The 120,541-nt window shown below is 29.4% G+C and overlaps 7 protein-coding genes across 11 annotated transcripts; 5 read left to right on the forward strand and 2 right to left on the reverse strand.

The window, feature by feature from the left end:
• Positions 1 to 1,040: 1,040 nt before the first annotated feature.
• On the forward strand, positions 1,041 to 2,879 carry LOC113861423 (chalcone synthase). Its single transcript, XM_027494226.1, has 2 exons — positions 1,041 to 1,381; positions 1,490 to 2,879. Exons 1-2 carry the CDS (start codon positions 1,204 to 1,206, stop codon positions 2,485 to 2,487), a joined length of 1,176 nt encoding a protein of 391 aa, XP_027350027.1. The 5' UTR covers positions 1,041 to 1,203; the 3' UTR covers positions 2,488 to 2,879.
• A 27,821-nt stretch (positions 2,880 to 30,700) lies between these two features.
• LOC113863294 (probable receptor-like protein kinase At1g30570) lies at positions 30,701 to 34,873 on the forward strand. Of its 3 annotated transcripts, none has more exons than XM_027496823.1 (8): positions 30,701 to 31,455; positions 31,975 to 32,148; positions 32,259 to 32,467; positions 33,114 to 33,240; positions 33,443 to 33,514; positions 33,737 to 33,923; positions 34,168 to 34,300; positions 34,460 to 34,873. In XM_027496823.1, exons 2-8 carry the CDS (start codon positions 32,001 to 32,003, stop codon positions 34,721 to 34,723), a joined length of 1,140 nt encoding a protein of 379 aa, XP_027352624.1. In that variant the 5' UTR covers positions 30,701 to 31,455; positions 31,975 to 32,000; the 3' UTR covers positions 34,724 to 34,873. The 3 variants fall into 3 exon arrangements, with proteins under 3 accessions (XP_027352624.1, XP_027352626.1, XP_027352625.1); XM_027496824.1 differs by having other exon boundaries at positions 31,332 to 31,379; positions 31,937 to 32,148; XM_027496825.1 differs by lacking the exon at positions 31,975 to 32,148.
• A 48-nt stretch (positions 34,874 to 34,921) lies between these two features.
• Positions 34,922 to 40,109, forward strand: LOC113863282 (UPF0496 protein At3g19330-like). The gene has a single exon (XM_027496809.1). The coding sequence runs from the start codon at positions 35,908 to 35,910 to the stop codon at positions 37,171 to 37,173; it is 1,266 nt and encodes a 421-aa protein (XP_027352610.1). The 5' UTR covers positions 34,922 to 35,907; the 3' UTR covers positions 37,174 to 40,109.
• A 30,536-nt stretch (positions 40,110 to 70,645) lies between these two features.
• LOC113861814 (LRR receptor-like serine/threonine-protein kinase RPK2) lies at positions 70,646 to 75,012 on the forward strand. The gene is made up of 2 exons (XM_027494856.1): positions 70,646 to 73,992; positions 74,579 to 75,012. The coding sequence occupies exon 1, from the start codon at positions 70,751 to 70,753 to the stop codon at positions 73,916 to 73,918; it is 3,168 nt and encodes a 1,055-aa protein (XP_027350657.1). The 5' UTR covers positions 70,646 to 70,750; the 3' UTR covers positions 73,919 to 73,992; positions 74,579 to 75,012.
• A 2,161-nt stretch (positions 75,013 to 77,173) lies between these two features.
• Positions 77,174 to 85,692, reverse strand: LOC113861562. Of its 2 annotated transcripts, XM_027494469.1 has the most exons (16): positions 85,214 to 85,692; positions 84,828 to 84,922; positions 84,634 to 84,747; positions 84,030 to 84,134; positions 83,854 to 83,925; positions 82,738 to 82,850; positions 82,333 to 82,467; positions 80,769 to 80,837; positions 80,613 to 80,700; positions 80,430 to 80,501; positions 80,247 to 80,347; positions 79,966 to 80,083; positions 78,648 to 78,707; positions 78,387 to 78,497; positions 77,666 to 77,791; positions 77,176 to 77,551 (listed from the first exon to the last, which is right to left on the reverse strand). In XM_027494469.1, exons 1-15 carry the CDS (start codon positions 85,326 to 85,328, stop codon positions 77,681 to 77,683), a joined length of 1,479 nt encoding a protein of 492 aa, XP_027350270.1. In that variant the 5' UTR covers positions 85,329 to 85,692; the 3' UTR covers positions 77,176 to 77,551; positions 77,666 to 77,680. The 2 variants fall into 2 exon arrangements, with proteins under 2 accessions (XP_027350271.1, XP_027350270.1); XM_027494470.1 differs by having other exon boundaries at positions 77,174 to 77,791; positions 82,738 to 82,790; positions 85,214 to 85,660.
• A 26,597-nt stretch (positions 85,693 to 112,289) lies between these two features.
• LOC113861150 (protein COFACTOR ASSEMBLY OF COMPLEX C SUBUNIT B CCB1, chloroplastic) lies at positions 112,290 to 114,330 on the forward strand. Of its 2 annotated transcripts, none has more exons than XM_027493767.1 (4): positions 112,290 to 112,621; positions 112,726 to 112,847; positions 113,588 to 113,674; positions 113,814 to 114,330. In XM_027493767.1, the coding sequence occupies exons 1-4, from the start codon at positions 112,313 to 112,315 to the stop codon at positions 113,998 to 114,000; spliced, it is 705 nt and encodes a 234-aa protein (XP_027349568.1). In that variant the 5' UTR covers positions 112,290 to 112,312; the 3' UTR covers positions 114,001 to 114,330. The 2 variants fall into 2 exon arrangements, with proteins under 2 accessions (XP_027349568.1, XP_027349567.1); XM_027493766.1 differs by having other exon boundaries at positions 112,310 to 112,621; positions 113,522 to 113,674; positions 113,814 to 114,032.
• Positions 114,040 to 116,836, reverse strand: LOC113861148 (cytochrome b-c1 complex subunit Rieske-4, mitochondrial-like). Its single transcript, XM_027493765.1, has 2 exons — positions 116,561 to 116,836; positions 114,040 to 115,201 (listed from the first exon to the last, which is right to left on the reverse strand). Exons 1-2 carry the CDS (start codon positions 116,730 to 116,732, stop codon positions 114,558 to 114,560), a joined length of 816 nt encoding a protein of 271 aa, XP_027349566.1. The 5' UTR covers positions 116,733 to 116,836; the 3' UTR covers positions 114,040 to 114,557.
• Positions 116,837 to 120,541: the final 3,705 nt, after the last annotated feature.

Raw genomic sequence — 120,541 nt, forward strand, 5'->3', positions numbered from 1 at the left:
GTGATATAGTATTTTCTTTTATATATATATAGAATGTCTTAGAAATTTATTTATTTAGTCCCTGTAATTTAGAAAAAGAAAAAAAAAACATTTTTACATTGACACGTACGCACATCTAACATCTTACGTCTGCTTACATCGGATGGACCTCAGTAGCTTATGTTTGGGCCGTTTTTAATTGCTCTTAAAAAAAATATTATGACTTCATGTAGTATGGTAATTTAGTTCATTTTTAAATATTAATTTCTAAATTTTCAAATTATAAAAAATATATTTTAAAAACAAACGAATTTAAATATACTGTTAATATGTACTATTATTATTATTATTATTATTATTATTATTATTATTATTATTATTATCTTACTTAAGTATATATTTTAAATATTGTAATAAAATTGTTAAAATATTCAACAGCAAAAATTTCCTAATCCAGTGTGTATACACAATAATAATATTCTTACACTTACCTCTCTACACGGTTTATTTACACTATTTTGTTATCGCATTATCGATTATTTTTCTAATATTTAGAAAACAAAATTAGCTCCTCCTCCTATTTCAATTTACATCGCATTCGAAATATCATACGGACGTAAATGAGTAAGAATTTGTGCATAGATTACGTATGAAACATGCTTTTGTACGGGAGAGGCACGTGGTGAAAATTTATCTGAAGGAAGGAATATTAATAATATATTTTTTAACAAAGTTTTTATTATTAATTAAAATTTATTAAAAACAAAAAATATAATAAAAATATAATTTAAAAATAAAAAATGAAATATATATTTTTTATAATTTATAATTAATTTTAACCAACAATAAATTTTAAAAAAAAATATGTTAAAAAGTTTATTCTTCTTTAAAAGAAAATAGTTTTGGTTTTATATATGTGGCTCGACATCTACCACCGATTAACCAGCCTACCACAATCCACGTGTCTACTCATCTGTCCGTTCCTCAAACCTACTCGCACCCCCCAAACTTGCTGGGCTATACATCACAGAACAATATATTTAATAGCGACTTCGCCCGTTCCCTTGAAATCATAAAAGCAAAATCTGAGTTATTTTCCCTTCCATAAACTCTTCCTCCTCCCACCTCAGCAAATCTTTCCATTCCTCTCTTGGCACACAGCATTACCCACTCCTAATAACTACTTTGTCTCCTATAACCATTCCTTCACTTAACCCCAAGTAAATGGTGACCGTGGAGGAAATCCGCAACGCCCAGCGGTCCCATGGCCCCGCCACCATCTTGGCCTTTGGCACCGCCACACCCTCCAACTGCGTATCCCAAGAGGATTACCCAGACTACTATTTCCGCATAACCAAAAGCGAACACATGACCGACCTCAAAGAAAAGTTCAAGCGCATGTGTACGTGCTGATAATAACTCTCACACTCACTCGTAACTATAACCGTTTTGTTTGTTAGATAGTGTTACACGACTCACGAAAAAGCTAAACTGAATTTAAATCTTGCAGGTGAAAAGTCAATGATAAAGAAGAGATACATGCACCTGACGGAGGAGTTTCTCAAGGAGAACCCGAACATGTGCGCGTACATGGCACCGTCTCTGGACGCGCGTCAGGACATAGTCGTGGTGGAGGTGCCGAAGCTCGGAAAAGAAGCAGCTGCTAAGGCGATAAAAGAATGGGGTCAACCAAAGTCAAAGATCACGCACCTCGTGTTCTGCACCACTTCAGGGGTCGACATGCCAGGCGCAGATTACCAACTAACAAAGCTTCTTGGTCTCAGGCCTTCCGTAAAGCGCTTGATGATGTACCAGCAAGGTTGCTTCGCTGGCGGCACCGTGCTCCGTCTCGCCAAAGATCTCGCCGAGAACAACAAAGGCGCTAGGGTTCTCGTCGTGTGCTCCGAAATCACAGCCGTCACGTTCCGCGGCCCCTCCGACACTCACCTCGACTCGCTCGTCGGTCAGGCTCTCTTCGGCGACGGAGCCGCAGCGGTTATTGTCGGCGCCGATCCGGACCTCGCCGTGGAGCGGCCGATTTTTGAGTTAGTGTCGGCGGCGCAGACTCTTCTGCCGGATTCCGACGGTGCAATCGACGGTCACCTCCGGGAGGTAGGGCTGACGTTCCATCTACTGAAGGACGTTCCTGGAATAATCTCGAAGAACATTGAGAAGAGTTTGGTGGAAGCCTTTACGCCGATTGGAATCAGTGATTGGAACTCGATTTTCTGGGTGGCGCATCCCGGCGGACCGGCGATTCTGGACCAGGTGGAGGCGAAGCTGCGGCTGAAGGAGGAGAAGCTCCGGTGCACGCGTCACGTGCTAAGCGAGTACGGAAACATGTCAAGCGCATGCGTTTTGTTTATATTGGATGAGGTGAGGAAGAGGTCTAAGGAGGAAGGGAAAGGAACCAGTGGTGATGGGTTTGAGTGGGGTGTGTTATTCGGGTTCGGACCCGGTTTAACCGTTGAGACCGTTGTGCTCCATAGTGTTCCCTTGGAGGGTTGATGAAGTTTGGCGGTGGGGCCCATTATGGGGAAAGTACTAATTATAAATTAATAAGGGAACCTCACGCAAATGGAGGGAAAAGTGTGATATTTAGTTTTAATTTAGAGTTTGTCGTGCTATAATTGATGGATAAGAATTACTCAGTATGCACGATCGTGTTTGCAAGTGATTTGTTTGTGAATTTGTTACTTCCATGTTCTGGCATTGGATATTTTCATTCAATAAGTTTAGTAACAGACTTTATAAAATTATATTTGCTATTGGTTTATTTTGTAAATTGGGTAATATTTTATTTTATAGCATTCGATTGCTATAAAATAGTTTAATATTATCTTCGTAATAAATTTGGTAATAATTTATAATTTTAATAAAAATGTTATATTAAAGTTTTCTTATATATTTTTAAACACACATTAAAAAACTGTTAAATTATACATTTTGTCTTCAATATTTAAATAAAATTTTAATTTGTTTGCTAATTATTTTAACTTAATTTAATTAATTAATTTTAATTTAAGTGGCATTTATTTTTTATTTGTTTATTATTCATTTAATCCTGTGAATTCTTTTGTCAAAATTTTATTTTAACTTTATTGCATCTTTCAATTTTTATTAATTCAAGAATATTTTAGTGTTTAACGTAGATTAGCAGTTTATAATGAAGATAATTAACGATAAAAATTAAAAATATATAAAATTTTATTAACAACGATGAGTTAACAATGAGTATTAAATATTTATAATTAAAAAAGAAGCATAAATGAGTAGTTGATCAATCATTATTTATAGATAAATAAAAAAAGTTTTAAGTAATAATTTGAAAGTTTTCAACGACAATATAAAAGTAAAATATGTAAAAATGTAAATTTTAAGGAAAAAAAACATATTTAAAATGTTGTCATTTTACAAAATTTATTTAAATTAAAAGTTAAATTTTTTTTACCTTAAAATAATAATTTAAAAAAATAAATTAAATAAAAAATTAAAATTAAAATAATTATTAATTAAATGAATGAATATATTCACTTTAAATGAATAAAAAATAATATTCTTTAATGATAAAATAGAAAATTTTTATGAATTATATAAAGATATTAATTTAAGCCTTGAAAAAAAAATTATTTAAAAGATTATAGATTTTGTTATTATTTTTAAAATCTACTCTTATAATTAAATTTTTAAAGAAAATTGTGCGTCTAAATATATAGAACAAAAATTAAACAAATTATGAAGAATAAATAGTATCTTCAAGGTGTTTACACCTTAATTATTGTCATAGGGTTCTAAACTTTAAGGTTAGAATCACATTTTTTCTTAGAAATATTTTCTATTTGTACAAAATTTAAGAAAAGAAAAGTTGCATTTATATTACTAATAAAATTATAAGAGTCAAAATCAAAAGAGTCTTTAATATAATTAAATAATTCAAAAACAACTTACTCATCGTTCAATTTTAAAGTAAATTTTTTTTGTTAGATATTGTAACATATTTAAATTCTTATTTAAAGATAAGTAAATATTTATAGCACCAAAAAAGAATTATATTGTGTTTTATAAATTTAAAAGTTAAATAAAAATTAAACTTATATTTCGTTTAAGAAATTTTATAAAGTTCAAAAGTATTTAAAATTTTCAAATGAATAGTTTCAAGATTTTAAAGTAATAAATAAAATTGAGTTACATTTAACAATTATTTGGTTTGTATCGCATACATGTAAGTTTAAAATACTATTAAGAATATTTCTGAATTATTCATTACAATAAAATTTCTCAAGGTATTATAAATTCTAAAATCTGACATTTAAAATTATTTAAAGAACTTAGTCAACATAAAATGTAATTAGAATAAAGTACTATAATTTCTTAAATTATTCTAATTCTTATAGAGCAGTCTTCCTTCTAATATCAGTGGACTATGATCTTAGAATGGATCAATTATCTTTATTCCTTTCTCATTTGCCTTCCTGAAAATAGTTAGTAAGGGTGAGTATTTCCTAACAATAGTCATAACAACATCAACCAATATGTTATAATGCATATATTATAATCATACAATTTTTATACTACTTTATATTCATCACACTTTCACATTTATTACACTTTCATATTTGTTACACTTCCATATTCATTACTCTTGGGATCTATTGAGGACTTCATAGTATAGATAGCTGCTGGTTAGCCGCAGCAACACGGATACACATGTACTGACCTGACCCTTTTAGCAAAGGTATAGTCAGGGATTTAGGCCAAGAAATTAATGTGAGGTCTGTGGTGTCTTTTTTTTTTTTATCTAATTTTGTTAATTTTTCGCAATCATGGAAAAGTATCCACCACCCTCATTTCCCTCATATTTTCACAATCGCCCTTATCTTCCACACCCCAGTGTATTTTTGTGACTATCTATACTTATTCTCAACATTTCTCATATCATTCTCTTTCTTTTCCATATCATTTTCATAAATCAATGTGTCATAATACGTGAGTTTTGATCATATAACTTAATGTATTACAATATATGTATTATGAATACACCTTTTGATGTATTACAATACTTGTACCATAATCACATCCATCAATCTATTTTATCTCACATATTATAATCACATCCCTCACAAATTCACCATCATGTCATATCATTCCATTTTATAAATAAAACTCTTTCTTTATTTAAGAACAGTCAAACACTTTTTATCAATAGCATAATTTCACCCATTTTGACATACCTTGGCTATCAAACAATATTTATATTTATTATATAATTTAACTCATAAATATCATCAAACTATTTCACACCACACAAGCCAATACAATGTGTTGAAGGTCAGAGTCTTTCGAACTCAGTCTAATCGTACAATCCAACATACACATTTTTTCAGTAATAACAAAGTCGTATATCCTAAAGTCTAGTATCACCCAATATTCACTGTAAATCTATTATTTCAAAAATGTGAAATAGTAATCTTAACTATCTTCGCACAATGTTCACTAGTAAAATCCTAATATTCCTAAAAAATAGTTTTGTTTAGAGTTTTTACTACAATTTATATTTATATAGTTCTAAAAATAATCAAAGGTTTTTCATGTCTAACTCTCTTTTCCTACACTTTACATTTTAAGAAAATATTAGGGTTCTAGTAAGAAAATTTAGTGTTTTTAAATCAAAATACCAAAGAAAGGTTAGGGTTTGTGATCTACTCCCCTTACTTGAAAATGAGTCTCTCAGATCGAGTTTTTTTAGAGATCCAAAGGAGAGGCACAATGTTCTAAGAGAGGATAAGGTTTCCTTGAGTATTACAAGCATACAACTTTAGATCGGATAAAACTGAGAAATAAGAATGAATTTAGGGAATCAAGCTCTAAGAAACTTATTTGGATTTGAATGGTTGAACTTCCATGTCCGAATTCGAAGGGAGATTGAAGTTTAGAGGAGGATTTCTGATAAGAGAGAGTGAGAGATTAGAGAGAACAGAAGAGAGGTTGAACTTTGGATTGTAATCCAAATTTTCTAGGTTGAAGACCTTTAAATACCATTTAACTTGAGATATTCTCGCTACAACGAGCCTTTCTCTTGCTACAGTGAAAAAATTATACAAAATTCTCTGTTATTGTCTGTCATTCTAGCTACAACGAGAGCTCCTCACTACAACGAAAAAATTCCGGCTACAGCGAGAGAGCATCAGAAAGCCTAATTCTGAACGCTCTTTCTCGCTACAGCGAGATACCCTGCACCAAAATTCCTATTTTTCCTTACAATGGCAGCAAAATTTAGGGTGTTACAAATATGGCCCTTACTGTGGCTAGGAAAAATCTACTTATGATGATGAGAACCTCTTATCCTTTTCCATGTCAAGTACCACAAAATCAGCAAGAAATATTGTAACATCCTAATTTTCATTTGCATTTTTCTTATTTTCAAAATGGAAGATTTTTTTTTTTTTAAAAAATATTTCTTTTAGCTTAGAAGAATATTCCTTTTAGATTAAGCGAAAATTTCGCTCATGCAAAAATGGATCAAATTTTCTCATCTATACTCTTCCTCAAGCGAGAAATTTGTCGCTCAAGTGAAAATTTGCAACATAAATGGGCAGCTTTTTGCCATGTTTTCACTCAAGCAAAAATACCTTCGTTTGAGTAAAAATATCAATAAAAAAGTAGTAATTTTTGTCTAGATTTCTCATTCAAATGAGAATTTGCGAGTTTTAAAGGGATTTTCATTCTAAAACTTGCATTAAAAGCCAAGAAACTTTTCTCACACTTCTTTCTCTATTCTCTCACTTCCATTTCTCAGAGAAAACTCTCTTGAACCCTGAATTTCTTTCGAATATGAGTTCTAATGTCCTTTCCTCTTAATCCCAAGTTCTTTGGAGTTTAATCTTTCAATCTCACTTCTATTTCTTTGTTTTCTCCTTTCTTAAAAGTACTCTACTTTGTAATATATAGGAGAACCTTAGTTTTTGGACAACATCTCCTTTGAAACGTTGCACTTCCATATGAATCTTAAGGAGATCTTGGTCTTAGAGACACTAACTCTCATCCCTTTGGTTGTGAGAGACTTATTTCTAGGTAAGGGTAGTTGATCGCAAACCCTAAATTTTATTTATATATCTTGACTTAAAAAACTCAAACTACCTCATTTTAAATAGCAAAGTTGTAAAGTTTTCTTAAAATCATATGATTAAAAATGAACTTTTGAGTATAGAAAACCTATAGTATGGTATAAGGATGAGTTTTTAAGAATATTTTCATAAAAGTGTTTTTCATTATATATATATATATATATATGTGTGTGTGTGTGTGTGTGTGTGTGTGTTAGAAAATGGGAAGTAGATGATACTAAACCTTAGGATAGATGATTTTTATAAATATCAAGAGAGTGTGATCTCTAGCAATGTATTTTAAAACAATATGATTAGATTGAGTTTGAAGGTATCCAACTTTCGACATATTGTATTAATTTGTATGAAGTGAAATTGATTGCATGTATGTGATTATGTACTTTCCTTTATTTTGGAAATATGAGTTGAGATTATGGTTGTTTGTTTAAAGTAATGAATGAAGTAAAATATGTTTTATTGAAAATATGCAATTGGAGCTGAGTCTAGGGGTGTTCGACCTCTAGCAAATTGATTGATGATTTAACTATATTTGAATGACCTAATATGGTGAAATTGTATTCTGATGAGAAAGAAAAAGAGTAAAAATTATACTATCATGAGAAAAGTGTGAAAATAAATGGAGGTGAATATTGAGAATTACTAAGAAAATGTGTTATGAAAAACTGACTAAAATGTGTATAGATAGGTACATAAATATATTAGGAGTATAGAATATGGAGCCGATTGTGGAAGTCTAGGAAAAATGTAGGGTAGTAAATGAAATTCGCTTGTGTGTATACATTCTATTAATTGTGAATACATCACAATGGCCTCACACTCGTTTCTTAAATAACACTCTTAACTATACTTTTGCTGAGGGACCTTTTATTATATATGTTGTATTCGTGTGCATGGATTAACCAACAACTATCTATACTTATAAAAGACCTCAAAGGATCCCAGGGATAATGATTGTAAAATTGTGAGATGTGTTATTAGAATACGTGAGTCATAACAGATTGATTGGTGTGATTATACTACAGATATTATAATACATCGACAGATGTAGTTATAATACATATATTGTAATGCATCGATTAATATGAGTATAACGCACGTATTATGACATGTTTATCTATGTAAGAATATATGAAATGACATGGTCTTAGTGCAAAATATTAATGATTTGATATTATAATGTTTGATTTGCTGTAAATTCCTTAGTATATAATATACGAGCTAGCATTTTTTTATGAATATTATATTTAATGATATTTTTGTATGATTTGTTTTATTTGTAAAATAAAGGATTTAGCGGGTCAGAGGATATTCACCTTTACAAATTATTTTTCAGGAAGTGAAATTGAAGAAATAAAAGAAGGTTGATTCAATTTAGAATCATATTCTCAAGGAGATTATAAGGAAAGATTGCTCTGTTAGAATTTAGATTTATTTCAAAGATTGTAATAATTCTAATTAAGTTTTCATTTACAGTTGACAAGGATATGTAATCATTTTCATATTATTTATCTTGAATGTACAATATTTTGATAAGTTTTATTGTAATTAATGTTTTAATGGGTATAGGTAATATTTGGCAGTTAGCTATTTTAATTATAGTTTACATTCAGTTTTGGATTAGAAATTTACTTTGCTGAAAGGTAGTGTTGTCTATGTTTTAAACTTATACGTATGTGATATGGCGTAAGTAAACTATCAAGATGTAAATTTTAGTTTTTCACTCTATTTATAAATTTAAAATTTTGAAACTATTTCTTATAATTTTTTAATATCTTTGAGTTTTTCATAAATTGAATAAAAGAAATGCAAGTTTTGCTTTTTCTTAAATTCTTTAAGCTACAAATATAAAGAAATACACTTTATTTTTCATTCTCATTATAAATTATTATCTATATTGAATGAGAAATTAAAGATGTTGCAAATATGAACTTGTCCACCTTCACAAGTACATTTTTTACTATGACTCTAGGATATGTGATTGACCTATCTGTCAGTTATAGTATCATAGTCGTCGGCTTAGGCTTCTTCATTCCAATTTTTCTAAAAATAGAAAAGGGCATAAGGTTAATACTAGCTTCTAAATTGCATAGGGATTTATCAATATGGAGTTTGCCAATGGTATAGAGTACAGGAAAACTTTCTGGGCCCTTAAACTTAGGTGGAAGCTTTTTAAATACTATAGCAGAACATTCATAATTCAGATTCACAATCTCATACTTTTCAGCTTCCTCTTATTGCTCAACATCTCTTTGAGAAACTTAGCGTACATTACCATTTTAGAGACAGTCTCAACAAAAAGGACATTAATGTGTAGTTTGTTCAAGATATCCAATAACTTATTAAACTCTGGGTCCCCCAGTCTTTCCTTTAGCCTCTGTAGGAAGGAAATTTTGGGCTAATAATACCTTGCTAATGCAAGAGGATCGTCTTCCTCTATTTCTAATTTGGTGCAAGAAGAATGACCTTGCATAGGATGGAGCATGGTCGTGTTTGATGATGGAACATGGACGTGCTTGTCGTAGCACGATCGTGCTTCTTGAGAGGTAAGAGTGTGTTGGCTTTGAAGTAGGGCCATGCATGTTGCAGGAGTAGAAGTGTTCTTGTACCTATATTTTGTGATTCTTTGAGCACTTCAGGCAAATTTCTCTCACTTCTCAAAGTAATAGCATTGACATATTCTCTAAGATTAGGTTCAGGTTAGGTTGGTAATGTACTCGACGCTCTTTGACTCAAAATAGTAGTTATTTGCCTTAATTATGCCTTTATCCTTAAGAATTTTTTATCATTCCTTTCAACTTATTGTTCCATCTGAGACTCAAGTTTGATATTCTCTTATCTGAGTAACGCACAAATTACATCATAGTCTCTTGAAAGTTTGACTGAAAGTGAGGAGGCTTCTTCCTCTCTAGTCTTGATCTTTGATTTTTTGTTTTAAAAAATATTAAAGATTAGAAAGAATTTTTGATTTAAAATTTGACTTAGAAAAAATTTATGATTTGTTAAATTGAAAATTTATTAAAATATCTTTAGAAATAGTTTATTTTGGGTTTTAGTTTTAAAAACAAGTTTTCTCTTATATTTCAACCAGTTCTATGTATTTTATTTGGAATAGTGAGTTATTAGAGTAATTTTTTTCAATCTAGAAGTCTTAGACAATAAGACTCAATTATCTCCTTATCTTTTTTATTATTATTATTATGTCTTCATTGGCTTGTCTACTGTATCCAAAATAAATGAGATTGAAAACCTTTCTATTTTGGAAATCCTTCCTTAAAGTTTCTCATTTATTTTATATTGATAATTTACTATTGATTGTTAAAGCTAATCAATCTCAAATTTACATTATTATATTTAGGCTTCTAGACAAAAAAATCAATGAAAAAATCCTATTTATTTTTCCAATAATACTACCATTAAATATAGAATTATAAGTCAAGATATTGGTATCAAATATTTCAAGAATCTAGAATCATATCTACATTCTCGTATCTCATAATAATTAGAATTGGGACTTAATCAAAATAATATGTTTTTTTAAAAAAAATTGGAACTTAATTGTTTATAGGCTTAGTTATGTTTTTACTCCATATAAATATTATATATTTTGTAATAAATCCTTATAAAAAAAATTTGTTAGGATTTAGCACTTCCATGTGGTATGCCACATATTTTAAAATTTAATATTTAAATTTATTATTTACAAATAAATCTCTAAACACATTTTAAATATTTGCAGAAAAATCTTTCTTTTTCTTTCCCCTTCCCCCTCCTCCTCCCCTTCTCCACACCCCTATCCCACACCTCCTTCCTCATACAATCATTCCCTTTTCTTCAACAATTTTGAACACACTCGGTAATAGAAATCATTTTGATTATGGGTAATTTTGATAAAGTCTTGCATGATGATGGCCATGGAGGTCATGATTTTTGTGGGGCTTACTAGGAGAAGTTTTGATATAGCGGGCTCAAGACACTATGTTAAGGTGCAATGTGGAAGAGGAAAGGGTCACAAAGGTTAGGGCATAGAGGAGACTTCGTCCCATACACAGAGTTTTAGCAATAGATTTAGTTTGAACAGGGTTGATGCATGTCCCATTTGTATTAAGTAAAGGGAAGAAGGATGATTATGCACTTTGTGGTGAAGGAGAGGGAGAAGGGGTGCAGATAGGAGTGAAGGGGGAGAATAGGGGTATAGTGAAGGAGAGGGAGTGCCAAAAAGGAGTGAGGGAAGGGGAGAGGAAGGGAAGCAGGAAGAAGAAAGAAAAAAAGTTAGAGAGACTTTTATATAATTATATAAAATATGTTCGAAGACTTATTTGTAATTATATACTTTTAAAAAATAAACAAATTAAATGACATGACATTACTGGTGCTGCCATGTAAGAGTATTGAACTGGCTTCCTATCAGCCAACTCAACACTTAACAGAAGAAAATTAACGGCGGAGACTAAATCCTAATTTTTTAATATTTTACTAAATCTTAACAAAAAAATTTATAAGAACTTATCACAAAATACTCATTATTTATAAGAACCAAAAACATAATTAAGTCTTGTTAATATTATTTCTCTTAATTTAAGAGTTAGTAGAAATTCTGTTTGTTGACACCTATCTAAAATGATCAATTCACTCTTAAATTTCTTATAACTTGTTAACCAATTCAATGTTTACTACTCAAAATGATAAGATTGTATATAAGCTTATCTAGAATTGGTTTGATCCCTAGAAAATTAGAATATTTTTGTAAAAAATTACTCATGGTAAATTTTTAACAAATAAAGGGAAAAATAAATTTTTTAATACAAATAATTGTTTTGGATATGATTTTTCTTATGAATTAATAATGCATATCTTAATAGATTACTTTTATACATATGTGTTTTGAAATTGTATCATTTAAAACAAAAATTAGAGTTCTTTCTTTATTTTTGAGTTGAATGAGTGACTATTTTATAATTAAAAAAATAACATAAAAATGGTATTACTAGAACTCAATTTGGAATATCATTTAGATGCTGTGGAACAACATAAATAATTCTGTATTTAATAATAAGGTGCTAAAGTATAATACTAATTATGTTATGATTAACTTTTAGATTGGAACTCCTTTTATTCATAGGTTCTCTAAAAAAGAAGATATAATACGTTAGACTCTCCCTCTAAATAATAGATTTAATATTTCTGAGATATTATTAATTTTTAGTAAAATATTACTAATTCATTTAAAAAAAAATAAATGAATAGCATACAATATGATTAACTAATCACAATTTAGTATATTTTTATTAATGTTTTTATAATTTTTATATAATACTTATTATTTTATTTTAAGTATATAATATTATAGGTAACTATGATATTATTAATTTTTAGATTGTTACACAATTACACATATTAAGTTAGATTCTAAATTACTAAAAAAGGTGCTGTGACCTACCAATAAAGGAGAATAATAAATTGATTTTTTTTAAATAAATTTTACAACAAATTTTTTTATTTGAAAGTTAATTTTAAGAGAGAATAGAAGAAAGAGAATTTTTTTAATAGTAACTTTTATTTAAAATTTTTTAAATATGTGAAAGAATTTTTATAAGTCTGCCAAAAATTTTATAAACTAATATTTTTTTAAGTTCTCATAATTTAAGAAATTTGTTTTGTTAACCCTCCTTCTCCATGCATTCTCCTCTCTTTTCTTGTCTTTTAAATTTTTCTATTTTCTCTCTCCAAACTCTTAAAGAAAACTTTAAAAAAATAATAGTTAAACATTTTCACATAAATTAAACAAAAAGAAATATATTTAACTTAATATTCTTTGAAGAAAAATTTTGCTTATACCCTCTTGTATATTTAGTCTTGTACAATTTAGAGATTGACTTTTTGAATTGTGCACCGCAACTCTCGTTACTTACCTACTTGTTCAAAAAAGTCCTTCTGTTATCTAGACATCCAATCTTACTATCCTGTGCTTTGCACATATACCTACGTTGTTGGACAAAAATAGTCGTCTTCCTCAACCTTGATGTTTTTGAAGGTGGTCATCTACCCTTCTTCCTCAACATCTATGTTTTTGATGAATCCTTTTCCTTTACAACCTTGTCTTCTTTACTAACTTCATCTTCATCTTTTAGTTTTCCCTCTCTTGCAACTTTAACTCCAATGAAAGCTTCCCAATCAGGACATTACCACCACCCTTTTTCTGCTTTCTGTTGGAGAAGTGGCTTTGACCCACCTTTCTTTAGTGAACCTACACCCCTAGAATCATTGCTGGTGACTCCAACATACGGTGTCGAGATTTGAAGTTCGTTGAAGGGCTTCAAGGGCAAAGTAAGGTGTTGTCTTGAAGCTAATACAATTTGGGAAAATTAATACGTGAATGACAACAAATGTATTTCAGGGAAATTAAAGGAAGAAAGTCGATGTTATTATGATTATGAGAAGTGTGAAAATGGATGAAGAATGTGAGTGTGATTAGAAATTATGATTTCTTTGTTCGAGACTATTTTTGTCTAACAACATAGACACGTGAAAAGCACACAAAACTTAAGAGTGAGATTAAATATGTTAGTAATGAAATGACTTTTTTACATAATTAGTAAGTATAAGGGATCATATTGTACAATTTAAAATCCATAATCTAAATTTATAGGACCAAAAGTATAGTGGGTGAAGCAATTTTTTTCATATTTTTAATTATAGCTTTATTTTTTTTTTTTTATATTGTTTTCTTTAAAAAAATTTAAAAAAGATTACAAAATTTGTGTTCCTTAACATGTTTTAGAAAACAAAATATATATTTTTATAATGAATAATATATATATATATATATATATATATATAACTTTTAGTCATAGAATAAACATTAATAAAATTAATTTTAAATTTATTTTTTGAATATAATGATTAATGATTATCCTTTTTTTTAAAAGAGTTAAATATAAATAAATAATTATTCTTAACAAATTATTATCACTTTTTTAACTGTTGTTGATACTTTACTATTTTTTTTTCCTTTTATCTTTAAATTGTTGTATCTACACTATAAATTGTCTATACAATGATTTTCAAATTTTATATTTTTATAATTTTTTTAAAGCATTATATTCCAGTATATATTATTTTTAAATATTACATATAAAAAATAATTCATAAATATTTGATTAACAAATAAAATTTATGTTAATATATCCATTTATATTTTTTATTTAAAAAATTAATTTTAAATAAAAATTTTATCCTCCTCTTCTTTTCTCTCCAAAATCTCAATTCTCAAACAACTCTCTAATAGGTACTCAACCTTCCCAGCGTTGGACTGACCTTAGCATTAGATAGATTATGAAATTTGGATCTCAGCAATCGTGCTTCGGCTTCCGCTTAGGGATGAAAATAAACCAGGTTATACCAGACTTTACTTTAAATAAGCCTGATCTATAACCTAATTATTAGGTTTAAATTTGGTCTGTTACTTGTTAAAAGCTTTATTTTCAGCCTGGCCTGACCTGTTTAGGTGGTCTGACTTAGCCTGAAGCCTGTTACAATTTTTTTTTTAATATTAATAAAAATATAAATATTTTATTATCAAATTACTTTACATATTTTTCTATTTTTCATTTGTGTTATTGATAATTATTAAATATTTGTAATAATTTTTATATAATTTTACAAATAATTTTTAAAATATTATTTGAATACTAATTATAAATATTTCATATTAAATATATTTTTATTTATATTTTTGATTTATTTTTAAAAATTATTAAATTATTAAAGATTTTAATTTTTTTTAAGATCATATTTTATTTGTTTAAAGATATCTTATATTTAATAAATAAAATTGTAGTAAACACATAAAATTGATCATAAAAAATAACATTCACACAATTTGTTGAATCAGCTGAAAGAAAATTATTATATTTTAAAACATAAATAATTTAAATTTGATGTAATGACAATTATAATAAATATTAAAGTAAAAAAAATTACAAAATATTTAATTTTATTTATTTCATTAATTTGTTATTTTAAATTAAAAAAATATACGTAAAATTAACAATACTATAACATTAATATAATATAAAAAATATCATTAATACAATAAATAAAAATATATACTTATATATAAAATATAAATTGTTAAATTATCTAATAATTTAATTTTTTATTTATGTAAATATTTATGAATTATTGAATTTCAAATGTATGTTAATGACTATAATTAACGTATTAAAGATTTTAATTATTTTTTATGGTAATTATATTTTGTTTGTATAAAGACATCTTATACTTAATAAATAAAATCACAATAAACACATAAAATTGATAACAAAAAAGAATACTAACAAAATTGTTGAATCAGCTAAAAGAAAATTATTATATTTTAAAAAATAAATAAATAATTATTGTAAAAATTATAGATAAAAAATATTTATATTATAAAATTCAAGGATGCAGAAAAATAACATATGAGCATAGTAAAAATTAATAAAACTTATATTTAAATTAAAATAACTTATATTTTTTTATAAAATTTTAGTTTCAAATAAAATATAATTCATATTTAAAGAATTTTTATTTATTATAAAGAAAAATAATTAAATATAATATATTAATATAATAATTAAATAGTAATAATAATAAAATTAAGAATATAAAAAATATATTAATATAATATTATTATTTTATTTTTAATTTTATTTCGTTCAGTTTTGATTGTTGTTGTTCCTGTTCAAAGATTTAACCACTCTTTACTTATTTAAATGTAACAAATATGATAATTTATTATTAAATAAATTTATTATTTAAAAAGTGTAATCGTATATAAATATTTTTAATTTTTAATAGAATATAATTTCTATTTATTATAATTATAAAAAATTATAACATAATATATTAATTTAATATAACAAAACTAAAAATATATTATTAAGTAATTTTATTATTTAAACATATTTTGACAGTTGTATTTTTAAATTATATATATATATATATATATATATATATAGGTCAGCATGTCAGACTTATCAGGCTTTGAAAACAGCTCAGACTGATTTGTTTACTTAATCATGTCTTAAAAAATACTTAAGCCTTATTTGTTTATTAAAAAAGTTAAGTCAAGTCAGGCCTAAATCAGGTTAGGCTGCAGGCCCCTGTCAGGTGGCCTAGCGTGTTTCTATCTCTACTTCCATTTCGACAAAATAAATTGACTATTGTAAAATATAAAATTAATTAAATATAAAATATTATAATGTTTTAAACTGTTTAATATAAATTGAATGACAAAGATCTATGTTGTTTAAACTATTTATCATAATAAATATGTCTATCATATGATACCATATATTCATTTTTTAAAGCAAGAAAGTAGTCCGGCCCTTAAAAAGGAGATTTCAAATGAATTCACAGTACAAATTAAAATTGTCATTTTTCCCCCCCAAAAACTATAAAAAAAAAACTAATTTTTAAAATAATGAAATCCTAAAAGTACTTAAAAGAGTTTATATCAAGCTTTCTAATAAATATTTCTTAAAAAAATAGCTATTAAGATATTAAAAATAGTGTATGTTGGAAAATTTATGTAACGTTGAAATGAATTCACTTTAGATTAATTTAATGTAAATCTGAACATGCTAAAAGTAATTAACATAAATAGATGTTAGATTTTTCACCAAAAAATACTTAGAGAGTTCATACCAAGCTTTTCAATAAGTATTTGTAAAAAAATTAACTATTAAGATATTAAAGGGAAAGAGTGATTAAGGTCTATTAAGAGATATTCAGAGTTTTAGGATTTGGGATTAAGGTTGAACTAAGATAGGCCTTTATATATTTTTTTTTATTTTACATATTTTCTCATTTTAGAAAAGCAAAATTTGATTGGAGCTAATTTTAGGCGAAGTGTTATACTATTAATAGTTAAGGACAAATGAATATAGTACTAGAAATTTTATGCTAATTGCTTCCAAACTATCTTTACAGAAGTTTTATTTGGTGATTTTTTCCCTGCTACACGCTTTATGTGTCCATCTTCCCCTACATATTAATTGCAGCAACTACTCTAAAGTTATTAGAAAATGACATTGACAATTTGCTGCCAACGAAAAAGCCAAAAGAATAAGAAAATGCCGTTGTCCTGCTATTGAAATAATAAATTTAGACAGTATTTTAATTCTGAATATTGGAAATTTCTGTTATTTTGAAATGTTGGAAAATATTATTGTAGTTTAGTGGAATGTTTATTTTATAGTTAATAGGTTTGATTAATTTGAATTTTTTTTAGAGTTGAAAACGATAACATGGAGTTCAATAAATGTCAATCGGGTGGCACAAGTCTCAATTTATACAAACCCTGCCAAAAAATAAAAATAAAAAAACATGTAAAGTGAGTTGGTAGATTAATACACCTATTTTTTAAAAAAAAACTAATAAAAATTATAAATAATATTAAATTATAAATTTAAATCAATACCAATTAATATATAGTAAAAAATAAAGTATATTTCATTTTTTTTAAACAAGTACAAGGGTTAGACAAAGTTAACAACTATGAAAACGAGTTAGTAAGATCAATCATTTTAGTACGTCTATTTTATCACTCTTAAATGTCAACAATCACATAAAAATATTAAATTTAAAGACTTTTTTTTGTTAAGTTGTAAATAGTAAAGAATAAGCTTATGAAATATATCAATGCTGTGCTTTGAAGATAGGTTTTCGGATAAGAAAAAGAATTTTTTTATAATAATAAAAGAAAAAGTATATGTAACATCTTTATTTTTTTAATGCAATTGGGAAAATAATTTTAGAGTTGAAGAGGAAAATTTTAATTAAATTTGTTTGTTCACAGAATACAAAGTGCGGAAATATAAAATTTTCATTTAATTTATTTATGTTTATGAAAATTTAAATGATAAAGCAATGGAAAATAAACAAATTTAACTGGAAAGTTGAAACAACATTAATGTACATTGTTCTTCTTAGATTACAAAAGTTTAATTCTTACAAAATATAACTTCAAAATATATTAAGACTCATCTACATCATTTACAAAATACAAAATATGATAAGTCCTAATTAGTAATCTATTCACCAAAATACCTCTCTATCTCCGCAAGGATGAGTCTCTCTTCTCATTACCAAACATGTATTCACAACAATCAAGTAACATAAACAAGGACAAATATGTTAATCCATCACACATTGCAATTCATATTTATATGCATACAATAATTAACACTCATTCAATTTATCACATTTCTTTCCTATTAGTACTTTAGGTTCTCATTTCACATGTTCACTGTCTCTAGGATCCCTTGAAGTCTTCCTTAGCAAAGATAGTTGCTGGATAGTCACAACTACACAGATACAACATGTGTCAACTCAGTCCCTTTTAGCAAAAGCATGGTCAAGAGTTTAAGTCAAGAAATAAGTGTGAGGCCTGTGGTACTCTTACTCTTAGTGGTTATGCGTAATTCAAGAAGTTTATCTACCACCCTCATTTTTCCAAGATTTCTCAAATCGCCTCCATCTTCCACACTTCTAGTGTATCTCTGAACTATCCACAATTGTCCTTATCATTTTCCTTTCTCATTCCACTTCTCTTTTCATATTTCTCATCAAAACCTAACTTGGTATTTTCATATTAATATTTTGTTCATCCTTTTCTCTTTCTATTTATTAAAGTTTATTAATTACATCATATATTAATTAATCATTGTTGGAAGTTGGTCACTTTCGGACTCAGTCCACAATATACATACATATATGCTTAAAATAAATATCATTCAAACCATCAAACACAAAGAAACATATTTCAATCTAAAATATAATTATAATCATACATCACACCACAAAATTTTCATAAGTATAAACATACGATATTTTCAGCAATGAGACAAAGCTCTTTTTACCTTGAAATGAAAGTTTAGAAAAGGATTTGTAAAGGATCTTGATTAAAAAGTTAAGTTCTTCCCAAATATCACAAGAGATCTTTTTTAAAGGTGAGAAATAGGAAAACAAGTAAGGGAATGGAGAACCAAGCTTCAAAAACTTACCAAATAGTAAGAGGAGTGAACTTCCATGATGTGATCCTAGGAGTCATAGGTTCAAACATGTGCACACTTTTTTACTTGCTTTCTTCATGTTTAGGACTTAATGTAGGATTTTGGGCCTTGTATTTGGCCATGGAATTGGGAAGCCCATTGGGCTTGGGATTATGTGTCTATATTCCTTTTTGGCTTGTATTTTGGGCCACCATTTCATGGGCTTGTATTTCCAGGCCATTTCCCCATTTCTTAGCTTCATTTGCATGAAATTCGAAGCTTATATAAAGGCTCTAACACTTATAATTTAGAGCTAATGAATCATTTGTGTAGTTTTTCACCAAGAGTGAGTGAATTTCTCTCTAGGCCATTCTCTTTAGAATACCTAGGTTTAGATCTCTTATCATGGAGTTTCCTCCATGTGGTGAGAGCAATTAGGCTTATCCTAATTTCTATTAGGTGGTGTCATTTTACCTCATCTATTCTTTCCTTATTCCATTTGTTCTTTTATTTCAATTTGTCTTAAAAATCTGCACATATACACCATCATATCTCTCAATTTTTCTTGCATTTTTGGAGTATTGAAGATCAAGATTCATCAACAAGTTGCATCCTCTTGTAGATCCACATCCTTTTCAATTTTTTCTTGGTTAAGAGCACCTTGGATTAAAACATTCCAAGTTTGGATCAGAGAAAGACTGTGGTTTATCAAGGATTTTCTGAGAGAAAAGAAAAGAGAAGTCAGAGGAAACTAAGAGTTGGTCATAATGTGGATTATAATCTAAGTTTCCTAACTTGAAAAACCTTTAAATACCCTTCAACTAAAGATATTCTTGCTACAACAAAAAAATCAAACATTATTTTTTCTTATTGTCTATCATTTTAGCTACAGAGCTTCTTGCTACAGCGAAAGTGTTGTTGAGTCATCCTTCTCAACTTCTTGAGAGCTTCAGAGAGTCTGATTCTAGATGACCTATTTTGCTATAGCGAGAAATCCTGCAACTCATATATTTCAAACTCTCTTAATATTAAACAACATGCATTAACAACTCAAATAATAATAAAAAAATAATAACTAACAAAATAGGGGTGTTACACTACAAGTTTAAAAGAAAAGAAATAAATAATTTTGAGCATTTAAATAACATATAACTTAACAAATTTAGCTAATTTGCTTTTCATTGTCAATCTTGTGTCTCTATCGTGACTTTCAAATTATTTATTTAACATGTGATGTTCTTATAAAATTTTATTAAAATAAATAAATAAACACTTTTTTTGGAGAATAATTAATAAATATACTATTTTTTTAGTAAAAGACACGTGTTTGTGTATCAGTTTTATTAAATTATTTTATTTAATATTATTTAATAACAATAATTTATTATAAATATTTAATATTATAAAATTTTAATTGTTCTTCATCTATTTTTAAGTAATTTTTTTTACAAGTTTATAATAAAAAATATGTTTTATAAAAAAATATTTTTAATAAATTATAATAATATTTTTAATGGTAGTTGACCTATGAGTTTGCCTTAGTCCATTTAACCCTATGAACTTTTTGGCTCTAACTCACATGAATTAGGGCTAAATTAGTTAGGTCAACTTATTTGACACCTCTAGTTTTAGGGAAGAGGTTGACAAATTAGACAAATTTGGAGTAACAATAAAATATTTAATCTTTTGTTAATCAACTACAGAGTAAACAATCCCATGATACAATATTTTATTATATTATATAGTTAATAGTGTAGAAATGATGTTTTACATTGGTTAAGAAGGAGATTTTATATCGATTGAAGAACTAATATAAATACAAGTAATATAGTAAGTGGGACATTGTATATCAGTTAAGCAACTGATGTAAAAATATTTTTTTAAATTAAGTTTATTATAATCGACGTAGAAAGTGCATATATTTTATATTGGTTCTAAACCTAATTAATATAGAAAGTGCATGTTTTCAATATTGGGTGTGCCATAATTGATCTAAATTGTCAATTTTTTATATTAATTATGGTGTAATTAATGTAAAAAGGCACATTATACATCAATTCTATTTTTAACTAATGTAGAAAGTCACTTTTTACATTTACGATAGAATTAATGTAGATTTTTTTATTTAATATGTGATTCTTTTTATATTATTTCCAACTTTAATAGATAGATATAGAGACTAAAACACAGTTTAGAACATATAACATTAATTTCTAACAAATATGTTATACAATTTACATTGAATTTTTATAAAATAATATATAAAATATAATTGTTACTATATTTTGGACAATGGTATAGTTTAAAATTGAACATCAGTTAAGTTTGCTCTATACATTATATTATATACAATGCAAGTTCTAAAATAGTTCGTAAATTAATAATATCTAAAACAAACTTTATCCAACGTCTTCGAATGTCATTAACTTCATCTTCAAATAATGGATCGACATATTTGAATATCTACAAATTCAAATTTTAAAAAATTAATATATGTGATAATAATATAAGTATAACTTAATATATATTTTAAATAATAAGGTCTTGTTTAGGTAAACTTTTCCAGAAGTCCTTGTAGGAGAAAAATCAATTTAAAAATTAAATAAATTTTCTCTTTGAAGTTAAAAATAACTTATATTTTTCTTTTTTTTTTAGAAGTTTTGAGAAACCCTCTGGTTTAACATATCTAAGATTTGAAAAGAGAAATTATTTTTAACTTATGAAAGAAATTTTATTTTTTATACTAATTGTTTCTTCTATAATGACTTTATAGTTTCACCTAAATAGAGTCTAAATGTAAGTACTAAAGCTCAAAATCAATAATGGTTGTTATGAAGACAATGAACATATGTCTCATCACATAATATCTACACTCTAGCTCCCTTCTTGTTTGTGTGACTAGAAGAAAAATTACAATTTGATCATTAAACCATAATAAGTGACTTAACTGGGAAAATTATTAAATATTATATTTATAGTTAAAAAAATGTACACGTGGGTAGATCCATATAAACTATTTCTAATTGGGTGCTTACCCTCTAAGACATTGCATACTTTCATATAATGAATAAAAATATTCATGTTAGATGAATAATGCTATATATGATATATAAAACAATTTGTAGCAAATTGGTTTGCAATAAATATGAAGAAATGTAATTTTGGTAAGAAATAGATTGAGTATTTTGGTCATATTATATTCAAGAAAGGAGTAGAAGTGGACTTGGATAAAGTTAATAATGTATTACAATGGCCAACACCAAGGAATGTAAAGGGAGAAAGAGCTCTTTTGGAGTTGACAGGATATTATAGGAAATAGTTAATTATAGTAAATAGCCAAACCCCTAACTGAATTAATTAAGAATGGTGATTTTGCTTGGAAACTATTAGCTGAAAAGGTTTTTCACATCTGAAGCAGGCACTGACTTCTTCTCAAGTGGTGGTTGACAGTGGTTCTAGGTTGTGAGTTGGCTCTAGAGGAAGGTGTTCTTACAAAAAGCACTTTGACATTCAAGTTAGTAGAGATTTGGTTAGGGTGAAAGAATGATAGTGTGTAGAATGTGTACCTGAACCATAAAGATTCCTCTATTATATGGACGTTGCTTGATTTTGTCTATTTGCACACGTGGCCTTGTAACTGTCTGGTACAAAATCTCATTGGTATGGATAGTTGTGATGTGTCTAGAAATGTTATTATTTATTAGAGATGTCAAAATATAGTGTGCATATATGACAATTGCCACTTCGATTCGAGTCAAGGTGAAGTTTATTTAGGTTTTTGATGTAGTTAGTTTACCTTACTACCAAGGTGATTCTTAATATATATGAGTAGTTGCTTGGTTTGACCACGTCATATGTTTGACTCTGGATGACCCTAAATCAATTTTTTTGAATTATCTATTTTTGTAGTTAAAATCCCATATATATATATATATATATATATATATATATGTTAACAATAAAGAAATGTTAATATTTGGAGTTGAGTACATAGAAAAAATACTTTTTTCTACGGTTCAAACACAGAACTTTAGAGAAAAGTGATTATAGTTTTTGTTTTTGTTTTAGCTACAAACTTTACCACTATTGTCCCACAAACTCACTTCATTGCAAGCTACCATTGTCCTTACTCTATCAATCGCTCCTTGTTGAGACTACATTAGACCTTTGCTCTATTGTGACCCACATAGTCATAGACCTCTTTTATCTCACATTGTAGTCATTGTATCTCTTGATCATCATTATAGTGTCACACAATGTTATGATCACTCTCTTTATTATAGTTTTTACCAATTCAACCATATTAGCTAGCCATTTTATCTCTTGATCATCATTATAGTGTCACACAATGTTATGATCACCCACTTTATTATAGTTTTTGCCAATTCCACCATATTAGCTAGCCACTACACATTGAACCACTAACCCTTTAACATCAATGATAATATATTATAACAACCAAGTTGCCATTTAGTTACTAAAACTGCACCTCAAACACCACTTGAACCCAAATCTATTGATAACCACCACTAAACTACCAAGTTTCTAACACAAGTAATACAGCACAAAAATCAAACCAAGTTAGATAATACAAAGGCATATATATTCAATAAAAATAAAATTAAAAAAGAGAAAAGATAAAGTTAGTAACCAATAGGATTTTGTAATTGTTTTTTATTGTATCAATTTATTAGAAAAATATCTTAATCATTAAGTAGTTTCTACATTTTAAGATAATCCAAATTTGTTAAAATCTTGGTTATATAGTTTCTATTTTATTTGAATTAGTATAAATGTACTATTACTATTGGATAAATGAATTTTTCCTCATTCCTTCTCCTCACAAATTTTATGCATTCTATTTTTTTTAAGCCATAAAACACAACAAAATGGTATTAGATTTGTATTCTTGTAGTCCGGTGAAAATGGACACTGAATTAAATTTCTTACAAGTTGCACTTTTTGTCTTTGATGTAGAAAATCATGATATTTGGGCTATCAAAATGAACGCTTTGAATCTTTGGAAAGTTGTTGAAAAGTGTTACGAAGTTCTCTTGTTGCTGCACAATCATTCCATGACTCATATGCAAGGTCACAAGGAGAGAAAAACAATAAAAAGGCAAAATTATGTCTCTTTGCTGATGTTTCAACAACCATCTTTACTAGAATTATGAATTTAAAGCAACAATAACAAATTTAGATTATCAAAAGGAAGGATATTATGAAGATGAAATGATTTGAGACATGCAAGTGCTTAATTTGATGAAGAACTTTAAACTCCAAAGAATGACAATCAAAGGATAGTTAGACATGTTTCTTGACATAACTAATAAGGTAAGATTATTGGATACTGAGCTTTCTTATTCTAAAATTGTAGAAAATTTCTTTATAATGATGCCTAAAAATTTTAAGGCTAAAATCACTACTTTAGAGAATACTTACTTGTACAAAATATCATTAGGAGAACTCATAAGCACCTTACAATCACAAGAGAAAAGCTGTACAATAAATGAATGATTGACATAGCGTTACATGTCATGCATTATATAGGTGCATGATAAAACAAGAAGAAGAAATTTTATCCCACATGCCATCATTGTGGAAAAATAGTCATCCTCCTTTCAAATGTTAGAGGAAGCCTAAAATGGGACATGAAGAATTTATATGCAAGAATAAAAATCAACAGTAAGATGAAAAGGCTAATGTCATTGATGAAGAAGAGAATAATCAATTTTTTGTTGCTACTTGCTTCTCAACTTGAAATCAAGTGAAAGTTGACTAATTGATAGGGCATTAAGCACATAACTAACAACAAAAAACTTTTTAGACATTTAAGGTCGACAAGCATCATCGAAGCTAGAATAGGCAATGATGATTCCATCTTAGTCAAAGAAAAGGAAACAATTACAATAGCAAACTATTCAAGCACAAAATTAATTAATGTTCCTAAAATTAACCAAAATTTATTAAGTATTAGTCAACTAATCAAAATAGGATTTAAAGTTATTTTTGAAGACTAACATTGTTTGATTTAAGATATAATTAGTCAAAATGTTTCAAAGTGAAAGAAAGAGAGAGAGAGAGAGAGGGAAACATTTTTTTCTTAATCTTGTTAGAGGAAGAGTAAGCAACTTTCTCATCCAAAGAAAATATCACAATAATTCATCTTAATATCTTAAGTATTCATAGTAAGTTTTCTTATTTTATGCATATATAAGGGAAAGACATATAGGGTAGTTAGATATTTTTAGAGGCCCTTGCAACTTAGGCATCAATTTCAAAAGGAGTGAAAATTCCAAGCTAATTGATTTCTCTTATAGCGATGTGAAAAATTTCTTAGAATCAGTTACTTGTTAATAAAGTTCTATGACAAAAGAAGATTCTTGTAGATAACAAACCTACTTCCTATTAGCAAATTTAAATGGAAGAAAAATAAAGTTTGCAATTTATAAAGTAAGAAGTGGTGTTAAAAATATGTTTTTATAACTACTTTTGGTTGTTTTAGTTTATTAGATAAATATTTTAATCAACAAGTAGTTTCTACATTTTAGGAGTTAGTGTTAATCAAGTTATTAAAATATTAGTTACATACATGATTAGTTTCTATTTTATGTGCATCATTATACATTTCTATTGTTATTGAATAAATGTAACTTTTTCTTCATTCCTTCTCTTCACAATTTTTACATATTTTGCTTTCACTTTTCTTTGTTTTTTTTTTTTTTCTTTACATAAGAACCAACTCTTAGGTTAATACCTCTTCTCTAACTTCATAGTCCAAACATAAATTTGAGAGTGAAAGATTTGGAGTTATAGGAACAATTGAGAAAGACAGATGTTCAAATGTGCACTAAAAAATAAAAAATTATGAGGGTGAGAGAGATACTAAAAAAAATAGACGATGAGAAGATAAAAGAATGTCAAAGTAGTGAGAAAGAAAAGAACAAACATAAAATATTAGTAAATTTATGTATTGTGTTAGGATGAAAATAATTTTTGGAGATTAAAAGAATGACCATATTAAGAAAAGAACATAATTTTACCATTTTTGTGGGTTGAAATAGGAATAAAAAATAAAAGCAAACTTATTTTTTGTAGCCAATGACCATAATTACAAAGAAAGATGCAACATACTATTTTTTGCAATTGAAAATATAACAGAGAAAGAATAGTATATTTTCTTTTCAGAGTTTAAGTTGCAACTAAAGACATAAGTTTAGTTGAATCCTTTCTTTTTGTTAATGAATGAAACCTCAAATTTAAATTGCAGACAAATAAAGCTTAGAGAGTGGTGTTAATAATATGTTTTTATAATTGCTTTTGGTTGTTTTAGTCTATTTGATAAATATTCTAGTCAACAAATTGTAGAAATTAATTTGTTAAATAAGTTTATTAAAATATTAGTTACGTATATGATTAGTTTCTATTTTATTTGAATTATTATACATTACTATTGTTATTGAAAATGCAACTTTTTTCCATTACTTCCTTCATAATTTTTGAGTATTTTGTTTTCACTTCTCTTTGTTTTTTTTTTTTTTTTTGGAGCATAAAGTCTAAGTGTTAGGTTAATACATCTCCAAATTCATGGTCCAAACATAAATTTGAGAATGAAAGATTGGGAGCTATAGGAACAATCGAAAGACAATTGTTCAAATGCACTCTAGTGACTTCAAAATAACAAATCATGAAGGTGAGAGAGATACTACAAGGAAGAGACAAGAGAGTGTCAAAGAAGTGAGAAAATAAAATAAAAAAACATAAAATATTAGTAAATTTATATACTGTGTTGGGATAGAAATATTTTTTGGAGATTAAAAGAAGGATTGTAAGAAAAAAAAAACACAATTGCACCACTCTTTGTGGGTTGGAATAGGAGCTAAAAAAAGAAAAGTTTATCATTGAAAACATAAACAGAAAATAATAGTCTATTTTCTTTTATAGTTTAAGTTACAACTAAAGACATAAGTTTAGTTGAGTCCTTAATTTGTGTTTATGAATAAAACTTCAAAATATATGGGTGTTAATTATTCTCTTTTGGTATAGTACAAAAAAGATAGATAATAATTATATAGTAATTTAATTAATCTTTTCTTTGAGCAATATCTTATAGGGACAAATAATTCTCAAAACTTTTATCTTTTTTAACTACTTTATTGATATTTTTATGTGACATATTTATTAATTTTAAAAAAAATTAATTCCATGTACTTAAATTTTGAAAACATGACATTATGTGTAATTTTTACCTTCAAATTATTTTTAACTTGTCTCACATTAAAATTACAGTGCATGTGATGTAACTTTTGAAAATCCTAATTCACAAGCCTATTTTTAAAGCTCCAATTTAGAATTAACATTTTTTTTACTCCTCAGTCAAAATTGTTCCATCTATGGCATATATTTAAAAATAATCTTTTGTAAATTTTTACTATTGATATTCAAGACTGATATAAATAAGTACTCAAAGTTAAAATATGATATTATGAAAAAGTTCTCAATCACACCTTGAGGTATACTCACACCAATTATATTATTCTTATGTAACTCCAAATGTAACTCCAATATTAGTAACACCAATCATACTCATTGTGCTGGTAAAAGTGTTCTTGTTCAAGAATTTGGACTCAAATTTATAACATGGGGGAGATTTAAAAAGTCATTAATTTATGCTCTAATAATAAAAAGATAAACATTACTTATTGGGCTAATAAGGACGACTTTAAATAATTTCTAGGATTAGAAATGAAAATAGGAATGAATAGTTTTAGCCCAAAGTTGAGCTAGAGCACTATCAACAACTGTGAAGCATGCAATTTTGGTTTAGGTCAGATCATACCACAATAAACATACAATATTTTCTCATTGGGCTGTGTAGAACACTCTCCCACCCAGCCCATTGTACCTGCACTCTCCAATGCCCCATCAAGCTCAATAGTCTTCAGCAGCTCCCCAATCCATGGCCCAACCAAATTGATAGGCGTATCCAACAATAATTTGCAAGAAGTATAAACTAGGACAACCGCATTTCCACAAGAAAGCCTTTCGATTTGAGGTCCCAGTTAGGATTACACCTCTGATTCTCCAGCTACATAGAATTTTATTGTTCATATGACACGGGTTTTTGGTATCCAGCTATGTTCAATGACTTCCAAGTTTCAACAACCTAGCCAAAAGGAAAACTAAATAAATAAAATAGAAGAAAGGCTTCTAGCTAGCAATCATCGAGCGTAATGAAAGGGAATAATGTTGCTTGTAGTAGTGAGGTCTCATCTAAGATTCTGGTGAGTCATAAATGGGTACATAAAGTAATGCTCACAGTTTCAAATTCATTTTAAAACACCCAACAAAATGTGATTGGTTCACACTAAACCAATACTAAAATAGTTTAATTAAAATAAGTTGATGATATAAAAGTTTTTTATATTGTCATATAATCATAGACTACCGTGTAATTGAAAAATATTGACTTTTATAATAATTAATTTAAAAATCATATTTTAGTCTAGGATGATTTTTAATTGATTGTCCATATAAAAATCTTGACATCACTTTAAAATTGAACTCATATTAAAATGGGTTGCAACTTGTAACAGCTTATCATGAATTTTCAGTCATTCAACTTCATAATATACAGCTTTTTTATTTGAGTATGAAGGGGGTTCTCAGTTCTCCACATAAGCTCCATCCCTTTGTAAATGGTTAAAAATAGTGAGGGCATCATCAATTGAAACAGTTGCAAAATGTGAAAGCAAAGGAAGAAGAAAACGGTGACAGGTTAGTAAATTGGGTTTCCCCATTGGGTATTAGGGATTGGGGTAAAACGGTATTCTACGTCACTAATATAAAGATGTGATCTTTGTGGGGTTGTACCGATTATACTGTCTGAAAAGTTTGGAGGAAATAATGTCAATTGAGTTTATTTGCTGTTAGGTGAGCTGTGTGACACAGAATAACAAAAGGGCAGTGAATCTATATCAGGCAAAACTAGTTAAATAAATATACTGACACTAGGCCAGTGATGCCAGTTTTAAAGAGACCAAACCAAACCTAAACTAATTAGTTTGTATTGCAAAATGGACTTTGATCAGTTGATGAGCAGAAAGGGTACCAAATCATTGAGCCTCAATAATTTTGGACGTTGACATTATGTAATTAAAGATGGTGGTTTACTGGTTACTGCATTATTATCCTTCTATATGTTATTAATCATATCATTGCGCCCCTATTGTCTTGCTTTCATAAACTTTCAGAATCTTTCAAATCAAAATTAATCATGTCACTTGTTTCCCTCACATTGGTGCCAATACTCATCCGCAGGCTTATTCCTTTGTTTTTCTTTTGGTCACCCGTGTCAGCTTCTTCCCAAAGGAAGAGATAAAAAGATTTTAATCGGAATGGGAAAAAAGGAGGATAAAATTACAATGATTGACCATTTTAATCGTCAAACAAAATAGATCATTCAAGCCTAGAAATAAAGAAATTTTAATCCCTGTAATTGACAACAGTTGATTATTTCAGTATTTGATATTATCAATTACTATCAGTATTTTCAAATTTTGGTGCTTAGCTGTTAACTTGGTCCCTAATGTGTAGACCAAATGAATTAACAGTTATCCAATTGATTAATGATATTATTTTTTAAAATCAAATTGACTGACAGTTATAAACTATAGACTAAATTTACATTTTAGTAATGTCAGAATCAAATTAATTGGTAACGTCAATTTTAGACATTTTACATATGAATTCATCCTTGAACCCTGGTTGCTTTTGTTGGTGTAACCCCTACAGTCACGACTGCTACAATTCTGAGCCGTTCTTGACTTGTTGTAATCATCATGGTAATCATCATCATGCCATCATATTATATATGCTTCCATTGCAATGACAAAGAGCAAATGATATTAAAGAATAATTGACAAGAATCCGAAGAAGTGTAGCTGTTAGAAATGGGAATAAACAAAAGTTAAAAGGAGCAGAACCGTAGAGTTTGCCGTTACATATTCTTTGCTTTTTGTCCTAAATTTCATTCACTTACCGGACTAATATAATCCTTATATTATACAGATACATAAAAATACTCAGTAGGAGCAACGTCAACATAGCTGGCGGGTGGGGTACAACAACCCCACAAAGAACAAGCCACGACTTTGAATCTCTCACTCTCTCTCTCTTTCTCTCTCATACACACACACACACCCACAACCCTTTTGGTATAGTTTCCTATTTGTGCTTGTGCATATCAAAAAAATGATCTTTGTGAAAATAAATACGCAGATATATTATAACATATCTCAGTGATTTTACACTTGCAATGTACTGTGTCTCTTCGCTCTCACTTTCTTTCTGTTTGTGCTGTTGTAGCAGTGTGAATCTGTTACAGCTTAGATGCCCTGTACACGACACAGAAAAATAAATCCCATTCAACTTGCGGTACCAGACAACAATTATGCCACTTTACAGCCCACAAAATTTTTTAAAAAAAGATTAATTTTTTTTGCCTCTCTCTATGTCTGTCTTTCTCTGTAACATACACACACACACTCTCTCTCTCTCTCTAACTGCATTTCCCCTACCAAGTGTTCTTCTTCTTCAATTTTGGTTTTGTTGAATTGAATTTTCCTTTGGCTGGAGTGGAACCATCATTCAAAAGAATATAAAGGGTCCCTTGTTTTGTGGGTTTGTGTATATGTACATAGACATAATATATATACTATGTATATATTTATGGTGATGATTTTGAATTGGGGTGTTTGGTAGAGGTGGTAATAAACCTGATAGTGTGTTGTGTCTGTCGGCGCAAGGTCACTTTCTGTCGGCATTGTCTGTATCCACTATCCAACGATGATACACTTCTAGAGAGAGAGAGAGAGAGAGAGAGAGAGAGAAAAGAGTTTTCTAATAAAACCAATAAAAGTACAACGGAGAAAGAGAGGTTTTACTTCTGGGTTTTCATTGCTTACAGAGTGGCACTACCTTTCAGGGAGCATATTCATATCAGGCTTTGCCTTTGGAACCAACTGAGACTTGAAGGTTGTTCCTGATCTGAAGGGGTTTTTTGATTTTGATGCCCAAGGAACCTACTTTCTGTATTTGCATCTTGAGTGGAGTTCTTGATGTGATTGTCAGATTTGTGTTGAGGGTGGACAATTGGTTCATATGAGGGAAGGTGGAGGGGGATTGCGGGTCAATCTTGATTTCCGTGAGTGGCATTGGAGCCTCTTTCAAAGTGTCATTGGTAAATGAAGCTCAGGCTTTCTGAGATCCTGCCTCATTATTTATCTCGTGATATTGGTCTGAAGATTTGACAAAAAGTAACCACTTTATTCTATTTGTTGCTCCATTACACTCTCCCTTTATTTACTTATTATTTTTTTTTATTTTATCTTTTTTAAGATTTCTACTCTATGTAGAGCAGATGCAATGTTATTAAGTAAGATCCAATTTTCTCAGCCTGCATGGGATTCAGAACATACATGCATTTTTGCGGGGTTTCCTAAAATTTTTCCAATTTTTGCTGGTGCTGTTAGCTGGAAACTATTCATTAATTTTCATTAGCAACCCAATCGGATATACTCTTCTTTTAGTCCAGCATTATCATTATGTTCAATTTTATTTAGATTTTACATTTGTTTTCTTAACTGCATGCATTCTGCTAAGTCATCTTTGCAATCAGAAGTTTTTTACATACCATTGTCATATTTATCTCAAAATGAAAGGGAATCTTCCTTCTTTTGTAGCACATTATATTCATATTTCATAAATTGTGATCTTTTGCAATTTTTTGGACTCCAGGTTTCATGTATAATAATAGTTCACATAAATTTGTACAGCATAAGTGAAGGGATTCCCATACCAGATGTCAAGTACTCTTGCAGCAATATTTGGAGGAGCTGCAGGAGCCGTGGCATTGGTAGGAATTGCTATAATACTTTTATGGTGTTGTTTGTCAAGTCAGAGGAATGTTTCTAGGACATCAGAGACAGGATCCTCTGATCCTTCCCAAGGTAACATCTCGATTCTCACATGCATGTATAATATAATAGTTAGACATGTCTATTCTGTAATCAATCTGGTAGTTTACTAAAGATGTTAAAATAAATTCCATTACATGCAGTGGGAAGACATGGTGCGATTGAGTTGCCAATACGAGATACCAGGCGTTTTGAGATGGAAGAACTATCTCTGGCCACAAAAAATTTCAGTGACAAAAATTTGATTGGAGTAGGAAAATTTGGGGAAGTTTACAAGGGTTTACTTCAAGATGGGATGCTTGTAGCCATCAAAAAACGTCGAGGACTTGCAACTCAGGAATTTGTTGATGAGGTCAATTTCAGTTTCATGCTTTAAAACTTTATTGTATATGATGCTGTGAGTATGAAATGTATCATTGATGTAAAGTGGCTTCCCATGCTCTATTCTGTGGAATAGTGACACATGCTGGGTACTTTTTAGAAGTCCTTGATGAATTACTTAAGAGATGATTTTCACTAAATTTGTTTTCCTTGATTTGTTTCTTATAATTTTAAAAGGATGCTCGCTTTATGTTCATATCTTACTTCTCAAGTCCTTCTTCTGAACCTTGTCTGTTTCTGCTTCAGAATTTTGAGTAGAACTCTACAGTAATTGCCAATTAGCTTAATATGTTATTTGATTCATAAAGATGAATATTTCTTTGCGCATTAGTCCACACTAGCTAAATCTTTTGTGTCAGTCATGTCTGCATAAAGTCTGTATAAATAAATATATGTGAACATAATCAGTATTCCCATCTTATATCCTTTTGTGTGACACACTTTGATGATTTATTACAATATAAAGCATTATCACAGTTTTTCTTTTTCTTTGTCAGACAATTTCACATCATAATTCTGATGGATTGGCAATTGCATGCATTCTTTAGTCTTAAATACAGGTACCTCTTAATGTTCATTCTCTTGCTTTGATTTAACATGACTTTGTTTTACTTTAGGTACGCTATCTCTCTTCTATTCACCATCGGAATCTCGTTACTCTTTTAGGCTACTGCCAGGAAAACAATATTCAGTTTCTTATATACGAATATGTGCCTAATGGAAGCGTCTCCAGTCACTTGTATGGTAAATTTCTGTACTACCAATCACTCTATTCAAATGATTCTTACCAATACTGATAGTTCTTATCCCGTGCTTCATGTTTTGGCAGCATGCATGCATAATTGAGTTGCATTGTACTACATTTCATAAAAATTTTTGCATCTTATTTTAGTTAAATGAATCCTTTCTTAAAGCTGATGATTGTGACTTTAATATTCCTCTGCAGGACCTGGTCAGGAATCACAAGAGAGGCTAGAATTCAAGCAAAGACTTTCAATAGCTCAAGGTGCAGCTAAAGGTGATCCTTTGCAAAATCAGTGAGCATTTGTGGCTTTCCTGGTATCAGTTTTCTTCTCTTTTAATATAAAATACCCAAGTATCTTAATGGATCCCACAAATTGTTTTTGTAAGCCATCCTAAAACTTTCAGTTATTTGGTAACAATACCTTCTCTATGCATGAAGTACCTCTGAGGAAGATGTTCCTGATTTTCAAAGGCTCATTCATACTATTCTATGCAGGTTTGGCTCATCTTCACACTTTGAGTCCCCGTTTGGTGCATAAGGATTTCAAAACCGCTAATGTTCTTGTGGATGAAAACCTCATTGCTAAGGTTTCAGATGCTGGACTTAGAAATTTTCTGGGGAGAGTTGACATAGCAGGGTCATCTTCTCAAGTGGCAGCAGACGAGATATTCCTTGCACCTGAGTAATAACTCTTAACTCTTGCATGCATGTATTTATTTTTAAATTTAATTAAAATACAATAACAGTGTAAAGATTTTTTACGCTTCGTCCATCATGGATTATGGCATATTTGGAAACCATTGACTTTTTAAATAATTACTTTACTGAGATGATTTTTAATTGGTTGACAATGGAACAATCTTTACATTGATAGTGTACTAAAATTGACTTTGTTTTTCTTGATATATGTTCATCACACCCTGCAGGGTGCGAGAGTTCAGACGATTTTCTGAAAAGAGCGATGTATTCAGCTTTGGCGTATTCTTGCTGGAACTATTCAGTGGGAAAGAAGCAATAGAATCACCATTTCCAGACACTAACCAAAATCTGGTTGAATGGGTACGTTATTATTTTCTAACATAGCCTGGTTTTGGGGGCACGTTTCAATTGTCTTACATGTAGTTACATTTCATACTGTGCTTTGGACTAATCCTATATGCAAAGTCAATATGCTGCATTGTGATTGATTTGTGGTCTTGTTTTTCCTCCATAATAAAGGTGCTAAGTAATCAAGACCGTGGCATTATGTCTAACATAATTGATCGGAGATTGGATAGTAGTTTTACAGCTGAAGGCATGGAAGAGTACATTATGCTTATAATAAGATGTTTAGAATCTTCAAGTGAGAGGCGACCAGCCATGAGCTATGTGGAAATGGAACTTGATCGGATCCTAGAAAAAGAAATGAACTTGACAACAATCATGGGTGAAGGAACCCCAACTGTGATTCTTGGAAGTCAGTTATTCAGAGCAACAACATGAAAACAAAAAAGGGGTATTGCTATCTTAAATTGTTACTTATTATTATATATTATATATTTGTGCATTAAATCTTTGCTTTCTCATTTTTCCCCAGTGGATACCAGAGAATAGGGTCAGCTGCTTCATAAGTGTATAAAGAGCAGCTGTATCCCCCTCCCTTCTCTTTGTTTTTTCTTTATTTTTTTTTTCTGGGCCAATGAACAGCTGTATTCTTTTCTTTTTTCTTCATTATTTTTTCCTTCATAAATGTACGAGATCTCTTGTAAACCATTATTTGTTGTTAATATGACAGTGAAGATTTGGTTGGTGTGATAAACTATGAATCAGTTTTTCATGCTTCCATTCATTTATGATAATACAACTTTAATGCATTGAACTAATGATCTCAGATTCAAACTACTTTTGCTTTGTCTAATTAATAAAAAATACAATAAATTTATTGTATATAACATTTTTCCTTTCCTTTGAGCATAAAGAAATTCTCACTTTTTGGGAGATGGGTTAGGTGGTTGAAAAGACTGGGAGTTGTTGGTGAGAGTGCCACTCCTCATTTTTCAGCAGCAAGAGAGAACATTAAGTAAGTTTTGAACAACACTACTGTCTCTCATACCGTCACATTAGTCTGTGGTTAGAAAACATCGACGTGGAGCGGTAATAAAACGTTCAGCATTTAAGTGTGCGCAGACAAAATTATTCATTTTAAAACAGCCTCCTATTGTTAAGCAAAAGGGAAAACCCCAGACAAAGTATTCACTTCAACCTAATTCAATAATGGAAAATGGTTATACTTATACATCTGTTGAGAAATTTAAAAATATAAAAATGAAAAATAAATTAGAATGCTTACAGTTTTCTTTATTTTTTTATGACATCATATATTTCACCCTCCTGTTTGACCTTCCTATCTCACTAAATACACACATACTCACATACTCACAGGTGTATAAGAACCATTTTCCAAGGTAAATCAGTCCACAAAGTGTTTTTGGAAGAATTGTCTAACAATCATGGGGACACCCGTGCCCACAAGTTCATAGTCCATTTGAGAAGGTGAGTCAACAACAACAGGGTCAAATAGACCATTCAAGAAAGAACCCACCCTCGTGACCAAAACAAAACAAGGCCTCCAGCAACTATCCTCTCACTCTCTCTTGCATTCTATTGTGCCCCCGCAGTGACAGTGCATGCAAGGTTTTATTTTTATTTGTTTTGAAATTCTCACAATAGAATGCGGGAATGCGTCTCCTTCAAGTCATCGACTCCTTCAGCCACAGACCTTCCTCCTCCTCCTCCCCATTCCGAAGGTACCAAAATCCAAAAACCTAAAACCCCTTACACTGATTCTGATTCTGATTCTGATTCTGATTCTGTTTGGACAATACCTCACCGAATGTTCGCCTTATTTCTCAGGAAACTCAACCGAAGAAACACCTACCACAAGTCCCAATGTCTCACGCGAATTCGACCTCGCCGTGCAAGCGAACTCCTACAACGAGATTCGCTCAATGATCCAAGCGCCTCCTCAACTAGACGATGTCGAGGTCGAGGACGACGAGGATTCGCACCACCGCCAAGTCCTCTCTCAGGTTCTTCAACCCGACTCACAGAGCGTCCGAGAAGCACTCGCCAAATCCACCCCCAACAGCACCCTCACGCGCATCGTTTCCACCTACTTCGACCACAGCGAAACCACCTCCGACTTCTGCCTCCGCCTCAGCCGCAGCATCAACCGCGCCCGTGAAATCTACGCGCCTCTCTTCGCATTCCTCGCTGTTCTCCCCATCGATTCCCTCTCCCTCTCTCTCTCTCAACACCAATGCAATCACGCCTACGACCTCTTCCTCCAATTCCACCGCCACGAAAACCCTTTCACATTCTATCGTTTGCATCAATTACGCGAGAGCTTCTCCGACCTCAAGCGCGACATCCAGCGCGACCTCCGCAAGCGCCACACCCGAGCTCGCCTGCTCCGCCGTGCCACCGCCGGTTGTGCAATTTGCATAATTGCCGCCACTGCCACTGCCATTGTCTCCGCCGTAATGGTTGCTGCCCATGCCGCGGTAGGATTCGCGGCATTGGCTGTGGCGCCATTTTGCAATGGGTGTGTTCCTCGTTCTAAAAAGAGTGAGAGGAGGGAACTTGCTAGGTTGAAGCAGCTTCAGGCTGCGGAGAATGGGACTCTTGTGGTGAACGATATTAACACCGTTGATAGCCTCGTTGATCGGCTTCAAACGGCCGTGGAAGGCGATAAGGCTTTTGTTCGGTTTGCATTGGACAGGGATAGGGATAGGCACCCCATTCAGCAGGTGTTGATGCAGCTAAGGAAGAACCAGCCAGTTCTGGAACAGTTGCTTAGGGATCTTGAGCAACATATATACTTTTGCTTTTACTCTGTTAACAAGGCCAGATACGCGCTTCTCAAAGAGATATGCCTTCATCAAACTTTGTAGTTAGTTCCTTTCTAACAAATTTTTTTGGTTTCTTATCAGATAATTGCCGGTGATTCTAGATTGTGCAAGCTATTTAACAATGCACAACTGACCCATAATTGAAGGTTTAGACTCTGTTTATAGTTTGTGACGCTGAATCTATATGATATACCCCAAATTAACTTCCTTTGTTTTAAAGAACCCCTTGATGCATTCACCATTGAGATTCATTCATATGTGATAATAGTGCGTGCCAACCTTTTAGTCACCATCAAAAAAATTTTAGATCTTAGATGAAGGATTTTTGGTATAGAGCAATGGTCAATATTTCAGGAGATTAGGGCTTTATGCATGGTATGTAACCATTGTTGTGGATTCTGATGCAATTCATAGTGTTAATGTAAATGCAAATTTGTAGTATTATCATTTTATGGCTCTGTTGATAACGCTAATGATGGAATTCCTTTTGGATTATGCATGTTGTGTTGTTTTAACCTTTTAGTCTGGTGATGATTCTGATGAATCTTTTTAAGTTATAGATTTTACCCAAATGTTACTAAATTTGGTTATTTATAAATGGTTTGCTAGTTTTCCCTTAACATGTCGGAACAGGAATACATGCAGTTTCTTTGTTTTTAGTACCAGTTGACTCTCTCCCAGCTATTATCGTTATTTCATTTTCTAAAAAGATGGCGGAAATGAAAGCTATATATTAATTTTGCTTTCTCATTCTAAGTCCTGTATTGCCTATTATTCAGTTCAAATTCTTGCCCTAAATGTTACATTTTTTTTGTGAACAACTTTTGACCTTTTGTATAATTTGAGTTTTCACCTTGTTTTTTCATTGTGAGCATTTTTTATTGTCTTTCAAGCTGATTTTTTTTGTACACAATAAATAATACCTTTTTTGTTCTCCCTAATACCTGGTCAACTTGTACTTCAATCCTTCCATCTTAGTCAAATTACGTTTCAAAATATTGTTACTACATATATAGCTAATACTACTTATTTGTACCATAAACCTGTCTCTGTTTGATCCTTCCAGCCTTCCAGGTGAGCTTGGACCATGATAGAATGAGAACTACTCGCTTGTATTATAAACCTGTCTCTGTTCAATACAATATTTTATGATTTATATCGCAAGCCAGTTATTTAGTGGATGTTTGATGAAATTATTGTGAAAAAAGTAATAATTTTAAAAGAGCTATTTCCAAAGTTTTAAGTATTATTAAAAAACAATCTTTTTAAGATCTAACTGCTAAAATTACATTTGTAAAGTTATTGCATTCTATGTATTTGAATGTGGTATTCATAGAATTGGATCAGGTATAGGATGAACTGATGTATTGTATTGCAGATACTGCCCTGGTCAGTATCAACATGGTACAGAACCAGAGGCCAAGAATGATACCAGTTGAACTCTCATTCTCTCCATAATTCCAAGGTATTTGAGAGGCTTGGTCTCTCGGATCCCAGATTCCAATTCTAAGTCTAAATTCTAGCTTCAATTATTTCCTCCTATTCCTTATATACTTGTAGTCATGTGATCCATGTAGCTGACTTCACATAATGAGATAAGACCTTGTTGTTGTCGTCGTTGTATTCCTTATACACCTTCCACTATTGTATCTAATGTTGATAGTACAGATGCTGACTTTATTTATATACTGCCGTTTCCATTTGGTAATTTATTAGGTTCATTTGGCAGTGTAGATTAATTATACTGCAGAATTATGTTGCAGACATAAATGCTTGACATCTTTAGAAGTTGAATATCAGCAAATTAGGTTAACTGGAACTTCTAAAAAAATTTGTAGATTACTGGTGGATCAGGGGAGTGGGGAGGAATTGGTTGAGGGGTATCAGGTGTACTGATATAATGATTAACCCTACTGCTTTTGGCAGAGCAAAGATATTTTAGATGAATTGGGCACTATATCATTAAGTTTCAGGCAACGATTCCATGGTGGGAATCATTTGGTTATCTATGACATGTCCCATCCTTTCAAAACTTGAGGGCGAGGTGAAAGTTTTGGGGAAGAGGAACGTAGTAATGTTAGATACATGGCCCAATTTCTCCTCAGTGGTTCTGGCAACATTGTTTGGACCTTTCTGAGGTTCTATTTGGCAATGTGTGCGGATTTTCTCCCTTATTTCTTCTTTTACTCGTGCAGCTCCTGCTGTCTGTGGAACAACCTTTTGTAACTTTCTGAATCGTGCTTCTTCAATCCTCGCCATCTCCACCCTTAGGTCAAATGTTGTTTCATCTGCCTGGATAATTGCACATTTTTTGGTCGGTTTCTAGTCTCCAAGCCGCTGAAGCGTGGTTCACATTCCGGGATGCTAACTAATTTCTTGTACCTAAGAACCTTCATCCTCGCTTGTATTTTCATGGCCCCAAATATTACTGATTCGCATTACAAACGGATGCCAATAGATCTAGAACATATTCAGGATGGAACCACCTGAGCACTGCCTTCTCAAAATCCACTAACTTCTGACTCTGCCATTTCCACTCTGCCCACCACTTGAGAGAACCTCCTCTCAAACCCCTTACACTTACAGCCTTAAGTAGTCTCTTTACCTCGGTTGCTCCCAAGGCATCGAAATTCTGCTGTGTTAAGCAATTGCCAGTAAGACTGCTTTGCATGACTCCTCATATGTTGGGATTATTCTTCTAATTCAGTTCCTCTAGCTCCAAGATTCGGGCTCCGGAACCAGGTTACCGCAGCGATGTTATGTTATAGAAAAATGTTTCAACAATATCAATGCCTTTTCTCCAAACAATTTTTAAAAAAGAGAAATGGAAAAAAGAAAGAAAAAAAAAAAAACTTACCAGTTATTCATAAACATTTTACCCTTTCTTTTCGCCATGACTATGATTATTCAGGTCGATTTGTGGCCAGTTTTGTATATCAAAATATAATATTGTATAAATACACAAGAAAGAACACATTGTATAGCTAAATCTATATTCAACATGCAGAAACCGTGGTTTTTTTTTTTTTTTTTGTCTTTGGAAAGCAGGCAGATTCATGCCATTTGTAAAGGGAAAAGATTTCACGCCCGTTGAAATCGATAGGGAAAGAGAAATAGGAAGGAGAGAGAGAGAGAGAGAGAGAGAGAGAGAGAGAGAGATGTAATGGATATCGTAATAGAAAAGGAAAAATAAAAATGAAAAAAGAATGAAAGGAAATGATGGAAAATAGACATAAGAGTGGGTTGGAAATTTAATTGTTTTCGAAAACTGTATAGTTTCCACCATAAAAAGTTATATTATATGATTAAAAATATTATATACACAAACTTTTAAAATATGAATTACTGCATCAGGAACTGCAGATCATGCAGTTCTTTTTGGACAGCAGAGAGTAATGATCCATGAAAAGTTCCAGTGGAAAAGACGTTGGCAGTTCCAATGGCATTTGGCTCTTCCGACACCAAACGACAAGCAATTATCGTTGTTTACTAAACTATTTACCATACAACAGTTGTTGTATGTACAACCTCGGCTTCATTCATCGCCACAACTGATTCGGTCATCAAAATTTGTTTGAAGACTGCAATAGATTTTTCTTAGAAAAATATGACTATTATTGTTGTTCTCGTTGTCCTCATTATATGGTTAAATATTAATGGTAAATATAATTTTATAACAGGTGAAATGTTAGATCAAGAGAAGCATTTCCTATGTGGTTTTTCATTTTAAAACTGCAGAGAATACATTTGTCAACTGTAGGTTTTTTGCTGCTTTCTGGATATTTATGGGCATGTAGTGTCTACTGAAAAATGTCATCAATATAAAAGTGGGAGAATGCTATTTGCATAATATTACTCATTGAGTGTCACGTACGCTATATCCTATTTGAAAGAGGTATGTATAATGGCAACCATTGTACCTAGGTGCTGTCTCCAGTTCGCTGCATCTACTGCATTACAATTTAGTTTGGGCCAGCCACTAGCCTATATTTATGAACTGGAACTAGAGCTAGCTGTTTGTTTTTGAGACTTTCTTTCTCAATTCCCACACTTTATTTCTTCAAATTTAACTTTGGGAATACTATTTGATAAGTTATAATTAATTTGTAAATCACTTTTTCAAAATATCATTTTCAGAATGTATTAAACTCTCCTGTAAAATAAACTATGAATCACTCGAAATTTAATTCTAAAAGTAACAAGAAAAAGCTTAACGGATGCAAATAGAAAATATGAAGATACAAAAAAATATTTCTGTTTCATTTTTGTTAATAGGACGGGCCAGGCCCAAGGTAAACTAGGAAAGTATGAAAAGAAACACCATTAATTTGACAAAACAAAATAAGAGAAGAACTAGCTTGTTTGACCCAAAAAACGAAAAACTAGCTTGTTAAAAAAAGAAAAGAAAAACTAAAATAGCTAGAGGATACTTGGAGGCAACTCACTTTATGCATTTATTTATTTTTTTATACAAGATTTTTTATGTCCTTTGATTTGAGACTTTAAGATAAATTTTTGTCTGATAGTTGTGTCTTGCCCCGCAGTTGCTTTGAAGAAGGCAATGTAAGAGACAAATGGATGAATCGAGCGAATTGAAGCACAAAGCTATAAACACATGTATAAAGCAATGTGTAATTATACTAGCTTGTCTGGAAATGAAAAGATGCTGCCATAAAAATAAATCTTGATAGAATGTAACCGATAGGATGCCATAAATAAGAATTTAAAACTATTTAGGATTTCAATTTTGAGGCAAAAGTTAAAGATATCTTCTAAAGGAAATCTCAAGTAATTTAAAAAACTATTATAGTTTTGAGTTTTGACTAAATAAGTTGCAAAAAATCTTAGCAGGTATTAGAGATTAAATGACATGATTATTACTAATTTGATCTCCACGCCCTCCCCCTCTTCATTAGTCTCCAGAGCTCTAGATTCTTGATACCATGCAGATTAACTTTATCTGTGAATGACTTTACTTCTTTGCTCGAGAAGTCTGCAATGTAAAGATTCACCAAATTACAATACGATATGAATTAATGGTGCTGAACTAATAAATTTAGAATGATAGTCTTGACGAAAAAGAAATATAGAAAAAAGTTAAAATAAACCAAAAATAGTTGACAACTACTAAATTGTCTAATTATATGTATTGATGCTATTGGTAAAGTCAACATTTTCTCAATGTAAACAAAAAATTATGGCTCAGTAAATTTCTCTAAAAAAATTTATTGAAGAAAAAATGAATTTAAAAAATAACTTTTTTTTTCATAAGTTAGAAACAACTTATTTTTTAAAATTTAACAGAAATTAAATAAATTAAAAAAAAGTATGTTATTTCTTATCTTATAGGAGAAATTTTATTTTTTTACTTTAATTGAACCTTAAATGGATTGTTATTTTTCACCAGCCAGGATTGATAATTTGTATTTTTTGGAAAATAATAATTAAATCGATGGTATTTAGTTTGAGATGTGGGATTATAAAGAGGGTTGTTTGACATGTGGGATCCTTGTGAAGTTGAGATGCTATTGTCCAAAAGATGGGAAGACTGAAAAAGGTCCCTTTTGAGAAGGGTATAATCATTGAAAATGTCACGACATAGACTTCATTGCATGTATGTCCCTTGCTTTTCTGTAGCCTCTTATACACACATTTCTCTTCTATGGTGCTTCCTCTCATGATTGCACCTATCCATTCTAGATGATTTTGACCCTTAAAATTATTATTTAATACCCAAAATAATCTATAAACAACTTAAATTTTGAGTCATATGACTTGAAATTAAATCGCACATAGTTCTTTTTAACTGCTATTCAACAGTTTTAGTCCACACGGTAATATTAATAATAATGAAGTGCTTTTGATGACTAATGCTTAAAGTTTTTTGTTTCTTAATTCAATGTTTAGAAACCACCGTCCTTGATTCTACTACAATTGGCAATTACATATATTTTGACCATTTACATCTTCAACTAACTCATTTTACCTGCAAATGAAAAGGTGAAGAGTTAGTCAATAATTTTCTTGTTGAACACGAGTAATATGATATGATCCAATGGCTTTTTAATTTGTTCAACAACCTAACAAATATAATCATTTCAACAAAAGATTGCCCAAGTCATTCGTCAATTACTATATGATTTATTTTAGGGCATATTAGGTTACCAGAATGGACTAATTGTCCAAACTACACAAATAATTCTTGAATTTAAGGTGCAGAACTAAAGAGTGCAGACAAATCTGAGTAGTGGGATTCGACCCAAATATGGGATCAAGAACAATGCCGTTCTGCCGTTCATATATTCACATGTCCCTTTATCTCTTATTCATCATATATATGATAATAAAGAAAACCCTCTAAAATGTTCAAACATTCGGAAGGGCACTATACAAATGACAAATAGGTAAGGCAAAATTAAGAGAATAATTTCCTTGATGAAGGCCCCTCGCAGCAGTAACAAAACAAGTTTATCACTATTCCAATGAAGTCTTTTTCTACTTACTTTATGAATACAACATCTATTAGTCCTTAAAATATAATTATCAGCCATTTTAATTTATAAAATTATAAAAAATAGATTTTAAAATTAAGACATGTCCAGCATAAATAATTAAACAACTTTTTTAAATAAGTACCGGTAGCTTATTCCCGATTTGACGTTGAATTGGAATAGCTTAGATAATTAGATAAACACCAGTTACTTAAGTTAAGCACACGTTGCTTAACACATTATAGTGGATCCAAACAATATAAAAACTAAAGAAAAAAATGGACATAAAACAAATGTAGTGCAACTTGTGGGATTCGTTTAAGTAAATTTTACGAATTGTATGGTTGAAGATGAGAATCATTTAACAAATAAAAAGTAGAAAGAAATAAATTATTATTGTGGGACTCATAAAAATTAATAAAATTTAACTTAAACAACTTGTAAATATATAAATACGGATACTCTTCAATCTGTATGGGAATAGAACTATTTGGTTTCATTTATATTTTAGCAAATTCTTACCTAGTCACTTAAGCAGGTAAAATATCTGTTTAAATGAATATTAATTAGCTTAAGTAAAATTAAAATTCGTCTAGACCAAAAGACATTGGAATAACAAGTGGTCACTTTCATTTTGCTTACACAAATATTAATAACTTTAAGCAAAAATGGGACAAAGAACACATGTTTAGTATTCTAACACAAAAATTCACAATTTAGTGAATTCTCCATCATTATTTATAAAATAAAAACAAAAAATATAAATACAATAATGCAAGAAAATTATTTTTAGAATGGAAGACCAAACCAATACAAGAAGAGTGTTTTGAGAATGGAAGAACTCTACTGTTATTTTCTTTGCCAATAACAGTCCAATCTTCTTTTAAGTTTTTTTGTGAAAGTAAGAGGCCCAAAGAAATATTTCTAGATGAATATGTCACCACACTTAACTTTACACACCAAAAAACATAACACAACATTTGACAAGAAAATATTTAAGATAAACCTAGGGTATATGGTTTCATCTTTACACTTCTTTGTATTCACTTTTAATTCAACGTTAATCTCAATTCTCCTATGATCATCAATCACTCATTTTAAAGCTACTAACACTCAATAATTATACAATGTTAATATTTTTTTCTCTAAGTTATAATCCTCAATGGTCAAATAAGGTAGAAAGAGAGGGAAAACATAAAGAATCTATGCTTTTTTTAATTCAATAATCAATTGAAAGATAAAAAAACTAAGGTTGGTCCACTTAATTTTCTATCTTATTTTACTCTATAAATTCATTAATTACATGTGGTATAATCGTCTATCATGCAATCAACTATAGATGTTAATAGTAGTCATTCCTAACATAAGAATATGCACCTGTTAGGGCAAACACCAATCTTTTAGAATTGTCATTGAACAGAAAGATCACATAAAGAATGCAAAGGATCCACCATAACTTTAACTGTAGATTTAGTTACATGTAACAAAAAAAGCAAAGAAAAAATATGTAAGAAAATTCATATTCATTCAAAAACGAAACAAACCAAAAAGACTTCAAAGGAAAAGGGATGGAAAGAATTCACGTTGCCAAAATGTGTTTCCCATCACTCGCTTAGACTTTGAAAGGGTATTATTTATTTTCACCATGATCTCTGTTTCCAATTGCATCTAAAAATCGTCAAAAGTTGATAAAGCAAAAGTCTAAAAGTCCTTCTAGGCCTTAATTTAAATCACCATGAAAAAAGCACGGTAATGCATGATTATGAAGCACTCTTATATGGCTGTTACGCAAAGTTGTACTAAGAGTGGCTCTGCTTTCATCAAATTTCTCATGATTACAACCAAATTAGTTTCCTAATTCGCTGATGATTGACTCATGCTAATCTACAATAATTAATAAATAAATCAGTGCAATATTTTCATCAATTAAGAGTCAAACATATAAAAATAAGTTATAAAAATATTTTAAAATATAAACTTATCATATACCTTCTTTATAATTGATCAATAAGTTAAAGATTTTGAAGTATCTTTGATAAGACATTTTAGTTAGTTAAAAACTTATTTTATTAACTGAAAAATGTGTTTGATAAAAATAATTATATTTAATTAAGTAATTAAAATAATTAAATATTAATATTTTTTTAAATTATTGTAACTAGCTTTTTTTCAAATGCTACCTTTTAGCTACAAGCTTAAAATCATTATTTTTATTTTGTTTCTATTTTTTCTATTTTTTACTTTTTAATTTTAAAACCTTATTGCCTTTGGTTTAATTTTTTAAAATATTTTTATTATTAAATCTTATTAAAACATAAGCATATTATTAAATCTTATTTTTTTACAATAAAATATAAAAAAATAATAGTATAAATTAATTCCTATTATTTTATTTTATTTAATAAAAAATTAAAATGAGAGTAAAATTATATATCTATAATCATTTTAAATTATATAATTAATAAATTTTAAATTAAACCTTATTAAATTAAAATATATAATTATTTATATTTATTAGTAAGTTCAATAACTAATTTTATAAATAATTCCAATTCTGTTTGTTAGTTTCCCACTCTTATCTTTTAGTTTTAAGGTATTTATATTTGCTAGTTTTATTCAAAATAACTAAAGTTAGCCTGATCAGTTCAATTTTTTTAAGTATTAACCACACATTTTTTTAATATATTTTAAATTATTATTTTATTTTATTTTTATTATAAATGGTGCAAAAGTCTAAAAAAAAAAAAAAAGACAAACTCATCGTTATGGAAAAATGAATTCCTCTATTATCTTTTTAAGGGATGGGAACAAGATAAAAGGAGAAGAATATAAAACTAACTCATCCTTGTAAACTTGGAAAGCTCAATTAGCTAGACAGTCCAGACTGTAGCTAGCTTTTCTAAAAATATGATAGATTTTGACTATCCTAATGGAGTGGGCAAACAATCTAATTTATCTAATAATTAGGTATAGTTTATGGTTCAAACAGACACTAGAATTAACTAAATGAATGACTAACTTAGAATCTATTTCAACTACAACACCCTCTAAGTTAAGGTCTTCAACTAGCTTAAGCCTCATTAAAAGAGTTTGAAGTTCAAAATAAATAACAGAACAATAATTCAATTTTTTTATGAAGCTAGCACAAAATTTGCCTTGTTCATCCCTTATCAATCCTCCATATGAAACCAACCCATGAATTCTATGAAAAAAACCATTCACAATTAGTTTAAATCGTTGGAATGAATGAGGGGTCCAACCAACAAGAACCTCTTGCTTGCAGGTCCTATAAAAAGGAATAGAAGAAGAGACACAATCAAATGTAATATAACTAGTGAGATAATTTAGTTTACATAAAAAAAATCCTTTAAATTCAAATATTTCTTATTAAACACTCAATCGTTCATATTTAACCATAATAGTCATATAACAATATCAAACTATATATTTCAATGATTAATCCCATTAAAACATTTACTTTTAAGATTAAAAATTAGTCATCTAGTTAAACCCAAACTAAAAAAAAAAAAAAAATCAATGTTCAGCAATAAAAGTATGCCAAATATCATAAGCAAAATTACAATCTCTAAAAATATGCACAATTGTTTCAGGATTATTACAGCATTATTACATAAACTAGAATTTGTAAAACTCCTTGTAACCATCTCCTTATTTGTTAATAGTTTGCCATGAACAACTTTTCAAAGGAATAATTTGATTCTTTGAGGTCCTTACCACTTTCAAATCAAAATAAATAATTTAAATTTATCATATTCAATATTATTATCTAAAAAAGAATAAGTTGACCATAAAGAAAAATTCACATAAGATGAAGGAAACCAGCTAGTCACATTTGGACCATCATTAATTTTGGGAATAACTAAACTACAAATAACTTGTTTAGTTTAAGTTGTAATGTAGGAAGAAATTATTTATGCAATCTCAATCATTATTTGAGATGAAACAGGTCACTCGAAGGTTTAACAGAGAGTTTAGAACATTAGGATTTTAGTCTTTTAGACATTTAACTAGTCCAAGTGTAACATCCTTCTCTCATTTATCTATTTTCTTTTATAAAAATACGGACATATCATAAATTAAAGTATTAAAACAGTTGAAAGAGATTGTAGAAAATATTTCTAAATACTTAAATTTTAATTTGAAGAAAAGGTGAAAATTTAGACTTCGTAAATATATTTCAATATTCTTGAATTTCATTTTAAAACAATCTAAACTATCATATTAATAATTTTTCTCAACAATTTTATCAAAATGATTCAACTCCAAATTAAAACTTTTCATCAATATAATTACATAGAGTATAGAACTTTGAATAGAAAATATTCACAAATATCTTTAGATTTCTCTAACTCTAAATAAATTAAACTTTTCAAAGTAATCCTTTTCCTACCATTTCTTGTAGGTATGACTCTAGAACGACAGACCGTCTTTACCTGAAAAATAATTGTAAGGGTGAGCATCTCTTGCCCACTAAATCTTAAATAAAAATATAAAAGAACAATGCATATAGTATTTTCAAAATCTACATATAGGAAATCAAATACGTTCCATTTCTAACCAATTCAGTTATCATTTGACTAATTAACATCTATTTCTCGTTATATAATACTATATCTCAACTATTCAATTCATTCCACTATATCATATTAACTTCAATATATTACTAAAATTTCTATTCAAGGTTCATATATTCTATACTTCTTCTAGTATATACATGCATAATAATTTCTATTATTCTTGAGAATTAATTAACCCATTCACATCAACTTCCTCTTGATTTAACTTGTCAATCAAATAAACAATCATAAGACATAGAAACATATCGCTTTCCACTTCATAACTTCGTGCCACATTACTTCGCACTTAATTAGATATCATCATCTAATCCATAAATTTTGTGCCACATTATCTCTTTCTCATCTGAATAGTTTATCAATTCAACAGTACTCTAGGTACTCTCGGGCCCCTAAATCGCTACCAACGTACTCTCTAGTTACAAAGGACTTACGCAACATAGACAGTCGTTGATAAGCCAAACCACACACGGATACAACATGTGCATTCACGGCCTTCCAAACAAAGGTATGGTTAGGAGTTCGGTCAAGAAATGAGCATGAGGCCTGTAAATGCTTCCCACTTTTAATCGTGTACACATTAGTCAACTGCATTTACCACTCTCATTTCCCAGATTTCCACAATTAACTCCAGACCTATACCCCTAGTGTATCCCTGAACTATCTATACTATATCTCAACAATGGCACATCATATTATACTGTTCTAATACATATGTATCAGCTACACTAATTGATGTATTACAACATATAAGTTGTAATCTCACCTGTCGATGTACTACAACTCATATATCATAATCGCATCAATCGGTGTATTTGTAACACATGTACTACTATCCAATTTCAGTCCATCACACATATCATTACTCTTCATATCACATAATTTCCAAAGATCAATTTCATACATTTCGATTCACTTTTTTCCTTTCCATTCATGTTTCTCATTATTAAATCCATCAAAACATATTCAGTAATTCATATCTATACCACATCATCATGCAATTCAGCACAATCACCATATTTATATTATTCCAACAAAACATTTATAAAATAGTAACACCTTATCACATGATACGCCAAGGGTCGGATACCCTCGGACTCAGCCCAATCGTGCAGTTTCATAAGAGTCTTCTAACTTAGAGTTCAGCATTCTCTACCTTTCATCACTTAACTCATACATTTCCAAACAAACCCAATACTTTTCTTTATACCAAAAATATACTTTTTACTATATATTTTCATGAAAATCTCATATTATTACCGAAATGAGTTCCTCAAATTCTTATGAGTATTACATATAGAAATAAAACTAAGGCTTGAGAATACTCTCCTTACCTTGAAATGAGTCCAAACACTAAGTTCTTCATGAGCTCTAGGAAGGAACTCCACGTTTCATCCGATCAAACTTTCCAAAAACTAGAGTTCTTTTCAGATCAGAAAAGAATGGATGTTTGAGCTCTGATCCAACAAAGATTCAGAAGTATTGAGGGTTTTCTCTAGGATAGAAAAGGGAGAGAACAGAGAGATATCAGAGGAAGAGAAGTGGTTTTGGTGAGAAATAAAATTTCTCAACGTAAAAGTCCTTAAATACCTTCAAACTCGTGCGATATCGCTTGAGAGAGAGGGCACTTGCTTGAGCGAGCACACCTCACTTGAGCGAGCTTATAAGACAACGGTTTTTCTGATATCCTCACCTGAGCAAGAGGTATTCTTGCTTGAGCGAGGACGAGTCCAGAGAGTTTCAGATTTCTTTGCGACACCTCGCTTGAGCAAGCTCTATCTCGCTTGGGCGAGATACTCTTCGCCTAAGCGAGAGGACAGTTGAGACAACTCTATCCCTTCTTGCTTGAGTGAGGCTTACCTCGCTTGAGCGAGATTGCTCTAGAACGTCCAATCCTAAAATATTTGTCTCGCTTGAGCGAGGCATAACTCCCTTGGGCGAGAAGTCCTGCACTAAAATTCTTCCAAAAATCTTTTATATTCTCTTCTAAGTGCAATCTAATACCACTTAATATTAAACAAAACATAATTTATTAAAAAATGAAAAGACAGTGTTACACCAAGCATTACATATCCCTTTTCAACTACCATATGCAGACTCTAAATAAGAGATAATGGGATCATTAACTAAATTAAAATTATATTTTACTAAAAGAACCCTAACCCAAAGATTATTTGGATTATTAACCATCCACCAATCTAGTTTCAACATATAAGCTATATTTGTTTTATAGATATCTTTGAATCCTAAACCCCCTTGAGATTTGGGTTTACAATTTTTATTTAAGCCATTAAATGAAATTTTTTATTAGTAGGAGAGGAATCCTATATAAAATTCTTGCAAATTTTATTTATTTCTTCAAAAATACCTAAAGGAATCAGGTGAAACCGCATAGTGTAATTAGAAATACTCAAAATACTAGATTGAGCTAAAATAACTCTACCAGTAAAGGAAATAAAATTAAATTTCTAATTTGATATTTTTTTTCCTAATTTTATCAATTAGGTTAGAATATAGAGCTCAATAAGATTTCTTACAAAAGATTGGAATGCCCAAATCAGAATCAAAATTTTTAGTCCATCTAATACCTAGAATCTAACTAAAGATCTTATTTGCATTTGAACTAGTATTAGTAAAGAAATAAATTAAAGATTTATCATAATTAACTTGCTGACCATAAGCTTTACAAAAGAGATTCGCTATGGAATAGATGATCTTAATTTGATTTAAAAAAGCTTCTATTAGTAGAATCAAATCATATGTATAAAAAAAAGGTAAAATATTTCAAGACTCCTAGTCAAACTGAAAAGAGTGTCACTCACCATTATTAACCTTCAATTGAATATAGTGAGCCAACCTTTCTAAGCATAGGACAAAAATAGAGAGAAATAAAGGGTCCCATTGATGAATACCCTTAGGAAGGAAAAAAATATCCAAAAGTTCACCATTATAATTAATTTGAAAAGAAAATGAAGAGATACATTTAAAAACCAATTCAATCCAATTTTTTCTAAAGCCAACTATATTTAGAATCTCTCTAATAAAATTTCAACTAAGTTTGTCATAAAATTTATTTAAATCCAATTTTAGAAATATATATTGAGATTTTTCTTTTAAATTTTTTAAAAAAATTGATTAATTTTTGGAGAATAATTACATTATCTATCACTTACTTATTAGGAACAAAACTACATTAATTCTCAGCAATTAAATTAGGAAGAAAAAAATTTATCCTTTTAACTAAGATTTTTATAAATAACATTACAAAGAGAAATTAAGTCTAAATTGAGTAATATTTTCAGAATTTAAACCCTTAACAACAAAGATTAATATAGATAAGTTCATTGTACCAACAATGGAAAGATTAATAAAAACTTTCGTTTATAAATTTTAAAACGTAACGGTGAAGCAAATTTTAGTTTTTTTAATTAAAATTTATTTAAGACAGACTCATTAAATTAAGAATATAATCTATATAATTTTATAATTTTCAATAAATTTTAACTAATAATAAAAAACCATATTAAAAGAATACATTACCCAATATTTCTTTTGTTGGGTAACAACGAGACACACATCTTCTTCGTACGAACTCAACACGCAAATCGTGAAAACATAATCTGGGAGCCTTTTACTTATAATTTAAGAAACGCGTTGTGAAGAAGAAAGAAAAGTAGCAAAAAGTGATCCAAAATATTTTTGACCTTTAAGAGTTGTATAGTTAAAAATCGCCCTTCAAATCTTGAAAAAGTAAGAGGTGAGAAAAGAACAGAACTAGAATCTTGTGAGACCATTGTGTGCAATAAATAGAGTTGGTAAGGAACACGTCATTGTTTTATTCAAGACGCTCCTTTCAGCCTTTCAGCGTCACAAGGCTCCATCACTACCCAATAATTCCATTTTCTCTTCGCAAAAGGCCAATCGCGTAATTAATATAAGTCTCTTTCCTTAGCAAAACTTTTCCAATGTCGAGACAACGCAAGTGACGTGCTATGCCCGAAACAACAGTGCCTTCAGAAGAACCCATAACAATAACACACACCCCACTCCAAATTTGGAATCAGACAATTGCTAAGTTTCATCTTCGTTGCTATATTTGAATTTCGTTCAATTTTTTAAATTATAATTTTCATGTTAAAATATACTTTATGGTTTTATAATATTCAACCATAATCAACAAGTGATCATTTTTATTTCAAATTATTGTATCTACTAAAAAGAGAAAAAATAATGTATTAAATTACATGATTTTTAATAAAATTGTATGACTTTATATGATATCTTATATTTTCTAATAACTCCATAATGGCAAACAAGAGAAATTATTTTACATGCGATTATGTAAAGTAATTTAATTTTGTAAAGATTAAATTTTAAAAAGTACGTAAAAATAAAAGATTAATTCAAAATTTAACAAATTGATAAATAAATGAAGAAATAGAAAGCTTACAGTGACAGACATTCAGCTTGATTCGAGGATCATGGTCTTAATTCATAACCCCGAGGACACTCTCAAGACCCTGTATACGAGACCACCAAGATGTTTTCATCTATTTTTATTTATTTCCACCACCCAAATTGATTGTTCTTTTCTTTCTTCTTTTAATTCTTATATAAAAAATTAACCATAATTCACATATTGTAATCATATTTAATTAATTAATATTATTTTTTTAAAACTATCTGTGTTTGATTTTAAAAATATTACATTATTTTACATCAATAAATACTTTCATAAGTTATAAATAATTCTCCTATTGCGAGTTAATTTTTATAAGTCAGACAAAAAAAATTTAATTGACAAAACTTAATAGATATTGTTGGTGTTATTCTTTTATAATTATATTTTCATTCTAACAACGTTTGTGTTTATCTTTAAAGTTAATGTGTTTATATATATATAATTTAGCATTAAAATTTAACAAGTCCTAATGTTTAATCCACTTTCTCAGTCTTATACATTTCACATACTAAATGACTAATTTTAAATATAAAAAAATGTGTTAAGGTATTTTATATTAACTAAAAATATTTGCAAGATACTCTTTCTAAAGCTTGAATAATCCTCTTATCTTAAATTAGAATTTCAAAATAAATTAATTATAATTTTTTTATTAAAACTAATTATATTCTTAACGTGGTGTAACAAGACATCTTCACTTAACAATTGTTGCAGCCTTTAGATGTAAACCACGCTAAGAACCCAATCATTTTCTTACATTAAAGTATACAATTAATGTACTATTCACTAACTAATAACAAAAGTACACAGTTGTTCTTTATTTTAATTGTATGAAATGAAAACTTATTAAGTTTAAATATTTTTCAACCGTTATATAAAATTATTTTTTATTTAATTCCTACATAAAAATAATAATAAATGAGATTCCCTATAAAAAATATACGTTTTCGATATAGCTCTAGTTTTTATTTCATGTTATGAGGCTAAGAAGCAAGTCTATAAATGGATTTATGTAACATGATTCTGCTTTACATATTTATTATTATTATTATTATTTGTTCCTATGCATTATAATATTTTTAAGGTTTAATTAAGCTTTTTATATTTTTTAAATTTATCTCTTATTTTAAAAAAAATTAAACGAGTTCTTTGTTTGTTTTTTTGTTTTCGTACAGTCTTTGTATTATTAATTTTTTTTCCATTATGTACATATATAATACTTAACTAGACTCATATTATATAAGAGAATTTAAGTGAATGATGTGACATTTATATTTTTCTTCTTTTTATATATTTTTTTAATTTTAGAAATTTCAACTTTATAAGCTAAGATTATATTCGAAAATACAACTTATGTAGTGTTATTAATGACACTTTTTCTTATGTTATCTCGGTCAAATTATATAAATTAATTTGAATGTGCCACAAACAAATAATGAAATAAATTAATAAATTATCAATAAATGTATAAAAAACATGAAAATAAATTTTGAGAGACTAAATTAAAAACAAAGTTAAAAAATATATATTAAATAAAAAATTATAAATTTTTAAAATATTAAAATATTATTTAATCTTATTTTTTATTTTATTCTTTGTATAAAAAATTTATTATACAAGTTCCTGAACATATTAAGATACTATATCAAGATAGACATAAGTACAACATAATAAAATAAACAAATAAATTATAATAATTGTGCTCTAGAAGCCATAGCAACTTGATCATAAACTTTCTTCCCATACAAAAAATAACAAACTAAAGATAAGATTTTCAAAATTTTCTCTAACTAAAAAATGCTTTAGCACCTTAATATCATCTTCTTGTAACAATTTTGATACTGATCTCCAATTACAACTTTTCACTCAACACTATCTTCTTATGAGAATATTTATATCTTTAAATTTGTTCAAAGTAAATAAATCACTTTTATAACATGTCTTGCATCACTGTAATTATAAAAAATATAGATACCTCTAAATTTACATATGCTTCTCTCCTTACCAATGTATTGATTACCCATATTTATTTTTAAAAAATGCAAACAATTTAAAGTTTTTTGCATGATCTTTGGTAAGATTATACCATTCTTTCTGCAATTACCTAAAATCAAGAATCCCACCATGTGTTACTTGTCTATTTTCATTCACAACCACCACATTAGAACTAATAACTACAACTCAACAACCTTTTGCACCCCAAAGTTACCATACCCAATCACCCCCAACAGCAACCTCTCACCAAACTTTCAAGTAACCCCAAAGTCTTAAAACTCGTTGCTTTTGTTTTTCTCCCACCACAATAGAATGAATCATTATCCTTGAAGTTTCTTATGTCGGTTGAGTAAGGCTATGCGTTTGAATAGCAATTTAATTATGGATTTCAGTGTCTTGTGAGTTGTAGTTTATAATCCCAGTAATAAGGATCAGAGAATCGAAGCATTTGAATGGGGTGACTTTTGTTATGAATAAGTGTTTCTATTATGTATAGGACTTGCCTAAAATGTTTATATATATATATATAAGCATTGAAATAAAATAAAAGTGTTGAATATAAGGATTATGATAAAACAAAATCTTTAAAGTAAAATCACACAATAAAGGCCATATTCAAAATTCATTAATCATGTCAAATTGGCTCTTAAGATGTCATTCATAATAATAAGAATCATATCAAAAATGTATTTTAAGGGATCTTGTCTACAAGCGTTTTTATATAAAAATAAAATAAATTTACGAATTATATATAAGAACAAAAATATATTTAAACTGATATATAAGTTTAATAGTAAATTACAATGTATATACAACTTGTCTTTGTTTAGTTTTTCAAATAACATAGTTTATAAGTTTATATTTGTAGAGTGAATTACGATAACTAGTTTAATAGTTATGCAATGCATGTATATTTTGTTTTATAATAAATATATATATTATTTAGTAATTAAAGAACAAAATTTATATTTTTTAAATAATTTTTTATATAATAAAATTATTTTAAATAATAATTTTTTAAAAGATATTTTGACTTAATTCTATAACTCTGAATATTATGTATCAAAATAATAAATACTTAATAAAATTAAATAATTTTAAAATAATATTTTTATTATATACGTCATATTTTAACTAAATATCAATAATTAATATATATTAATAATCATAAATTTAAGATATAAGACTCTTAAAAGTAAATTTTAAAAAATAAAAAATATTTAAAATTATTTTTATAAATGTAAAATTAAGTATTAAAAAATTATATAAAATAATAAGAAAAAGTTAATCAATAATTTTAATTTTTAAAATTTAAAACAAAATTAACAAACAGAATAAATAAAAAGTAAAATTATTACAATAAGAGAAAGTGTAATTTACACATTATTTTTAATAAATTAATTTTAATCTTAAAATGTATACGTAATTAATATAAAAAAGAATAAATTTACTGCTGATTTATTTTTTAAATAATAGACTCACGTTTGTAATATAAAAATTGATCTGTTTTAAGTTAATTTGATTCAATTGAAGTAGTGAATTAGAATAAATATCATTAAATAAGTAAATAAATTTAATTTTAGTGAATAAACATCAAAATATTAAAATTATGCACATATTAACCTCTTATTAAAACTTTTGTGTCTCGTTATAAAATATTACAAACAGAATAAAAAAAAAATTAAAACTCTCGAGTATAAGATAGTCCCATCCCTGTTTTCAATAAAACATTGATAATCGAATTTCGAATTAATTAATATTGCTTATTCATGTATTATAATTGCCAACATATTAAATTTAAATAAAGTAAATACTTAAAAAAATAATATTAATAAACTTTATTTTTTCGTTTACTATCCGAATGACCAAATTAACTTGCCTTGTGTAATTTCAAATTACTATAATTGTTTTAAAATAATCACGCATATATTTTAGTGTAAGACATATTTTAATTTTTTTATATTTATTTTAAGTTTTGGTTTAATCTATTTCTTACAATTTTGTTATTTATCTCTTATTTTATTTTTAATTTAATCCTTTGTGTTTAGTTATTTAAATTTTAGAGGTGTTTAGAAGAGTTTATACATGACTTTCATAAAAAATTTTAGATTATTTTAATAATTTTTTATATCCTATTAAAAGAATTTTTAAAATTTTTTTAATAAACAATCTTATGATTAAATTATGATATGATAAATGCTTACGTTATTTGAGTTTTTTTTTAAAGAATCAATTAAAATAAGAATATATATTTTTTGTTTTAAACATTTTTATATATAAATTTTATTGAAAAGTAATTTTTTCACTAAAATATATTATCTTTTTTGTTATTGAACGAGGCTTAAAAATTTAAAAAACACAAAAAAAAATTAAAAATCATTGGAGGAGGATATGAGCCTCCAACATAATTTCATAATATAGGTTTGGTTAACAAGATGGATTTTCCTAAAATTCAGGCTCCATCCTTTTTAGGTTTACAAATAGTATCCTAACTAACTAGATGACATTTTCTACTACCCAGAGAGTCCCAAATAAACTTCCTATAAATATGATCTATCTCCTTATAGATAGAATTAGGAAGAATCAATGATTTCATAAAGTAGGCAAAAATACTCATGATCGAAGATTAAGCAAGGGTGATCCTATCAGCTATAGATAAAGAGTTCATTTTTCAGAGTGAAAGTTTTTTCCTAACTTTATCAATTACGAAGGAAAAATCATGACTTATTAGGTTTTAGGTGGCAAACTAGGATACCCAAATACTTACCAAATTGGCCAGAACAGTTAATACATATTTTCAAGCTAATATCCTTAATTAGAGCAGGATCACAATTATTGGAAAAGAAAATAGAAAACTTACTTTTATTAACAGAAAAACCAGAGGCACAATAAAAATTAGCAAGGGCAAAACTAATCACCTCAGAGTTTTCTATATTGGTTTTGGCAATTAGGATAATATCATCTGTAAAAAATAAATGAGATATTCTAAGACCATATTTTATTGAAAGAGAAAGGGGTCTAGAGCCCATTGTCTATCTTATCTTGAATTATATGGGCAAGTCTTTCAAGGCAAAGAACAAAGAGGTAAGGGGAGATGTAGTCTCTTTGCCTAATTTCCCTATTAGGGAGAAATTTTTTAGTGAAACAGTTATTCCAATTAATGGAGATAGAGGGAGAGAAAATACAATGGTAAATGAAGTCCGCTAAGTTCTGATTCAACCCTATTTGTTGAATGGTATTTTGAAATATATCTAATCCTATCATAAGCCTTTTCTAAATCCAGCTCAATCATCATGTAGGCACTTTTAGACTTTAATTTATGGAAGGAATGAATAAACTCTTGGAGAATTAAAGTATTGTCAATGTCCTATCTTCCAGGGACAAAACTAGTTTGATTAGTTGAGATTAAATATGGAAGGGAACCACTAATTCTAATATGCTAACGTTATAAAGGGAAATGGGACAGAAATTTCTAATATGCTCAGGATTGTCACATTTAGGGATAAGGGTAATAGCTGTATCATTAACTTCAACAATTTTGTGAGGGTGATTATAAACCTTAAATACGAAATAAAAAATGAAAGGGCCTAAGAACTCCTATTGATTCTTATAGAATAAGGCATGGATACCATCAGGACCAGGAGATTTAAGACTACCTATACTAAAAACAACAAATTTAATTTCTTCCATAGATAAGGTAGCATTTAAAGTATTCAACTCAAGGTCCTTAAGGAAGGGAAAGTTGGAGACAATATTGAGAGGACTATTAGGGTAAGGATCAACATATATATTTTTAAAATAGTTAATAGCAATATTTTGAAGATTCAAAGGATCAAATTCTTGGTTATTGGAATCATTTTTTAGGGCTTCAATAGTATTTTTCTGCCTACGAATTAACATAGCTCTATGAAAAAATCTATTGTTCCTATCTCCTAGTCTTAGCCAATTGGATTTATAATGATGGGTCCAAAACATCTCTTCCTGATCCAAAATCTTTTGGTAGTCTCCCCATAAGGTTTTCATCAAATTATTAAGGAAAAGATTATCATGACTAGCCAGTTTGGAGGAAATATCTCTAATTCTATTTAATAATTGCCTCTTTCTTTAAAAATGTTACCAAAAGTATTAAGGTTCCAATCAGAGATATTATTTTGGGAAAAAAATTGTTAATAGACCAAGATATAGAAGGAACCCAAGAATTTTTAACAAGGTTAGGAAAATCACTATGATATATCCAAGGAGCCAGGAATTTAAATGATGTATTTCTAGGTTCCCAATAAGCATTATTACGAATTTTAAACCAAAAATCATAATGATTAGACTTTAAAAAGGGAATGTGGATAAGGGAGCTATTTTAGAATAACATTATCCAAGAATCAGTAACTACAACCCTGTCAATTCTCTCCCTAATATTCTCTTTATGCCAAGTGTAAGGGTTCCCTTTGAAACCCTAATCCTGTAGCCCACACGTGTCCAAATAGTCAGCAAACTGCTGGATAAGGTGGGGGTTAGCTATCCTACCTCTAGCTTTTTTATGTTGATAAAGGACAAAGTTAAAATTACCAATAACACACTAAGGTTTATTTACTGTTTGGCTAAATTAAGTTAACAAATTCTAACATTCAGCCCTCAAATTTTCCTTAGGGCTAGCATAAATAGAAGATAAAATCCAGTCCCAATGTCCATTACTAATATTCAAATGAATGGTGTATTTATTTGTAGTTATTGTACTAACTTTAACTTTGTTGGTGTTCCAACAACACTATATTCCCTAGCAAAACCCCTAGCATCCATTTTGACAGACCCGTCTAAATTTTTTTTTGAATGACCATCTCAGCCTTAGAAGAACTGATTCTGGGCTAAAAAAGTGTAATAAAATCAAGTTTATGGATTTTGATTAAATCATTTATTAGTCTATAAAAAGTCTTACTACTTGCACCCTTGCAATTCCAAAAAAGATTGTTCATCAAAGTACTGTTTTAGAGTCATGTGCATCCTGAGGATGCTAGGTTGAAACTAGAGGCAAAGAAGCCTCAAAAGAATTAGATTCCTCATAGTGAATTCTATCTAGATCCATTACTAAATGGTCATCAAGGGGTTTGTTAGTAAGAATTAAATTCAGCCCCTCCTTATCCTTCCAAATCATTTCAAAATTTAAACCAATTATATCCTGAGTAGAATGCCTTAACTTAAGATTTTTCTAGATATTCTTTTCGAAATATTTCATTAAGAGGAGGGTATCCCTGCTATCATTATTCTTAGCAATTTCATGAATTTCCTAATCATCACCCTGAGACTCAGTCTTAACAACTTTCTCCCAATCAACTTTCTCATTCTTATATGAAGACTTGGCTCTACTAGGCTTTTTACTAGGTTCTTTAGGTTTGATACTACTATAGATTTTAGCATTCATCTTTTGACTAACTTGGTCCTTAAATACTGTCTTAATATTTGGCTGAGTGTCTATATGACTAAGGTTCTTGAGGCCAAAATCTTGACTATTATCTTAATCAGCAACTCCTAGAATATTAAACCTAGACCCCAACCGAGGTTCTTTCTTTCTGCCATGGGTCACAGGTGGCCCAATTGGGAAAGGTGAATTTGCTTTTTTCTTAAAAGATTTTGTAGCTAACATCCAAGGACTGAACTAGTCCTTGGTTGGGATAGAATTAACAATCTGATCAAACATTTCTAAGTCATTAACTACAACACTTTGGTTTTCCTCTTCCCTATTAACCTTGTTAATAACACTATTCTTAGTTAGCAGTTGCTCAGATTCACCTTGATTGTGATTGGTATCCTCTGTATACTATTCTTGCCTATAACCATATTTGCCACATTTAAAACATATGAGATGCAAGCCTTCATACTCTACTTTAAACTCTTGGCCTAAGACCTTAAACGTTGGAATAAGATTTTGACGTAGGTCTATTTCAATACATATTCAAGAAAATTTTCCTCTAGAAACTAACAAAGTGTATGGGTCAACCTTCAGCATTGACCCTAAGCAATTACCTGCTTGCCATAAAAATTTATTATTACAAAGCTCTAAGGGGAGATCAAGTATACACACCCAAACCGCAATCTTTTTCAAGTCCTAGTTTTTGAGTCTAAAAAGGGATTGTCATCTCTGCACTAATAGGTAATGGTCTAGGATTAACCAATACCTTTCAAAAAGGGCTTACTTATATTCTTATGTATTATCAAATTTTACTAAGAAAAAATCATTATTAAGGTCTATAATTTTTAAGGATCCATTCTTACCCCAAATTTTACCCAATTTCTGGTTCAGGTACGTGAAACTAGCAGATTTACCTAAAAGCTTAACAATCAGTGTTAGCTTCCAAGGTGAGCACCAATCCTCATAATCTTCAAGAGAAATTTTAATGTTAGGGCAAAGGTCACATGAATTATACAGAGTTATTATTATCATCAGTGTCACAGGGAATATTGAAATCCTCTAAGACAAATTTTAGTATTTTCTCATCATTTAGAGTTAGATCTATATCACACAATTTTAGGACTTTATCCTTATAAGAGTAAGATTTAGAAAGATTGGTTAAAGAAGACACCTGATTCGATACCAACTTGCTAGAACACAGATCCTTCTGCATGTGCAAGATTGTTTCCTCCAGTGAGTACTTTCTCTCCATCTTGACCTTTTTAGTACTCCAGTTTAGCATATCCAGTTCTTCATTGGTCTTCTTCTTAACCTCATGATGTTCCATCTCTCAGATCCACTAGAGCCTTGGATAATAGAGTAGAGCTTCCTTCGTATCAAGCTTTCTGGACGGTCTCCAACTTGCTGGTTCTTCACCCTCCGCTATGGGCTACTAGGATAAGAAATCATAGCGGCCCCTCTTTGGTCAAAAAAGAAAGAAAAGAGAATTAGGGATCTTGAAGCCCTAGCCACTTGAAAAGTTCTAAAAAATTTTCACTGACATATATTATCTTATTTTGAAGTTGTTTTGCCTATAAAATGTTATGAAATAAACTATTGATTATGGTATATTGATTTTCTTTTAAATCTTATGGTTATTGATTTTTAGTTAAAAAAAAAATCAAACACCATGTATGATTGTATAAAAATATTTAAAGCATGTTTGTTTTTATTTTTAAAAAAATAAAAAATATACTTAAATTATGGTGCTAGAGATTTTGGTGCTTTTAGTCAATTTGAGGTTGGGAGGGAGTGTCAAAATAATGAGAAGAGAGATAAAGGCATTTAGAGGGAAGGATGCAAGAGGAGTTAGGGTTTGCAAAATTGGATTTTATAAGTATCTAAAAGGATTGGACAAAGGCACATTGCAAAAAAAGGAAAGGAGAGAAGTGCATAGAGGAGAGGAAGTAAAAAAAGGTTGTAAGAAAGTTACATGAACACACATGAAAGAAGAAACAAAGTTATGAAAACTACAGTTGCAACAACAACGTAAAGCTGATTAGGTGAAACTTTATAAAAATAGTCCATAGTTAGAAACCACCCATTAGAAAGTTATTCCTTCCATTGTTCTGATTTTTCTATTGTGAAATTTAAAGTTTTCAACATTTTGTTTCAATGTTTTGCTTAACGTTCAAAGAGTAAGAAGACAAGATAGAAAAGGTTTCTTATGCACAAATTTTTGGTGTCATTGTCAAGGATTGGTTTATTAAGATTTCTTTTGCAGGCTTGGGATGCTATTTATAACAACAAATAAGGCTTTAGGACTTCATTATCTGACATGTTAGAGGATGGAAAAAAAGATTGACTATTAATTATTAATTTTTAAAATAATATAATCTTTTTAGAAACTTTTTTTAAAATATTAATTTTTAAATAATAAGATATTTTAAAAAATAATGATATGATAATGATGAGCTGGACTTTTATCATCCAACTCATCATCATATAACAGTAGATAGTTAATGATAAGGATTGTTTCTAAATATTCTTAAAAGGTAAGGGATTAAATTCTAACAATTTTTTAAAGGGCTAATCCCAAAAGACGCTATAGGGACAAAAAATGTAACTAAGCTAAATACGAATTTAGTCCCTATACATGTCTCTACTTTTCAATTTGATTCCTACACCTACAAAATTTGTAATTGAGTCCCAAGATGTCAATATTTTTTCAATAGGTCCCTGACATCAAGACTTCTTACAATGCTATCAAGAGAAATGTTCATGTGACAAAGATGGGTGGACGTGACAATATACCCAAAATATGAGAAAGATATTTTGATAATACCCAAACTATAGAGTGAGTAAAACTATTTCAAAGTGCTCCAATAAGCTCTTTGGTTGTTGTTCTGTTGAATAACATTGCATTAATGTTGTAGGAAATAGGAGTGAGCAAAAAACATGAAACTTGAACAAAACCATAGAATTCAACAAGTCAAGTTAGTCGAGTGAGAGGAAAAGATTAGGAACAAATTCAATCGATTAGCTACGAGCTTACAATTTTCAATCCATTGGAATCCAAACTCAACTAATGTTCCTTTGCTTTAGTGTTTTCCAACCTCACACCATACTTGTATGCTTATTAGCTATTGAACTTTTGACTACTTTTGTGTCCCAAAGAGAGAGAGAGACACACACACACCAACACTCATACCTATCTATTTATGGATAAGTATACTTGTCAAAAAGTAATAAAGGAGTTTTAAAATAAACTCCTAAAATATCATCTCACAAAAATTATTTTCAAATACTATTCTTAATTTAATTGTTTAAACTTAAAAGATATGAAATTAAATAAAATAATGATTCAAATACGAAAGTAATTAAAAAGAATTAAAACAATGCAACCTTTAACAATAAATTGATTGATAAGAACTTAGGACATATAGTTTCACCTTTACACATCTCTACGTTTATTTTAAATTAATTCTAATTGGAGTCTCCTTATGATTCATGCAATATTAATAGTATTTTTCCTAAGCTATTATCCTCAATGATCATGCAAGATAAAAGGAATAAAAAGCATAAAGAACTTATGAGATGTTAATTTGACAATGAATGAAAGAGAAGAATTAAGTTTGGTCCACTTAATTCTTTGTCTCATTTTATCCTATAGATCCATTAACTATATATGGCATGATCAATTACAATATAATTAATTATGGTATATTTAAGAGTTGTTAATTATGAATATGCAAATATAGCATAATAGAATAAATAGCAATAAAGAAAGGAAACATGAAATTATCATTAATTATAAAGATCTCATAGAATTATGCAAAAGATTCACCATAGCTAACTATGCATTTAACTAGACATATATAATAGAAAACCAAAATAATAATAAATCATTCCATAGTTATTCGAAAAATAAATACAAACTAAATAAGTTTTCAATGGATGCGAGACAAAGAAAGCTCTTAATCCCAAGATGTATCTAAAAACTCCAATAGTCGTTAGCGACTGCCAAAACCAAGATTAAAGATGTTAAAAATATGCTTAAGTCACAGCCCCTGAGGTTCTTTAAATAAGGTTTAGAGTCTACAAGAGATATGTTTTATTTCTAATAAGGATATGATGTATTAAGAGAGATATGATTTGCCAATTTAAAATTCAATTTTTTCTTCACAGGTCCCTTAAAAGTCTCCAAGTTAGAAACACTAGAAGAGAAGTACAGTCGTGCATATGCTAGAAGCATAAGTGTGCTTACACTGTTTTTCATCAATTCATGTCTAGAACACCTTGATAAACTATCAAAGCTCTTTAACATGTCAAATTGTGATAATTAGTGAAATAATTAGTGCAAAACCTATTCAAATAAGGATCAAGTACTTAAAAATTAGCTACAAAAGCATGTCAAAATATAAACTTATCACTATGTCTGTACTACAACGCTTAAAGCAATCAAAATCAAAGTAAGAAAGAGATAGACACTCACAAATAAAGTAAAGAAAGTGATTACCATTATGTTATAGATTTTGTTTCTCTTTCTTCTCAAATCATGAATGAGATTTGAGTCTTTCATTCCTACGCTTATGCAACACTTATGATAGTGCTCTACTCCAATTTTGATGACACTTTGTCTCTAACTTTGATAGTGCTTGCTCTTTGTTTTTTACATTAACAATGCTTCATTTTCAACATCAACAATGTTGCATCTCCAATTATGCTCATCTCTTTCTCAATTTATTTTCTTTCTCTTTCACCCATTTATATAATCTTTATTTTGTTTAGCACTCTTTGTATATGCTCTATTTTTTGGTTCTTTAAGAATCCATTTTTATGTGGTCCAAAATGAGTCAAACCAAGTTTTAGCCCATACATGCTTGAATCCACTTACCAAACCTGTAATATGTCTAACTTGTAACCTGATTAACTCGAGAGAAGTTTTGGACCAATGTAATTCTAATTGTTAAGAAATCATATTACCTCACTTTTGGATTTTAGAGCCCGAGCCCACCCATTGTCCAACTTTAGCAAGTATGGAGTTGTGATTTATTATAGTGGTTGGATGAACTTATGCCTAGTGAAGCCATGTAATAATTCAAGGGCAAAGAAGGTTGGTAGCATAATTGAGAAAGCAAATTATGGTGTATAGGTGTTTAGAGCTAACAAAATGGGTTAGCTTAAACTTGGTTAATAAAATATAGGACTTGAACTTTAAATTTTGAACCTAAATTATCCGATAAAATGGGTAAAACTTGCAAAAATCTTATAAATGCTTACAAAAAATTAAGTTTTACCTATTTTGGGAATTATTTTTACGAGTCTAAATGATATCTGAGCCTTTCAGTGAAACCCACTAAAGTTTGCTACCTGCCATAAGTCAATCCAAATAGGTCAAGTAGCTTGTTTTACTAGCTTTATAAGTGGTTGATATTCATTTCATAGGAATAACCTTTGTTATGCTCATGGATATAGTTTGCAAATTGAAAATATTTCCTCTTGTAAGTCTAAATAACCTTTATTTTTAGTATTAGTGAAAATTTTGTAAAAGTATGTATGTATGTTTTGGTCAGTGTTTTGCAACTTTTGGTCATTGGTTAAGATTAAAAAGTGTTATAGTTACAAAAGATATGAAATGTTTTAAATACTGATGTTGATGTGAGATTTCTATTTAGAATTAATGAAAATCTCATTGTTAGATTTTACACTTTATACATGTAATAAAAGTTGTTGTCACAACTTTACTTAACACATTTACTAATCAACCATAAGGTAAAGTAGTAGTAATTCATAATAGCAACAAGTTGATAAGTCATCCAAAAGTAACATTTGATTCAAACAAAAAAAGTGGTCCAACATGGTCTAAATCATAAAAAGTATTCCACCACTACATCATTATATCTTAAGAATGAAAAACATAAAAATCCTAAACATGTCCATAAGACTCCATATCTTTTCAATTTCTTGACTTTTGACTTTGTTGCAAATTAAATATTTTATGTTGCATAGCTTTCCTTGCCATTTGTGTGAATTTTTTTAATGAAATTTTAAGTATAGTTGGAAGTTTAGGTGGGAAGTTTGAACAATAGATTCAAAAGGTGAATTAGATGTTAGATTGAATTTACTTATTATCTCTTTGCCTCTTTTGAAGATGAGAGTAATTGTTGAAAAAAGTGTGATGCGAAATTGATAGATCTATCCTTGAGTAAGTTTAATTAAGTCAATAAATATATTTGTGTTATAAAAATAGTGTATCTTATTCTAGAAAATTCAAAATTAATGTTATCGAAACGAGGTGAGATTTACTGTTTTAAAATACAAAATGCTATCAAGAAATACTAAAAAATAATTATTAAATAGTGAGATATGATTATGAGATAATTTGAATGAAAATTAGGATTTAAATGTGACAAATAAGAAAAATTAAAAAGATAGAAAAGAGAAGAAGAGAAAAAAGTGCTAAAAACTCAATTTAATGGAGAATAGAGCATGATAAGTTTGATGTACAATCGTCACAAGAGTGTGAGAATAATAAATTTTTCAAGAACCCTAAGAGACACATAAGCTCTCTTAAAGAGGTAATGCTCAATTCTTATTCAAAATTGAAGTTTCTTTCTAAAGAAGTCTTACATAAGTATTTATAATAACAAGTAAAACCCTAGAAGACTTTAGTAATGACAAAACCCAACAACAATAATTTAACTAAAAACTCTTAAAGGCTTTAATAATCAAGCCCACTAAACATAACCAAATATAAAATCCTAAGAGACTTAATAACTAATGTGGTCTAGTCTACTAATCTAAAATATAATAAACTACTTAACATAAAATTTTGCCCAAAAATACAAGTAAAAATAAGGATGGGGTTAACATAAATTAAATTTAGCCATAATCTTCATAATTTTCAATTAGAATACAAAGGTCTAGCCTTTGATTCTTCTCTTCCATATTCTAGGACACTTTGAACATTGTTGTCACCATTTTATCTACAACTTCTTAAACTTTCTTTGCTTTTGATCTTGTCATAGGACCTCTAAATCCTTATAAAAGATTCAACCCTTTATTTCATTCCTTCTTCATCTTTTTACCTTGTTGGTTCTTCTCTTCCATGAATGTGACTATTGAGAAGGATTGTTGCTATTGTTGGTGATTATTGAGAGAATGTTATTGCATTTATAGTGGTTGTTGTTGCATTTATGTATGGTTGTCATGATGGTTGTGATGAATTATTTGTATTTGCAGAGAATGGTATAGATAGAGGCCTGAGTAGTACATTTTGACAAATATTCTTATTATGATCATATATGCCATATTTTGAACATGTTATGAATGTGTTTCTTCAGTTCAACTTGTTTAGTTTCATAGACTGGTCTTTCTTTCTCTCTCTCTTCTAGTTTTCTTTGGTTTTCAACTAGTGTTCTATACCTTGGTGGCAATCTAGCCTATGGCCAAATTTCCTTTCCATTAGCTAATAGTAGTATAATAGGTAACATTTTTCATAAGTCTCAGTTGCATAACATTAATGAACAAAATGAAGTGTAGTATAATACATCATGAATTATTGAAATAATTTAAGACTATGATTAAAAAAAATAGAGACCTTTTTTGTTGTAATGTAGTATAATACATCATAAAATTTGTACAGATGTATGATACGATGTGTAGTTTAACTTTTTAATAAAAATTATATTGACAAAAATAATTTTAATGCTTAAAATATTTTATCTTTAACATGTGTTGCCTTAAAAAATTTTAAAAATCGTATAATTATCAATCTAATCTAAAAAAATAAGATTAAATTTAACATTGTATTCAAATTGATGCACAATAAATTATATGTTACTTTTATGAACTAAATCAATTTGTTTTGTTTAAAAACTAAGTTAAACTAAACTTCAGACACATTTTTATACTATGAAAGAACTAGTGAGTTTGTAGACTCATTCTCTTAGGAGACAATAATATGTTAACATAAAAAATTCTATTTTTTAATTTTAACTTTAGTACATAATATTTTATATATGTTATACATTGTAAACGAACTTTGAAGTTTTGATGTGTTACCCTTAGTTAACCTTAAATCTAACACTCCCAATCTAGAGCAATGGTTGTGGATGAATGTAGCAAGACCAAGAAAAGACATATCCATGTCATCGATAACTTTAGTTCAAAATGTTATTGATTAAATATATTTTTAAATTATATATTTTTGTGATATTTTAATTTGCTTAAAGAATTATGTATTCTTTTAAATTATATTGTATTTGATTTTATTTTTAAAAATAAAAAATTATTTTTAAGCAAAAATTAAACATGCTCTTACTCTTTTTTGTCTCTAATAGTTTTTATTTGATATTAATGTAAAATATATATTAAAAAATAATTAGTTTAACTAATTCTCATAATAAAATTTTATTTACTAAAATATTTTTCTTAAAAGTGCTAAAGTTATTGCAGTTAGGTGATAACTAATTTTAAAGTTATCATAGTTTTTAGTTGAAAAAATTATTTTTAATAAATAAATATATTAAAAAATAATAAATGATTTCTTAATATTTTAAAATAACAAATAATTTGAAACAAATAAATTTTTTTTAAATAACAACTAATATGAGACAGAAAAAGTATTGTAGAAAACAATATCATTATTAAAGATTTAAAAATTAAATTTAAAAAATTGAAAATTAAATTCAAGAGATTTTTTTAATAAAATCAAAGTCTCAAAAATTTATAAAAAATATATATTTTAGCCAACTATTAGGTAAAAGAAATTGCACTGGACTCAAGAATCATCTTGGACCAATTCTATACTGACGAGAGCTGAGGTAATGCAGAGTTCAATGAGCAAATGGAGCGTGAGGTCTATCATACACAATACACATTGTAACCACACCATCTATCTCTTGCTCCCTCTTAATCAATACACTACAGCCAAATTTTGACTCAAAATTTTATTTTTATTTTTATTTTTATTTTTAATAACATTTTTTCTTTCTTTGTATATTGTAATCATACATTTTTTTATTTTTAAAATTTTTTTTGTTAATAATATTGTTCATATTTCAGCTACTTTTATTTTGTTTATTTTGATGATATAATTTGATTTTAAAAATACAAAATATCTATTTATTAACGAGTTAGTACGTTATTAACAACTTTACCATTTATAGATAACTTGACCATCAATATCTTTTTTTTTTTTGGACAATTTAGTCATTGATAAACTATTGAGAATTTGTGTTGACTGTTTGGTTATCTATATTACTGATACTTGTTATGTGAGTTTTTTAACTGTTTCATAGTTATTAATGATTTAAATTTTTTTAATACGTGAAACATTACATAGTAAGAAATTATATAATATTTTGTATAAAAATTTATAACACTTAATATTATTAATGCATTAAATTATCTTAAATATTGTGATTTTTAATAAAAACTTATTATATCTCACATGTTAAAATAATTAATAATTTTACACTAAATGGATTTCACCCATTAGTGACAACTTTTAGTCATCATTAATAATAATTTTTTTTTTGCATTTATATATTTTTTAAAATTTAAAAAGGTTATTTTATTTAAGCATGATTAAGATTTAATTAGACATAGATAAGATTATAAAATAAAGAATAGAATAAAAGTAATATTATCTTTTCATGTTATAAAAGAAACTATTATAACGCAATAAAATATATTTAAATGACATTGCGTTTATTCTTTTACTTAAATAGATAAATGAACATAACTATTAAAATAACAAATTAATTATATAATGAACATACTTTATAATATTTATAAATACATGAATTTTTCTTTTTATTTTAAAATATTATACTATACTTTTAAATAAAAATGATTCAAACTAACATAAAATATATATTTATTAAAGTAAAATAAAAACACAGAGAAAATAATATTTTTACATGAACTTTTAAAACTTATTTTAAGTATTTATGAGTAATATTTTTTAATTATAACAACTGAAAGCTTCGTGGAATCTTCAGATTTTAGTCCGAGGCAGGAGCTAGTGGTTTTGGCCAACACAAGGGGAAAAAAAAAGAAGTTTAAAGCGGCAGGCACGGATTTGGCACTGATTGTTTATTATTTTATTAAATTAAATATATAATAACAACAAAAACAATTAGACATTCACATGTGATTGGAGGTAAAGGAGAAGTGAGTTAGAAACGAAGAAGAAGGGGCGTCAAGTTCAAGAAAAGAACGCCATTGCACTCGTTTTTGTTTTAGTTGCTGTTTGTATCTTCACAATGATCAAATTAAAAATAATAAATAATAAATTTAACAAATAATATAATGGATAAAAAAATATTATTAAAATGTTTAAAATTAAAGTTATTTTCATTGTGAGAAAAATAAATTTAATTATTTATCCAGAGAAATTAGATAGGGAGAGAGAAAGAGAGAGAGAGAGACAAATGTTACCGTTTTGGCTCCAAATGAGACTACTTTTCAACGTAATTCGCTGCTTTGTCACTCACTCTCGCACCTCTTTTCCCTTCTCTTCTCTATCTCACTGACGCTCACCGCCGGAGCTCCATTTTCGGGCCAAAACCTCTCGCCGGCGGGATCTGACCGGCAACCAGATTTGGACACCATGCTTTACCAACAAAGTTTTCATCTTTAAGAAAACCCAAGTCATTTTCATCCACACACACACTCTCTAGTAAACATGGTTCTTTTTCTACTTCGGTGGTTTTTCTTCTTCTTCTTCACTACCCATCACGCAAATGCCCTCAATGCTACGATTCCGAACGACGCATTGTCTCTTCTCAGCTTCAAACGCTTTGTCTCTTCCGACCCTTTGAACCTTCTCTCTGCCTGGAGCAACCGAACTTCTTCCAATTTCTGCCACTGGCACGGCGTCGCGTGCGGCGGCGCAAGCCTCTCCGGCAGAGTAACTGCCTTGAGTGTGACGGGTCTTCGCGGCGGCGAGTTGGCTCCTTCCGTCGGAAACATGTCAGAGCTTCGAGTCCTGTCCCTCGCCGGAAACATGTTTTCCGGCGAGATTCCCGCGAGCATTGGAAATCTCCGGTTTCTCGAGGTTCTTGAGCTGCAAGGAAACAACTTTTCGGGGAGAGTTCTCAACCAGATGAGTTTTCTTAAATCTCTTCGCGTTGTTAATCTCTCTGGTAATGCCTTTTCAGGTTCAATACCAAGTGAATTTATTGGCTTTGGGAGTGTGAAAATCGTTGATTTATCGAATAATCAGTTTTCTGGGGAGATTCCAGTGAGTGGTTTGAGTGGTTGTGATTCCTTGAACCATTTGAAGTTGTCACATAACTTTCTCACTGGGGAGATTCCACCCCAAATTGGGAAATGCAGAAATTTGAGGACCCTTTTGGTTGATGGGAATATATTGGAAGGTAGGATCCCTCCTGAGATTGGGTATGCTGTTGAACTAAGAGTTCTGGATGTTTCTAGAAATAGTCTCACTGGAAGGATTCCCAAGGAGTTGGCTAATTGTTTGAAATTGTCTGTGCTTGTGGTCACTGATCTGTTTGAGGATCGTAACGAGGGAAGCTTGGAGGATAGCTTTAGAGGAGAGTTCAATGCCTTTGTTGGGAATATTCCTCATGAAGTTTTGTTGCTTTCGAGTCTGCGGGTTTTGTGGGCGCCGAGGGCAAATCTTGGTGGACGGTTGCCTAGTGGCTGGACAGATTCATGCTCTCTGAGGGTACTCAATTTGGCACAGAATTATGTTTCCGGTGTTGTGCCCAAGAGTTTGGGGATGTGTAGGAATTTGACTTTCTTGGACTTGAGTTCTAACAATTTAGGTGGATATCTGCCTTCACTTCAGCTTCAGGTTCCTTGTATGATGTACTTCAATGTCAGCAGGAATAATATGTCTGGCATTGTTCCAGGATTCAGGAAAGAAAGTTGTCATATGAGTAGTGCTCCTGCTGCACTGGACTCTTTATTCCTAAGATTGGATGGTTTTAATGAAGCATACTTTAGTATTCCTGTTTGGAGATTTCAAAAGAATGCTCTCATTGATTTGGATTTTAAAGATACTAATGTTGTCAGCCATGATTTCAGTTGGAACAGTTTCGTGGGATCCTTGCCTTTGTTCTTTCTTGGAGATAATCTTTTTGCTGCAAATCAGAACGTCTCCTACATGCTGTCTCTCAATAATAATAAGTTCAATGGAACTCTACCGTATCAGCTAGTTTCAAACTGTAACGACCTCAAGACATTGTCTGTTAACTTGAGTGTGAACCAACTTTCCAATGGGAATTCCCAAGCATCATTTTTGGAGTGCCTGAAGTTGACAGATTTTGAAGCAGCATACAACCAGATTGATGGGTCAATTGGTCCTGGTATAGGTGACTCAATGATGCTTCAGCGTCTTGATTTAAGTGGGAACAAACTATCTGGGTCACTCCCTAATCAGTTGGGAAACCTACAAAACATGAAATGGATGCTTCTGGGAGGAAACAATCTAACAGGGGAAATTCCTTCCCAACTTGGTCAATTGAATTCCCTTACCGTTTTGAATCTTTCTCACAATGATCTAGTTGGAACTATTCCACCAAGTTTGGCAAATGCCAAAAGCCTTGAAATTATGTTGCTAGATCACAACAACCTTTCTGGTGAAATACCTCTACCTTTTTCTACACTTTATAATCTTGTTCAACTGGATGTTTCTTTCAACAATCTTTCTGGTCATATTCCTCATCTTCAACACCCAAGTGATTGTGATTCTTATAAAGGAAATGAACACCTGCACTCTTGTCCTGATCCATATTCTGAGCCACCTGCTTCTCTTCCTGTGCCCCTTGAAATTCAGCATTTGCATAAACGGAGGAAATTAAGAACATTGGTTATTGCTGTGGTCACTTCAGCTTCTGTGGCTCTCTGCACACTTCTGGGAATAGTACTAGTGATCTTTTCTGGAAGGAGTAAACTTGGTCGGCTTAGCAGCATTAGAAGGCGACAGGTAGTGACTTTTCAAGATGTTCCAATAGAATTGAGTTATGACAGTGTAGCCACTGCTACAGGAAATTTCAGCATCCGGTATCTAATTGGCACTGGTGGCTTTGGGTCAACATACAAGGCAGAACTGTCCCCTGGGTTTCTTGTTGCCATAAAGAGGTTGTCCATAGGTAGATTTCAAGGAATTCAACAATTTGAGACAGAAATAAGGACATTAGGGAGAATTCGACACAAGAATCTTGTGACTCTTATTGGTTATTATGTGGGAAAGACTGAAATGTTCTTAATTTACAATTATCTTTCTGGTGGCAACCTTGAAGCTTTCATACACGACAGGTCAGGAAAAAATGTGCAGTGGCCAGTTATTTACAAAGTAGCAAAAGACATAGCCGAGGCCCTTGCTTACCTTCATTACTCTTGTGTTCCTCGCATAGTTCACCGGGATATCAAACCTAGCAACATCTTACTTGATGATGATCTTAATGCCTACCTGTCTGATTTTGGCTTGGCTCGACTGCTTGAGGTATCTGAAACCCATGCCACCACTGATGTGGCAGGCACATTTGGTTATGTTGCACCAGAATATGCCACCACTTGCAGGGTTTCGGACAAAGCAGATGTTTACAGCTTTGGTGTAGTGTTACTAGAATTGGTGTCTGGAAGAAAGTCACTTGATCCATCATTTTCTGAATATGGAAATGGATTCAATATTGTTCCATGGGCTGAGCTGTTAATGACTGAAGGTCGTTGTTCCGAGCTATTTTCATCTGTGCTGTGGGAAGCTGGGCCTAAGGAAAAGTTATTGGGGCTTTTAAAGCTTGCATTAACATGCACAGAAGAGACACTTTCTATTCGACCATCAATGAAACAGGTTCTTGAGAAATTGAAACAATTGAAAAGTTGAAAACTTTCTGGTAGTCATACTGAACAGCAATGGAGTGCTGCTTTTGTCCGCTGGAAAATATTTCAATGAGGTGAGTGATCTAATATATACTTCTGCAAATTTCTTTTATCATTCTGATATTTGGGGTTTGCATGGGATACAGGTAAAGAAGTATTCTGTATGTTCCATATACACGTGGAACTACTTGAGAAGGAATAACCATTCATCTTTAACTGCACCCATATTTTGAATCAGTAAAAATCTAACATCAACAGTGTGACATTACACCGAATGTCCCTCTGAGATAAATGTTCTTTCGTTCTCATGCTAATATTAATCTATTTAATATCAGCATGAGAACATCTCTATTTATACTAAAACTAATCTGTTTTTCTAATATTAATCTCATGCTAATAGTTTACACTGTTGTGCCTCTTCTCTGTTTACACTTTTGTGAAAGAAGTTTGACACTATCTTGATTATTACAATGCTAAGTTCCCAAATCTCATAATAGTATTTGGTCATGGGCTGGTCCATGATTCTCTCAAGTTGAATACAATTTTTAACAATTTATTGCAGTATGAGAGAACCAAATAAATTGTGCCCCATGCTGTGAGTATTTTAATGCACTGATCATATTAACCTTCAATTATTGATACTTTCAATTTTATGCATGTTGGGCAGATGACTTGCAAAATTTTACACGTTCAGCAACTGCAAAGCTTATCATGATCACTTTATTTATTGCCACTAGGAATCCTATCACAGTGGCAAACACATGAGCTGTTCCTGTTACTACAAAGCTTGTATTGTTGCCTCTTTCACATTTGTGCCAACAATTTTCACATCATCTCAAGATTCACGGTTTTTTACGCGACCGCATGGGACCTATGAAAGATCCAAAGTTCTTTATTGACGTAGTAACAAAGCATTTGTCATTATTCTGCAGAGAAATATGCCAAAATTGCAAGTCCTCTTTGTCAAAATTTACCAAATGGTGTAAATATTAGTCGTTCTTATTGATGTAAACCTTGCAAGAATCTTAGCGAGGAGAATAGGGTGTTTCTCTACATTTTGATTGATTTTTTTTTTTACTAACATGTAAATATAAAAGTAGAGAGGAAAACAATTTTCCAATTCTATTATTATTTTTATTTTATTTCAATTTTCTTAACAATTGGATTGGTTTTAATATTTTATTTATGCGCACAAAATATTAGTATCTTAGAATTTTAGCAATTGACTATGACCATATTTCTTGTGCACGTCGTTTTATGGAAAGTAGTAAAATCAATGTAATCAAAGACTTTACAATAGTATTATCATCAAATCTGTAGACCATTAAGTCTGTGTGTAGAATGGTATTGAATTGTTTATTGCTCTATCATCATTGCAGGCATCTTTGAATACTCTGACCATAGGAACCACTTGACGGAAGACGCGACTTGCAAATGTGGCCCGAAATTTGAATATCACATGACTACAATTAGTTTGTCACAATTAGTTGACCAATTTTGACGACTTAGTATGAATGAAAATCTTTTGTTTTATGGTAAGTCCTTTGCTTTTTGATTCCCGAACTAGTTTCTTCTCTCAATTTCATTGTCACATTACTTCAATCTTTTAAGATTTTTTATCTAAGTCATCTCTCATATTTAATTTATCATCAAAGTAGTTATTATTTCAAATTTGTTATTGAAAAAAAAAATTCTTGATACCCATCTTCAAATATAAATATATATATATATATATATATATATGAGAAAAATTTTCTTACACTAATATAAATCTAAAAATTTTTATACTCAATCTAGACCTTTTATTTATATTTAATGGTCAATAAAATAATAAACTATAACATATTAAATATAAGTTAAATAAAATAAAAAGCTAAAAAATTTTAGATTTATACTAGTTTGAAAAAATTTTGTTTCATATATGTATTTTCACCACTTTAACCTTTTCCCTTAGATCTTTACAAAATTAATTTAGTAATAGATTTAATTTTTGAAAACTCTATTTGGGGATAACTTTTGAAGACTAATATGAGAAAATTTAAGTTTTTGAAAGACCAAATGAAAGTTTAATACATATTTTAGTGAGTCTTGAATACAGAATATGTAGGACTAATTATTTTAATGAAAATTGCTGGGGAATATTCTAGCAGCAAGGGAGAATTGGAGGGTCAAAGTCAAACACAATAGAAGTAACTATAGCAGTATTGAAGCAACCATAATATTTATATTACTAATGTTATCTTAACTATTGACATGACCTATTGTCAATATCTAATGCCCTTTTCAGGAAATAACTCGGGTTTATTTCAACATTACCCATATTTTTATACTTTTCAACACTTGATAATTTGTGCGATAGTTGAATTATTTTAACTACATGCTATCAATAATAAAAAAACATTGACTGAGTTTGTCAAAAAATAAAATTGCGTACTCAGTACGAGAGACTTGAGACGTATTTGATTATATTTGTACTTTCTTATTTTAAAAATTATTTCAAAATATTATTCCTCAGAACTATTCCAAAGAATAAAAAATTTAAAATATCACACACCTTTTAGTAAACTTATTTTTTAACCAGATTCACAGTATAAAAAATCAATCTGATATACACTGTTAAAAATAAGTTTTCAAAGTTAAACTGAAAAATACAGAAATCTTACTTGATATGAATGTTTTTCAATGAATTTTGCGTATGATAATTTATAATTGGTAATAAGCTTTTAAAATGCTTTGTATAAAATTTTAAAAATATAAAAATTTCAAATCGTTGTACATTACCCATTATTGGAGTAGCAAATTTTCCCTGCCTATTTGTTGTGACTACTCATTCCCGTTTATTAAGTTCCTAAAAGTCATATATGGAGCATCCAAGCTTCGTTACAATTGACCAAAAACAGAACAGCCTTCCTTACAAATACTTGATATTATAGGTCCCTCTTCTACATATCTGATTAATTTACATAAAGTTTCTTAATGAAAAATTGCATTTTTCACGGTTATATGAATTTAAACACCAAGGTAGCATAATTTACTAAACAGGGTTCCCACAGCAACCAACTCAAATCACTTTGGTACATATGTTTTTATTTGTACCAGACACATGGATTTTAATCATCCATTTTTTTTCTTTTAACCATCATAGACAAAACAAAGCCTTAAAAACTTATACCAGACATAAAATCATTTATACAAACATTTTTTAACACCCCATATATCTCAACATCCTCAATTTTGAAATACATACTCATAGTAACTTCTAAAATCCCCCATCAATTATGATAGAAAATGTTGAAAAAATACAAGTACTTACTGAACACCGATCCGTCCCCTCATCAAATATCTTATCTTTCACCTGACTATGGAAGCAAGACATTTGCGACCGATACTAGTCCTAGCTATGACCCATAATTGATATAACATTTATTGGGGTAACATCAAGTGGTAATTGCATTAAATTACATGTATAAAATTGAAAATAATTAACTAGGCCAAACATTGTAATCGAGTATGCTTCAGAATCAGGGAATTAACACAGGAATGATTGAAAAAAGAATAAAATATAGAAAGCACATTGACATAGACTTACATACAGAAGCCGGTAGACAGAAAGCAGAAATTATCTAACTTCTTCCATCTAAGAAATGAGACATCAATCTAGTATTGTGTCAAGAAAAATTCTATAACTTTAGGCAATTTCAGAATTATCATTATTAACAAACACTGGCATGTACATGAAACAGATAAGCACCTTTTGAGAAAGCCATCAAGGAGTAATGTTTCCCTGTCTTGCCTTGAGGACAAGCTCTTCAGTGGTGGTGCCAATGATCTCATTAGCTCGTTTTAGCCCAACACATTGATACCGACCAATAGAATCCTGAATCCCAAGGTGAGCTTCCAATCAACAAAGATATCAAAATCTTAAGGAAATAATTTCTTGGGGCCACAATATATTTAATAATATTAAATTTTCCTTGATGCTCATAGTCTGAAACTATATTACATTCTATCAAATGATAATTAATGTGTTCAAGAACAAATATGACTTATTGGTAAACAGGATTTAACTATTATTATTTCAACTGCTTCCAGAATCAAAATTATCAAGTTTAGTAATAACACATTTGACAGAAGTTTAGACAACCAACGTTATCTATACTACTGTAAAGGAAACATCCCATGAGATTTTTCCTAATCGCTTTTATTTTAAAGAAATTGGAATTTCCTAGTACTGTTAACATTATAGTCATCATACCTTACAAAGGATTTGAAACCAGTCACTTTAACATTTAATTGGAGAGAGATTAAAGATAGAATGGGATATACGGAGAGAAAAAGAAGAGGAAATAATTAAATTAAAGTTACAGCAAATAAAAATGCTTAGTTTTCCTTTAAAGAGGTGCAGTACAAAATACTTCGCCATACATACAAATTACTGGAGATTAGAATGAGAAAATTTTGAGCAATCTCACCCGAGTAACAATTCCCAATTTCTCTAATTTCTGAACTGCATCGTCCACATCAAAATTACATTCTTCGTTAAACTCTTCTTTGATTAGTTCCTCACACCATTGATCAAGATCCTGATTCACATTACCATACAGCTAATATAAGTACTTAAATAAACTAAAAGAAACCTTATTTTTCCTAAGTATATAATAGAATTTTTAAATAAAAAGGTGGCAGAGAAAACATAAAACAAGATTGGTAAAATCTTGTGTTCATGTATATACCTGTCTTGTAGCTTTGCCTTGTTCCATCAGAATAAAGAATGAAACTATTACCTCTTTGACCTATTCATTTAAAGAATTTTAAATTAGTAGCCAATAGGTTAGATCTTTGGGCAGATAGTTACAGAAATATCAAATGAGTCTCAACTAAAAATAAAGGTTAGCTGTAGGCTTGTAGCACCTAGCAAATGATCTTCCACAATCTAATCACTCACTTCTCAGTCTTGAATGGTTAGCAATAACAGTATAAATTAAAAATGCCAAGGAAAAAAAAAAAATTAAAAACCCAACTCTCTGTGGCACCCACACCATCACCGACAACCCCATGGCCATCACCCATCAGATCCACCAAAACCAGAGCACTAGTTACAGCCAATCAAAACAGAACCAAACACCTAAACAGAGAACAATAATACAACCAAACCAGCAAGCATTGATGCAAAAACAAACCGGTATGCTCCCACCTCCCACCCACCCTAACAAAACAAGAAACAGATAGAAAGAAAGAGGAGTTCAGCCACAACCCAAATCTGCCACAGTCAAACCAAAGCACAGGCCTAGACAAACCACTCACACATCAAAGGCACACAGGGAAAAAATCATTGCAGCAGGGGACCTAATGGAATGTATGATAAGGTCAATGGAGTGTTCAGAGTTCAAGGCAGCTAGATTTTTTCTTCTGAAAAATAGGCTGCTCAACTCCTTAAATAGTGGCTCTACCAGACTGCAAAAATTACCTGGTTGCACTGATAACACAAGCTTGCCTAACAATACTAACGCAATCTCACCAAAATGAGTTGGTGTGAGTAATCAAGGTTGAAGCTCCTATAAAAAAGCGTAAGACCATGTGATCCTACAAGGCTACAAGGAAGATTGCAATCTTAAGTAACAGTCCTGCCAATAATTAGAAGAGTTAAACCTTGCAAAACTTTTTCTTTGCAAGCAAAATCTTTATTTGATTACCACTTAATGGAAATTTAGTAGAGGATTTGAGGGGGGAAATCCCAACTATCGTATGCACAACAGACAACTTCAATTGCGTGATGGGCATGCCACAAGCCTTAGGAGCTGGGTTTAAAAACTTCACATTCTTCAAGTAACAGGTCTGCATACATGGCCTTGGCAAGCCAGTTACCATTAGTTCTGGCCATTTTGGCCAAACAGGACATTGAGGGTTGACCAGACTAATAAGCTGTCTAGTTTCAAGTGCCGATAGAATGCCAGCCCTACCCTTTTTTCTAAAATATTCTAAAAACATTAACAAAATTTATCAATGTAGATTTAATTGAAAAAAAAAGCATAAAATCAAGCTAGCACTTACCTCCTGTTGAATGACATCATCACACAGATGAAGAAGTGTACCCTTTCCACTGTCCAGTTGTTTGTCATACATTGACTGTGTAATCAAATTTTGATACTGAGCCAAGTTTTGTTGGAACCTATGGGGAAGAAAAAGTAGCCACAATGATTAAATAGATTTTTCAAATGAATTTACTCGCAAACAATGTGGCAATGTTAACAAGCCAATGACCAACAGATTTCTTTAGATTACTGTCATCGTATAGCATATATTTCCAATAGAAGGTAACAGTTAATACTTACGTGAAGTAAGTCTTGGCACAATAACCAATTACTGTGGAGAGAACAGCAATGATGACCCACCAATCAGCTGAAGGCATTTCAAGTGAACTAACTACAGCAACCTGTAAGTGTGAAGAACATTAGATGCATTAGTACAAAATGATGAAAAATAGAAACATTCAATTTAAGATTAAAAAAACTAACCAGCCCAACTATAGCTGATCCAAGAAATTTGACCCAATCCATTGGAGTTAATCCAGGGTTTTTCTTTTCTGGCTGTCAAGTAAGAAGTTCTTGACCAAGGTCATCAGTGTGTTTGTAGGGGGAGAAGTTAACTAGGTAATAAAAATTATGTTTTTAAAATGCTTCACAAATGAGGTAACTCACAAGAACTATTTCCATATCAGCCATTGGAATGTTTTTGAAATGCTTCACAAATATTCCTCGTTCTGCTTTTGATTTGTTACCAGCTCTCCTGGAAAATTAATTTGCTTTTTAGATTTAAAATTTTCAATAGAAGTGTGAGACAAAAAGCAGATCTACCTGTAGATAACAATTATCCTATCAAATGTCGGTTCTTGGATTAAGGTCTTGCCCAACAAATTACGGAATCTGGAAATTGCAGCAAACCATCACATGAGTGATCATCTCATCACACACTCAATTTATGCAACATGGATGCATGAGCATAGCATTTTCTGTGAAAAAGAAACTCATGCGCTTCAAAGGAAAATCAGCAAATGGACAAATATATGTGAAACTTTGAGGCATTTGGATCATGTTTTGAACCCATACTACATATTAATGAAGATTTTATACACAAAATACAAGATGGGAGGCTAAAATGGAGAAAAGGCACCGAGAGTTATTTTTTACCACAAAACACTTACCAAGCTTAAAGAGAAGTTAAATTGAACTGTCAGATGACTAGTTATCCTTGATGGTAGTGAATGTTGGGCTTTAAAAAGGCAATAAAAAAAATGGCAGTAGCAAAAATAAAAATGTTACAATGACATGTGACCATACAAAAAGGGATAGAATAAGAAATGATTGTATACAAGAAGATATTGGAGTAGCAACCACTAAGGAGAAGATAACAAAAAATTGTTAACATAGTTTAGACATATGTTAAGAAGAGAAGACTATTGGATACACCAATGAAGAGAGTAGATTACATGATATATAACCTTGTAAAAAAGGGTAGAAAGAGACTAAGAAGAATTTTATAGAAAATTCTAAAAACAAATTTCAAGACTAATAATATTTCTAAGAATTTAGTGTTAATCAAGTCCAATAATGTTGTGACCCACGTAGCCAACCTCATTTAGTGGGATAAGGTTGTTATTTGTATACATAATTTAAGTTTTAAACTTTTACCCAGCAGTAAATAAGCTAAAGGAAGATTCAAAACCTCAATCCAGGTTGACTATTGTTTTGGGAAAGGTAATTGTTAACTCTTAAAAGACATAATTATTAAGTCATTCATGACTTCACTAAAAAACATAAGCTTTTAGGATAGATAGTTCAGGTCACCTAACTAAGGTTTTAGATAGTTAGATCAAGTATTAGAACCTCTACATTCAAGTGATCTGATACTTTGATCCTCACTGCCCTCATTCTTCTAATAGAAAGTTGAATTTCAGCACAAGGTTGGTTGACCTATGTATCATCAATGTTACAAGGCCAAAGGGCTCGGTGAGGGGGCAATGTTACAGATGTAATATAAAACCATTATGTGTATTCACCAAGCAACTTAAAGATTTTGAAATAGTTGGTTCATGACATTAACTTTTATTGAGGTTGTACAACCATGATGGTTGTAGTTCCAGAGTAACAAACATATAGTACCAAAATTTTATGTGGTACAGAGCATACAATGAAAATTTTAAATCTTCAATTAAATGGAAGCCGCTAACAATCAGGATTTACACAAATCAAGATTATCAGAAGCAATGTCATTTAACATGCAGATATGGTCAATCCTGTGTAAAGAAATTCACCAAATAAGCATCTTTTACAAGTAATAACATTCTGTAAATGCACTATTGGGGGTTCTTGTCTGGAAAGAAAATAAGATACAGAACAAGGAAAACAGAAGCAGTAGGACCTTAGCTCCATATTTTCAAGTCGTATCCGTTCAACATAAAGGTCCTGCCCATTTTCTTCAGGGTTAATTTCATTGACTTTCGTTGGATCTTTCTTATCATGCCTTTTTGACCTTCTAGATAAAAGCTTTTCCAACCTGCAAGCAGCACAGCCTTAAAAAGTTTCTTGGAGAAAAAAATAGCCTAACTCTCTATATTCTGGGGCATTCACATGTATAGATTCAATGATATGCTCTTTCACTGCAAAGATGAAGATTGTATTGACTAAAATTCACAAAAACAATAAATTATTTTACATTGACCTTTAACATGTTTTGCTGAGACAATTTTATATAATAACTTCCCACAATGGATTATTCACTAGCATCAACTATTAAATTCACTTCCCAGTATGAGAGTTTGCTTACCTAGTTAGTCTCAACAGATATGCCCAAAAACGTCCAATGAGCATGTCCACTTTCTCCATGACAAAATAGTCAGTTGTTCGATCAATTCCAATGCCACGCCGAAAAATAACATACTAAAATAATATCATTTATTAGGTTTCATTTCACAAACAGACCAAGATCAAGAAACAAAACAAGAATCTTTAGATTAGTGTTTGTATTTGCAGGTTCAGCTCACTTGTTTTAAGGAATTACACTTTTTTTCTGATCAATAATGCAAATAAAAATAATAACTGTGAACCAGCCTTTACTGTGGATGTGTGTGTGTGTGTGTGTGTGTGTGTGAGAGAGAGAGAGAGAGAGAGAGAGAGAGAGAGAGAGGAAAAGATCAACTGCAGTCCAGCATCAAAGATGTAAGAAGTAACAAAAGCCAGATAATATAGACTCCATGTTCACAAAAACAATGAACAATGACCCTTCTTAATCTATAAACTTCTGGGGTTTCAGTTAAAACCTACAAGATTTGATGACTACCACATGTCCATTAGTAAGCATGGATCATATTCTATTGCCAATATTCAGTGCAACTTAATCCACATTTTTAAGGTTCTGTTTTCCAACAAGGATGTTGAACTACCAATACTTCAATAAAAAATATTCTAAGCCACTTGGAGTAGGATTAGTGCCTGTTGATGAGGGGTTTAGACTTTGGACAGTATGTAAATGTCTATCATCATAAGTCATAACTAAGTTATTGACAAAATATTCTGATAAAATTCACTTTTGATTTTAAAGAAGAAAGGTCTTTCTCCCAAATCAAATATTTAGTGAATTAATCAGCATGGTAACAAAGATTATGATTTCCAATAATAAATGCAGAATGATGCCTCAACAACTGTGTGTGTGTGTGTGTGTGTGTGTGTGGTGGGGGGAGGGGGGCACAGCAACAAACCTTAGAATAAATTTAAAATATCATTCTACAAATAAAATTTCAAAGAAATGGACAATAATGAGTCACAATTTCAGCAGTAAACACACACACCAACATTCCCAACCCAGACAGCTGAATAATGAACACCACAGAACCAGAAAATCCATCATGGATAAGTACCTTCCACACTAGATTCAGGACCGTACCTTATCAGAGAAATCCGGAAGGTTATCATGATGATGCTCTTCAAAATATTTCTTCAGAAGTGTCTTGTCAAGCTTTGTCAGCAAAAATAAAAAAGAAAGACATCAGCAACAGTTAGCAGCAAAATCAAGCATTCCAAGTAACTATGCCATTAAAGAAGCATATATTATGCACAAACCTTAGATTCATCAACAGTAATGGGAAGATTCAGAAGATACTGGCCTGAATGTGCAACATCAATCTCATCATCAGTAACTATCTTAAAGTTGCTCTTTTCCATGACCTGCATAAAGAATCAAAGAATCTTCACTCTTCAGATAACATAAGAAACAAATATTTGATAGATAATATGTGATGTATGATCTTTCATTGAATCCCATCTGATTATTTAGTCATGTAAATCTTATTTACAAAATATCTTTTCCTTATTTTGGAATTTGTTCTTGAAAATGCGATATATTATGATTACCTTAAGCTAAACCCTTGTCATAAGCCTTAACCTTTAATGATTGTGCAGTGTGTACTCTACAACAATATGTTTACACCACTATTCCTTTAAAAAGTAGCCATTATACTTTTTCATTCTGTTGTCCAAACAACACAAGTGAATTCTCAACACTTTAGTAGTAACAATCCCTATACTGCATCAACCTTCATCAATACCAAAGTTTACTCCTTTATATTAATACTGTAATTTGTAATGTATTTTCAAGTCTATATTATATTAACAATATCCCCCAAGATAATTGTAGACACTCAAATCCAAGAAATGGAGATGGTACCTGAAAAAGGTATGTCAAGAAATTTTGTTCAAGTGCATCAATTTCTTCTGAAGCCAACTTCTGCTGTTCCAACTTTTGTGTCCCATGTACAGGGTCAAATAGCGAGTAGAGTTGCTGAAAGCGTAGAGGAATCAAGCTCCACAACCACAAGCTATCTTTAGCTATATAAAAAAAAGATCAAGGAATGAATATACCATCAAGTCCTCAAATTGAAGAAGGTACCAAGCTCGAATTGTGTACTCTATTCTATTGCAAAGCTTCAAAAACTCAGCTCGGTCGGAACTATGTTCTGCATATACCCAGAAAAAACTCAAGCCATATTTCTTCCACTAGATTAAAAACAACATGAAACTGAATTACATAAAGGATCAGAAAAACCAGCAAAATTTCATCCCAATTAAAAGACAAAAAGCAACATCGATTCCTCACCCCAAATACTCCTCCGTTCCAAGGACAATCACAACATAACCAAAACAACACACATGCAAACAATCACATAAAAATGCTTTTATAACTACCAAAACAACAACAACCATAACACAAGGTGGAGAAAAAAAAAGGGACTAAACAAAAGTGGTACCAATAAGGTTGGCCAGAGTCATTCTAAGCTTGGGCTTCAGAATTGGAATGACAGATTCGCGCTCTAGACGAATCACTTCACTCTTCTTTCGGTCCGTTCCTTGCGAATGTGCCATTTTTTTTCTTTTTTCGAACTACCCTTTTGGTAGTTTCAGCAACACTCACTAAAAAATCAAAACTTGGAGCAAAGAAAGCGTAAAGGAAACGTTTCTATGCGAGATATGGAAAAGGGTAAATGAAACAGAGCGATTCTAATTCGACACAACAACACGACCCATTAATTCATGTTCGTGCTTCACGGCACTGTAACCGCACCCCCGAAAAGTAATGAAACGGTGGGTCACGACTCACAACGCATGCGTTTCCGACCAAACGACACTTGGATTTCTTCAAAACTTGCGAGTTGGAAACTCTCCCTCAGATGGCGAAGCGATTGTTCATCACTCACTATTCAGTGGAAACGAACTTTACTAGTTACTTACTGGTGCGTCAATCCGGAACTGAATTTTGATTTACTCAAACTTGATTTTATATTTAAATTATAAAAAACAGATCACACATTCGTAGGCAATTTTCGACAGCAAGTTGCAATTATTTTTCCTCATTCCTTCTGATTAATAGTTTACCCATTTTTTTAACTTGCACTTGGAAATAAATAATAAAAATCCAGGCCAAATAAATTTTTATTATATTATCACACTGTTGTAGTAAAATCTATTGCAAGTTGCAATTATTTTTCCCCATTCCTCCTGATTAATAGTTTACCCATTTTTTCAACTTATACTTGAAAAATAAAAATAAAAATAAAAATTCACGTATAATAATTTTTATTATATTATTAAATTAAATATATTTTAAAAAACTAGAAGCATCCTCTTAATTTTGTTTGAGTTGAATAAAATTACTACAATTTGAGTATTTCATGTACTAATAATACTAAATGCTATAGTATTTAATAAAAATATTATTATTAATTTTTATTATGATTCTCAATCATATTGACTGTTTATAACTGAAAGTTGGTAGTTCAAATTAATTGATTAAATTAGAATTATAAATTTTCTTAACTCTAATTTTTGGAATTGAGTTGAGTATATAAAAATAAGAGAATTTTGTTAAGAAGAATATACCATTGTACTAAAGTTATAAAATATGATAAATATTTAATTCTACAATAAAAATTATTACTATTAATTATTTAAATTTAATTTTAAAAGTTGAAGTTAATATTTATTTTAAGAATCATTAAATAAAGTTAGTTGTATAATTAAAGTAATAAAGTTATTTTAGGTAAGTATAAATATTAAAAAATAGCTTTAAAAAATTAAATATTATTTAGAGTAATATTTTGATAAATTCCTTTTAAAACTAATAATTTCTCTGTATTTTTTATTTATCAAAAAAATGTATTAATTTATTTAAAAATAAAATATAAATCCATACATAAATTATAATATAATATTATCAAACTCATTATTAATAACTTTGTTTAGAAACTCTTATTTTCTTTTCTCGTCCATTTTGTTATGTTTTTGTTTTCTTCGATTTACACACTGTCGATGGGTCGAGAGGTCAATGTTTTTATCGTCTTTTTGTAAGGGCGTCATTGAGTTTGACTGGACATTTCGGATGAAGGCTTGGCGTGAAAGGATAATCTATCGCTGATAATTGCCTTTTCTTTTAGATAGGAATGTAAAAATGTTGGTGTCAAGATACGAATAAAAGAATAATAGATGACTTTACTTTTCCCTTTCAAGACAACTAAGAATAGAAACAGACCCGTCAGCTGGTTTAACTCTGGTTTGTTCTGACTTTTTTAATAAATAAATTAAGCTGAGATTTTTTTTGAGGTCTGTTTAAGTAAATAAGTTAGACTTGAACTATTTATAAAGCATATTAAGCCTGACAGGTCAGCTTGTATATATATATATTATATAATTTAAAAATAGAGCTGTTAAAATATATTTAAATAATAAAATTATTAAATAATATATTTTTATATTCTTAATTTTGTTATTATTAAATTAATATATTATGTTATAATTTTATTTATTTATAATTATAATAAACATAAATTATATTCTATTAAAAATTAAAAATATTTATATATGATTACACTTTTTAAATAATAAATATATTTAATAATAAATTATTATATTTGTTATATTTAAATAAGTTAAAAAATAGTTAAGTCTTTGAACAGGAATAAGACGCAATCAAAACTGAACGAAATAAAATTTAAAAATAAAATAATAAAATTATATTAACATATTTTTTATACTCTTAATTTTATTATTATTAACTTAATTATTTAATTATTATATTAATATATTATGTTATAATTTTTTTATTTATAATAAAAATAAATTACTTAAATATGAATTATATTTTATTTGAAAGTAAATATTTATAAAAAATAATAACAAAATAAAATAAAAAACTTATTATAATATATATATATATATATATATATATATAATCAGACCATGTAGGAAATAATATAAATAATATATTTATAAATAAATTATATAATAATATATACAGTACATTAAGTTTAAATTTTTATATTAAGTTTTATCACATATTTTTTTATTAAGATAAAAATTTAGAAATATAAGTTATTTTAATTTAAATATAAATTTAATAATTCTTCATATGCTCATATGTTATTTTTCTGCATTTATAAATTTTATAATATAAATATTTTTTATCTACAATTTTTATAATGATAATATTTATTTAATTTTTAAAATATAATAATTTTTTTAGCTGATTCAACAAATTTTGTAAGTGTTATTTTTTATTATCAATTTTATGTGTTTACTGTAATTTTATTTATTGAATATAAAATATCTTTATACAAACAAAATATAATTATCATAAAAATAATTAAAATATTTAATAATTTTATAAAATTAAATTAAGAAAAATAAAAATATAAAAATTTTATAATATGAAAATATTTATAATTAATGCTCAAATAATATATTTTTATTAATATTATTTAATAACAACAATCATTATAAATTTTTAATATTATACAAATTTTATTTTATTTTTTTATCTTTTCTTAAGAAATTTTATTGGTTAATTATAAATTATATTTTATTTGAAAGTAAAAATTTATAAAAAATAGTAAGAAAATAAAATAAAAAATTTATTATAATATATATATATATATATATATATAATCAGACCACGTAGTAAATAATATAATTATAAATAAATTATATAATAATATATTTTTTTGTAACTTGCAGGTGTTTTAATTAAATTATTAGTTAATTTATCAATTTATATATATAATATATATATATATATATATATATTTTTTAATTTATTATATCAATAATATTTTCTATATTACATTAATATTATAATGTAGTTAATTTTATGTTTATTATTTAATTTAAAATAATAAATTAATGAAATAAATAAATTTAAATATTTTATAATTATTTTTTTAATTTAATAGTTATTATTATTGTCATTATATATATTGCATTAAGTTTAAATTTATTTATTTTTTGAAACATAATAATTTTCTTTTAATTGATTCAACAAATTGTGTGAATGTTATTTTTTTAATCAATTTTATATGTTCATTATAACTTTATTTGTTTAATATAAGATGTCTTTAAACAAACAAAATATGTTTCTAAAATAGAATTAAAATCTTTACTATTTATATAATTTTTAAAAAATAAATCAAGAAAAATATAAATATAAATTTTATTAATATAAATTATTTATAATTAATCCTTAAATAATATTTTAAAAATTATTTATAAAATTATATAAATATTATTATAATTATTTAATAATTATTAATAACATAGATGAAATTAAAAAATATATAAACTAATTTGATAATAAAATATTTATATTTTTATTAATATTAAATTATTATTTTTTGTAACAGACTTGGTTAATAGGCTTCAGGCCAGGTTAGGCCACTTAAACAGGTCAGATCAAGCCTAAAATAAAGCCTTTAACATGTAACAGGTCAGGCTCAAACCTATTAATTATGTTACAGGCCAAGTCTGTTTAGAGTAAAGTCTGGCATAGCCTGACTTGTTTCCATCCCTAAAGAGAACCAAGTTAGCTACCAGTTAAAGCATAAATTCATTTCCCTTAAAATAAAGTTTTTATTTTTTAAAAATTTGCAATTTGTTTTACTTTTTTAATCTGATTCTAAAAAAATTATTAGTTTTAATATAATCTCTTTATTGTTTATTTACATAATATTTAAGTTTCCTCATATAATTTGATTGAAATATAACATAAAAAAGATGTGTCGGCGGTAATATCATATCTTTCATATTTTTAAATAAAGTTTGATTATAAAATTAAGACTTCTAAAATTAAATTTTACAAACACGAAAGAAGTAAAAGTGAAAATGTTGCATTATTTTATATCATAAAAGTTAGATATCATACAAATAGATAATAAAAAATGAATTATTAACAGAATGACTGTTTGGAAAACAAAAATAATTTTTCGGAGATTTCTTTTAAAAAATAAAAATGAGAGATTAAATATACATTATGAATTTTTGGAGAACCAAAACCTTATTTAAGTCAGTTTGTTTTTATAAAAATAAAGAGATTTTAGCAAGTAAAAAAAATTATAAAAGCACAAAATCCTTTAAATTGATTTAGCAAGCTAATGTAATTTAAGTTTAAATGGATAATATTATATCAATAACCAAAAATATTTTACAAGAACAAAACCAGAATATAAAAATTTTAAAAAGTAAAGTGATCCAAAACAGTTAAACTAAAATGAGTAAATATATTTTTATTTCTCATAAATATAGTTAAATTCAATTATAATCCTCTAAATATATTTGTGTTGGTTTAGTCTTTAAAAATTTTAAAAATAGGCCATGATATGTACGTATATATATATTAAATTATATATAATTTTAAAATGTTACTCACATCACATAATTATATACATTCATGTTACTAATTGAAAGTTACTAACTATAATATATATATATATATATATATATATATAATTACGTGAGTTTTATTTTTAATTTAATAAGTCACACTTGTAATTTGATTATTTTTAATAAATTTCAACGAAATAATATGTTAAGAGTGTTTTGCTAAAACTTTTTGTCACTAAATGATAATACATATTATTTTTAAAATTTATAAAGACTAAACAAAAGTGGAAATACTAAAACTAAATTTAATTATAGATTAAAAAATATTCAAGTTAATTAAAAATTAAGTTAAAATAATAGTTTAATTTTTATATGTGACATTTTTTGTAATATTGTCTTTTTTTAAAATTAAGAGATGTTATCATCAACAAACTCAAGTTTATTCTTAGCAAAGAGTGTCATTTTCATGGCTTATTTCCAAGAATTATAGTTATAACCAATTAATTGTTGAATGACAAAAAGTAATCTTTGATTGTTAGAAGGATATAAAAAGAAAAGGTTGTTTTGATCCTCCATGATTGAGAGAAGAAAAAAGAAAGAATTTTACAAGGTCACAAAAGAAGGAACATTGCATGAAAAGAACATGAAAGTGTATTAAAGTGATGCCATATTAAGATGGCAACAATGTATAAAGTGTTATTTGAATTGAAAGATTGTAATTCTAATTAATTGAATTAAGAGTACAAATAAATATCTTTATAAACTAACATAAGTGCATATGAGTAACTATCACAACTACATATTTGCACGATTAACTAACTATTCAGTTTGATAACAAAATGTTATGTAATGTGAAACATGTAAGATTTGCTAGAGAATTTATATAAGAAGAATGAAGACAATAAACTTATTAAATTAGTTTCTCCTCCAATTAAAGTGGTTGGCAATCAATAATAGAGAAGAAACTTTCCAATGGTTGAGGTTAAGGTCGATTTAACAAAAATGATTATGGTTATGATAGAAGTTACGAAAGAGCTAAAGATGATGAAATAGCATAAGAAGTGGCACTAGGTTCTCAAAGTCCTTTAAGTGGTAAAATTGGTTTGATTAATTGTATTTTCAACTAAAGTTTTCTCAAACATATAATCAAGATCATAGAATGCAAGCCATGATTGCCTCCCCAAGTATCAACTTGGTCAAACACAACACTTTACCCTAATTTTTGTGTTACCTAAAAACTTAAAAGTGAAGAAAAATATAGTTGATTAAAGACTTTCACATTGACACTTGGGACAAACTATGTATACAACAAAATGAAAATTCTCACTTTCTTGTTAGCAATCATTCTACTCTTTTAACATTATTCAATTTGTTACATGTCGCATATCACTAAAAACCTTATTAGTGTTTTTTGGTTTGCCGAGGATAACAATGTGTTCTTTGAATTTTATCCTAATTTTTATCTTATCCAAAGCTAGGTCACCAAGAAGATACTTTTGTATTAGGATTTTAGTATGTGGATCAGGTCCAACAATGAGAGAGAGTAAAGCAAACCCCTAGCTCAAGAGATTTCTTTATCTAAAATGTTTTAGGCAATTCTATAGTAAGGCTCTTTAGCTTCTGTATTCTTTAATATACATTGTTAACTCATTGACTTGAAACTTTATATCTTAACATTCACTTCAAGTCTAATTAGTTTTGGAATGATTGAGACTTGCATTTTTTTTTTTTAGGTTGAGCTTGTAACTTCAAGTTTTCTAATGTTTCTTTTTTGGCCTCTACCTTAGATTTTTTTTTCTTTTATTACTAGATTTATACTTGTTTTTCTTGATTTTTTTTTTAATATCACTAGTTTAATATTTTTTTTATCCTTTTTTACTTTTTAGATCTAAGCACTAATACTAAATTAGAATTTTAGTACGTCGATCTAATCCAACAGTAAGGGAGAGTAAAGTAAATGGATACTATCTTAGGAGACTTTATTAACTAAAATGTCTTAAACAATTTTAGAGTCAAATTCTCTAATTTATATAATTTTTAATATATATTGCTAACCCACCAATATAGAACTTTATATCTTAATATTTTACAAGAAACACTTAAACATGGTTTATATGCATTTAAAATTTTTAAATTTTGCTCTTCATCTCATAATACTTGTATAACTTTCATTGTTGCATTTAAGACAAGTTTTTTTTTCTTACTGTGGCATGTTATACTTAGTCTATCTTCTATAAATTTGTTTGTTACGTGTTTTGAGAACTTATAAAATTTCATGCAATAAAGATAATACAGTGTTTACTTGATCTTCTTGATAAATCTCATAAACTTTACAATTAATTTATTTTGATGTTTAGAGTCCTTTCTCCTACTTCAATTTGATTTACTACATTAGAAATAAACCTAAGGCCTAGACCTCTTCAAATGCAATGGTCTGTTCCTTGCCAAAAAGAAGGGCATCCTTAAAATGTTCATAATTCTTAAGTAGAGAATTCAACAGCAAAAAGGCCTTATCTTCATCACCAAGATTCACTTCAATGTTGTTCAAGTCATTCAAAATTTTATTAAATTCTGTCAATTGTTCAATAATTGACATCCATCTTGAAAAAGTACAAGTGTTACTTCAAACAAAGTCTATGAGCCAATGATTTTGTTATGTACAAAGATTTTAGCTTGACCCACATTGCTTCAGCAATTTTCTCCTTTACAACCTCTCTCAAAGCTTTGTTTCCAAGACATAAGATTATAGCACTTCTTGCCTTCTCACTCAGATCAGTTTTTTCCTTTGGATTTAGGGAGGTTAGCATATTCTTTTCTCCCTTAATAGCATCTGCACATCTTTGTTGAGTCAAGATAACATCCATCTTGATCATTCACAAGCCAAAGTCATTATCTCATGAGAATTTCTCTATGTCATACTTGGTAGTTCTCATTCTTAAAGTTTCTTGCTTGTTTCATGTTTCCACAAATGGCGTCACTCGTTGGTTCTTATATCTAAACATAAAACTTAAACGAAGATGCAAGAATAAAATAGAATAATGACAGAAACTAGAAAATTGTAGAAAACTTAAAAAAGATAGAGAAGAATAAGCACACCAAATCTTTAATGTGGTTCTATCAATGTGGCGTACACCCATAGGAGAGAGCAACCAAAATTCACTATATCACCAAGAACTGATTACAAGAGAATCCACCTTAATGCATTGTTTAGAAGATGACTAGAAACAAGCCTTATAAAGGAAAACTAAGACTATAACCAAATTAGTTAAGAAAGTTGTAAAAACTAACAATCCTAACACCAAGTTGTTATTCTGTTTAAACTTGTTTTTGAGTCATAACATCATCACACTTGTTTGTTTTTTTTTTTTCAACAAAATCTACATCTCAAGAAATGTAACATTTTATAAATTTCTATTTTCATTTGTCTAAATTATAATAATGCAAAACAAGTTTTAAGAAGCAGAATAAAGTATATTTCTAAGTAGTTCTATATGTTATGGATATTAAATTTTAACTGTCAATAAAAATAATGATAAGTTTGTAATTAAGCTCTCTTTTACATACTATATATTCATATTTGACCTTTATTTTATTTGAGATTTATACTAATTTATATATTAATTGTGCAGTTTGGTATAAAGAGATTGCAGGTAGATTTTGGGTACGTTTTGAGTCCAAATTGATGGAAGATTAGAGCTTCGCAGTAGTCAGCGCGTCCAGACCCTTTCAACAAGCATAGGGTGCTTCGAACCCATGCACGGTCGTGCTTAAGGCCTTGCACGGCCGTGCTCATTTGCGGGGAAGCTTAATTATAAAGAGTTTTAAGGGTTTTTAAACCTTATAAAAAGAGAGACCTCAAGCATCTCAGGGGGCACCATTTGACATCTTGACTTTTCTTCTTTAATACACCTTTCACCTCATCTCTCTTCAAAGGGATTTTTGGCATATTCTTGATGGGACTTGGAGCTTCAAGCGATCATACTTGAAGGCCAGGAACTCATCTTACGCTCTAGTTTGCTATTTCTTTTGATTATGGCTTTGTTTATGATTGTTTTATCTCTTTCCTTTAACATGAGTAACTATGTTCATATATAAAGCTATGGGAACTATTTTTCACGAATTTATAGGATTTTGATGTTTGAATCTAAAGTTGATTTCTATTCCATGATTAGATTTTATCCTATTGCGCTTATTTTTTAATCCTAATTAATTATATCGTCAAGCGACCGCACCTCGATTAGTTAATGGATGTATAAGATAAAACAAGACAAAGGATTAGGTGGACCAAACCAATCTTTCTCTTCCAATCATTATTAAATTAATAAGTTCATAGGTTCCTTAAGCTTTCTTAAATTGATATCTTGTATGACCATTGAGGATGTTAATTTAGAGAAAAGAATATTAATATTACATGAGCATTGGGTATTAATAGTATTCGTATGAATGATTGATAATCATGAGAAAATCAAATTTAGAATTAAATAGAAGAATAACATAAAGGATTGAATGAGAAAATTCATATGCTTTAGGTTCTTCTTCGATAAGTTCAACCAAGATGTGTATTGTGTTCTTTATTCTAATTTTTAGAATTGATTTTATAAATTCTTATTTTGAATCTCGTATCTTTGAAGGTCAAACAATTGAATTAGAAAATTCTTAGTAATTAAAAATCAATCTTTGTGAAACGATTCAGAAACTTAATTTAAGAAACCTTTATTACTTCTCAATGGATACACTTGCCTTCCAAACAAATAATAATAAACATTCTCTAAAACATTTTATTCGACCTAATTTAATTTATTAAAAATTATCACATAATTCCTCAATATATATATTATTAATTATGCTATTTATGTGAGAGAGGCCCTAACCCAAAACACGTGATGGGAGAAAATTAGAGTTAATACTTTATATATTTGACTATGTTCCCTCTATAGTCATTGAAAATTATGTAATCATATGAGTTACCCTACAACTTATCCTATTGAAGAGTTGTACTTTAGGAATGTGACTTACAGAGAAAATCTAATTTATCATTTCTCATAGAATTCAAAAATAAAAAATAATAACTTCCATACAAAGATAAATTTTTAACAAGTAAGCCTAAAACTTTATTATAATTATTTTTATTGCTCTAATTTTATATAATTTTATTTAAATAATTTTTTACTTACAGTAGAACAACTAAGAATTTAAGAAAACAAGAACCTAACTCATTTTTAGTTTTTTTAGAAAGTTTTTGTGGATTTTTTGTAAAATATTGATCAAGATAAATATTTCACTATTTATTTTATGTAAATTTATGTCTTATATTTTTTACTTAGTTTAGAATTCTTTTATAAGCAATAATTATTTTAATTTTTTGAATGGACAAATTTTTTATTTTAAATTTTTGAATAATATTGTCTTTCAATTTATAATTCTTTGTTTTCAAACTTTTTTCTATGCAAACTAAAAGGTTGAGAAATTTAATATAAATATTTATATCACTCAAATAAAAGAATGTATATTTTAAGATATAAACATCTATCTAATTAAATTTATTTTATAAGATTACCATAAAAATATATTTATCAATAAAGTAAACCATAAAAATATTAATATTTTTAATAGAAAAACTTATTTATTATTTTATATTATTTAACTAAGCTAATACAATTTAATTATTACATGATTGATATGAGATTGACTTTTTTTTTAGAAAATATATTTATATATGACACACACAAAATGTTTAAAAATTTAGTGATTAAAATTATGTGATATTGTATTGACTTGGGTTAAATAAAATTTTTTAATCTAAAAATAGTTCTTCTTCAATTATTTTCATTACTCTTACACAATATGAAAATGCTCCTGAAAGTGTACTTGATGATTTTGGATTGAGTGACAATTTTGATACTATATGTCAATCTCAATCCCAATCTGATACATTTTCTATTTCGGTGGATGGATATGATTGTGATTCAATTGATGATGAAAAAAAAAAGTTGTCAGTTGTATAGAATTACTTTAAGAAAAAAAATTGTTAATAAAAAAAAGTTATATGCAATTATTGCAACAAGCAATTGATAAGGAGAAGATCAAATGGAACAAATCATTTGCATAAACACTTTCAAATTTGTAAGAGAAGGTCATATAAGGACATAAGACAATCAATCTTGTTGAGAGAACAAAAAAAAGTAGACAGATCCTTGACTTATTTAAGTAATTATCACTTTGATCCATAAAAATCTAAAAGAGATCTTGTTTCTATGATAATAATTCGTGAGTATCCGCTTTCTATAGTGGACCATTTGGGATTTAGAGCATATTCACAAAAAAAATCTAGAAGAGATCTTGTTTTCTATTTATGCTTAAACTTTGTTCGGTAGTTACGTATATTATATTATTATACTATTTATGTAAAAATATATAAGCATATTTTTGTATAAATATTTTTTTTTACTTAAACAAGCATGGGAAATAGGGGCAGGTATGGATATGCGAGTACCCAGAGGATACGGATATGTATATTAAAATTATTATCCATGCAGGTATGGGACTAGATACGGATATTTTTTTTTAAAATGCAGGTGTAAAGATGAATACCATACTCATACCTTACCTATTATCATCGCTATATATATTTATGAATTATACATGACACTTGAAAGTAAGAAATTTTAAGAATTTATTTTTTATCAAATGTCATGTTACTATTTTGTTAAAATATATATTTTTATTTATATGAATAGTATGTGTTGACTTACATTTAAATAGATGTACATTCATGTTTATTAGCTTTTACATTATATTTATGTTTACAAAATTTTAACTTGTTTTTAAACTTATATATACTAAGTTATTCTATCATGTTATCTTATTTTATTCGCTAAACAGGACTTAAAAATTTATTTGATAAATAGTATAAGATGAAATGTTAGAATAAAATAAAAAAAAAGATAAAATCTTATTTTATCTAATATTTAATTTACATCATATAATTATTACAAGAATATTATGTTATTTAATCATATGTTTTGAATCAATCAAATAATAATAGAACATGATATAAATTATATTTAAATGATAAAATTATTTTTTAATAAAATTAAATATAATTTATCCTTCACGACTTTTCCAAGATTTTTCCCTTTTCATTGTAGATAGTTATTCTGCTAGGATTATCCCTAGTATTGTGTTAGTGTCCTTGTCCTGCAATGACGATTTGGGTGGTTTTTGGTCAGTTAAAGGAGGGTTTCTTCTTTAGATTCTCTCTGATTTCTCTCATGAAGGAAACTAATAGAGTATCCTGATGCAGATGCGTGCTCCAAAGAAGAAGGAGACCTCTTGTTTCACAGCAAGAAAAAGGTTAAGAGAGCCTCAGTTTTCCCTGAAGTTGCGTCAGAAACCATAATGCAAGAAGATTCCCTAGATGAGGACGTCTTGAATCAAGTGCTTTCTAAATCCTCAATCCTCTCTCTACATGTCATACAAAGATAAGATTCTTGCTAATAATGACTTAGATCTTGTATTAGGAGACGACGAGATTATTAGATCTGTTTTAGAAGACCTTAATATAATATTCTCCTAGAGTTTGAGGAACTTGTAACTAACAATAATAATGTCCAAAACCTCTGCCCTAAACTTAAAATCCCTCTGAAGGACTATGAAAAGTGGTGTAATCCCTAAACCTTATGCTGATAGTGAAACTCTTAGGTAAATCCATTAGTCTCAATTTTCTAAATCAAAATTTTAATAATATTTGAAGTAAAAATGGTAGTTTAAAATTTTAGATCTTAATAATGACTTCCTTTTTATAAAATTTGAAAATATAGAGGATTATAAGTTTGCCCTCTTTGAGAGACCCTGCCTCATTTTAGACATTACTTGTTAGTTCGATGGGGGCTTTTGTTTAGGCCTAAAGATTATATCTTTAGGAAAATAATTGTGTGGGTTCATATATCAGACATTCCTCTTGAACTCTATAACAAATTTCTATGGCTGGTAGATTCTTACTTAGGGTCAATGCTAAAAGTTGACCCCCACACTTTGCTCCTTGCTAGAGGTAGATTTGCTAGAATATGTATTGAATTAGATTTAAATAAGAAACTTATTTCCTCTTTCAAAGTCTTAGGTCAGGAATTTAGGGATAAGTATGAGGGGCTTCATTTCATATGTTTTCATTGTGCTAAATATGGGCACAAACTAGAATCCTATATGGACATTCCTAAAACCTACTAGATAGGACAAACTTTCAACCTGAACCCAAGGTATCTAATTCTAATAATAATGATGAGTCTGTTCCTCCTATTGCTGTCTCTTTTAATGGCATTCAGGATATGCTGGAGGATAAGGGTGTTAAGGAACAAAACAAATTTGTTCCTTAGATGCTAGTTAAGAAACCTTTCATGAAGAAAATTGGCTAGTCTAGAGTTCCTTCTGCAACTACCTTTAATGGTAAAGGTAATGAGTCTTCCTTAGGTTCTATATTTGATATTTTAGGTACCTTCTAAGTAGATAACTCTAATAGACAGTGGTATAATAGGAATAAAACATTATGCTTTCCTCAAATCTAGGTCTGCTGGTAAAAATTTACCTGAGTCTAATGTCCATAAGTTTCCCAAGAAAGGTTCCAAAATTAAAATAAAACCTAAGGCTGAGAAAGCTGGAGAAGAAAGAGCTCTTTGCTCTCAGTCTAAAGGATCCATGGAGAAAGAGTTTGGTCCAAGTTCCTTGCCTTTTAACAGTATGAATAAGGAAGTCTTTGCTTTAATACATCAAATACAAAAAGAAATAATTAACAACCTTTTCCAAGACTACTCCATTCAGGATTTATTAGGGATGAACCTCACTATGAGTTTGTCTCATTAGAATGAGTTAGCCACATCCCTAATAGACAAACCTCCTAATAAGGATCCTCCTATAGACATAGTGGTAGGTAATGATACTAGTTTAGGGGCATATGACCCTCATTTGTTGGATTCCTATTTAGAGACTACTTTGCATCAATTAGATGCCTAACATTTTCCCTCTATTTTCATGAATTGCTTATTTCAGAATAGTAGGAGTGCCGAAAATAGGTCTTTTGCTAGACTTGTCAACGACCTCATAGTAATTTATAAAATTGATTTTGTAGCCCTTTCTGAACCTAGGGTCAGTCTTGTCAAAGCTACTATGATAATTAACAAAATTATCTAGATGGAATGGAGAAAGTAGATGCTCTAGGCTTTTCAGGAGGTATTTGGTGCTTCTAGAATACTAGGCAGGTTAAAGCAAGTTTCATTTCTAAATCTAAATATTTTATCCATCTTAGAATTAGCAACTTTGATCATTCTGATTGGATCTTATCTTCCATATATGCTAGTCCCCAAGAGAGGGTTAGAACTGATTGCTGGAGAGAGTTGATTTCTTTTAGCCAATCTGTTACCAGTCCTTGGTGTGTGGCATGTAATTTTAATTCTATTCTTTATGAGAGTGAAAAAGTAAGGGGCAGTATTGTTAACCTTCATTTTGTTCAAATTTTTGCTGATTGGCTTTTTTTATTGTGGCCTGCATGATTTAGGTTTTAAGGGATCTCCTTTTACTTGGCAACGGGGTACATGGAAGGAAAGATTAGATAAAGTAGTTGTCAATAAGGCTTGGCGCCTAGTTTTCCAACATAACTTTGTTCTCCATATCTCTATCCCAAAATCTAACTATGTGGCCCTTTGGCTCAAAATTAATTTTAGTGATTATTTTTAGATTTTGAATAAACCTTTTAAATTTCTAGCCCCTTAGTCATCCCACCCTGATTTCCCTAAACAAGTTAGCAATTCTTGGACTTTTTCTAGTTCCTAGATAGAGAATATTAATAAATTTAAAACTAATATATATGCCTGGAATAAATCTACCTTTGGAAATATTTTTAAAAAGAAAAAGAGACTTTTGAATAGAATTGTTGGCATTTCTTGCAAGCTTGCTACTAGAGCTATCAAAATGGGCTAAAACCCTTAGCCCTATTCTATTAGCCTTATATATATAGCCCTGTGTTTTTTAAAATCCTATAATTAGTGGGTTTATATTGGCCCTAAGCCCTAAAATGAAGAAAATAGTTGATTAGGGCTACAGGTGGACTAGCCCACTTATTTTACAAAGTAAATAATAACTATTATATTATTTTTTATAATATTTATTAAATTATTTTATTTAAATTAATTAAAAATTATATTTAAAATAATATTTATTCAATATATTAAAAATTATTTTTTTTGTTACTACCTTTAAAAATAAAAGTTACTAACTCTATAATTGTGTTATCAAATTTTTAGAGACTTATTTACTAAAATAATATTAAAAATATATTTACCTATTTAAGATATTTTCTGTTTAATCACTGTAATTAATTATTATATCTTTAGTGAGCTCTTGTCTTTCTATTTTTAGGTAATTAATTATTTTTTTATTTTTTTTCTTTTATTTCACATCTTTTTCGATTAACACAAACTCTAGGCCGATGAACTTTGTAAGAAGGTCTACATTAACTCTTTGTATTTTGTTCATTTGAAAGCTCTAGAAATTTTAGCAATTAAAGTTCGCCAAAATCAAGGTTCATTTAGAGATTGTCATAACTTGTCTTGCTAAGGGCATTAGTTATGAAATTTTTAAATTGTGTAGTTTTGAGCTGCAACAACTTATCTTGGTCAACGCTGTAAAAAAAAATAGTTGATACATATCGAACGTATAGTATGTATTGTTCTTATGGTATGCGATATTTATAAATGATAGAACTATTTGTAATAGGTAAATATATATTTTTATATTATTTTGGTAAATAAGTGAACGTGATACACTTTATTTAATTTGACTTTAACAAATATGCAAACTCTTATAGAAAAATAACATAAATTAGGACGCCACCACTCTTAGAGCAAAATAAAAAATATTTATTCAATATAATTAATACTTATTTGGTAAATAATATTTAATAAATAACATATTAATTAAGCAAACTTTATGTTTTCATCCTCGAATTTAAAAAAAAAAATCAATTTCATCCTCTAATTTAATTTAATTATTTTTATCTTTTAAATTTTATAAATGCTTTAAATAAATCATTTTATGTTCTATTTTGTTGTTATTGCACTAATAATTAATAATTAATTATGAAATTAAATTTGAGTTTGAAAATTACAATTGTTAAAAAAAATTTGCCCTTGAAGCCCTGACCTAGTGGGCTTTTTAGCCCATAGAGCTTTTGATTTATGGGACTTTTTAGCTCAAGGGCTTTTTAGCCCTAACCCACATGGGCTAGGGTTAAGGGTGAGCTAATTGAGTTTTTTGACAACTCTACTTGCTACTAGTGACAATCCTTTCCTCTGTAACCTTATGAATTCTCTTTGAAAAGAGAATAATTTAATTTTGGACTAAGAAGAAATTTATTGGTACCACCATTATAGGACTCAATAGGTGTATTTAGGAGACAGAAATACTAAATTTTTCCATAGGGATGTTATTTTTTATAGACAAAAGAATATTATTGAAGCTCAGAAAACTGAGACTGAGGATTGGAAATATAATTCTTCTTTGATTAAGATAATTGCCCTAACTACTTTAAAGACATCTATTTTGACCCCTCTCCTTTGAATTCTAGACTGTTGACCTAAACTTCTTTTCTTGGTCTTAATTATGTAGATCATGAGAGGCTATCCTTTATTCCATCAATTGAGGATCTTAAGGCCTCTCTATTTAACATTGATATCTTTAAATCCCCTAGTGTTGTTGATGCATCAATGCCTTATTCTTTAAAAGCCAAAGGAAAATCTTAGCCCCCCAATATATACAAGTTTTTCCTCAAGGTCTTTTAGGATCCTAGCAAAATTGTTGTTATGAATGATACAGTTATGACCCTAATTCCTAAAATCAATAACCCTGAATTTATTAAAAATTTCAAGTCAATCTTTCTCTGTAATGTTAGTTATAAATAGTTACTAAATTAATTTCTAATAGATTAAGGGAGTATCTTCCTTGCTTAATTTTAGATAACCAGTTGAGTTTCATTTTTGGTAGACAAGGCACTGATAATGTCCTTATTCTCCAAGAACTAGTTCACTCCTTTCATAACTTAAAGGGCAAGGAAAATTATATAATTGTCAAACTAGATCTTGAAAAAACATGTGATAAGTTGAGGTGGAACTTTATCATCACCTTTCATAAAATGGGTATGAACCCTAATCTTATCAATTTGCTTCATCATTGCATTTCCTCTATATCCATTAATTGAAATTCTAGCCTTTCTACTTCTTTCTTTCCTTCTCGGGGCATTCGTTAAGGCGATCTCATTTTTCCTTATCTTTTTCTCTTATATATTGAAAGACTTTCTCATATCATTAAGGATAAAGTTATGAATAAGGAGTAGACCCCTTTTTCCTTTGGCTTTCAAGCGCCTACAGTTTCCAATTTACTGTTTTGGAGATGATGTTATTCTGGTTGTCAAAGCTACTGTTCTCCAAGCTAATACCATTAATAAGGTCCTATCTAATTTTTGTGTAGCCTTTGGGCTAAAAATTAATTATGAGAAATCCTCTCTATTTTTATCCAAAAATATTAATGTCTCTCTTAGTCAGTCTATTAGTAAGTGTTTACATATTAACATCTTAGTCAGATTAGGCGATACCTTGGGATTCCCATTTCCCATCTAAAACCTTCCATAAGTCAATTAACCTTCCTCATTGATAAAATTAGGAAAAAATTATTCCTTTAAAAAATGAATTCCCTCTCCTTAACTGGTAGGATTACTTTGGCTTAGTCCTCCTTAATGAGTATCCTCTCCTACTTAATGCAATTTCTTTTGATTTCCTCCTCCGTTTGTAATGAAATAAATAAGATTTGCAGAAATTTTATTTGGAGTTCCCTAGGCAGTAAGAAATGTCACCTTATTGGGTGACAGCATATATGCAAACCTAAATTTGAAGGTGGGTTGGGCTTTAAGGACCTTTATATGCTAAATAAAGCTTATTTAATTCTTCTTTTGATCTTTAGGCTCAAATTCTAAGGCATAAATATTTTAACTTTAGTAATAATATAGGGTTTAGAATACCCTATAAAGAATCCCACCTCTGGAAAACCTCATGATGGTTTGTCCTCAATTTGCTAAAAGCCTGGGTTGGTTGGTTAAGGATGGCTGGTCTGCTAAATTTTGGACTGATTGTTGGATTCCTAATTGTGATAAGTTGGTCAATTTTGCTATTATTCCCATTTCTGAGTTGGATCTGGACTCCCCTGTAGCCTTGTTCTCTGCTTGGGGGGGCTGGGATTGGGAAAAATTAGGTATGTCTTTCTTAAATTAGTCTATCAGTCAATAGCTCAAGTTAACCTGTAACACCCTAATATTTATTTAAATGATTTCTTCTATATAAATATAGAAGTATTATCAATTATTGAGTAAAATAGGTAAAAGATCAGTAAGTATATAAGAAGTCTTTGTGTATTTAAGTTTTGGATTACTAAAATAGGATAAGATTTTAGAACTTTAATGCATACGCATTTAAGGAAAAGCTAAAATGTTATATTAACAATTAGTCACTAAATATTATATAATATATATATATATATATATATATATATATATAAATATATTCTAATCATCCTTCTTAGTAAATTTATCAAAATGCTTCAACTCCAAATTAAAAACTTTCATCAATATAATTACATAGGGTAAATAACGTTGAATATAATTTATTCATTAGTATCTTTACAATTCTCCCTTAAATAAATTAAACTCTGTAGAGCAGTTTCCTTCCTATCGTTCCTTGCGAGTATGACCCTAGAACAGATTGACCTTTTTTATCTGAAAAATAGTTGTAGGGTGAGCATCCTTTGCCCACTAAATTTTAATTTACAAAATAATAAAATCAATGCAGAAAGTACTTTCAAAAGTCACATATAATAAGTCAGGAACATTCCATTTCTAACAAATTTATTCATAACTTGATTAATTAATATCTATTTCTCCTTATTTAATACTGTAATTCAATTCTTCAATTCATTTTATTTTATTATATTGATTCCAAAAATTCATCAATTTATATCCAAAATACATGCATTCCTACTTCTTCTAGTTTACACATGTAACATAACTTCTTTTATTATTTAAAAATAGTTAATCTATTCACATTAATTTCACTCCAAACTTAACTTCTTAATTAAACATATAATAACAAAATAAGAAAGCAGCATATTCCATCAATTCCATCACCTAACTTTGTGTCACTTTATCCATTTTAAATCTGAATATTCCATCAATTCAACGATACTCTAGGTACTCTCGAGCCCCTAAATCGCTGCCAACATACTTTCTCTAGTTACAAAGGACTTAACACAGCATAGATAGTCGTTGGTGAGCTAAACCACACACGAATACAATATATGCGTTCATAGTCTTCTAAGCAAAGGTAAAGTTAGGAGTTCAGTCAAGAAGTAAGCATGAGACCTGTAAAAGCTTCTCACTTTTACATTGTGTACACATCAGTGAACTGCATTTACCGCTTTCATTTTCCCCAAATTTTCACAATCAACTCTAGACCCTATATTCTTAGTGTATCCCTGAACTATCCATACCATATCTTAACCGTGACACATTACATTATACTGTTCTAATACATATGTAACATCTACACTAATTGATATATTACAACATATGTATTATAATCTCATCCGTCGATGTATTACAACACATACATCATAATCGCATCAATCAGTGTATTTATAACACACGTACTAGTATTCCTTTTTCTTTTCTTTACACATATCATCACTTTTCATATCACATAATTTCCCAAGAGTCATGCTCATACATCTCTATTCACCATCATATTTTCCATCCCCTTTCTTATCATTTGATTAATCAAAACATATTCAGTAATTTGCATATCCTAACTAATTCTGATTCACATATTAATACATTTATTCTTTCAAGTACCAACTAAACTTCATCAAATTCATACAATCATCATATTCTATTATTTTAGTACATAACCTCAAATAATAACACATTATCATACAAGTCAGCACAATCATCATTTTCTATCATGTCAACAATTATTTATCAAACAGTAACATATTAACACATAATATGTCGGGTGTCGGACACCCTCGGACTCAGCTAAAGTTTAGTATTCTCTACTTTTTATCACTCAACACATATACATCTCAAGTAACTTAATTATAAAACTTCTTATTATTGTTCTATCTTATGGCTTTTGCTAAGAATTTGATTCCAATAATTTCAAATAAACCCAAAACCTTTCTTTATAACAAAAGTCCACTTTTACTATATGATTTCATAAAAATTTCATAGATTATTACTAAAATGAATTACTTGAATTTTCATGGGGTCATTACATATAGAAATAAAACTAAGGCTCAAGAATACTCCTCTTACTTAGAAATGGGTCTAACATCTAGATTTTTCGTGGGCTCTAGGGAGAAACTCTACGTCTTGATGGGTAACACTTCCTAAGAACTAGAGTTCTTTCTAACGTCACAGAATATATTACTATTAGAAGGAGAAAAAACAGAGAAATAGAAACTAGATTTAAAGGTTGGGCTCCGAAAACTTACTTAGATTCGAGTAGAACGGACGCTTGAGCTCAGATCCAACTGAGAATCAGAGGTATTGAGGGTTTTCTCTAGGAGAGGGAAAGAATAGAGAAATCAAAGAAAGAGAAGTAGTTTTGGTGAGAAATAAAATTTCTCAACGTAGAAGTCCTTAAATATCCTTCAAACTCGCGCAATCTTGCTTAAGTGAGCGGGCTCTCGCTTGAGCAAGAACATTCTCACTTGACCGATCTTTTCCTCACTTAATTGAGCTAATCAGATAATGGTTTTTCTTATATCCTCTCTTGAGTGAGAGGTATTCTCACCTGAGCGAGGACTGGTCCAGATAGCACCATGTTTTCCTACGACTCCTCGCCTAAGCGAGTTCTATCTCGCTTGGGCAAGTTGCTCCCTGCCTGGGTGAGCTTTCTTCTTGCCTGAGCGAGAGGACAGTTGAGATAACTCAATCCTTTCTTGGTCAAGCGAAGCTTGAGCGAGAATGCTCTAGAATGCCTAGTCTAGAAAATATTTATCTTACTTGAGGGAGAAGTCCTGCTCTAAAACTCCTATTTTTACCCAAAAACAAAAGAATGAAAATGAGGGTGTTACATAATCCTCCTGTGAGAATGAATGGTTCAGATTTATTTATTAAAATTTATCTAATATGGTATTTTTACTCTTAAATCTGCTTATTATTTGCTTTCTCAATCAAATTCTATTGCTAGTAACTGTCAAAATTTATTTAAAAGTATTTATAGTTGGAAAGGGCCTCTTAAGTTTGCCTTTCTCCTCTGGAAAACTGCTCATGGTAAACTCCTTACAAATGAGGAGAGAGTTAGGAGAGGTATGTCTGAGTCTTCTACTTGCCTTAGGTGTGGAGAAGGTCCTAAATCCCTTATGCATGCTTTAAGAGATTCATTTTGCTCAATTAGTCTGCAATCACTTTATTTTCCAAACTAATAAGTTTAATTTTTAGCTCTGGTGTGTCTACTTGACTTTTTTCTAACTTATCCATTAGTTGCATGAGAAACTTTTATAATTGCCCTATGCTATTTGGTATTCTTATTTGGCATATCTGGAAAGATATGAATGAATCTATTTTTCAACATCACTCAGTCTTGCCTTGCTCTCTAGCACATAAGGCTTTATTAGATCATGTTTACTTTTCTAGTTGTTATAGGGATAATTCTTTGCCTTTGTCCAGAGCTGTTGCTAATCGTAGGAAAGTTAGATGGATCCCTCCTTCTGCTAACCAACTGAAGCTTAATGTTGATAGAGCAATTTCTTTGTCTAGTGGCTCTACTGCATGTGGAGGTCTTATCCATGATAGCCGTGGCAACTTTATTACTGGATTCCACAGTAATCTCAGTCCCTGTTCTCCTCTGACTACTGAACTTTGGGGCCTTTCTCTAGGGGTCCAACTTGTTGTGCAAAGGAAGCTTCATTTCATTTGGATAGAAAGTGATTCCTAGGAGGCTTTATCTCTCATCTTATGTGTTTAGCCTTCTTTCCATTCTTTTTATTCTCTAATTTCTTGTATTAGAAATTCTCTAAGGGATATAAATTTTGTTAGGTTGGCCCATGTTTGTAGAAAGGCTAACCAAAGTGCAGATGCTTTAACAAAGATAAAGTTAAATCCCATATCCCTTTTCATTAGTTTAAGGACGCTCTCCCCTCTCTTTCCCCTTTCTTTAACCTAGATGTTTATAATTATTGGTGTTGGTTTTCTAACCTTTTGTTTGAGGTTTGTTGTGTGTTGGGTTGCTAAGCCCTGTTTTTCAACAAGTAAATAAATATAATTTATTAAAATTAAATGTTAACTTAATATTTGTGAATTTTTAATAAAAATTTAAAAATTATACAAAATGTTTATAAATTCAGTTTTTGTGCACAAAAATATTAAAAGTTGTTAAAAATATTTTGTTAAATTTATAGTTTAAATGTTTTTTTATGAAATATATAATCAAAACTATATTTTAATTTTTTTTTAAATAAGTAATCTATTTGTAACTTATATAAAACTTGATCTTATTATGCTTTATTTTATTTTTTAAAATTATAGATATTGGAGTCAAAAGTTGCAAATTTTTTAAACTTCAAAAGAATGCATGTCTAAACAATTCAATAATGCCACTCAAATTAAAGTTTCCAAAAAAAGAATGCAAATATAACAATAAATAATATCTTATTTATACAAATGGTAGCATGAGCATCTAATAAAAATAAAAATAAAAAATAGAATAATTGTCACCACTTAAAATTAGGAATTTGATTTTTCTCAAGTTTACATAAAAGCTAAATGTTTAATTTTATTTTTATTTAATAAATTTGCTTAAACAAATTGTCCAAAGTTGTGATAAACTTGCCCAAATATATGATAAAACTGTCTAAAGTTGTGATAAAGTTGCTTAAAGCTAGCCCAAATAAACTAAATTTATATGTTGTAAATCTTTTATTGAAAAAATTTGCCTAAAGTTGAAAAGTCACGTTATGATTCCTTTTATTGATATTCAAAATCTAGACCATTTTGGTTGAAAGCTTTGTAATATTTTAGCATCAAACAACATCAACATTTTTCATGAACTTCTGACTCCACATTCACTCTAACTCCTTTCTTTGAATTTTAATTACATTTTTATTTTGTTTTCTCATAATTAGGAATGAAAATAAATTAGGCTACACTTTGCATAAGTAGGCCTGATCTACTTAATAATTTTAAAACCTAAATCTAACTGGTTAGTTGTTATATATAGAAGACTTTTTATTAAATGTAGCATGATATTTTTAAAAGTTTGATTTGACCTATTAATATTTTTAATGATTTACTTTGAATTGATACCTTTAATAGATTATTAAATTATTTTATAAATTGTGTATCAAACCATCAAAATAAGAGTCTTTATAAAGATCGTGAGGCTTATATTTAAATAAGTCATAAAAAGAGTTTAACACCTTGAATATTTGTACTAAAATTACATATTCCTATTTATTACTTTCAAACCACATATTTGATTTAAATAAGTGAATTACTAAACTTACAAAAAACACAATTGAATGAACATCAATCTATAAATCATTAAATAAATCTAGTAGCATAAAATTTTACACCTTAAATCAATAAATACAATATAACTAAATAAGTTTTAGACCTAAAATTGACAAATGCAACAAAAAATAAATCTAAAATCTAAAATATACAAAGAATATTATTCCAATTCCAAAGTAAAGAATAAAGGTATCAATAAAAAAGATACATCAAGTAACAATAATACAAAATGCTCTAGTAAATGCAACACTTTTTTTTATAGAGAGTATGTAGTAGAGATTCTCCAACTCCATTGAAAAGAATTAAAATTTTTAATTTAAGATTTTAAAATATAATTTATTTAATATAATATTATATTATAATTTTTATATAAAATTATTTAATATATTATTATAAATTTTATATATCCTAAATAGGTTAAATCAAGTTAGGCTTTTAAAAAAAAGGTTTTGTTAACCTTAAACCTTAGAGGTGATGATAAGTAGTTAATAATAGTAAAATTTTAGAAAAAAGAGAAATATTTATTGTATTTTTATAACTTTAATATAATAACTGTGTACTATTCTTATAAAAAAATTTATATATGTGGATGCTTAAACTCAGCCCTAAGGGCTGAGGTTAACAAAACCCTTAAAAAAATTAGGTTGTAGGTCATTGTCCATGCAACACTTTTTCTCTTCTCTTCTCTTCTTAATTTTTCATTGTCATTTGTTCTTTCCCTCACTTTCTTACTCAGCCATGGCCTTTACAACGTTGTTTTCTCTTTCATACCTTATTCTTATCTCTTGCAACAAAAACTACATTTGATTTTCTGTGACATTACCTCTGCCACTCTTCCTCCGCAAATCCTTGAAGCCCTTTCACTCACTTCCCTTCAACAGAAGGCACCTTTTTGCAAATTGGATTTATACAATTCAAAAAAATAAAATCTAAATATTTCACTTAGTGTGTCATTTAAAGTAATACATTTTGATTATCATCAAGTTAATAAGTCTTATTTCTTGTTAGAACTTACTTTATTAAGAGATTATGAGACTGAAATAGAAGATTTCCTTATCTTAATCCCAATGTACATCAATAAATTGTATTATTGTAACAACTTACTTAGTAAAATGCACTAGAGGGCATGCTAAATGCCATTATTTTAAAAAATAGCAAAAAAATTTCTAAATACAAATTGTATACTATAAATACACGCTTCTAAGCCTTACTGAAAATATAGAACATCATAAATTAACCAAAAATAACATTGTATTTCATATATATATAAAATTTTGATGTCATTCTTGTATACTAGTTTCATTAAACAATCTAAAAAGTTAAACAATATAGATAAATTTCACGAAAATATAACTATACAACCTTACAACAAAATCATCTACTTAAAGCAAAATAAATAATTTACATATATTAGAATGATAACAATTCAATCAATAATACATTATGGTATATTTTGGTTAATCATAATAGGTTAGGATTAAAATTATATATTTTTTATATTCTTAATTCTATTATTATTATTTAATTATTTAATTATTATATTAATATATTATGTTATAATTCTTTTTATTTTAATAAATAGTAGGTCCTTGGAAAGTTATAGACACTTTCCATACTTTGTGTCTGGAGTACTTCATTTAATTTTCTATGTGGTATTGGGTTTTGGTAGTATTTATCATGCACTTTTGGGACCTAAAACCCTTGAAGAATATATATATTAGGGATAGACAGTAATTTGCTCAAACCTGACATCTCCAAATAGAAAATATGTCTTTGATTGAGTCAAATCAAATAGTGGTTTGTATTGGATTACAAAATCAGTTTAACATGATTAATTACAATTGGACTCGAGTTAAAAAAACTTTTTTCTATCAAAAGGCAACTCGACCAATATAATTCTCTTATCCAACAATATATCAATATAACTTGTACCTTTGAGGCTTAAAAAAGAAAGAAAAAAAATCTCTAAATAAGTTTCTATCTTCTTTCTCTTTCTTGTTAGGTGTTCTCACCACATGTCCATCGTTGACCTTGCATATAGAAGACACTTTAAAAGCAACTTTGAGATTATCTTGTTAAGTTAAGTGATAAATATAAAATGATAAATAAAGACATTATAATCAAGCAGATTAAATTTTAAAATTTAGTAATAATCTGTATATTTTAATTCATTTAAAATCATGAATTATCTTCAAATTAGGATAATAAGTTTTAAAATTCACTCTCACTTATAAATATTTTATTATAAAAATAAGATATAAAATTTCTATTAAATTGTGTATATTTTTTAACAAATAAATAGATGGTACAATAGTTAAATAACAATGTTCTTCATACAAGGTCTTGTATTTAATTAATATAGACAATGCTTTTGCAAATATTTCAGCAGGCAACGCATGGAAAAAGTGAAAATTAGCAAAAACTATAAAATTGCCAAATAACAATTGCTTGACATTTAGGTTTACTTCTAATAGACTAGTGGTCATGCTTAATTACATGTTTAGATAAGTTATTTTCGAAAATAATAACTTATTTTATAGTCCAATATCAACCGCACAATCTCCCTGATTAAAAAAAAAGTTAAATTATATATTTAATTTTTATAATTAACAGTCATTTATACTTTAAATTTTTATATAAAAATTATATTTTTTATTATTTAAAAATATTATATTTTATTTTGTATACATGTGTTTGATTTTATTTTTGTCGTTAATGTTATAATATCGTTAACACAAATTATTATTTATTGTTATTTTTTTAACAATATTTTATATAAAAATTAAAATATAAATTTTTATGTATAAATTTTAGTTTGTAAATAGTATCAACTATAAAAATAAAAAAGTAACTTTTAGCCTAGAAAAAACTTTTAATATGCCAAATAATTTAAAATTTATTACTAAATATGACCAACACATGTAATCACATATTTAGAGGTGTCTAAGAACTGACAAACCATTTTAAACTGCTAATTCGATTTAAAAATTGAATAAATTAAAAACCAAAAAAAATTAAAAATATATTATTTTTTTTTATTTTATATAAACACTTATATTTTATTGAATATATTTATATTTAAAAAAGATTGCCGTGTGATTTATAATTTAGCCTAAATTATGATTTATAATAAGAATTAATACTTTCAACGACACTTTCATATTTATTATACATTTAATAAATTTTTTCTTTCAAAATAAAAATTACTTACTAAAAAATATATATTAATATATGACTCAATTTAAATCTAAAATAGCTAACATTTAATTTGTTTATTTACTGAAAAATATTATCACTTGAAAAAATAAAGCAAAAGTAAAATAATCAATCCAATCCAAACCGTAAAAAAAATTAATTTAATCTAATTTCTATATTATTTTAAAACTGATTCAAACCAATGGTTAGTTAATTTTATAATTAATTTGAATAATCTAAAAATCCATGGAATTCAAACCGTGAAGACTTGTATATCCATCTAGACCGTTAAAGCAAAAGCAGTGTCGAGAATCTAGACGGTTAAATAAACTGAGCATACACAAAAATAGAAGCTCAAAAGAACCCAATCAATCACCCACCCTATCCGTTTCGTGAAGGAACAATGGCTGCAAAGATGCTGTTATCCCCAAACCCACACACTCTCTGTTCTCTGCCATTTGACGCGAAGCTACATCCATGTCTAGGAATGGGAATGGGAATGGGAATGCGATGGCATCAACGATCCCCTCCCAGAAGAACGAAGAGGCTCCACGTGTCCCTTCACGATCATCAACAACTAAACCCCTATTCTCTGGTTTTGCTCGCAGAGGGCGTTGGTTATTCTACGGCCAGCTATTACACTTCTCTCGGACTCTTTGTAATCTCTGTGCCTGGTCTTTGGTCCCTCATCAAGCGTTCCGTCAAATCCAAAGTAATTCATTTCCACTCTTAACACGTGTGTGTGCGTGCGTGTGAACATATATTGCATTTTTCTGGATTTATTTGGGGCTGATATGATTGGGGTGAAAATGTTAGATTGTGAAGAAGACTTTTATAAGTGAAGGGGAAAAGAAGCCACCAAATAGGGTTGCTGCAGAGATATTAGCATTCTTCACGCGTAACAACTTTGCAGTCACTGACAGAGGAGAAACCATCACGTAATTCCGCAACCTAATTTTTCAATCTCCCCGTCTTATACCCTCCTTTTACATGTCTGCTGCACAACTCAAGCAATTTGCCTTTCGCATATGAAATACCCACTTTTGCAGATATAAATTTATTACTTCGTTCGGTTGTTTTTGCAAGAAACAAGTGCCATGATTTCTTTCTTTCTTTTTTAAACAAAGACTTACTTTTAAATCCATTAATTATTAATTTTTTAAAATTTTATTTATTTTGACTTATTGTCTATATTAATAGATTTTTTATTTAACTATTTATTATTAAAAGTATTTTTTAAATATACACAGAACTACTGTATTAATATATTATGAATGAATGAATTACTTTTTGATAAAAAAAGGACCAAAGTAATATTACCATCGGTAAAACCAACTTATATTTAACCAATAGCATTTGGAAGTTACTAATCTAATCATTGCACAGGGGATCACGTACACTACAGCCAATGTATGATGTTATAGGTGATGGTTTAAGAAAGAGGAAAGGTGGAATAACCGTTTTCTTTTTCCGTCAAAAGTCTCTAATATCCAATTAATAAGTGTTAATCAATAAAGATGCGCTCTCCCTTTCTTCTTCTCTCTGCCCTTTAAATAATTAATTTAAATGAAGATAGACATCTAATAGAGGTTTGCATTCATATGCTATGAAGGTTCGAAGGCATGATGGTTCCCAGCAGGGGCCAAGCAGCATTATTAACTTTCTGCACCTGCATCAGCTTAGCAAGTGTGGCCCTAGTACTTACCATAACCTTTCCGGATGTTGGCAATAACTGGTTTTGGATCACCATCTTGAGTCCACTGGCGTAAGTGAAGGCATTGTTAATTTACGTTAAACTTGTTGATGCATTTTTGTCTTTTCCTTTGCTCTTGGGGTAAAGCGAAGAGAGGTACTCAAGAGATTACTGATATCTACATGTGCTGATGCTTTGTACATTTACGCAGAGGCGCTTATTACTGGACTCGAGCATCCAGAAAGGAGCAGATTAAGGTGAAAATGATACTTGAAGATGAAGGAGCCCTATCAGAGATCATTGTTCAAGGAGATGACCAACAAGTTGAGCAAATGAGAAAGGAACTCAAGTTTAGTGAAAAAGGCATGGTTTACGTTAAAGGCGTCTTTGAAAGATAATCCATTTTATCTGGGCAGAATACAATGTAAAGGAATGATTAATTAGTGTCATCATTTTTTTTTTAAAACTGTTTAGATTTATAAAAACGGCCACAGCTGGTAATCTCTTGGACAAATGTTGTGAACTGCTATGTTCTAACCAGCTGACAGTTTTGAAATTCGCCTCAAGCACAGCATTTTATTTGGCTACATACTTATGATTCCTACTGTAAAAGTAGCATGCTTTCAAAGTGTTAAAAGAGGCTACTTGTTAAATTTATGGATACCCAAAAAGACACGATATTGTATTAAGCAAAATGTTATTCATGATGTTGCAAAATGCAATGTAATATGCCTGAAGGCATGCTTTTGAACATTCATATGATACGCAAAAAGTCAGGCGATTATTGATACAAGTCTCGTCAAACAGCAATGCTTAAATTTCCGAGTTACATCAACACTTGCTAAACATGACAAAATAAGGATTCCAAGGCCAAAGACGTCCACGGCGCATTTCGACATTATCCAATAAATAAAAAAAATTGTACCCATTGCGGTAGGGAGCAGCCCTGAGGTTTTCAACCAATCATCAACTTGTTTTCCTCCAAGAAGGTATAGGTTGGTACCTCCAGATTGTATGGTGCTGGTCCTTTCCTAATTCTGCCAGATATATCATAATGTGAACCATGGCACGGGCAGAACCATCCCCCAAAGTCCCCAGCATTTGGCAAGGGAATGCAACCCAGATGTGTGCAAACCCCAATCACAATGAGCCATTCTGGGTCCTTGACTCTATCTGCATCCTGCTGGGGATCACGCAGAGATCCAACATCAACACTGTTTGCCAGCTTAATATCATCTTCAGTTCTGCGCCTGATGAATACTGGCTTTCCACGCCACTTAACAGTCACGGTAGTGCCTGGCTCAATGCTAGAGAGATCAACTTCAAGTGAAGCCAGAGCAAGAACATCCTTACTTGCTGACATGCTGAGCACAAACTTGATGATAAGGAGACGAATTAGAGATGCATATGCAAACCTACCACCTGTAAGGACAAAATACGCAAATGCCCTCTTGCTTGGGTCACCAGGAGGAAATCGTTCATGGTTGTGTTCATCATATACAATCTTAGAAGAAGGGTTTTTAACAGCTGTCACAGTTGCTGGAATTTCAGGAATAATGCTGTTTTCTTTTGTGTGGACCAGTGTTTCAGTAGCAAAACCTGGATCAAATCAAATCAATCAGTGGAATAACGTTTGGTTAGCTAAAAGTTATTGATCAATCGATGAAAAATGAAGCCTCAAACTAACAGAAGAACTTGAAGAATCAACATAAGCAAAATTTACAGCAACAAAGCCAGAGCCCCAAAGTAACATAATATGCAACTGCTATTTATTTACCTATAAATTTTGACAAGCTGGCCAACCAGGATAGATATGGCTTATTAACAAACAATAGAATGTTAAAACGAATGATTAGCTGTAAATTATTGACCTAATGGTACAGAAGAGAGGCAAACCATAATGATGGCAATGGCACAAACATATGCCTTACAGCTTAAACATATAACAATCACAAGGATTATCAAGCCCTCTCAAAATATTTTAAGCATCCATCCAACTAAAGTTACTAAACAGCTTAATAACTATTTAAATAATTATTTATTTTAAAAAAATAAAACATTCATTTATTTGCAGCCAGCATCAAAAGCCAAAGCACTCTACCTCATGATTTCATCCAAATCAAATATTAAAGATACAAATGAAACCTTACCAGCGAGTAGACTCACAAATAGAACACAAATAATTATGCAATAGACCGTAACTTCTTTGACATGTTAGTATAGTTTAATACCACTGTAAAAGTAGTGTTCAACTTCCACCACGTTGGGGTCTTTCATATGTTTCCTAAATGCACAACACAACTCGTTGCTAATAAACTGACGTCAAAGAACAGCTAAAAAAGTATATTGAATTACAGATCCATTAGAATGGATTACTATTACATTAACAGAGAACATACATGACTATAACACATTTACCAACAACTAGGTGGTTTAAAGTTGTTCATACAAGTAGTCTGTAAATATAACAGGTAATGGCCTATAAAAACACTACTAACAACCAAGTTTCACTCAACCTAAAATTAAGCAAAAGAACTACACAATGGCAAGACATCAAATAACAAAGACAAGAGACACAATTCAAAGAGAAAAATATAAGAATCCTTCTTCCAACACACAGAACAACAAAAAACCGCCTCAAAAAATCGAAAACGATCATCTGAAGCGAACATTCGATCTCAGAGAAGATTGCAATAAACAACCAAAACGCTTCCGAAAGCTAAAACCTATTCACGTAAATCAGTCGCTAATACATCGATTACAAGAACATTTTAGCTTCATACATAAGCACAAACATCCAAAACAAACAAAGCCTCCAATCAAGGGGTGTAAATCAAGCAGAGAACCCTAAGATTCAAAAATAGAACGATCCAAACAACTAGAAAAGTGAAACCAATCATGTCGCGGCTCCGAAGGAATAATCAATACAAGCAAGCGGCGAGGAGGGGAAACCCTAACCTCTGAAGGGAAGAAAGAATTCGGGTTGAAGCGATAACGGGTCGGATCTGCGTTCCTCGGAAGAAGAGGTGGGTGCGATGGAGCTCCGAGAGAAGAACACGGAAGCGGCGTGGTTGTGCCTCCATGGACACATGGAGAGAGAGGAAAGCCTCTTAGCTGCAACCCTCAACATCTTTCTTCTTCTGCCTTCTCGTTCTTTCTCGCCCTGCGATTGTGTTTGTGCCTCTTCTACACACGGAACGATTACACTCGTAAAAGGGGAAATGAAAATGTCTGGGAGTCTAACTCGCGTGATTTAGTGCCATTTTTTCTCTCTTTTGGGTTGGGCCAGACCATGATCCGAGGCCCATGTTGGAAAATTACACGGCCCAAAATCTGAATGGTGGTGGCCTGGAATTTTCCCAACAGGAAAAATATTAGGCTTCACCCACCTATGCAACTTATTTTTAGACAACTCATAAGGAATTTGTGGATCAGAAGAAAACAACAAAGAATGTATATATAATTGGGTCATTATTATTTCATCACAACACCCACTGGGATATACTTTTCTAATAACACTCATAAAAAATGTTTTGAGTAATTTTCCAGCCTTCTAGTAATACGGACAAGAAAACATAAGGGAGATTGAATCATGTTTCAAGAGTTTTTGGTAAAACTATTCACAAATAAGATCTTCATTATGTAAATGTGACAGGTTATTTGATGTCCTAACACCTCTTATATGATATTTTATACAATGTTTTTTTACGTGACTTTTGTAAAACGATAATTTTATTTAAAAGCTTTAGTTAATAACTCCATGTTAGATAAACAGTAAGGACACTTGAGAAGAATATTAATTATGTTAGATTTAAAGTAAGTTAAAGCTATACATATTTTTTTCTTTTTAAGGAAAACTAATTCTCTACAACTCTATTTTATGGCTAAATTTTTACAATATTTGCAATTTTTCTTAAGCTACTTCTTTTTAAGCTCCAAATGTGTTAGTATATTACTTACTTTTTCTTTTTTATTAGTTAATTTGCTTTTATAATCTTTTATCTAATCTTTAGTATCAAAGTAGAAGCAACAAACTTCTCATCATGATACTTAGCAGTAAATTAAATAACATAAAATTTATCTTTGTTTGTAAAATCTTCTTAAGAAACAATAACAATTATGTAATTAACGAATCACTCATGATTCTAAGTGTTATAAGATGTCTTGAGAATGTCGAACTAAGATGAAAATAATTTAAAAAAATTTCAAATCAAGTGATTTTCATCAATTTGAAGGTTCGTCTATTTCATTTTGCTACAATAATGCACAATTTTCAGCATATGCTCACAAACATCGTTAATATCATTATATTTATTGTTATCAAATAGTAAAAATAATGACTTTTTTAAGTTATATAAAAAATCTTAAACTTATCGTTAACATAATCCAGAAAAGTTTTATCATTGGTACTCTTAGGATATTTTGCTTAATGATCTTTATCATGTTATTTTTTATCACCATTAGACCCTTTGTATTTAAGTAATCATATTTCTATTGAGTAGTTTTATGAGCATTGGTAAACTTAGTAGTAATAGCTAGTAGCTCCTCTTGTCCCAAAGCCAAGTTCATATTAAGAGCACATAAAAAATAAAAAAACTATTTAATATGCATAAATTATTATACAATTAGAGAATTAAATAATTTTATATTCTCATCATACAAATTTCTTACTTATTATAATTCTACTAAAATATTTACAATCACAAATTACAATAAACAAGAATATAATTACAATAATAATAATACAATATGAAAAATATGCCAGTAGAAATATAATTCTTATAAAATACTTGAATATAATCGATATAAGTTAATAGTATTAATACATTGTATCTGACAAAAATCACATTAATAATAAATATCAATAGAATATTTATTATTATCAATATGATATAACAAGAGAATTAAATAACACACATAATTGTATTTGTTATATGCAAGCTCAACGATAAAAATTACCAAAGTCATATTATACAAAATATAATGTAACATGTAAAATGTACAAAATTATTCAATTAATAAAGAATTCACATGAATATATTAATAATTGAAAACATGATTTATTACATGTTCATGACATAGTAATAGAAAGGATACAATATAACTTAATGTAAAAAATAACAAAAGAAACATTTATATAAAAACTTGAGGCCTAAATTCTAAGAGTATAATAGCTGAATAAGCAATTTAATCTCATGTTAATTGATTTAAAAATATTTCAAAGTATAAAAAATTTATAACAAAAATTTAAAAATTAAAAAATAAAGAGTTTTGGCACAAAAATTTAAAAATTAGGTCTTTAGAAATTTGATCATGTAGCTCCATGCACTTTCCACACAAGTGGTCATACACTTTGATACCAATTATTAAACTATTTAATTATACTCTATAATTCAAAAGATATAAATTACAATATATTTCTTTATTAATTTGTTAAAGAATGGAGTTAGATACATGTATCTGTCTTAAGATTATTAGGGTCTTTCATTGTTTATTTTGACATAGAAAATTAATCTAGGAAAACAATAAAAAATTACTCTTTGTCTGATGAGCAAAAGTGTTAGAACAAGTATGGACTTTTTAGTACATCTTCATACTAGTATGATATTGTCCACTTTGAGCTTAAGCCCTCATGATTTTGTTTTTAAACACCATCCAAAAGGCCTCACACTAATAGAGATCTACCATATTTATATGCCCTTGATCCTCCCCTATTCTAGTCAATGTGAAACTTTGTTCGCACATCCCAACAATCTCCCCCTTAACGAAGTCCTCTAATACTGGACCTCTAAACCAAAGCCCACTTGGGTGCCAGGCACCCTTCGCCCTCGCCACATCGAGCCCTTCCCTGGCCCTTCTTGGGAGATTCAACACATGGTTAGAACAAGTATGAATTTTTTAGTACATCTCCACACTAGTATGATATTGTTTACTTTGAGCCTAAACCTTCATGGTTTTATTTTTGGACATCATCTAAAAGGCCTCATACTAGTCTACGGCTACACTAGGGAAATATTTTATTCGCTGAATGATTTTTAAAGTTTTACAAGGCATTACTTATATAGTAATGGTAAAATAAAAGTCACTCAAGAATAGATAATGTGGGACTAAAAAAGACTACACAATCTCAACAAAAAGAAATAAAAGTGTGTCTATTTAATGGAGAGATAGTTACTAAACTCACTAGATGATATTAGAGACCACTCTCAAGCATTAAAAAATTAAATGGTTTAAGATATCATATATATATGTATATTTTAAATAATTTCTTAATGCTAATTCACAATAAAATATGATATTAATAAAAAAATTAATAATATAACATCTCTTTCAAAAGATTGTCCACTTATAAGGGGTTATGAAAGAGATTACTTATATTTTTCTATTTTATTACTTATGTTTTGTGGTCTTTTTAGAGTTTTATTTTATTTTTTAATTTATGTAGTCTTCTTTTGATGAGTCTTTTGATTTTATTCATCAAGGCGTGCTCATGCCTTTGTGGTGTCAAACATCAGAAAATTAGAATTTTTAAGAAGTCAAACAATATCTTTTAGATTCTATATTTTATAAAAAAGGTCTCACTCTCTGAAAAAAAAAAATACTTACATATCTTTTTTCTATATATACTACAATCATAAACCTTCAATTCTAAGCTTCTTCTTTCATTTCTTTCTCATCACAAAGTTGTATTTCTGTTAGAGCAAACTAGCTATAAGAGTTTTCTCTTCTTTATTATTTGTTATTATAAATATTTTGTGTTTAGTTACTTTTATTCTAATCTTCATGACTACGTGGTATTAAATACCTCTTGCCATGAAGTTGAGGTAAATTCTTGTAATCTAACCATTTTTTAACCTAGTTTGATTTTACACAATCTTATTATTTGTTAATTGAAATTGTTTCTTTACCGTTCTTAAATTGACCACTAAAAAGGTTAAT

The sequence above is a fragment of the Abrus precatorius genome, unplaced genomic scaffold (assembly GCF_003935025.1).
Source record: "Abrus precatorius isolate BTA unplaced genomic scaffold, Abrus_2018 Scaffold3, whole genome shotgun sequence".
Classification (NCBI taxonomy): Eukaryota; Viridiplantae; Streptophyta; class Magnoliopsida; order Fabales; family Fabaceae; genus Abrus; species Abrus precatorius.

Coding starts and splice junctions, on each gene's coding strand:
- LOC113861150 (XM_027493766.1), top strand. CDS start 112,313: ATGGCTGCAAAGATGCTGTTATCCCCAAACCCACACACTCTCTGTTCT. Junction 112,622..112,725: donor AGCGTTCCGTCAAATCCAAA/GTAATTCATTTC, acceptor TGAAAATGTTAG/ATTGTGAAGAAGACTTTTAT. Junction 112,848..113,521: donor GACAGAGGAGAAACCATCAC/GTAATTCCGCAA, acceptor TATGCTATGAAG/GTTCGAAGGCATGATGGTTC.
- LOC113861423 (XM_027494226.1), top strand. CDS start 1,204: ATGGTGACCGTGGAGGAAATCCGCAACGCCCAGCGGTCCCATGGCCCC. Junction 1,382..1,489: donor AGAAAAGTTCAAGCGCATGT/GTACGTGCTGAT, acceptor TAAATCTTGCAG/GTGAAAAGTCAATGATAAAG.
- LOC113861148 (XM_027493765.1), bottom strand. CDS start 116,732: ATGTTGAGGGTTGCAGCTAAGAGGCTTTCCTCTCTCTCCATGTGTCCA. Junction 115,202..116,560: donor ATTCTTTCTTCCCTTCAGAG/GTTAGGGTTTCC, acceptor GATTTGATCCAG/GTTTTGCTACTGAAACACTG.
- LOC113863294 (XM_027496823.1), top strand. CDS start 32,001: ATGTCAAGTACTCTTGCAGCAATATTTGGAGGAGCTGCAGGAGCCGTG. Junction 32,468..33,113: donor CTCAGGAATTTGTTGATGAG/GTCAATTTCAGT, acceptor GTTTTACTTTAG/GTACGCTATCTCTCTTCTAT. Junction 33,924..34,167: donor GAGATATTCCTTGCACCTGA/GTAATAACTCTT, acceptor CACACCCTGCAG/GGTGCGAGAGTTCAGACGAT.
- LOC113863282 (XM_027496809.1), top strand. CDS start 35,908: ATGCAAGGTTTTATTTTTATTTGTTTTGAAATTCTCACAATAGAATGC.
- LOC113861562 (XM_027494469.1), bottom strand. CDS start 85,328: ATGGCACATTCGCAAGGAACGGACCGAAAGAAGAGTGAAGTGATTCGT. Junction 82,468..82,737: donor TATCTGTTGAGACTAACTAG/GTAAGCAAACTC, acceptor TGCTGCTTGCAG/GTTGGAAAAGCTTTTATCTA. Junction 80,084..80,246: donor TGTGCCAAGACTTACTTCAC/GTAAGTATTAAC, acceptor TCTTCCCCATAG/GTTCCAACAAAACTTGGCTC.
- LOC113861814 (XM_027494856.1), top strand. CDS start 70,751: ATGGTTCTTTTTCTACTTCGGTGGTTTTTCTTCTTCTTCTTCACTACC.